Below are 119,117 nucleotides of genomic sequence, written 5' to 3' on the forward strand. Positions count from 1 at the left end.
AATCAAGTATATGGAATTATTAAATGTGAAAGAATTTGTCTTTGGAAAATATTTCTCTGCCAGAAATTCTGAATGAATTGTTAAAAACAATAGATAAAAGCAAGCACAGTTTTGGAAGATGAGCCCTTAGGAATAATAGGACCAAACGATCAATTATTTTAAGGAACATTTATGAATGTATTCTTTAAAATTTCTCTGTACTCTTCTCATATGTGGGAAAATGTATTCACTTTCCATGAGCATTTTCTTGATTACTTACAGGTGACTTAAATGAACAAGACAGCACACAAAATTTGAAAATTAAGGAAGGCTGCTCCAAGTGTGTTTCATTTCTACGAGTATTATAACAAAGAATTCTTACCTATTGTTTGTTATTTATTTTGAAGTGGACAGGTTCCGACCTCGCATGTCTGATGCTAAGGAACTCAATGTAATACAAGGATGACTTCTCAAGTGTGAGTAATGCAAGGTGCGGGGTGGAGGAGAAGGTAAGGCCCGGGGGTGGTGGTGGCTGCATCGCATCCTTACTGGGAGGCTTGTGTTTCACCAACACTTGCACAACACAGATTTACTGAGCGGTATTTTGACTGCATCTGCTGGGATGAAGAGCAGAAGGTGGGCTGCCGAATCCATCTCGGGAGCTCCTATTGCTTGATGGAACAGCTAAGTGCGGGACAGAACAATACGAAAGGAGCTCCAGATTTCACCGCTGATGGCAGCCTGCTGGTGGGCTCTGCGAGGTTATTTTTCTTACACACTTTAAATTTCCTCCAAAACATGATTGTTTTCTTCCACTGGCATCCTGCCAGATCTTAATAAATGCGGTAAGGTTTGACAAGTCTGTTTATATTTTTGTGCACTGTGAAGATCAGGGGTTCCTGGAGTAGATATGAAAAGAGTGTAAGGTGTCACTGAGTTAATTTAAAACACATTATGGGACAGTTATTCTTGATCCTAATGGCATTATAATTAAATTTATTCTAGTTCAAAAACAAAGGATCTTTGGTTTTCAATGTAGGCCAATGTATCAAATGTGATTTAAGGGTACTTTTTCATGGTTGCTTTTATTTTTCTCTTCCAAGCAACTTTCTCCTAGAGAGAGGCAGGTTTTTTTGTTTTTGTTTTTTTTTTTCCTGAATTATTATAGAAGGCAGTTTGGAAAACAGCAAAGATTTCTGCAGCTAAATGTTTACCTGTTAATGTGATATAATCAAATCGCCTGTAAATATAAAAACTGACATACTCTTCGAAGCATGAGTTACAGAAAAGATTATAAGGGAAAATAGCGCCTTAAATGACTGCGTTTGTGATGATTTATTATGTGGGAATGGTTTTACTACATCATTTTAATACTGCTATAAAATATATTTATGTACACTTTATATTTTATGGCTCCTAAATATTCACACAGTATGTAAAAGCAGTTCCACGAGTGCCTGGAGGAGCAGGGCTGGGCAGGCACAGACAGACCGCGGCCAGCGGAGTGTGGACTGCAGCCCTGTGTATCTGGATAGAAATTGGATGCTTTGTTCCCGCCGTACCCATCCAGGGGAGCTGTTACGGGATTCAGGATATGGTGCTGTCTAAGCTTCTCTCCCGATGCTGGATAGGTAACAGCCTGTCGATAGATGGCAGGTTCTGCATTAGAAGCATGGAATCTAGTTGACTTCTAGTTGGGGTTCACAAACAGGATCATCAGAGAGCCAGGTGGGAGGGTTCCATGAAGGCTGTGTCGTCCTGTTCTCTGCACCCAGTGATGGAAGAGAGAGTTTGCAGCCAAGCAAGAGATGAGAAGGAGCGGTTGAAAGGAGCAGAGTGCAGTGCATTTTTAAGAAGCAGCATCTAACTTTACATTTATTTAAATGGATATTTGTATTTTGCTTGGCCCCAAGAGGCAAAATGACAATGCAATGCGTAAGGGTTTTAAGGAAATAGAATTTGGATCAGTGTGGAGATGAATTTCCTGATAGTACAACACCTCAAGAACAGAAAGAATTTCCTAAAATGATGGTAGATTTCTCACTTTCAGAAGTGAGAGGGAAGGAAGGATTGCTGGTTGATGCTGTCGCTAGCAGTGGTGAGGAATCCAGGCTTCCAGTCAATGCTTTAGTTCAGTGTGCAGAACTAGCGAGCACTAATAAAGTTCAGAAGAAGGGAAGTGATGGAGCTGTGTCTGACCTAAGGCTGCTTAAGCAGTGATAGAGATAATTAACTGGTCCACACCATGAGCTCCCACATGGACATATTTCTCCCCATTTTCACATCTAATTCAGGTTCAAATAGGAGAAAACTTCCGCCAGCCATCTCTAGGCGGGAGTCCCTCGGCTTAGTCCTAATCTTCCAGAGGTGAATAAAGGTGTTCAGAAAGCAAACGTTTAGTCTTGTATCTTGCCTGTGTGTTTACAGTTAAACTCAGTGCCTGATCTGGTGTGTGCAGATACAAATAGCACCTATCCACATCTTTGTCATGAAGATTTAAAATGTTTTAAAAATTATTTTAAAAGCTTAAGATGTAGAATGTGTGCAGAATAGTGATCTCAATAAATACCAGTTGTAATTGATGGTCTGGAATTAGTTCATTTAAAATATTTACAGTAAAGTCAATATAGGGAGTTGAGAATTTCTTATGCACATTTCTTAAATTAATGCAAATAGAATTTTGAGTTATTTTTAAATATGTAAATGCAGTGAAAATTATATAAATGTAAGAAACTATAAAAGGGTGGCTATTACTGAATAGCCTTACTAATGCTTAAATATTAGGATAACTGATGGAGAAAAGAAGAGAAATAAACTAATTTGTACTCACCTAAAGGATAAAATTCATGAGAAATATAATATAAAAATGGAAACATAAATTAAATACAAAAATAATTGAAATAACTTTATATATATGTATGTACATAATATGTACTCTCTGGTGACTCTACCCAGTTTATTATTGCTGGTCTTACTGTTAGAAGATAATTCCTCTTCTGGACAGGGAACATGTCTCTTATTTCTCCAAATGACATCATATCTGCTAGTACACTGGCCACTCAATGATTATTAATGTCACTTCCTGGCAGGTGCAAAAATTGGAGTAGGTTTTAACATTTGATTTATAATTGTAATAAGATATGTAGATACAACAATAACCCAAAGCATGGTAAATGGGCCAATAAGGGGAGGGGGGGGCATATAAAATTACTTTCACTCAACTATTTTACACCACAGAGCCTAGGATATTTTTTTAATCAAAACACAGTTGTGTTTCACAGACTTGTCCAATTCCTGTAGCCATTTTCTGCCTCTTGAAAAGAAGTTATTTGTGTTTTTCCTCTGCCATATCAATTTTTCAGTGACATTTTGCATAGGAGCATAGGATCTGCATCCCAGAGGAGGCTCTGGGAAGCCTTCGGGTATCAGATAAACTTGGGCTGGAGCAAAGCCAGACACATAAAACCTCTCTTGCAAGGACAGCGCTAGTTGTAAAGTTCTCCTTCCTAAGGAATCTAAATAGATAAAGAAAAAGTCAGTTTTGCAACTTCCCTTTACAAGATATAGATCTTGTCTTTCAAAATAGCACTATTGTTTGCTAATCTTCCTGCAATGTCAAGTGTAATTGTGGGGCTTTCTCCTGATTACTTGAATAAACAGCACATTGCAACATATTTCTCTGAAAGAGCATTTATACATCACTGCTCAGGGCACAGCAGAAACCACTGTGAGGTTAAGATTGCCATCATAACTTAATCAGTACAAACAGTTTCTTTAAAAAGCTTCCTTATTCTATCAATCATGCAGGCAAAGTGTCTTTAATATAACTAAGTGCAAAGGATTAAAATAGATAATTTGGAAAGATGCAATCAAATATGTGACTTAACTCTTACCTTCAAAGAGTTCATAAAATAGGGAGGTAAGGCATACTCAGGTATCAGGTTTTTATTGCAGTTGTAACAAATTACTTAAAGAAGCAGAACTGTCTGTTACGGTTTTATCTAGAAGCCACCTAAGAGCAGACTATACTATACTAACAGGCAGGTCTTTCTGATGGTGATTGGGTCACTGAGGGTCTCCACTGATTTGGCTTTAGTGGGAGGGATCTGGTTAGAAGAGGTAAGTCCCTCTCAGTGCAGCCTGGAGAGTTTATGCTTCTCTCTCTGTTTCCTGTCCACCTTGAAATGAATATCTATTCCTCTGCCATGCCCTGTGCCATACTGTCTGGTCTGGGAGCCCACTGACTATGAACTGAAACACAAGCCAAAATAACCTGTTTCTCTTTTTAGTTTCAGGTGCGAGGCATTGTTCCCTAGAAATGAGTGAACTGGTGTCATTGCTGTGATACTATCTGACCTTGTGATTCGGAAGCCTCTGGAACTGGTTTGTGGGAGGAGTTTGGAACGGTTTGGAGAATCCTACTTGAGAAACAGTCCTAGAATCCTGAAAGTAGAGCTTAATGGGAGGTTCTGGTCAGATCTCAGAAGACAGTGTCCATGAAAATTCAGCTGGTAAAGACAAGGTCAGGAGTTTCCACAGGACCCCTGAGCAGTCAGAGAGCAGGCCATATGTTGTATGCTCTGACAAAAAGTCTTGTCTACATTTTATTCCTGTCCTGAGACTTTGGAGGAGACTGAGGTCAGCAGCAGTGTGCTAATTAATTTCAAGGTACCCCAACACTCAGGCCATGGCGGGAGTACTGTTGGAGACTTTTAGCCAGTTTTCCATTGAGCATTGAGAGCAAACAGCACAACTGATTTTAAGTGTTTTGAGTTTTACCAGAAATTACAGCCCTCTGTAACTTGGGGGGCTTTAAAATTGGAGAAGAGAGGAGTTTGGCTGTTGAAAAGATTAGGTATTAAAAAGAATCCACATCATTTACATCAGGACAATACAAAAGATGCCTTGAGGGCATGTGGGGAAGCAGCAAGGTGTCATTGTTTGTACACTCAAGATTGCAAAAATTAAACATTTTGCTTTGAGATGAATGTGCCAAGGCACCATGTCCAGAATGGCTGTTTAGGGAATTAGAACCCCAGGATTGGATTCATAGTGCTCAGTCATCCAGGCTCAGAGGCTTTAGAGGCCATGGTTTAAGGGGGGCTGGACCTGGCTGGAGCTGGAAGCAAACCACAGTGTCATCCATATGGTGCTGGTTTTAGGCACATGCAAAATGCAAGAATTCTGGGGTCAGGGAAGCTTCCACCCAGTCTTCTGAAAAATGTCTGGGAAGCCAGACAATTTTCTCTTGAGTGGACAGTGGATAAACTTGTGAGAATGAAGCTGAATATGCATTAGAATTCCAACCAGGAGAAACCAGGAACATGAAACATTGGAGGAAGGTCATAAGCAGTGTACAAAGCTAGTTTAAGAGAAGTCATGGGAGTTACAACCACAAGGAGTATCATAGAGGAGGGGGTCCCAGGCTTTCTGGAGTTCTCATTTTGCCATAACATGCCCTAGATGCCCTAGGTGATGGATATGGGGCTTTACGATCTAACATTTGCCTGCTTTTATTTTGGTCTTTGTATGGTCCACTAGTTTATATTCCACTGTTCAAGCCATTGGAATGAGAATGTTTACCCTGTTCTACTGTGTGCTGGAAATGTTCAACTTTCTTTTGATTTTTACAGGGCTCAAAGCTGTAAGTTTCAGAGAAAATATTGGCCATGGACTCTTCAGCAAACTGAAGCTGTTGGAACTTGGGAATGTGTAGAGGTAGACTAAATACATTTTGCATGAATGATGTGCCTGAGTCTTTTGGAATATTATGGCTCATATCTCTATGTCTTTTAATAGCCTCCTATGATCATAGGTGGGGCTTTTGATTGGATTATGGGTGGTTATAGTTGACTTGTTGTGAGGAGATGGTGTTCCATCAGAAGAGGTGAGCTGTTAGTGGGGGTCTGACATGGAAGGATATATTTCCCTTTCTCTCTCCTCCCTTCACTCTCTGTTTCCTGAGCAGTTATTTCTCTGCTTTGCCTCTTTGGCATGTCATGCTGTCTTGGAACCAGCCTACTATGGACTGAAATGTCAAATGTATGTATGTTTATGGAAATAGATATCAACCTGTATAACTTCAATATGGCTACAGATATCAAAAATTATTTCAAGTCAAAAGATACAAAGATATCAATCTATAACTTACAACATATGCCTGTAAATATTTTACTGAATGGTATTATAATTATAAAATGAATTTTAAGGCCAATGCATATTAATGGTTCGTATTTTGCAATTAAAATTGTACACTAGAATAGTATTTATTAGGGCTAAACTCGATCACAACATAGCACAAATGCCGCTGAATCTTTGAGTTTACCTTAAATCTATGCATAAACCTGAATATCAAAGAGTGCAGATCTTTAAACATTTTGGAAAAGTAGAATTTAATTTCTTTTGAAAATTAATAGATCTTCAGTATTTAAAAAGCTAGCAGTGTGTAGAGTAGGCTGGCTTTCCCTAGAATGAGTAATGATGAACAGATATTACTCCAGGCATTCATGCGTGTGTGTGTGTATGCATATGTGTGTATCTTTGTATCTATGTACATAAAACTAAAAGGTGAGTTTACTGTAATGCTGTGGAAGACAAATTCCAAACACTTTGAGTACATTAGGTAAAACTGAATAAAGCTACTCAGAATCTAAATAGTTTTTCATAATTACTAAGTTGTTTCACACACTCCTACAGGCTCTAATTTACTAGGTGGACAGAATTTAATCATGCAGTCTACAGACTTGAATACAATGCATGGATAACTTGAAATTTTTAAAATACAAAGTTCAGTTAACATGTCAGCATTGAGTCAATAAAACTTTGTGGACAAAGCATGTTGTTATTTAATCATTTTTTATTGATTAAATGACATAAAACATAATGCTATTAATTTCTCAATGCTATATTTTCCCTAATTATCTTCAAGAAAATTATTTTACTGACATTTCCCCAAGAATGATACCAAAAATTAAAGTTATTCTAATCTATATAATTTTTCACCAGCAATATTTTATAAAACGGATTTCTGTGGCTTTTTATGTTTTCCTACATTAGTTAAAACATGGGTGCATATGAAAAACTTAAGCGTATATTTTGTTTCATTTAAAATTTATTATAAAATATTAAGATACTTTATATAACTGTCAAACACTGAGAGCCTTCCTGATATCACCACAATGAACTCTGTCTTCATCCTGCATTTAAGTTAGCTATGTTTGGACTGAGGTATTGAGAGATGAATCTCTTAAATGTCTTAGTATCAATAAGAATAGTAATATCTGACATTGCACAGTGTTCCTAAATATATATCTTGTCCTTCGTATGCTTATTCTCCAATCTTATTATAATTAACAATTATATAATACATATGATTATATGTGATTGTTATTTATTACGAACATTTTGGAGGTGAGTACAGTGAATTAAATTGTGTAGGTTCTCCCAACTAGTAAGTGGAGTAATTAAGACTTGAACCAACTTGTCTTGATCTTGTATTATCTCACTTTGTATTATCTCACTACCAAAGAAATAAAGTAAATGTAAGGAAAAGGTAAAAGGTAAATGTAAGGCATTAAAGCTATATATTCTATAGAAGTCTTGAATTAAAAATTAAGCCAGATACACAGTTTTATACTAACTAGCACCAAACTACTGAGTTATAAGATATAACAGTACTTTTGAGAGTTAAAAAGTTTTGTTCGTTGAAAAAAAATGGAAAATTATGAGTTCACTTTTAAGAAGTTGTAGGATAAATACACAGTTTGGGGGTTGATCAAATTAGTTCAAAAGTGTATTGTATTTACTCTTAAAAGAAAAGGTTATAAGTTGTTGTATTTATGTAAAATATTAATTCATTAAACAGATACAGCAGACTCTATGCACATTTTTCTGTTGTCTTTTAGCCTTGTTTTGTTCTTTGTTGTGGCGGTACTGGAGGTGCAATCCTCGCTAGTAGGCTTTCTGTTGAGGCACTGAAGTGCAGCCCCAAGAAGCCTTGTGAGAGGGGCCGTGAGCTGGTGTGCTCCTCAGCGGGTGTTCTGGTTAACATCATCACCTCAACAGGACGCATAATGCTCTGTAGAGTAGCAGTGTGAGAATATTTGGCTCTCTCTAGAGTTATGTCCCCCACACACGTTTCTTTCTGGATTAGATCAAAGCATTGAACAATACACTTCATCTGTCCTCTGCCCTCAACATTGTATGTTTGCTCCATCCCCCCTACATTTATTGTGAATTAGAAAAGCACATGAATATAGCAAAAATTAAGTAGTTACAGAGTATAGGCAGTTTCTGGAAGCGTAAATTGGGCTCTTCACACCTACTGCTTCCTGGCTAAAGAAGTTATATCCTTGGTGGATTAGAGAATCTGTATTTCTCTAAGGTCTCTGGATTCCAGTGACTGCAAATATTTCTAAACTGAAAAGACAAAAACATTCTGCCAATCCTAGCCTAGAAGGAGGATGCTTGCTTGCTCCGTTTGAGAACTGAGGTATAAGCTTCTTTAAACAACTAAAAGCAGTACTGCCTTCCTCATTATAAACCAGACAGAAATTTAGCCATGTGACAAATTTGCCAAGATGAATGAGTTCTACTGGGATCACATTATCGGAGCATTAGTTGATTAGAACTTTCAGGAGCCCCGCAGCAGCTCCAGGGCCCCAGATGAGTGCTGCACCCCATAGTATGTTATAAAGAAGCCAGCACCCCACAGTGCTTCCCCAGGGGATCCTTCTCCCTCAGATTTGAAATGCAATTCCTGGCGCCAGTGCCATCTGGCAGATGGAGTTACCCTCGGATATCCCCAAGACCACCATAAACGTGCCACATGTACCTACAGTAAAAGGGGAAACCTCAGTTTTATTACGTGGCTTTTAAGATCCAAATGAGTGGGCTGGGCAGTTGCTTTGAACAATTCTTGATTGTGACTATTTCAGTTTCCTTACACAAATGACTTTTCTCATCGTCAGAGTCTAAACTCAGAAAAACGAGTTGACTCCCCGTTTTCACGTATTTTCCTAATAGGTCAGTGCCTGGCATGCCAGGTGTGAGGATGGAGGCTTTAAGAGCTCAGGGGTCTGGGGTTTAACAATGCAGCCCACACCTGGGAACACATGAAAGCAGGTCCCAGCGCAAGGGGATGAGTGCTGGTTAATGGGGTCCCTGAACCCCGAAACTGCTCCCTTGGGGCTCAGCAAAGAGAACCGAAGAGCAGCATCAGAGTTGAGTTCTAGCTCAGATTTCCTAGTTTTCTCATTGCCTGTCCTCTCTCCTTCCCCCAAATCGAAGCATGGCTTAGTCACCGCTGTCCCCAGGGCTGGAGAAGAATTCTTTTTACTGTGCAACACAATGTTTCTGCTTTATAGATGTCGGCGAATGGTCTGAAAAAGCAAATTCCCCTGGAGTCTTGCGGCCAATTTCTAGAGAAAGGGATGATCACGCTCTTTTCATGCCCTGTAATAACATGTGTGACCTCTCACTGGCGTCTTCTTGATGTGGCTTCCTCCTCATCTCACCATGGATCCTGCAACAGACTTCCTGGGAGGCCACAAGTGTCATCCGTGAGGGCCCGAGCCCGGTGTAGGCTGAAGAACAGAGCTTTTCTCGTGGGCAACTGATGGGAATTCATTGAGAAGCAAACCCTCTTTAAGTCTGCCCTGTGCTCCACACTGCTACTGGCTTGTGTAATGCTGGGGGCCACTTTTCTACTAGGAAATTAAGGAAGCCTTGCCACACCTCAGAGACCTAACCAGATGGGTTGCATCACTTTCCTTCAGAGACAGGTGCTTTGTTTAAAACAGCTTTTACAAACACGAGTCCCATGATCACTTTCGGGTGTCATCTTGCTTGTGTCTGTATCATGGACTTTCGGTGTCCTCCACTGGAGGGGCACTCTTCTTTCTGTCCCTGTTACTGAATGTGCGGTAAGACAAAGCTCTTCTGCTTTGCACCGTGTAAAACTGATGGAGAGCAGAGGGATATATCAATATGCAGGTTCCTTTTAGGGTGAGGATTCAACCCCAGGGCTCTTCCCTTGAGTAGCAGCCCCAGATACCTTTTTAAAAGTTTTTGTTTTGAGATAGCATCTCATTAAGTTCCATCCTCCTGCCTCAGTCTCCCGGAGTGCTAGATTAAAGGAATGCACAACCATACCTGGACAGTGTCTCTAATTTTTAGGTTATTAATAATCCTTGTTGCTCTGGGTGAACTCATAGCCATAAAGAGATGGTGTCTGCACCAATCTTAGTCTAGATCACAATTAACCAATAGACTTTTCCAAAATGATGGACATATGCTCTATCTGCATTGGTCACACTGTCCAGCTGTGAGTCACACCTGTGGAGCTTCTGCACACAACGTGTGAAGTTTAGTTTTAATTTAACTTAACTTTTTTTTGTACCAGAAATTGAACTCAGGACCTTGTCAGGCAGACACTTGTGCCACTGAGCTATATCCGTGGCTCTGATTTTAGTTATGTAAGCAGCCACAAACAGCTTGTAGATACCACAGTGGACCATGCAGGTCTAAGTCTTTATGAGTATAACATGAAGGAAGGATAATTACTCTCAACCTGCTTGCTATCCCATAGGGTCTGTGCGGCCCAAAGTGGAAGAAAGAATTACACGGAACAGTGGAGCTGAAGAGTAGGAAAGTTAGTGAGAGGGAGACCACACCTGAGAGAGATGGAGGGAACCTAGATAAAGGGTTGGCCTGGAGCCCACTTTTCAAAGGAAGTTTCACAGAGCAAAACCGAGAGGTGGGTGCAGTGTGGACCAGCCCTGCTCAGGCGATGAGATCACATGTATAGCCCTTAGGTGAAGGGGACTCAGTGGGGAGGCAGAGGTGGGTCAGGGGTCCTGGTTACCCAGCCAGATGGTAGCAGATTGCTCATCCTTCAGGAGGAACCAGAGCTGGTCATGCCAGCCTTCCAGGAACACTCCGTCGCAGTTGCAGTGCATTCTCATCTTATGCGCAGACGCCCTTGCGGGCCCAGCCCTGTCTGCCATACCCGCTAACATTTCTATGATCTTTCTACCTAACTCAGCTTCTATAACAAAGCCGTGGCAACCTCTCTTCTATAACTTTTGAAATAAATACACTGCATTGCATTCTGGGTTTAAAAAAAAAATCTCCTTTTTGGGTATTTAAAAATATTTTCAACAAAGAGATCCTAAATCTGAGCCCTAAATAGAGCAAAACCATGAGGTGGGTGCAGCATCAGACAAAATCACGATCAAGCAGTGACATCATTTAATTTAGTGGCTTAGCAAGGTCCCGTCTCAAAATCAAATGAAAAGGGGCTTGTGATGCCCCTCAGTTCAAGGCCCAAGTACAATAAACAGAAAACAAAATAAAACAAAAAACACTGAATCCCACGCCATAATGAATTTTGCAGTTTCCTACACGGAGGGTGTTCCGCACTGAACGAGGCCCAGATTCAGAGGCTGCCAGCCGCACCTCTAGCTTTAACCTTCCACGGTTCCACCTGCCTGAATTCTTTCACGGTTGCCTTTCACATCTAGGACACAGCCTGAAAAGTCAGTGCTACTTTCTTTCCCTGTAACCAGAGCTTCTCACTCTCCCCTCTTTGCTAGTTGTATCCTCTGGGTGGTCTTTCAGTGTGGAACAGAGTTTGGTCTTAGCAGCTAGGTGACTGCACAGTTGATGGCTAGGAATCAGGTTTCATTCACAGTTTCATTTGAACTGAGTTACTTGGCAGAAATAACTCTTGACTTCCTTACCTGTAAATTAGTGGTACTAATATATATCTCTTGTATATATGTGTGTATATATATGCCTGTCCCATGACCCCAGCAGGTGGGAAGGGTAAGCAAGGTAACACTTAGCAAGTGTTTAGCATAGCATCTACAACATCTGCCATGGTTGGGTGGTAGGAAACTGTGGTATTGGAGTAATTATCCTTCTCCATCAGCAATGAGTGTAGTAGATGACTCGTCCTAGATCTGAAATCAGACAAACGACTTGCAGAGGAGCAGCAGCAGCGGCAGCTGCCCATGGGCGGCACCCAGTGAATGAAACGACCTGGAGCCAAGAACACAGAGCTCATTACAGTCTGTTGATCACAAAACCAGAGCAGCGTATCTGGGGTGGAACAGCAGCGCGTGTAGTTAGAAACATGGAACACAGAAGAAGAAGGTGTGTGTGTGCGTGTGTGTGTGTGCACGTGCCTGTGTTTAACCGCGTGCAGACTTGAGAAAAGTACAGTGAGATACATGTTTGCTTTCAGTCCATCTAGATTGCACAGCATATCTGAGATCTCAGTCTTAGAACAGACTTGAAGATTACAGGGCAGCAAATGTCTATCTTGTAACCAAGGAACTACATGCGTTGTGACATTTAAAGCATTTCTTCAAAGAAATTTCCTTTTTTATCAAACCACTTCCAGACACATATATACGGGATTTGTGCAGTTTAACACCAACCCTAAAGAGTACAAAGGGGATTAGCTGAGGATGGGGACACATTGTTATAATTCACAAAAAACAAAAAGACTGTGTTAGTAAAACCAAGAAAAAGTGACATAATTAGCAGTCTATTTCTTTAGATAATCAACTATATGTTAGGAAGATGTTAAATTGTACCTTAGTTTATTTACTTTGTTAGTTTTGCTGTTCACTTATTTGTGAGGTTTTGTCCTGTTGCTGGATGTGCTTGAATTCATGATCTTCCTGTCTCAGGCTCCAGGTTAGTGGAGGTTACATATCATCATGCCTACTTTATCCTATGGATTATTATGACTGCATCTTACACATTCAATCTGTGGCTACGTTTGGCAATTAGAATCTTTAGCATATGATTTTTTATCTCTACTGGTGATTAAAGAAACTCACTCCATCCTAAGGGGTAGGGCAAACTGATCTGAAGCTCACACTTGGGTATTTACTCCTTTGTGACCTTGGCTGATTGATTGAAGAGTAAAAATAGTTACTTGTTTCATCAAATAGAAAACCCTAGCTTTTGATGGTGTAGCCATGGAACCCAGCGCTTCACACATGCTGGGGAGTCCCAAGTCCTTTATTTTATTGTGCTTTGACGCAGGGCCTCTTGCCAAGTCATCCAGGTTGAATTTCTAAACTCACTGCCTCAGCCTCCCACGTTGCAACGTTACAGACCTTCGCCACGCCACCATACCTGGTTTGAAATGTGAGATGCAACACTTTTTTTTTTAATCTTTCTGAAACAGGGTCTCCCTGTGCAGTTCAGGCGGGGCTTGAGCTCTCTTTGTAGCTCAGGCTGATCTAGAACTTGCAGCGATCCTCTTGCCTCAGCCTCCTGAGTGATGAGATTACAAGTGTGCCCCACCACACTGGCCTGTGACACTTTTTATAGTTCATTCCAAGCTTTAAATATGACAGTTGTTAGGAGTACTTGGTATAAATCTTACCAGACATATGCAGAGATCTCCCTTCAGATAGCTACGATTTCAATAACAAGACACCAGTGTCCGAGAAGGAGCAACCAGGAGTGTGAGCAGTGTATGACTTTCAGAAGTCTAACAGTACTCAGTCTAACAGCACTTCATCTGTTACTAAAAGTTTTGAAAGCGGTGGACCCAATAAACACAAGTGTGTTGTGTCCTCCTCCTGCTCTGGGTCCTTTATCCCAGTGTAGTTTTCCCTGAATTTGTACCAATAAGCCACACTAATCTTGCAGCCTGACTCTGAAAAGTTAAACAGAAAGTCTGTTTGCCTCCATTCTTTACCTACAGGAATTTACTCCCAACAAGTCTAGCTTCCCATAAAGCTTTCCTAGCCCCTCAGAAAATGCCACAGGTGGTGCGGGATCATTCAGGGTCACAGGCAAGAAGCACTGAAATTGTGATTTTTTTTCAAAAAGCGGGACTGATGGGGAGGGGATAGTGAGGTGGGCGCTGGCCTGAGGCTGGGAAGGGATTTCTGAGTTTGCTTGCCTTTGCTCCTGCCAGAAGACGGGAAGGACAGAGTGGGCAGGGCTGGAGGGCTGCCTAGGTCTCCTCCAGGGAGCTCGGTCCTTCTCCACCCTGGACCCGGGGGTACACGGCCAGGGCTTCTCACCACCCCCAGACACAGCCATGCTGGAGCGACGCAGCAGCCTCTGGCTTTGGAGGAAAAAGCTTCTGACTTAAAGAAGTCTGGCCGCTGATGATCTCACTCAAGTGTGATGCTCTGCGGACTCCTCCTGGCCCTCAGACTAGCTGACCCCGGCTGGTGAGTGGCGTGCAGGAGACAGAGCTGCAGAAAGAGGCAGGTCGGGGGTCCCCAGCTAGAGCGTGTCCAGACAGCCAGCTGTGCACAGGGAGGCACTCGGCCGGGGTCCCAGCAGAACGCCCACCTGGCACTGGCAACGCAGGTCCCCAGTGCTCAGGCATTTAAAGACCATGCATCGCCAGGTAAACCAGAAAGTTTCCTGCAGCTTCTGTGCCAGCTGCCTGCTCCCAGCCGATGGCCCCGGCAACTTCCCACTTGACGTCTGGGCGCCTCATTTTGCTTGTTTCTTCATCTTTAAACTACAACACCACGCCCTTTCCTTACCCAGCCCCTTTCTAACTTGGCTGCATTCGCCTGGACTGGGGACCCTCCCCTCCCTCTTGCTCCCTCTCCCACCCCCGGGAGGCGGGGGTGTCAGAGTTGGAAGCCCTGCATGGCTCCTCCTGCAGTTGAGACTACGCAGATTAGGGGCAAATTGGGCTGAAAGGCAGCGTTTTGCTTTCTTCCGCGGCGGCTTCCCCTTCCTCTTTCCCAAGGAGATATGTAAACACATGTCGTTTTCTCTTTCAATTGAGCGCAATGGTCCCCTGCCTGAGCCTTGATCTAGCCAGTGGGCTTGAGCCCTGCTCCTCCATCCCTGCTCCATAGGAGCTCTGGGGTCTGGGGCTGTTGCTTCCATATTGGAGCTGGCCTCCGGCCAGGTGACCTTTTCTTTGTAAGTCTCTCCCTTACGGGGGGCTGGGGGTAGGGGGGGACTGGCATCTGCTGGGTGTTGGGTGGGGGGAGTGAGGAAAGGAGGGGGCTGGAGGAGCAGGCAGGGCTGTTGTTAAAACAGTTTCTTACCGTAAGAGGGAGTTCAGACCTAGATCTTCCAGTTAATCACACAACAAACTTAGCTCATCGCAATAAAAGCAGCTCGAGCCCAGCGGCTCTTGGAGGCGCTGACTCCGGACTGGACTTCTCCACCCAGGCATCTGCTGCAGAGGACCCGGCCGGTGGCCTTCACCATGTGGGCCAGCAAACTCCTGCCAGCCCTGCTGTTCCAGCACATCCTCCTGCACCTCCTGCTGCTCCCCATCGCCGTCCCCTCCGCAGGTCAGTCCCGCGCCCTCTGCTCAGCAGACCCCCAGCCTCCTCCGCCAACCTCCCCTCTGTTCCCGGCTGCCTGGATCCCTGTTCCCTGCATCCTGGCCCGACTCTGTGTGTGGCATGGGTTTTTCACAACCCCTCATTATGCTCTCTTTTGACATTCTTCTTGGGTTGAAAAGCACTTATAGTGATCCTCAGCCTCCCCGCAGGCTCCTGGCCTCACCCCACCCAGCCCGGCCCTTTTAACCCCTGGTCCTGGATGGTGGGATGGAAAGGGAAGCATCCTAGCTGGCTGGAACTTTGTTGATTTGGAGGAGTTGAGAGCTGAAGAGTCTGCTTTGCAAAGGGGACAGGGATGGCCAGCAGGGACTTGCCCGGCTCCCGAGGACAGCTGTCCAGGATGACCCACTGCCCCATGCCATCCAGGGGCATTCAAAGCTAAATTATGACATTAGACAGGTTTTCATCCGGAGGGGGCAGAGGAGACTTGAGGATCATATGCATGCTACCGAAATGCAAGCGAAAGGCTCTCTGCGGAGCTCTCCCTCCCGCTTTCTGGGTCTGGATTCCTCTCCTCTGCAAAGGCAGCATATTCCTGGGGGGCAACCCCGAGGGGCTGGGATAAAAGCTGCAGGCTTGCTGTCTCCAGCCCTGCTTCTCCTTCAGGCTTGTGGGTCGCAGTGATGTCCTTGTGTTCCTGGTGGCTGGGAACTGAGAGACCTCATCTGCTGCTTCGGGAAGTTTGCTCTTGTTATCAGGACAGGAGGAAACATCTGTGTCTGACTGTGTCATCGCTGTGGTGGCGGGGACACCTAGGGCGGGCACAGGGGAGTCAGAGAGAAGCCAATGCCCAGGTGGCAGACAGAGCCTCTGTGCCACAGAAAACAGAGAGCTGGCTGTGTCTTGTGAGATAAGGCAAATATGGAACTTATCAGACCTCTGATCTAGGTTCTGATGTAATACAAGGGTTGAACACTCTGAGAATTTGCTAAATGATAAGAAAATCATTTAATCCATTTGGCTTTCTGCTATTTGGGGAAGTGACCTTTTGAGCAATGACAGTTTGAAAGCAAGTAGGTAAGATTTAAAAGCCAGTGGGTAAAATCTCTCTGCAGAGGTTAAAAAAAAAGTTAATTCAAATCTACCAGATGATTGGGGCTCAGATGCACCATAGTGAGAGACATTCTTATGGACATTGCTGCTTAGGGAATTCTGGGCACGAGTTGCAACCATGGCTAAGATTTGCATGGCTTTGCTTGTAAAGACTGAAGTGTTGCTGTGAAGAATAATCCAGTTACCTGGAGCCATCCCACTGACACAGGGAAAGCAGAGTGCACACTCCAGCAGCAGATCCACAGTCCTCAGTGTCTGTGTGTTTCTGGCAGGCATTTCCAATTTTCTTTTTTGCTTCTTCATTTCCAAGTTTTGGCAGGAGGCATACATTTGCAGTTGTATTTTACTTTGGCTAATGCTGAAGTGACTGAGTTCCCTGAGCACAGGCAGAGAGCAGCTTCAGAGTGAGCTGGCAGGCAGGCAGAGCCCACTGGGAGTCACAGATCTGTGCTATGAATAATTCCTGAAGTGGATAATACTAAAATTGTCAAGGCAAGAGGGTCCAACTTTCTTTGGGTGGCAAGATTATTTTGATAGCTTTCGATAACTATATTATCACCAAAATGGAAAACAGGAGTAGCCTTTTTAAGCACAGAAAGAGAATTTGTTCTTTTAAATGCCTTCTAATAGTGAGCCTTGAGAAGCTTTATGGTAGTGGTTATTACTGGCTTTGCTTATGTTTTTGTTGGTTCTATCATTAAAACTAGCACACTGTTAGAAAATAAGTGAATACTGTAATAAGTTGTGAGCAAGTAGGAGCAGACTGTGTTATGGAGACAACTTCATTAAAACGTTTTCTGAAGAAATATTCAATACAGTTGGCCCAAGTCACCCTCATAGGAGTAGTTTTGTTCACTCCCACTTACACTGAAAACAAGTACCAATCCTCTGTAACAAAAGAAGCCTGACGTGAGTGTCTCTTGTCTAAGAGTCTTTGAAGACTGCAAAGGTGAAGAAGAGGAAAGGAACTCACATTTGATAAGCTTCGACCAAGTTCCAAAGAGAAACTCACTCACTGCAGTAAAATGGGCGTGCTTGGGTTTATCTTACATGGGAAGATCCAAGGTTGAAGGCCTTAATGATCTTGTGTCTTTGTGAGCTGAGGGAAAGAGGTTCGGTTCCTACCAAACCTGTGAGAATGAAATCTGTGACTGTCCCCTTTATTTACGTTGCAGCCAGCAGCAGTGAAGCCAACTGAAATTCACTTTGAAGAACCATTGGCTCAAGAATAGTAAAGGGCCTCTGTGCTAGAAGGTTTGGGGTTGAGAGTTCATTTCCAGCTGAGTGAATGAAAGCAAGTTTGGGCCGAGTTTGGTACCCACGCTGGGTATGGGCAGATGAACGGAGGCGTGGTTGGCACCTGAGTCAGGAGAACACAGGTGGTCAGAGTGTAGCACAGGAAGTCTGAGGGATGCTGCAGGAAGACCCCAGCCAGCAGGTGAAGGAGTCGTCAGGGCAGGTGTGATGGCACCCGGGGGATGACCTGGGGCTGGGGCAGCAAGGGGAGGCCATATGGAGAAGCTCGATGGTCATGCTGAGCCATGAGTGCTCTCTTGGGAGGATATGATTGACGAGTGAGACACTGGGTGTTGGCTGCCCCTCCCTGGTGCCTTTGGGTGCTGTATGGATGGACAGCTGCAGACAGAAATGGACAGAGAAGGCACTTACCAGGATGAGGTTTCTGTACCTGGGAGTCCTTCGAGGAGGACGTAGAAAGCAGAAGAAGGGGAAAATCTAGGGAGACGCCCAACCTCACACTCTCCCCTCCTTGTACAAACTCCTGGAAGAGACAGTGATGTTGCTCCTCAGACACCAACAGCTGATTTAATCTGACGCAGTTTCATTCTCCCCAACATCATTTGTGAGAGGGTTATTTCCTCGAAAGAATAAGGATGATTGTCAATTAGGGAAATCTAAGGCCTAGCTGGGTAATAGTCAGAACTTCTATTTGTGTTTCTTGCCTTTGAGCAGTTTAAAATCTCCAGGCCTCGCCACCTCCTCCCATTACTTACTTGGATACTTTCATCTTAACATCTTGCTCTTCAAACTGTTAATCACGAAGCACGGGTAGCTTTCTCAGAACGCAGAACGCGGAGAGCCAGACCTCTGCTTCTTTCCACACTCTGAAAGCCCTTTCCTTGCAGGATTTTCCTTTGAAGTCAACAGGTCATCCACACAGAGGAAAATATATGAGGTACTGAGAGAGACGAGTGTGGGGCTGAATGACCGCGAGAAACGTGTCTTTCTTCAAGCACCTTGATACATTTGACCCCACTTTCTGGTTGTAGGTTTTCAGTAGGATCCTAATGACTTCAGCTCTGAAACAGGGACGTCAGGTTCTTCAGGAAATATAGTTTGCAGCATACTTTCCCATCCTGGGAGAAGACGGAGGAAGGGGTTGTAATTTAAAATACAAGCAAGCATGACAAATTTGCCATGATCTCTCACCCCTTGATTTCATTTCAATATTTTGTATGTGAGCTTCAACTCACAGTCACACAGAAAGAAACAATAACAATAAAAGGGAAAAACCTGATCCAAAGATATTTTCTTCAGTTTTTTCCCCAAAGAAAGACTGGCTTTTAAGAGTTTTTAGTAAAACAAGCATCAGCTGTTAATACATATGGACGAGAAAGTTGAAACTGTTTTCCGCAAAGGGATTTTATTTTCAGATGCTGCTTTTAAATGAATTCTGTTTTGAATTTTTCTCTTATTGGATGAGTAATTGATTTTATAGATGCTGTATTACATGATATGTAGCTAACTTGAACTTCATAATTTTAGTAATTAGTTACTGACCTAGAATGCGTGACTCACAAGGGAGAATTTACATGACCAAACGAGAGTCCTGAGGAAGGAACTTGGTGTTGGTTCCAATTTCCTTGATTAGTCTTGTATCCCCAAATAACTGTGTTACTTTTATTTGTAACACAGTGAAGGGAAATTGTAAATATATTCATTTTTCAGAATGCTTTTTGATCTTTACCAAAAGTAAAATTACCAACCAGCAAGAACAGACTGTTTTTAATGAGCTGCACCCACAGATTAACACATTTCAACAGGACAGTAGAGGACCCATACCCGGAGACATGCAAGGATGACCCAGACACCTCTTTTCTCCAGTGGGCTTCCTGCTTCCCTCACGCTGTGTGGCATGAGACAAGAAGCTGGAGCAGTGAAGGGGCCTCTATTTTAATTAATTACTGAAATGCGGTTTATCATAGTCTTTTCGAATTTATTTTTATATGCTACTTTTACCCTTAGACAAGTACAATAGATACATTATAATCAGGCAACTTTAATTCCATAATTTTAGTTATATGAACTCATTTATGAAACACATGCATATATATATACACACATACATGGACAAGTAATTGTGCATATGTGTATAATCTTCTATTTTGGCAGACAGTTTTAAAAGCAGATTCTTCTCCATCTTTTAAAAAATTTAAGTCCCACTACCATGGGTCTGTGACAGAAACAAAAGTTCAAGCAGAGGTATGCTTTCTTTGCTTGAGAACAGAGCAGTTTCTTCTCCACTGTCCGAAACAAAGGATGACATTTCAGAAAGACAACAAAATATATGCCTATCCATTACACTTTTATCAGAATGGATTTCTAAATGTTTACTTTAGATGAGCGTTGAGATGATTCATTTTCATTCATCGTTAATGTAACTTCCATGCTCTGGATCGAGTGGCTGGAGCTGGACAGTGCAGGGAGGTGAGGGCAAGGACAAGGCCAGCATCGCCATCCGTCTGCCAGAGCCACGAAGGCATTTGGTGGGCACTCATTAGGCATCATGCTAATAGGTCAGTTGGTTGATTGAAGCTTTGTGCTGAAGTGGTACTTATTGTACAATAGCCACCTCTTCTAATAAGGAAAAGAAAAGTTAAAATCAAAAGTGTTGCTACAGAAATTAATACTGGTCTTTTCAGAGTTTTCCAAAGAACCGGAAATCTCAAGACCCTCATGCTTCTTCTTATTTATTATGCATTTCCTGCTCTGCCATCCAAGTCCCCTCTTGATTGATAGCTCTGAACCAAATCTCCAGCAAAATGTTTACATGTCATATTTCCACATTCTTCTCAATTAGATAAAGTCACCATGGTTAGTGGAGTCCAGTGGCTCTGAAATCAGACAGCTGGGCTTCCGGTCTGAGGTCTGTGTGTAGTGAGTTAACTTTTCCCTGTGCCATGGTCTCATTAGCTTACAAACGAATCTACCTCATTGCTTTTGGTAAAAGGGTATTCAAAAGAACTGACCGGGAGAGGTGCATGGTTTCTTCCAAGCTTATTATCCTAGAGCCGCAATCAGCCAGACACTGTGACCCCAGTTGTGAAGAGGGTGACCCGACTGTGACATTGGACGACATTCAGCAAACTGAGAGTAAAGAAATGGTTCTTGAACTCTCAAGTAATCCGTAAGATTAAGCCGTTAGGAAGTTTTGGTTCTGTTTTCCAGGTTTGTAGTAGGAGGCTTCAGCTTATCTAGGGGCCTTGTACTTTCATGAAGAAAAATGACAGGGCTGCATTAAAGGATGAAGTTTTACGTGCACTTGATTTACAGCCTTTGGCCTGGTCTCAAGACAAACAGCTCCGTGGACACTAAGACATGGCGTTCAACAGCACAGCACACGTAATGTGTAGCAAACGGGAAGAGAAAGGCTAACATGTGAATAGCGTGAAGCAGTTCTAAAAGCAAGAGGAGAGAATTTGTCTGCCGCGTGGTTCTGAGTGAGAGGTCTCCTGCTTGCCTCTGAGTTGATGTCTCTGCTCAGCCCGAGCTCACACAGGGCCACGTGCAGAGCAGAATGAAGAAGTTATAATGCGTGACCGGGCGTGCCTGGCTCTGACACCTGAGTGCTGCTTGGAGAGTGTGTTTCTTTAGTGTGAACTCTATCCTAATTGTTTGCCTGATAGTTATTTCTTTAGGCTTCTTTTATTTATTTGGGGTTAACGCTGTCCTAAGTTTTGATGACACACCCCTTTGAAAGAGTACAGAAGCATGAGTGAAGAATACAGATGGATGAGTGTGTCAGGGCCCAGCAGTCTCTCTGGCTCCGAGTTACTCCGGGCCCTCTTCACCCCTCACCCCTGCAGGTCTCCAGGCTCTTGTCTTGCAGATGATGCACGAGCTCTTTTTCTATCCATGCCTTGACAGCATCTCTCCCATTTCTCCCAATGTTTGCCTTAATAGAAGGACAGAAGAAAAGAAGAAATACCCTTCATGAATTCAAAAAGTCAGCCAAGACTACGCTCATCAAAGAAGACCCGTTACTGAAGAGTAAGAGCAAGAAGATGAGCAGCGCAGACCAGTGCGCCAGCCGCTGCACCAGGAACAAGGGGCTCCCGTTCACCTGCAAGTGAGTGTCTCTGTCCTCGGGATGGGTTTCCATGTGTAACACACGCATGTGCACTGCGACCCTGCTCCTCACTCTGCTATTCTGTGAACAACGTATTCTGTTCCTCTGACTGAGTCTGAGCCTACTTTTAAGTCATCAAACAGAAATCCTAGCTCTCTCTCAATGCAAGTAGAGCTTGCGTAAGACAGAGTGCAAAAAACTGTCCTCTAAAGCCAACGGTGGTTTGGCTAGGAGAGTTTTGGCTTCTCTTACTAGGAACAGTTAAACTTGAGGAACTGAAATCAACTTAGATTAATGTTTATCTCTCCAAGATTTTAGAATATTCTATTTGGTCATTCAGAGTAAACAATGTCCTCTCTCCCTCCCTGCCTTTATTTTCCCCTTCTTTTCTTCTATTCCCTCTTTCTTTCCTTCGTTCCCTGCTGTCTTCCTCTCTCTCTCCTTCCCTCCCTCCCTTACTCTGTCTTTCAAGAGGAATTTTCAGAATGGAAACTGGACAATGGCCAAGATGTACTGCAACTTACTCCTTTGTCTTTAGGGATTTAAATAAAAGGTGATGAGAGAATTAGTGAAAAGTTACTGGAGGAGGTGGTGTCCGCAGCAAAGGCTGTGTGAAGGAATTCGGGGCATGGCGGCAGCCAATTTTCAGGTGAAAGGGATAGAGCAGCTCAGGCCCAGGGGACTGCAGAGAGGGTCCCTCCTCTTTGGCAGTCCTTGGATGAGCCGCTACTAATTTGCCAGGGAACCAAGAGGACACAGTGCTGGGTCAGGAAGTCAAGTGTGGTGTCTCAACAGTCCCTCAAGCTGCCAGGAAATCATGCATCGTCTCTTAACTTTTTCATAAATTTCCTCTCCTTTTTCTTATCTATTTCAATCCTTTTTAAAAAGTACGATTGCATGAAACATCCCGTGAATTCCAGATTTCCCAGCTCATTGTGCTGGACAGGCAGTGGAGACTCCGGGGTACCCAGTGTCCCTGCGTGAGCTCTGCTGCCATCTTGCTTTTCCCAGAGAACTGGGTGTGGAGGCCTGGGGAGGGGCGTGGTCAGGGAGGGCGGGGTCAGGGAGGGGCGTGACCAGGGGGTGTGGTTAGGGAGGGCGTGGCTAGGGAGGGCGGGGTCAGGGAGGCCTGCAGAGGACCAGGAGGACTCTCTTCTCATCCTTACAGCCCAATGGCTATGTTCAGGGAGATAGACGCTTTCTGGCATTGGAAACGGGAATTAAGTTTGCAAGTAGTATGAAAATGTTGCTCTTCTCCTATGCCAATTCTGTGCCGTCCCCTGACTTTTGTATAAAAACCTTAAAGTTGCTAAAAAGAAAACAAACTAGGAAAAATATTACTTTCATGCTATACCTCAGCTGTGTACATTTATAGAGATGTTCCTTAGACAGTCAAACAGGTTGAAGTTATAGTTCCCCTTTCCAGAGGTGGAAATTTGTGGGAAAGGGGTTGGGGAACCATATCTCATGGTTGATTTTAAACTTGGAATCTGCAAATAGACTCTCTTGGGTCTTATGTAGAAAATATAGCTTCCATTCAATTTGTGGTTATTGTCCTATCTTGTTTATGCAGTACGGAATAAAGTGATTCACTGCATTAGAGAAGACGCGTGGCTTTGTTACCAAGCCCAGGGGTACCCAGGCACATGGAGTTTCCTACTTCCTGACCTTGTTGTGGTTAGTTACCTGCAGTACCCACATAACATCAGCAGTGACACCACGCTGTGTGGATGGGTGAGACACAGGAAGGATAATCTCAGGAGCCCTTTCTTCTTGAGCAGGAGTCCGCAGGGCTGATTTTACTGGAGTTCTAGATCCTCTTTGCTAGGCAGGAAAGATACTTAGAGTACCTGAGCCCAGGGCTTCAGCAGACAGCTCATTCACGCACTGACCTAAGACAGGAAACCAGGAGAAAGCCTCTTCCAGCCACGACTCCATAGAATAGTTTAGAATAATTTTAAAAAGAAGATGGTAATGGAGGACAGAAAAGATGTGATCAGAAAACTGGAAACTCTGTTTACAATTTTCCAGCTCAAGTCACCTACCATTTTGTTTTAGTTCTTTTGTGTTTAACCTTTTGTTTTTGATCAAACAACCGCAGCAAAGAACAATGAAATAGTTGGCTGTAGGAATGGTAGTTGTAAAGGTGAAACTTGTCAATATTTTTCCTTACGATAATACATCAAAAGCTTATCCCCAAGTATGGATAACTTTTAAAATAAAATGCATATACAAAGGCTAGGCATAGTGGCACATATTTATAATCCCATCCCTGGAGAGGTTGAGGCAGGAGGCTGATGTGAATTACAGGCCAGCTTGGGCTAGGTAGTAACTTCAAGGCCAGCCTGAACTACATGACAAGACCCTGTCTGAAAAAACCAAAATCCAACCAACCAGCCAAACAACCAAAGTACACATACAAGCAACTATGTTTGGGAAGCACAGATTGAAAGAAAGTTATCCTTATAGCAAGATTTTCCTAGCCTTTAATAAGCTTGAGTATTTTATAACTCATTAGGGTGGGATACTGTATGCAACATTCCTGAAAATTTGAGTTTAGATCTTCCTTTCCTAGAGAATGTCTTATGGAGGTGATTTGTCTGATGTAGCTAAGCAAATGTCATTTTTATATGGTTACAAATTTGGGAAACTAATCATAACATCATGAGATCAACCCAGATAGCTGTGTTACGTGTTAGTTTTGCTTGTTGAAGCTCTTAGGTTTCTGTAAGTCATTCAGAATAACACAAGAACACCTCAACCACTTTTCAGTCTGATATTTAAATCGATACCTGCAACAAGCTAGTTCTGTTTTCCTTTCTGGCCATCAAAGGGTGGATTCTGATAGTACTTGCATTTTTACTATGTGGATGTAACAGCCCATCTGATTTTATATTGTCTTCCTTGGTAAACCAGTGTACCAGTTCTTTAAGAAGTGTGTAAATAGTAGCATTCCTTCTTTTCATTTAGATATTTTTTTCAGGGCCTTTGTTTTTGATAAAGCAAGAAAAAGATGCCTGTGGCTCCCTTTCAACAGCATGTCAAGTGGGGTGAAGAAGGAGTTCGGCCACGAGTTCGACCTGTACGAGAAAAAAGGTACCTGACTTCTCCCTGAAGGCTGCCCCATGAGATGAGGTGTGGGATGGACACTCGCCACGCCCCGCCCATGCTGGTTCTCCCTGATTCTTCTCTTACGTGCTGAGCGGTTGATGCGGTCAGTCCATTCTCAAAGGCTGATAAGACTCGCACCCTGACGACTTCTAGTGTGACACTGGCTAGTACTTCCCAAGCTTCCCCTTTGGCTTTTTTGAGCTTCTCTGAGAACTGACACTTTCCATACTCAATTTAGTAAATATCATCTTACTTTCTGTGATTAAGATACATTAGATTTTTGAGAATCATGTTTTATTTATATTTAACAACTTTCGGTAGCTAATCTGTTCCAGTGATGATTGCTCCTAATTTGGATAACTTATGCAAAAAAAACTTGAGACTATGTTATTTGTTAATTTATCTGTAATGGTGTCTGATATTGTATTCACAAGATATTTCCACTGTTGAAAAGTGCAGTTACATGAAACAAATACTTATCGAACATTAAATAAGTATAAATTTTAAAAATAACTATCTCATCATAAATAGTAATTATGGACTGCACTTCTGAAAATAACCTTCTCTTTAATACTACCATTTTAAAAACTTCATTCTGTCTCATTAAACTTGAACATTTGACAGTATATAAAGATACATATTTCTATGTTGATAAGGTAAATGTTTAAATAAAATTGAAAGAAATTTCAGGGTAGAAATTAGATAATCTCTAATAAATTTACAAATTCTAAACATTCATTATCGAGGATATGAACATCCTTCTGATTTATAGTTTGTTAACAATTGTGTGTGCTAATATTTGATAGTGATACATAGTATCTTAGAATTCAGTAGATGTCAACAAAAACAAAGAAAACAATAATTTAATGTAATTATCTCATATATACACACAATTTCACTGAAGTAAAAAAGATAAATCAATTGTATTTCCTTAAAATAATCTTTTGGCTCATATTTTAAAAATCACTCTTTTTTGGGGGTGTTTTGGTTTAAAAAGTAACAATCACCTGGCCAGTTTGTGTGCATAGACTCATTTGTGTTAGGTCTTTGAGTTATTCTTATATACTCTTGAAATTAAAACATTTCAATCATCTGCTTGTTTGTTTGTTTTGGATTATTCCAAAGTGTGTTATTTTGAAACTTCCACGAGAAGCTTTAGGCAAGAAATCTCAGTGTTATTCTGAAATGGTTCAGGAGTTAATTACTTACAGGTTTGAGTGGAATTTCACCTCCCTGTTCTCCTTGGTAAACACGGCTGTTTCCCAGGTCAGGACATCTCTCTCTGCTTCCTCCCACAGACTATATCCGCAACTGCATCATTGGAAAAGGGGGCAGCTACAAGGGCACGGTCTCGGTCACCAAGAGCGGGATCAAGTGCCAGCCCTGGAGCTCCATGATCCCCCATGAGCACAGGTAAGGAGGGCCCGAAGCAAAGTGGGGGCATGTCTCCTCGTGGGGTAACAGTCCCGCCTCAGTCCTCCCGCCAGTCCTGCAGCCCTGCAGTAACTTATCATCTATTGAATTGGATGAGACCAAAGCTTATGTGACGCATGGCTGAAGTGAACAGAAAGTGAGCAAACTCATCATGATAGAATCAAATCGCAATGCCTTAATTCGTAGATCTTGATGTTTATGGACAAAGAATGAAAACCGCTTTGGAAGTAAAAAGATTGTTCCTCTTTAGATCTCTTAGGAAGCACTAGCTGTTGACTAGTGAATCAGAGGCAGATCAGAATGTCTCCCCACCTCAGCTGGCTGCACGTTAGAATCACCTGCCGCAGGCCCTCTGGACCCACTCAGGGGAAACACAGATTAAGTCAGAAGCTTTGGGTGGAAAGTGCTGCCACCATTATTAGAAGCTTCCTGTGATTCCAAAGTGCAGCCAAAGCCGAGCTTCATGGTGAGAGGTTCCTGCCTCAGCCTCAAGGCTTTCTCATTCACCTGTCGTGTAAGGATGAGAGAACACTCAGTCCTGGGAGATGAAGTGTCTACACCACAGAGAATCGTGTTTATTGTGACAGGTGAATACTACTTAAAGACCCGTAAACAGTATTGGTAGGCTCCTGGCTTGTAAATTTTAATCATCAGGAAAGAAAAACATGAACATCTGACATCTAACAGGGAACTAAATTATCCATAGTTTTACAGATTTATTTCACAAATAATTTTACAGGGAGTTAACGTGGTTACAAAGTTCTCCCCTGGTTAGTAAATGGATTAGAAGGTTTAGTTTGCTGCATGCCCAGAACCTCATGCAGTATTTACCTGTTTATCTCATGGCATTCTCAGAAAAACAGCAAAGTGGGTACCTTCATTGAGTGGTAAAATTGCAACGTGAAGAACCTCAAGGTTCTAGACAACTAACTAGTTAATGGCAACTAACTAGTTAGTGGCAAATGGTGTGAACGGAAGATATGGCTGTCAGTGTGCCTCTGTGACCCTGTGTTTTGACCAACCCTGAGGTGTGAGGCCTGTGACCCATCCGTGGACAGAAGTCTTGACTCGACTTTTGCTAGTGGCTATGATTTTGCTTGGTGAGATTTTTTTTTTTTTTTTACTTCATTTCATTGTTTCTTTAAAAAATCATGATTTTGTGACATGATTGATTTTGCTTTGATAAACAGAGAGGAGTTCATTGGCTTATATACAGGGAAAAAAGTTATTTGTTCCAAACTGGCTTCAAGCCTGTGATTTCAGCCTAATTAACACGAGCCACTAAGCCACAAGCTGATCATTTCAATATAGAAAGCAACCATTTGCCGAATTAGTTGCTAACAGTTATACAGTACTAACTCTGAAACATAATATGATTTCTATTACAGCACAAACCCTGGGATTCTGTTTGTCTTTTCTTGAGGGTGTTTGTAGTGTAGACAACTTTTCATTTAAGTAAATCGATCATTTTCGAAAACAAAGGAATACATGTATACTACTATTTTTTTTGCAAACATAGCATTTGAAATCAATCCTACTTTCAGGGTCTTATTTCAACCCAAGTTCTCCATGATTGGGATTGTCTGCTAGATGAGCAAATGTGAAATAGATCTTCTGGGAACTGGTTCTTAGCCCAACCACTAGCTTTCCAAAGGACGTTTACTTGTGACCAAGAGGTTTATGGTTGAGAGGGTCCTACATTATTAGTCAATTACTTCTTTGGTGTTCAGAGGCATTAACAGTTTTCAATTAGCAACTTATTGGGATATCTGCATGATAACTTCACACTTTTGAGTTAAACATTGACTAAAGTTCACTTTTTTGAGCACTGAGAAAAGAAACATATTTCTCTTCAGAGGGGTGATTTACTGTTGACTCCCTCACCTGAAACATTTTACAAGTGGCTTAATGGAAAGATGATGATAGATGATGAAATTACCAGAAAATCAGGTGATGCGATATCTACATCTATATCCTTCACTAGCCCCTCAGGATTCATTAATAAAGCAGATGATGGAGTAGATCGAGTTTCCTACAACACAGTTCATATTAAAATAGAGGGAGACTAACAACTAGAAGACCTAGTTTATGTTTCAAAGGATATTTGGATGATACCCAGTTTGGGATATTTCTTCACTTATCTCTCCTAAAGCCTCGCTAACAGCAAGGACAGAGAGCTGAGAATAGTACATGTGTGCGTAAAAGGTCAGTGGAGAGCCCACCGTCCGACCCGCCTGGTGTGTGCTCGGTTCTTACACACATCTGTCCAGTGGACAACTTACGAGGAGACGGCAGGCCAAGTGACACCCTGTGGCCAGAAAGTCAGGGTGCATGTGCAGAAAGTCAGGGTGACACTTTGGGATGCGAAGAAAGCCAGTTAACTGGGCTAAGTTCAAGCACACCAGGGAATGGAGAGGAGGCTTGCTCTGCACCTTGATCTCATTCTCCTGAGAGGAGCTGGCTATGGGCTGATTCAGAACTGTGGAAGGAAGCCCATCTCTTCTCCCTGTTAGAGTTTCTCCAGTGGGAGAACTTGGTCTAGCGCCTATTATCTAGGTTCAATTCCCACTTGATCACTCTTCCTTCCCAACTGTACTTTTCTTGCTAAATCATTGACTGATATATTCACTACTTGCTTTTATTTGGCTTGCCAAACCCACAGGAAAGGTGTGAGTGTGTGTGTGTGTGTGTGTGTGTGTGTGTGTGTTTCTCTGGCTCTCTGGCTCTCTGGCTCTCAATCTCTCTCTCTCTCTCTCTCTCTCTCTCTCTCTCTCTCTCTCTCTTTCTCTCTCTCTCTCTCTCTCTCTCTCCCTGCTTAATAAAAATCCTTTCTAAAGCCATAGATAGTGAATATGCGATTACTGTGTTGAACATGTACCCCAAACACTGTTTATTTCAAGTAGACTTAATATAAGATAATAACAGGAAAAAGGATATTAATAATAATCTAGTTCATTTCATTCAGCTCTTAAGTGAAGAAATTAAAGCTCAGTAAATAAATTGTCCAAGGCCTCACCCATTAGTCAGGTGCTACCTGTCAGGCAGCAGCGTGCTTTGTGGTTAATAGCAACTAGTTTTTGCCTCTCCACTCTCTTTATAGTGTAGAGTTACACTAGAGTTTTCCTAAGTGATTTTGGATCATGCACTAATGTCCTGGGAGTAGACCGCAAAGCTCAGTTTGGGTTCTGACAGGGAAATAAACACGTTTGTATAAATTTACTATAAAAATTTAGAGAAGTGTTGAACATGGGAGAAAATCAGTGCAAGGTCGTCTCACACTAAAATATCCTGAAATGACTAAAATTTAGATTAAAATGTAGACAAAAAATAAAATTTAGTGATTCTGATTCTATACATTCAGCATTTTTTGCTTTGAAAATCAATTCCCGCTAGAAACTGCTAAATTATGACCAGTTTTAATGCACTATGGATTTTATAAGTTATTCACCTGGAGTTTTAGGCTCAGTGTCTCATCTTTAAAATGTTGGGAAGTACAGTACGTATAAACGCTTTATCAAAGACATTTGTGAGTTACAGAATGTTTATTGTATTTGATTCAGCCGTTAAAACGGTTTGGTTGTTAGCAAGTTTCTTAGAATAGAACATTTCTGTTTCAGTCCATAATTCACGTGTTCTGAGGATCTGAGTTCTCATCCGAGTGAAAGAATTTCATTGCAAAATGTTGCTTGGTACCTGAGGGGTCCCTATGTTTATTCTGTGTATCAATTTTAATAAAAACTAAATAGATACCTTTCCTTTCTTCTTTTTTGATTGACATACAAGATATGTATGTATTTATGAGATATAAGTGATGTTTTAGTTTTTGTATATATTAGTTAATGACCAGGTTAGGTTAATTAGCATATCTATTTACAATTAGAAGTTTCACTGCACAGTGAACATGTTTGAATTACATTTACTGAAAGATGAAATCTTTGGACTTTAAGTTTGAAAACTCAAGTTCAGTAAAAGTAGAAAGCATGCTTTTTATCAAAAACCCAACAAAGTATTGAAAATGCTACTGCATTTCTCAAAACCCTTTCTACTGGTGTTACCAATAGTTATATATTATTTTTCAAACTGATTTTTATGTGTAGTCTAGAAAGAAAATGTGGCATCACTTAGTCCAAGATCATAAGCAACACGAAGGGAATCCAAAGGTTGTGGCCTTTTCCCAGGATTGGAATACTTTATGCTAGTAACAAAATGACCACTGGGCCACCAGAAGTCTTACATGAAGGTAATAAATCCATGCTATTGAACTCAATGTCTTACTGTTGAGAATTAAGCCAGGAACCCCCAAACCCCAGAGACAGTCAATATTTTCAAAAGTTTTGAAAGAAATACATAACTCTACACTGAATAGGTCAGAGGAGAGAATACAGAATTGGGTGCACCTAAACACAGGTAGAACTCAAGTGCCAATTTTATCATCTTTTTAACTTCTCTGACAAACCACTCACAGTGTTGGCTGTTAGAAGTGATGGGTGTACGCTTTGCACAGGTGAGCTACCGGACAGATGGAGGGCCAGTATTTGCAGGGGTTTCCCTGCTAGAAAGAGCTGAAATGGAAGCTTAGGTTTAATTTGACTTTAGCTTCTCAGTTCATGTTATTTTATCAGTCTGTTTCTGCCCTGTGCAGGGGATAAAAAGGAGGCTATTCTTTACAAGAAAAGTAAACAAACAGGTTAAACAAACAGGTAAGGACTTGGGTAAGCAGTGTGGTGCTGAGACCTCCACGTTAGTGCCGTGATTTCTCAGGTCTCGCTTCAGGGACCTTTGAGTGCAGCAGTGAGGTTGTGTTTTACACCACACCAATGACATTCTCCAATATACGGGTCTTAGACAATCGAGAGGCTGAAATTCTTAATGCAATGCTGAATATAAAAGCTCGGTAAACCTTAAAGAAAACTCAAGTATCTTAAGAATGCATGGAAATGACAGAATCGAAGTTGAAGTATGTGATTGAATAAGAGATAGACTTAAGAAGTAGATTTTGTCTAAACTTTTAGGAAAATCTGATTCTCTGATTAATAGATTTAATAGGCCAAAAATAAATTTGCATGCTCTGCTCTTATACTGTAATGATTATCATTTTAAAACTAGCTTTTTGCCTTCGAGCTATCGGGGTAAAGACCTACAGGAAAACTACTGTCGAAACCCTCGAGGGGAAGAAGGGGGACCGTGGTGTTTCACGAGCAATCCCGAGGTACGCCACGAAGTCTGTGACATTCCTCAGTGTTCAGAAGGTAAATGAACCTGGCTACGGGGGGCACCCGGTCTCCCGCGTGTAGAGCTGTGACACAGTGCAGGTGCGCAGACACCAGTCCACCCCAATAAATGTGTTGTTCACCCAAACGCAACCATGGAGAATCCTTTGGGCTCTCGTTCATGACGCTCCCCAAGCTGTCGGATGACCACCAGGTTAATGTGAGTAGCAAGCTGGTGTTCAGTTTGAACTTCAAGGTCCGCCTGAGGTGTCTACTGTTACTACTGTCTTGAGCTCGCGAACCTTGAAAGGCTCTCTAGATCCCATATAAAGAGCTGAAGGAAGGTAGCCCTTTGCTAGCAATGCGGATTCTATACATCTAGCATCTGCTTGTTCAGAACTTTGGGCACAGCTCCTTTAATGTGGTAAGGCCAGGGTCTGTGTGTGCAGAACAGACTAGGACAAGGGATCACCAGGAGCTCAATACTCCCATGGGTGCTTTGGTGCAAATGGGGCTGGCAGCAAATCTGTCACTCAGACGGGATGCGGGTGCCAGTTAACATCATATCAGGGACCCAGCGGTGGCTGCAGGCTGTCTTGAAGGCAGGCAATGCAGTGCATGCCCTTTACCCTCCTGGCCAGCATAGTAGGTGCAGTGTCCACCCTGGAGGGAGCGGAGAGCTGGAGGAGGAAATAGTTCAGCATTATCTGTGAATGTGATTTTCACAGGTGTTTGGCTATTGAAGAGCTAGATTTTTCAATTGTCAAAAACTCTTTAAAATTTGCCAAATCCAAATGTGGATTGAATTATTTTAGAAATTTATTAAAATTTCAAAGTACTTGGGGTGTGGAAGAGGCCACTGGAATGCTGTCCTATTTTTATATTGAGACATTTTATCTGCTTATTAACTAAATATGGTTTGAGTTCTATCATCTGTGAATATCCATAAAGGCCACAGTTTGCTAACTGTCCCAGAGAAGGTAAATATGCTTTCTGTTGTTAGTTAATTTATAACCCTGGACTTCATGTGGTAGAGACGGTTTCACCTTTGTTTGTAAATTCTTACTTTCCGTTCATGTCATATTCTGTTCCCAATAGCTCTTTCATTGTTTTCTTTTCTTTTAAAATAATAAACTTAACTATGATAACATTATGAAAAGTCTGTTTTGTATGACTAAGTCTGTGCTTAATATTTGTCTTAAATTTGCACACAGAAAAAATCCCATATTTTTAGAGAAATCTCCATTTTCAGTTTTCTAAGTCACTTTTGAAAATCTCTACTAAGGAATTTTGTTTGTTGGTTTTATTTGACCTGGTCAGCTGTATCCCAAGGCAGGGAATTTGATAAAAGTCTGTACAGCTTGCAAAGTACACCACCTGCCTGGTCCTGGTGGGTGCAGCCCCCGATTAATGAGAAGAACCCTTATTAAAATCTAGTGTCAGAATGGATCCAGACCAATGGGTTATGGAAGATAAAAATGTGAATTGACATGATTCAAAAACTTTTCTATTTAGTTGCCCTTATAAAGATAGAATTCTTAATCTTCTTTAATGACTTGAGGTTCTTGGTCAAGTTTTGGAGATCTTCTCCCTGAAAGCAGCTAGAGGTCTGATGAGTCCATAAAATTCCTTGTTCAGGAGATGCAAAGAGAGGCCTGCCCTGGGGGAACTGAAGATACTTCAGGGGGTACACTGCAACTGTGACACTTTAGATTCAAACTGAAGTGGGTGACATTTTGGCAGGATTTTATTGAATAGCATCCAAAATAAGCATTGTCAGTATATTTATAGAGAGAAAGATATTTATAAACTGAATAATATAAAATATTGAAAAAATATTATGGATATGAGGTGAATGTCTACTAACTATATGTAAGTGGGAGAAATCCCACATTGCTTAAATAGTATAGCTGGGGTAGCTGGGGGTGGACTTTTGCATCTGTGGACATGAATTTATTCAATGATGTCATTCAAAAGTCCAGTTAGAATGAGTTAGTAATTATCCAAAATTTTGTATGTTTAAAATTAAACAAGAAAAACAACTATTCTTTTTTTTTTTTTTAAAAGACAAGATAGGGTATACATATATATATATTAGCATTTAGAAGTTTTTGTGATTATATTAAACTCTTGGTTGTATGGTTGTCTGAAAGTTGTCTAAAATTTTGGTTCAAAAAGAATTGTATATGAGATTAATAAATCATATTTTTTCTTCAAATTTAAAACTTGGAAATATATTAAATAGTCCAAAAGTAAGTGAATAATCCTTTTATTCCATGTAGAACCTTTCAGTTAGATATAAAGAAAAATGTCAAGAGATTTATTGAACAATATAGTGGCTATATATTACTATGTGTTAGTAACAATACATTGTATTTTTAGAAAATGCTGAGACCTGATATTGTGTTCTAGCACAAAAATTATGACTATATAAACTAAAATATACTAGTTAACTTGGTCAACAACAATGTATATATGCCTTAAAACACTATTATTTAATAAGAACTATATGTAATTATGTAAAGAAAATATTGACAATTGATAACTAATGAAAAAGCTAGCTATATACAATTCAATTTCTTTATTACTTGCTTCAGATTTAAAATAATTATTAATCATTGGAATAGATATCATTTAAATTATCAAATATTCAAGTAAATATATTTTATCTAAGTGAAAATGATCATTTTAAAACACTGACACTTAACATTTCTAATAATATTGTCATAACTTATGACTATGACAGCAGTTCTATGTAGAGAAAGCCTTATAAAAACAAAGACAAATAAAACTCTTTTATAAATGTGGATTTGGGAGACTTCATACCTTCAGATTTCCTGAAATCATTGTGTATATGGATATTTCTGAGCAATCCCCTTTACTAGAACAGAATTAATATTGATACAAAATAGATCCAATTGGGTTGTGGATTTAGCTAAATGGCATAAGTACCTGCCTGGCAAGTGCAAGGTCATGAGTTCAGTCCCTAGTACCAGAAACACACACACACACACACACACACACACACACACACACACACATACACACAATCAGTAATTGATTAATGGATTTGAAGCAAAATTAACTTTCAGTTTGTATACTTACATCACCTATGGCTTGATAGCTGAAAAAAAGTACACAAGTTTTGAGCTTCTCACCTAGAACGATGAGCAAAGAAGTTGTGTGACTCCAAGTCAGGTCTTCCTAATAGTTTTCTCCCGTCATCTTGGCCAGAGCTCTACTTGGAGCCTGCATCTGCGCAGGCTCCTTTGGTCTGGGACAGCGTTTTGCTTCTACTGTGCTCTCTGGAAGAGGCTGCCGGGAAGGTGTCCTGAAGGTTAAATAGTGCCCTGACGATTACCTGGTGCCCTGGTCAGGCAGAGCACAGGTCCCCCTGGCCCCCTCTGCCACCCAGCCTGCACTTTCCCTGCCTGTTCCTAGGTTGGCTGGGTTTCCACCTATCCTGCTTGACTCTCTGTGGGAAAATTTAGGAGATTCTTTGAGTCCCAGCAGTTTGAAAAGTAATTTCAAAATTTGATCTTCTAGAAGCAATTTCCCTGCCTACGCTGATAATTTGATCAAGGGATAAAACAAAAATTTAAGCCATTTGCTTCACAGGGGAGGCCCATAGCCTTGCCCTGTCCCCTCTTCTGACCTCTAGGGAGAGTCGCCTGTCCTTGGGAGCAAGGCTGGGTGTGACCAGTGCTTCCTAGAATTCCTGCCAGTCTGTGTTCAAGGGCAGCCAGTGAGAGTTTGTAACAAACCAGTTAAGTACATAGGACAAAAGGCAATTTGGATTAATAGAAAGGATTCTAGAGGGTGAGAAAACTTTTTTTTTGAGCTCTTTGCTTAGAATGCTGTTCCCTGAATCCGATTCACGCTTTCTCTTGTAGGTAAGTCTGCTAAAATTTGTGGAAGCCTTCTTTTCTTTAAGGACCAACCAAGCAGTATCTTATGTATGAAAGTTGTAGAATAATCAGAAAAGACACAGCTATCAAACTTTAGCTTCTGAGTTTTTTCATCGGGTATGTGTAATTCCCACTCCAAAAACAACTAAGTTTTTTCTCTTGCTGGTTTGTATTACTTTATCTCATTACACAGCATCCACAGCCGTACCTTTCTTCACTTTCCTACAAACACAGCATAGCAATTTATGTGATCACATCCATTTTTTGTTTGTTTTTCCTCATACATCTTATCCAATTTTTATTTATTCCTCAAGGTCTATGTAAATGTAGTATCTCTTAAAATAGCATTGTTTTGGAACACTTAGAACTTTAGAATGCAAACTTGCTACCCCAAAGTAAGATTGAAACACTGAAAAATCAGCTTCCCCATGAGCTTCTTCCTCATTCCCAGGCAGGACCACTGACTTGGAATTTGTTCTTTAACCAGATGTGGAGATGGTTTCTCTGAACATTGACATTTGCAGACTCCTGACCAAACACAATCATTCTGGAAAGAAGTCATCATATAGAATCCCCTATTTCATTTGCATAGCTATTTTGTCTTAAGACTAATAAAAATCTTTGTCCAAACATGTTTTATAATAATGCACACAATCCTGCTTTCTAGAAAACAGTCCTATTTACTCTCATTTGAAGTAGGTATTCCATAGCAAACTGCACTTACTCAAGTAAGCTAATAGGTGTCCTCTGATCTCCGCATACCATTCCAGCGTGGAGGTCACACATCTGCAGGCCTCTTTAGTGTAAGCCATAGTGTTGAATTCTTTTTCCTTCAATACAAAGGGACAGACAACAATGATAGATGCCACAGTCCTTTCACTGACAGTATCAAATCTTGCACGCTTTTAAAAGAGAACTGAAGAAATCCCCCTTCCTATGGAAAGTTGAAATGTGATGACACATAACCTGTGTTGGGTGTTTCAGTGTGGAAGTGACCTCCGCCCACCAGAGGACCTTTACCGCTGTGCCCCCAGGCCCCTCTCCTTACAGTCAGGTGCTCATTGTCGGATTCCGGGGCTCTCAGTATCAAATGAGGGGAAGCTGGACTGATCTTTGTCTAAGTTCATGAGTTAACTTACACCAAAGGAGGTCAAAGGAGAAAGCCTAGGTAGCTCACATGTTTCAGAAAGTTAATAGTTCATGTCCTGTTACAGAATACAATTAAAGGTTCAAAAGTAATAGTTCTACTGTGTACCAAGTGTCTACCGATACTCACTAGGCTAGATTCCAGCGGATAAGGGCTAAACATTAATGTGTTTCCCGCTTCAACTAAAGTTAGATGATCAGTAATCACAAGATACAAATGATGTGTTTGGGGAAACTTGCCGGATTCGTAGAAGCGACAAGTGATGATTTATTTCACAGGATGCTTTCTGGGCTACAAATCAACCTGCTGTTTGAGAATTCTAATGTTCAGCTGGTAGATGTGATTCAGAATTTTCAGAGTGACATAAGAGGCCAGCCAGAAAAGCACCGTTAATTAATCTTACAGAATCACCTAGGAGATCCTGCGTAATTTGGTCGGCTTATACATTTCACAAGAGTGTGTACATGGAGTTCAGTGGTAGGTCATCTTCCAGCCTAAGCCTGATTATTGCATTAACCACAGGGAGACGGCATGCACCCCGTTAAAAGTGTGCTATTACTGTCTGTGTGGTTACCGGGCTAGTGGAAGGAGAGGCATTATTGTGCTCACAACAGACACTGATTCTTCACTTTAGAGTGAGGAGAGGAAAGTGTCCTGGGGTCTGCTTTACCTCTCCAGTTCCTCTGTAGCTTCTGGACATTCTTAAATAATTAACAGTGCAGAATCTTAGCTTTATGATAAACCTGTGCGTCTCTGATTACAAACTGTGGGTATGTTCTGTAGGATATATTTTGTGCCACCACTTAGGTATATAGGGTGCTGTAAAAATATGTTTGCTAAACAGCTGATTTATTGTTCTTTTACTAGAGTTGGGTGTCCTTGATTTTTGTTGCCTGAAACCATTAACACGCCCTACTTTGATTTTGTTAGTGGAGTGCGTGACCTGCAATGGAGAAACCTATCGAGGGCCCATGGATCACACAGAATCAGGCAAGATCTGTCAGCGCTGGGACCAGCAGACGCCTCACCGGCACAAATTCCTGCCCGAAAGGTAAAACACCCCTGAATCTTAACACCCACAGTTCTCTTTACACACTGTTATCTGCTCCGTGACTACTGCCGCGAAAATTCCTTTAGTCCTTTCCTGAGAGTGTACATGCACACTTGGCCCAAGTCCTTTGAATGTTTCAGCTCCTCCTGAAGCAGGTGCTGGACCAGCCCCATGCATGCTGGAGGTGGTCTTGGGGGAAGGGCTACGTGCGGAGGAACTGGAGGATGCTGGGTGACACCTCCGGTTACTTTTGGCGGACTGGGTCTTAACCAAGACCATTTCGGGGTGCACAGTGCAAGGCCCAGAAGAAGCATTTGCAGTAGCAAAGACAAAAGTCGGAAGAGGTATAATCCAGGACTGCCTGCCTCGGAGCCTGCTGTGCGGGAGGAGGGCTCACTGCTAAGGGCCAGCGCCTCTGCCTCTAGAGCGGCGCTCAGACTCCGGGGCTCCTGCAGTAGGCCTTGACTTGGGCCATGCTCATGGAGGGGACAGAAGTGGCAGCAATGATTCTTTAGCTGCTCCATCCTGCTGTACTTTGAAATTGCCAGTCAAGAGAAGCAGACAACTAAGTCTGTGTTTTTCCCAGGAGGACACTTTGAGCTTTAAAAGTTAACCTAATAATATGTGTCCCTTCCTTCCATCAAGTCACATGAACGGTTTAAATGGCAAAAGGTGGGAAATGAAAGTCCTCTATTTTTATTATAAAGGAAAAATATGCAAATTATTTTAAAGGCAGTCTGTTGGTGCCTTCCTTTGGGAATTGCTTAAGTGTGTTTTTTCTTTCTTGTTTTTCTCTATCATTTTTTGTCCTTTTTGCTTACTGTTGTTCTTTTTGGTGAAACCGAAACACTGCTTTATTTTTAAAGTGTCTGCCTTTCCTTTTAAGTGAGAACAGAAGGGATATGGTAGCAATTAAAACCAACTCGGCCACTCTGGACTATCTTAATTTAAACTGGGAGCCGGGCTGTGGGGAGAGTGGTGTGATGGTTTGTCTCTTGCTCTGGGAGGGAGGGCACGACCTAGAAAGGCTCTATTTCCAAAATTGAGCTATCATTAGTAACAGAGCTATTGAAACCGAACTTTCAGTTTGAACTCTAAGGCTGCCCCCAAAGAGGACTGTTTTCTTAATGAGCATTCTACACGGGGTCATGTCTTTGGAATCTGCCCTTAATTGGGGGACCCTCACTGGTAGGCAGGTACCAAATAGACCTCACTTATTAGCAAGAGCATGATACACTGTGCTTCGTGGGATATGTAAATCAGAGGATTGTGCAGTTAGCAACTCACAGCCCCTATGAACTGGAAGATGGAAAACTCGCTCTTCCCAGGAGCTCTGTAGAATTATTTTGCGAGCTGAGGTCTAGGTGGTGCTCAGGCAGATTGACGTGACACTTTTCTCGGTGTGGTTTGCAGATACCCCGACAAAGGCTTTGATGATAATTACTGCCGCAACCCCGATGGCAAGCTGAGGCCGTGGTGCTTTACTCTTGACCCTGACACCCCTTGGGAGTACTGTGCAATTAAAATGTGCGGTAAGTTAGGGGCAAATTTATTGCTTCCTTTTCCTCTCGCAGCTTGGATCTAAGCAGGCGATTACTAGGCGGACAGGTTAACAAGTATTCTACCTGGTGCTTTAATGTGTGCAGACTTTAATCTTTTAAGAATGTGTTATATAATCCTATGCAATCTTTTGAAATTTCAGAGAGGCATTGTTTGAAAGGAGACACAGGTAAGCGCATACATAAAAAACAGTTATACTTTTGGTGAAAAGCCCTAAGTATCAAAGAAATGGGAAAATCATTGGAGGGAGTTGAAGATGAGGGAATATGCATAGCATCATGGTGTCCACGCAGCAGCGACAGGTGGGCACTCAGACTCTGGCCCGGCCCCCCGCAGCCTCTCCTGCAAGGAGCAGGGGCCGAACACAACAGGAAACATCATGGGCGAGTGGCAGAGGCCACAAAACAGTAAACTGAGTCACAGCAGCTGCTCTCCAGGTCCTTCCATACAGAAGAGGTCCTCCTCGGACACAGCCTGTCGCCAGGTGTCCCTGCTGACCTCCGTAGACAGGGCCCCCCAGCCAGCCTGCCTAAAGTTAAGCTACAAAGCATGTTTTCCCGCTGCTGTATCCCTTTAAATGTGTGGAGGTGGCATTCTTTCCCACAACCAAATCCCAGTTTTGCTCCTCTTCAAAATTGTCCTGGGAGCTGGGCATGGTGGCGCACGCCTGTAATCCCATCACTAGTGAGGCTGAGGCAGGAGGATCCGTGCAAGTTTGAGACCAGCCTGGGATACAAAGCAAAGTACCCAGATAAGAGGGCCTGGGTACATATCAGTATGCTTCCCACGGTGCCCAGGTGTGGGTATCCCCCGAACAAACCTAACATGGGCGGATCACTGCTGCCAGATCACCTTCTGGACCCACTAACAGGGTGAATGTTTCAGGACTGATGGCGCATGTGAACGGACTGCAGAATCCAGAAGCCTCTTAAAGGGAGACACAATGTTTCTGAAACTGGATCGGCCACTGTGTCCTTTAAAATAAAAGACGACTCCAGTGACTGTTTCCCTGTGTGATGTTAATTTTACTCATTAAATTGTTTAGACATGGTAACCTTCCAAGTATGCTTGGTCAGTGAGGTTTAAAAACATATTCTGATTCCCTTCCAGTTTTTGTGCACAGGGTACTCTTAAAAATCTTGTCTGGAACAGGCCAATATAAACACACACACACACACACACACACACACACACACACTGCGTGTTCACTCTCCAGTTGGCAAGATGTCCAAATGTTGCCCTTTAGTTTTGTAGTAAACCAATTTTTGCATATTTAAAAAGAAATTGGAAGAGAAAAAGAAAAAAAGGAATATGATATTTTCTAACAACTACATAGGATTCCTCCCCTTTCTTTTTTGTCAAGAGGAACTGGCTAATTATGTATAGCATGTGCAATAATTCGGATATCTCTGTTAAACAGAGTGGGTGTTTATGGGATGTGATTCCTCGGAAAATGATAGTAGAATTTATGAGCCAAAACTTTATCTTTTAGATTAAAATAATCTTCTGAGCTTTGAGACTATTTTAGAAATATTTTATTAAAGGACAGCTATTATTTTAAAAAATTATAGAAATATAAAGAGCTACAAAGGGATTACGCACCTAATAAAGTGCATGAAATAAAGTTGAAATTCTGGAAAGCATAAAGATAATATTTTGTAGATACGTTTCAAATTCCATGACTTACAAGTGCAGGAAAGCTTACCTTGCAAAAATGAGGAATTCAGTGGTAGTTTTGCTTGTGTATTAGTTGTTTATTGGCAAAACAAATTCCCAAAGATGAGAGCTGTTAGCAGGATCCCTGTGTCGCCTTCCGCCTTCCCTGGGTGAGGAGACCTGGGTGACTCAAGCAGGTTCTCCACTCTGTGTTCCACGAGGTCGCCTTTGAGGTGCTGGACAGCCTGTGGTCAAATCCAAGGCTGCTGGCTGCTTGCTCCTTGTGGTTGCTGTGGAGGCTGTCAGCTCTGAGAGACTCCCTGACACCCCTGACAGGGAGCATCTGAACCATTTGCCCCTGTGCTCTTCAAAGCCAGTGGGCTGCTTTCCCTGCTGGAGCTTCCTTCCGACATCAAATCCACTTTTTAAGGGCTCACCTGTTTAGATGAGGGCCCCTGAGTTAATCTCTTTCAAATTAACTTGAAGTCAATTCATAGGAACTTTATATATGCAAATTCTCTCCCTCTAACCCACAAGAGGATGTCAACCCTAGGAGCCACCTCCCCCAAATAGTCGAGCTCCATGATCTTGGGGTTCCCAGCACCTGGAATATTGCAAATCTAGGATAAGACAGAAAGTACTTAGTAGTGAGCAAAGGAAGTACCAAATGTCTTGTGATCACCCCCCATAATAAGTTCATAGTTTGAATAACAGTTTGTTCCACAAATGAATTTATTGCTTTGAGAAAAAGCATTTATTGAGACAATTGTGTTTTTCTGAAGTGAACAACGAATCTCTCGCCACTGAAAAAATCCTTGTCCATGGTGCCCTTTGGAAAGCACTATCAGTTAATTAAGTCAGTTCCCAGACTCACTGGGACTTTTATCCTGGTTAGCCCTAAAACATTTAGGATTGGAAACAGAAATTGCCTCTGTGGGGCATATGGGTTGATGTGTTATGTAACAGACTAGAAATGTGAAAAAGCAGTTCATTAAAAATGATAATAATAAACTCACTGGATATAGAAAGGTATCAAAATACACATATTTTTCAGAAATTATGGAAAACCACAATATACTGAGGCAGCTCTGATCTCCTTACCTTACCCCCGGGAAGACTTTGGACCTGGTCCCTCTGACAGCAGCAGAACATGCAGTGCTTGGGTTCCTTACAGGACAGTGCCCAGGGCAGACCCAGTGTCTGCCCCTCCGCGGTTTGGTTTGCAAACCCCTGCCTGCACCTTTGGAGTTAGAGACCTCTTCTCTAGTGGATTATCTTTTCCTGTGCCTTTCTTGACTCATCCTTCAAGGAGAGTCCATTCTGCCGTTTAAACTCCCTTTTGCATGACTAGTAACCCCATTTACACCCCGAGAGCCCAGAACAGTCCTAGATCTGGCACTCTCTCGAGCAGCCCATCTGTCCATCAGAGGCTGACCTCAGTTCCTCCTCCTCTGAGCCCCTTCGTGCTGGCTTCCTCCTCCTCAGTCATCTTGGAAAGAGCCTTCACTTTCATGGTGGATCTTCACATAGTCTGAGCTCAGTGTCCTCCATGGCCATCACTGCCCTTCCAATCCCATTTCCCCCGTGCAAACAGAGTGCTTCCAAAACATCTGACCTGACCAATCATTCCTCTTCCTTAGGACACACCACACGGACAGACAGACAGGCGGGCACACACACACACACACACACACACACACACACACACACACACACACACACAGAGCTGGTAGGGATATTTCAGTGATTCTGTCCATCTCAGGGTGAGGATGAGGTGATCCTGTGCTCGCCTCCCAGCCTCTGACCTCACAGCTAAGCCCACTCCTTAGCTCCTGCTTTCTTCCTGCGTTGTCGCTGTCTGTTCAGCCACAGGGACTGGACCCCGCAGCCCCTACGTTCAGTTTCCTGTCACCGACGCTTCACCCCTGCCATCCTTCCTGCCTTGAAAACTTTCCTTTCTTCATCGTTGTGACAGGTACTGGTTGTTTAACTAACTGAGCCACCATTTCCTTTATCTCCAGTCCTTAGGGGGCCCACCCCGTCTCAGCCCAGGGATGTACTCCGTCCTGGGTTGTGCATTCACAGCACTGGAGAGTCCTCCTTTCCCACACTGCTCGGATTTGTGACGCTGCACGCGCTGCTCCCAAATTTCCTTGGTCAGGAGGTCTCCCCAGCACACTTGGCTTCCTCAAGCTGAGCAGAAACCGTCTGCCTTTTCTCTTCTGGTGTTGACCATATTGCCATGGCCACCAAGGAACTTCAGCAAATACTTTTTGCATGAACCATGCTGCCTTCCTGGCAAATGGTAGCTTCTCCTTCTTCTTGTCCTGTCCTTGGGACTGTTTCTATGGTTATCGACATTCATCTCAGAGATGGCGGAGGTTCGCTTCCTGCTCTCTAAGCTCAGCCCACCCTCAGGCTTGCCGCTTGCCTGCTGCTTAGGCTGATTTGCTGCCTGGTGTCAGGAGCAATTTTCTTTTACCTCCAAAACAGACAAGAAGTTTCCTATTTTATTTCTGTTTTTCTAAACTTGTTCAGTTCTTTCTTTCTTTCTTTCTTTCTTTCTTTCTTTCTTTCTTTCTTTCTTCCTTCCTTTCTTTCTTCTTTTCTTCTTTTTCTTTTTTCCCTCCTCTTCTTCTTCTCTTCCCTCCTCCTTCTTCCTATTTTGCTTCTAGGTAAGTAGGTATCCAGAGCCATTTTGAAATGCGACTCAAGTAGCTCTTACATAGTGAAGGTTTCTGGTCAGGGGATCGCAAGAGACTGAACGGATTCAGATGTTAAAACCCTAACCCCTGAGATGGTTCCATCTTGATACTGAGATTTAAGGAGCAGATTCAAGTTAAAGGGGTGATAAGGATGGGCCCTAAAGTGTGAGGACTGATGAGCTTCTACCCGCAGAGACCCCACCCCTCCCCCAAGGCCCAGGCCCTCAGGCTTGCTCGTCTCACGGTCCAGAAATGGCGAAAATAAGTCAGTGTTGCTTGCACTGCCAGGTCTGTGGAGTTTTCTGGGAGCGTGTGCAGACGAACATAGGTAGGTTCCCACTGGTAACGTACACAAACAACCCTTCCTCGGTAAAAATGAAAACTGGCTTCATTTAAAGAAAATATCAGTATTTTTCAAAATTCATTGTTTGTATGCTGGGAAATCATGGTAACAAATTATTATCCTTCTTTCAGAAGCTATTGTTTCATTGAATTTTCATTAAGTAAACCAAGGCCAGAATAGAGATCCATAGAAACAAAACCTTATTGACTTTGGAGTCAGGAGAAAATAATGCTCTCAATACCCTCCTCAAGGGAAAACTCGCTTACTTGGATGCCTTTTCCAAGTCGTCTTCTAAGGAATCAGGCTATAGAATTGAAGACCTTTCATGAAAGTCTTGTCTCCTGAGCATTTTGTACCAGAAAGGCTTGGATGGAGTCCAGGGAAAAGTTTCAGATAGGAATCCTGGCTTCGCATAGAAAGCAAACGTGCAGGCAATTTGAAGCTTGTCCTGCGGAGGTCTTCACCACTTTCCCACGTCAGCTTGACGACAAGAAGCTCTTCAGTTTTACAGGGAGCCTGAGCCCGCCCTTTGTGGCCCGGAGCGTGCGTCCTGCGCTGATGGGAGGTTGGCTTTCTGGCTGCACTCAGCCCTCTGGGCGCCGGGCAGAAATCCTGGGCCTCCCTTGCTCCTCGGTAGCTGGGCTTGGCAGCAGTGAGCTGGGCTGCACAGCTCCAAGGGCTAACTAGGTATCTGCCCTGTGGTCCGGGCAAGCATCTGGTTCTTAACTACAGGGAAAACCAAAACTGAAACAAACAAACCCAGCAGTTGGTTATCTCCACTGGGAAATCTGAATTTTCTTTTGACGGGGATTGGGGGGCCAGGCAAGGACTGGAAATGTCAGGATTTACTTGTTGTGCATTTCAACATCCAGCAGCCCTGGGAATGGCTTTGTGTCACACAGGTCGCTGTAGACCCTCCTGCTGACCTCACAGAGTCCAGCAGGGTCCCGTGACCATTCTACAAAGCCCTCACAGAGAAAATGGGCCATTGCATTGTTGAGAGTGGTCTTGTTCTACTCTCCATCTGTCTGGAGTGCAAGATGCTTCTCCCAAGAATTATATAATCGTTAATGTTCTTTATCTTAAAAAAATCCATTGCAACTTCAAAATTTTCTTCAAATCAGGATGATGGCATTTAGATCACAGCTCACTGGTGCTGGCAAAGAGAAATCAATGTTCCCAGAGGCAGCCATGGGGTCTGATGCTTCGTTAATAGGACAGTGAAACTTTCAATTGCAAATGTTGTTTCCCTTGAAGTATTTCCAAACAAAAAACTTTGTGTCAATCATCAAAGGAAAACATTCTTTTATTCATATAAATATCTTGCATCTGTTTCCAAAGCATAGCCACCAACACCCCTGGCCAAATATTTTATTAGTGTGGAACTCTCAGAAGAGTTCTCAGTGTGAACCTCGTAGACATATTTGTAGAGATGTTTGTGAATATGAAGATGCCGTGTTCTAAAAGCTTGTCACTTTGTTGCAGCTTGATTGGTTTCAGCTGATATTTGGAGAAGGGTTTGTTCCTCCCCACACTTTCTGTGGTCACTGGAGACTTCAAAACTCCCTTGTTCAGTCCCATGTTCCAGGATTAAATACAAAAGAATGCCTTTCCTAAGAGCTGCCAGTGCTTTCCAAATCAATTATTGTGAAACATTTGTTTAGTTTTTGTATTAAACTTTGACATTTGTACAGTAAGATAGCAGAAGGAGTCTGTTTTACTGCACTTCAGGAATAATTCATTTTACTGGAATCTTTAGAATGAGGCAACATGGAGCAAACATCCGTGTCACAGTTAAATGACCTGTGGACAAATTGTCTTGCTCCTTATCCTATGGTATTTATTAAATAGCTTCACGAAGTCTCTCAAAAACTATTAACAACTGTTACTTATTGATGGAAATCCACTTGGTTACGTCACTGTACTGATATGTTTTTATTAAGTCGTATTTATTCTATACATTGCCGCCAAAATTATTTGGTGACTTTTAATGAGGTCATTCCTAGAAGCTGACTAGAAAATGAGACAAACACAGATGCACTAAATCCAGCAGGTGCATTGCTAGATAGATGCTGCTGGTTAGGTGCGAAAGGCATGAGAAGCATTTTAATGAATTAAAACCCAGGCAGAAATGAAGATTGTCAAATTCTTTGAGATTACATAAAATTACAGATGCTAATCAAAATGAGAGACAAAAATAATTGTATTATTTTAGGTTTTTTACATCTTAATGAGGCCTCATGAGCAGTTATTTATATTTTTATTCTTAAGCAGTAATCCTTTCTATTTCATCACTTGGGAAATCTCAAAAGATTTTATTTTCTACTTCCAAATTAGGGTATCTTAAATAATCTAAATAATTCCACCCAAATTCAATGTTTGAATTTTACTTAACCATTTTAATGTGCTTTTTCCTACTAAATAATAACACTTTAATTTTACGTCAAGGGCTTTAAAAGATCCTAGTTAAAGTTAGAAAAAATTATGAAATTCAATAGTTTAAATGAAGAAAACTTCATCATTACTATTTTTCAATGTGAAGGATTCTTTATTTAAAGGTGGCTGGAAGCTTCTGCATTTGAAAAACAAATTTACCTCTAGCAATACAGGTGCCCAAACTTGACAGTGAAATTTTAGACAAATTAGCCAGGATATATTTTTCTCAATATTTTTATTTAAGTGGTCTTCTTTGAATTTGAATTTTTGTAACAGTGTTTTCTTATCTCAGAGACTTCAAAACTCAGAAGTTTGTACTGTAATAAGAAAAATATTTATCTGACCTTTACTCTACATATGATTGCTTCAAATTAGTCTTTGCATCTGCTAAGTATTAGTTTCTTAATGAATAATAGTAATCCTTTTTATAAAGATATATATATATATATATATATATATATATATATATATAATAGCTGTTTCTAAGGCTGTAAATGTTCTTTTCAAATTTTACTTATTATGGGTAATTTCTGTAAAAGGGCAACTTCACAAAGTCATTTGTGAAAAATCTACCTTGGAATTCCTCTCACCCTGTCCAATAACACACTCCAAAGAAGACGTTTGATGTTTAAGTCTGCATTGATCAGCAGGCAGGAGGTTCTCTTCCTCTTCCACCTGTTCAGACTGAAACTCTGTTCACAAAGTATGAGAATCAGCTCTGAACCTGCTTCTGTATTTAGAAATTCTATCAGACAATGTCCAAATGCTCAACCATGTCTGACTATTTTATTATTCCCTGTGTTGGTTGCTTTCCTTGGAATTTGGAAAGTGCCTTAGTATGCTAAAGTCGGACACATATGCTCATATGTGTTTAGCCCAGCCTGAAGCTGTTTCTCAGGTTGGTGGTAGGAGCGGATTTAGCTAGTGGCATCTATGCCTGACATCTCGGTTCACCAAGAACAGGTCTGCAGCTCGCATGTGCACAGAACCAGGATGGTACTTGAGGACAATGGTTTAATCGTAAAGAAATCAGGACTCACAGAACTCGCTGAGGGAGCAAAGGAGTTGAGGTGCTCAGGGGCCCGAGGAGGTCTATGAAGAGGACAGTTTGTAGTGCCTGCCCTCACCGAGCATCCTTATGATCTGGGAAGTTGTGACGGCGTCCCAAGCTCACTGCCCATGAGCTTGTACCCCAGAGATAGGTGTGTCCTAGCTCTTCTGTTGCCATAACAGAATTCCACAGACTGTCGAAGAATAGGTGCCTGTTTTCACTCACAGTTCTCAAGGCTGGGACACCAAGATGGACAGCAGGCATCTGGTGAAGGCTTCATGCTGTCTGATAACAGAGTAGGATAGTAAAGAGGGGAGCCCATGTGGGCCAGCGATGAAGCACAGGGGCATGAGCTTCATAATGGACCATGCTCAGGAGCAGAGGCCAACTCCTGCAAGAAAGCCGTGGATTTCCCTCAGGAACTGATCACCCCTGGAAGCTTCTCCTCCCAGCACCAGCACAGTGATGCCAGATCCCAACAGGAGGTGCCCAGGAGTCCAGCTCTCCTCACACAGAGCAGGGGTGGAATCACAGCACTGAGCTCACAAATTGAAGGGGATCGGGGAGCACTGTTTCCTTCTTTGTTGTCATAGTTTTATAACTAAATGTGAAGCAGTTGTACTAACCCAAGCTTGACTTGATTTAGCATGATCTAGACTCAGACACTTCTCTCACAGTTGTCTCCTCAAATCATTGAATACTTAAATTGTCAGACCTGTAGTACCTCAAAGTGCATTCTGTTCAGGTGGAGGGTGGCTCCTCAGGACCTATGAAATCTGGCCCTGGGTTGTATTTCATGAACAGCCTTGGGGTAATGTTGGTCTCTGGAAAGACTTGGGTCACCACCACCAGCTGCTTCCATGTAGGTCTTTCTCCTGGTCCTAACGTTAGATTTGTTCTTATTGAATTTATATCTGTCTGTAGCTATATGTATGTATGTATGTATCTACCTACCTACCTGTCACCAGAGGCATTATGTGACACTGTATCATCATCATTATTATTTTTGTATTATATATACTTTAATGGTACTTGGAGAGTTTACTTGACTTTACAGCACTGTACTCAAACTGGGAAAAACCCACAGGCAATAGATGTCCCTAGGGGCAACAGCTTTCACTTTTAGTGTCAAGTTGATTCAAAAGAAAAATGTAGTATCTTAGCAGGTATTTACTGTGTAAGATAAAAGCCATTGCTAATTGCATGACTGACTTTGATTTTAGGGATATTTGGATATCATTTCAGTAATAATATAGAGCCAGTATATCTTAAAGTGACATATGAAAATAAAATGTCTCTAAAATTACTTAAGAATAAACTGATTAAGTGTTGAAGTAATGGAGATAGTAATAATATTAAGTTGAATTTCTTATTCCAGCTAATAATAAAAATTTGTAGGTGACCAAAAATCCTAAAAAAGACAAGTGCAAATGAATTCTAAGGAGGTGGATGGCTCGTTGGAAGAATTAAAGTTTCAATTTTTTTTTCTCCCAATAGCTCACAGTCTGATGAATGACACTGATGTCCCCGTGGAAACAACTGAATGTCTTCAAGGTCAGGGAGAAGGATACAGGGGGACCGTCAACACCATTTGGAATGGAGTTCTGTGCCAGCGCTGGGATTCCCAGTATCCCCACCAGCACGACATAACTCCTGAGAATTTTAAGTGCAAGTGAGTCACAAGCCAAAATTGTGCATCTCAGTAGGAACCACAGGGCGTGAGGCAGAGTGGTAGCTTTTTACTGGCTTTTGTGTTACACTCCTTAAAACTTTGGTGTGCCCAGATGCCGAAAGAATAAAGCAAGTGTATTTCCTTACTGGGAGATTTTTATTACTTTAATCTGGAATTTGGTCCCAAATAGGTATGTCAAGGATTCTAAGTTACTAGGGTCCAGAAGGTTCAGTGCTAGGCTTTGGAAACACAGCTCTAGGGCATTTCTGATCACAGCTTTACTCCTGAAGGACGATATTAAGTCGCGCAATGGCCACGATCACCTTCATGCTAGAAACCAGTGCCTTCTCGCGGTTTCATATTGGCTTGGCCAGCGGTTATATTGCTTTTTAGAGAGAAACACACCTAGACTTATTCAATGCTTCACACTGATAAGTTTGCAGCTTCAGGCGCTGATGAACAGAATTCTGTTGGCCATCTCTTTCCAGTGGTGGTGGGAACCAGGGTAAGGGGGTGGTGGGGTGCTAAGATGAATGGGGGGACAGGGAGCCCGGCCTCCAGAGGATCACAGCCTTGTGGAGAGCGCGCCCCGTGGCTGCTCTTCCTCACCACTTGGCTTTGTCAGCCGGACCCATGTGTTTTTAAATGGTCCACCTTGTTAAGAGGAACATAAAGTGATTGCTTTTGAGATTTATAGCACACGTGTCATCCAGAGTGGCTGGGCTGAAACAGCACGTGTGACTAAAGAACACTGGTTTTATGTAATTGGTTTTTAATGGAGAGCTTTAAGCATGAGAGGCCCATCCCTGGGACTTAGGAGGAGTGCCTGTGTGTGTGTGTGTGTGTTTACCAAATCTAGTAACTTGTTTCGATGGTAAATATTCATATGTTAGCTTTTAAATTATTTTATAACAACATTTCTACTTGTTAACCTGGTTTTATATCCTTGTTTCTTCCATAGCAATTTATTCTGCACTGCTAATCCATGAGTCTTATACCTCAGAAATCTTAAAGCAAAGAAAGCAGAGAAAATGTGAGAAGATTACCCAGAAAGGGTAGAGGAGGCGGAGTGATGCTGTTCACACTCATGCTAAATGTAATAAATGGCAGTATACAAATAAAAATTCCGTATGTGACAGGCCCAATGAATTGTATAAGTAAGATAAAAGAGGATGGTTGTAGAAATTGAATCCATTGATCTTACAATATCTCATTCGAGGACAAAACATGCAATCATAAAAATCAAATACAAATATTTTTAAAATTTTAAAAATTTAAATACTATTTAAAAATAAACATAAAATATTAAAAAATCAAACATAATAAAAATACACAATTATAAACTACATGATATCTTTGTAACTAACTATTTTGCTCAGAATATTAATTTAGCATTTACTATTTTTGATCTAGCAGAACAGGGAGCATTCATCAGGTGTGTTGAGTTCTAGTAAATATTTTTTGCCCCAATCCTGAGACTCTTTACAAATGACAATTTTAAAAACACTATAGTGGAGCATAAATGTCTGTGATGAGTATACATGAATCATGTAATTAAAAATTCATTTTAGTAATTATAAATAATTCCTCAAGTGGAGCAAAAGAGCATGAGGAAGATATTTTGGTAAACCCTTATTTAGGGCTCAATCTAGACTAATGAGGTGTTTCTAGATATAGAGCCATAAGTGGGCACACTGAGAGTTTTGAGAGCCTTAGGGATTCACTTAATTTGAAAATACAAGATAATTTTGCAAAACAGTTCCTTATCTATAACTGCAAATTTATATAGGTTCTATGTGAAACTTAACAACACTTTAAAGAAAGGTTTGCTTCATCTATTCCAGTTAATAACTTTATCAGAAGATGAAAAGTTTGAATATAAGTTATTAGATGAACACTTTCAGTGTACTGGCTTTACTCACAGAAAATCACGGCCCCAGATTGTTTAATCACACAGTTTCTGACAAAACTGACACTGAGGAGATGGACTATTAGGTGCTGACTTCTTACTTGGGTACAGATTTCTTTCTGAGACCCCTTCAGCTTCTGGTAGCCCACGTGGGCATTGATAGACTGCCCTACTGCTGCATGGACCCAGGTTCCCAGTGCTGCGGTCTCATTCCCTGAATATTAATCTAGTAAAGTTATTACCCAGGGATCGAAAAGAAAATAAATGCTTACATTTAAAATTGAAGAGCATATTTCAGGAAAACAAACCATAAATTTCACAGTTTATGTGATGTAAACCTTATGTGAAGATAGAAAACCACCAAATTCTGTTTACTATAGCAAATATGAACATAATTTTTCCTTATAGATGCCTCTACATTTCTAATTAAAATGTGGATAAAATAAAATTAAAATGTGGATAAAATAAAAGATATACATGCGTTACACTGAAATCTTGTTCTATAATTAGGCTTCAGTGCTATAAATAGGGCTTACATTTCCAGAAACATAAAGAGCTCAGATAAAGCTTCTCAGTCCAGAAACAGCTAATGTGTTGTTGAAAGAAATCTAGGCAGCAAATAAAATGCATCCAAGCAATACAGAATTCAAGGAAGAAATAGCTGGCATGTTTATGGTGGTGCACGTGGGAGTGAGCTGACTGTGAATTTGCAGCAAGTGACTGGTGACTGTTGGGAGCCTTTTCTTCCGCAGAGAGATGCGTGTCCTTTCCGTATTCGCTGTGCCCATGGAGGTCACAGCAGGGAGTGTCCCAGAGCTGCCTCTCTCTCCCAGGCAGCTGTACCCGCTGTGTGCAGCTCCAGGACTGAAAGAAAAGGGAGGCTGTGTGTGATAGCATGCAGTTTGGTCACATGGTCAGCGTCAGTTACATGGTCTGAGTGCACCCTGTTGTCCTTACCCTGAGGGCTCTGAGGGCTCTGCTCATAAACCTGCAGCATCCTGCCATCCAGAATCGGACCCGCACTAATTTCAGCAGCTAAGCACACCCTTGTTCTTCACAGGGACCTGCGGGAGAATTACTGCCGAAACCCAGACGGCGCTGAGTCGCCCTGGTGCTTCACCACCGACCCGAACATCCGAGTTGGCTACTGCTCCCAGATCCCCAAGTGCGACGTGTCAGGTGGACAAGGTAATTGCTGGCACTGGCAGCGCAGCAGGGTGAGGGGCAGGGTTGATGGCCTGGGTCTCGTCTTGTTCTGTGGTTCTTGCCTGCTGGCAGGAGGCTCCCAGGCTGGATGCTGCTGTCAGCATGGATTCCTGGAGTGCCAGGCACAGACAGTTCCAGGCTCTGGAGATAGACCTGGGTACAAAATGAGAGTCTCTGCCCCAGAGCTCTGCTTTCCAGGAGTCGGAGCCCGTGCAGAATGGAAGAGGAGGTGGGAGCTTGTGTGCGAATGTGTGCTAAATGTGAGGGGAGAATTGCACAGAATTCCATGTGCTAGGGCCACAGGCGAGCGAGAGCAGAGGGAGGGAGACATGAGATGTGATGGGTGCCCGTGGAGCAGTGTGTCTGACCCGTGGCCTGCAGGCTGCCTGCGGGCCCAGAGCACGGGGAATGTGGCCTGGCTGACTGCAAACTGAGGTGAGTTTGGACGTACTTTTCACGATTCAGTCATATGGTGCTCCGTATGCCTGTAGAGGCCCGAAGAGTGTGCAGAGGAAGGCGCAGGGCGGTGCCCACTCAGCCTCCTGCAGCCGCCACACACGGGGGGGCTCTTGGGGGGTCTCGTGGAAAGGCGTGAATCAGATTTTACAAGCACTTATGTGCTAGCGAGTAGAGTAGCAACTCTGGATAATAGTATTTCAACTTCCCTACGTGTGAAAGTGTGTGTGTGTGTGTGTGCCTGTGAGAGGAGGAATTTTATTGCTTTTTAGCAGACATGTAAGCTTTCCTATGTGATTACTAAACATTGGCTTGTCGCATTGTTTAGTAAATAATTGAATAAGTTAAAATAGTTTTCAGCAGCTGAGGTACAGGATGTACAGATGTGTCAAGCGGCATTTTGCCCAGCTGTTTCTGTCTCCTCACATACAGGGCACCACTGATCCTAGAAGTGTTACAATCGAGCCTTTGAAAGGAAGCTTAGTTAATGGTGTTTTATATGTGGTTCAAGACGGTCCTCATACTCCACCCAGGTCCAGGCAGCCACACAGGCTGGACACCAGGGAGATACAGGGAAGCTCGGAGGCCAGTCTGAGAACTCAGACAATAAGTGCACAGGACACTGTGGCAGGCACGGAGGGACAGAGGTTAGAGGGCTCTGAGATGCCTTTGTCGGGCATGGCAGGCATAGTTAGGATTCACACTGGAGCTCTGAATGCTGGCTTAGTTCTGGGACAAGTTACTTGGTGGTCTTAGTTTTCGCGAGTCTCTCTGGCTGCCTCATGAAAAATAGTCAGGGTTCTCTACAAGGGTTGAAACAGGAGGATCAGCGCCGATTGCTGAGTGGAGAGGACCCGTCCCAGGTGTTAGCTGGCTGATGCGCAGTGCTCTGGTTTGGGGAAAATTAATCACCACTGCAAACCGCGAGATGCTTCATGCTATTCAGAAAACAGTAGGAGTATGATATTGAAATTAATTTAAAATAATTTGTAAATGATTCATAATAGTGTTGACTCTGGACATTTTTTGGTGGATGACCAGTTGAGAATTCTATTTTTTAAATGATCATATATTTATTTCACATAAACTTAAAAACAATGTCCTGGTCACAGTTGGTCTTAAAGTCTCCCCAAAGTGCAACCCTATCTGACGGCTTGTCCCCTCTCCGCCCCCTGCCACCTCCTATCCAGGCCCCCAGTCTGTGCAGGTCCTCAGGCCCCACTGGACAGGGGTGGGGTGTGGGTCCCCTCTCAGCCTTTTCTGTCCTGGGAAGATCTGAGTCAGTGGGACGTGCAGCTGGAACAGTAATGAGGGGTGTCTGGTACGAGTGGAGGACTCTACACCCCCGTCACACTCACAATTACTCGATGAGCTTCTGGTGTGCACTAAGCTGTGTGTACACCTGTGTGTCACGTGGAAGAGGCTCAGGTGACAGGAGTGGATAATATGGTACCTTGGAGTTTAATAATTCCTATTACTTACCTAATAGATCTATTCAATAACAGATTGAAATAATTTCATATGATTTAAATCCTTTCCTCTAAATTCTCAAATCAGTATAAACGGGCTTCAGCCTGATTTCTGCATAATGACCTTTTTGCTTATCTCCCATGTTTTCCCCTTTAATTCACTCTCCAACTGTACGTCATACTGTCATTTTTTGTGATGTCTTGCACTTGGCACACGCTGTTGGGCTTGCTCTAGAAGAAGGCGTAGACCCACCGTTCACACCACGTCTGCCAGCCAGCTCAGAGCCCAGCTGGGGAGCTCTAACCACCGCGACGCTGCTGTGCTCAGGAGGCATCGCAACCCACCTGTAGGTCTAACAGACACAGAAATCGGGACACACATGCGTGTATGTTGCTCTTCCCACTCTCCATACGACAGGAAATGTAAATTCCACATGGAGTTTAATAATCGGAAACCTCTTTTAAAATTTCATAATATCTGAATGCACACTAATGTTGTTCCAACAAGACATTAAGTGACACTATTTTAGAAAGTAAAACTGAAGCTGTAGAGTTGCTTGAAAGTGTTGACAAGACAGTACTTAAGAGATTACACGATACACTTAAGGAAAGACACAGAGGACAGTCCTTAATTTCAAATATTTGTATCGGTGTCCAAATGGGGAGAATAAGTGAATGAAATCTCTAGCTAACTGGGTAGATGTAGAAGTAAGCCAAACAAACATGAGAAAGAAATAGGCAAAACGAAAGGGAATTATTAATAAGGTTGAGAAAATAAAAGAACTAAACAAATAAATGATTAGTTATAAACTAGTTCTAAACTTTAGAACTAAACACATAAATAGATCAACAGCATGTTTTTTTGTTTTTTTGTTTTTTTGTTTTTTTTGTCTTTTTCATTTTGATCGGTACCAGGGATTGAACTCACGACTGCCTGCTTGCAAGGCAGGCGCTTATGCCGCTGAGCTAAATCCCCAGCCCCAAACAGCATGTTTTTAAAAAATGACAAAATAGTCTACAAACTGATTCATGAGGAAGAAAAATATATAGAGGAATAATTATTAAAGAGGAAATAACCATGAAAACAAGAAAATTAGAAAACATGGGTTTTCAGTTTATTTAACTTAATGTAAAAACATTGAAAATGTGGATGATATAGAAATCTTAGGTGGATTTATTCTAATAAAAGGAATACATATTTCTTTAAAGAATTACTTTATCAAATACACCATGCCCAGATGCATACTCATACATTAAACATTCTCAGAACTGTACTCTACACCCATACTTACCAAACACAATAAAACTTGCAACTTTTTATGTTATAATAAGGCACCTAAACATGATACAGATAGCACAGAATAAAAGCCACTATAAAACTGTCTCATTTTTGCATATTTCTATCAACATTAAGTAATTTGAAGAATCCAACAAAAAATTAGAAAAAGTACATAATGGTTAAAAAGAATTTAAGAATGAAAAGCATTTAAGTAATAGAAACTATTAGCAAAATTAGATGGAAAACATTATGATAAATCTCAAGAGGTTCTGAAATTTCTGTGACAAAGTTTACTCATTCTTTAAAAAGTATTCAGCTAGGCAAGAATTCATGTTCTTTATACACATATACATAAACATCCATGCGTACTTATTTATACATAGACTTCCTTAACACATAATCATATTTCAGCATAAAGTATAGACATCACACAGTACATATACACACTTTTACAGCATGTTGTCACATATATGTTTATGTACATATATACAAAATACATATATATGTTACTATAAAATCATCATTTAAAGAATACAAATTAGAGATATTCTAATGTCAAAATTATACCTACTGTCTCTGTGAGCATTTAGTATTATAAATGAAATTTGACATTGCTTTACGTTTTACATTTTACTGAAGATATGACTCTAAACAACTAGACAAGAAGATATATCAGTTGGAAATAAAATGTGAAAGATCTCTGTGTAAATGTTATAATAATAACATCTAGAAAATAGAAGTTGTGCAATAAAATGTACTTTAAGACAGAAAATACAATCTGTATGGAAATATCATTTTATATAGATATATCTTTGATGATTAAAAGAGAAAACATCATCTATGCTACAAACAAAGTTTAAGGAATTATAGGAATAAATTTAGAAAAAAGGTATAAAATCTTCGTAAGAAAAATTTTAACTAATTTAAAACCCATAAAACATGTAGATAAATATCATTTGTTCTTGATATTATAATTCAATGTCATGAGTATATAATTTCTCCCTAAGCTAATCTTTAAATTCAATGCAAAGTTAAAAACATTTTGTGATACTAAGTACATTTATTTTAAAGTTCTCAACTAATAAACTTTTTAAAGTATGTCTTGGTTATTGGCTTGCTGCTGGCCCAAAATTCCTGATACTCAAAAGTTAAAAGAGGAAAGAGTTATTTAGCTCACGGTTTGTAGAGGTTTCAGTCCATGGTTGGCGGGCTGCAAAGCAGAGCGGCATGGCAGCGGGGCGTCACGGAGGAGCAACAGTCCATGGCGTGGCAGGCGGAAAGGCAGCTACCAGCAAGCCTTCTGGACCCTTATCACATCCAGTCTACAAGGCTATTGGATGTGTCTTCCCATTATGAACATCCAGAACTACGGTAAACTAATTAGTGAACTGAGTTATCACACACTCAGCCCAGCCACTTCTGGAAAGCCCCATCTGTAGGTATGTGCAGCTTTGGGGTAAAATTAGGAGACCTGCCATGACAGAATACGATAGAGAAAGCCTTGAAAACGAGAGGATGTAGAAGAATTAACTCTGTGAGCAGTAAAATAATTTTACAAGGAGTTTATAGTTAAAAGGTTGTACCTCTAGATTCTGAAGATATTGACAAATAGAATGTTGCACAGTCTAAAACTAAACCCAAGTGCTACAGATATTTATAATATTAGTACAGGATGACCTGCCACTGGATGAAACATGAAGCTTTAAAATCTAATAATGCCTATGTGGAAAAAAAAAAGATAAGATTGGCATCTCTTATGTCATTCCTAAAAAGAAACCTGAAATGGATAAAAGATCTGAGTGTGAAAGCGGAAACTGCACAGATTTGGTCCAACAGTGCATGATGGGTGCACAGTCCTGACGCTATGCAAAGAACAGGCACGGGGGTTTCAGCTCAGTGTTAGCAGTGATGGAGAAATAACCTGTGTGGAGCGTGGCGGGTGTGCGAAAAGTACAACTCTCCACTGGCTGACCTGTGTGGTGTCCACATGCACGAGCAGATTAAAAACAAGGCACAGGGCCTGGGGAATTAGCTCAGCAGCATAAGCAACAGCCTGGCACACAGGAGGCCCTGAGTTCCATCCCTGGTACCAAAAAGAAAGTTAGAAAAAGAAAAAGACAAAGAAATATTGAGGGAGTGTTTATATAAACCCATATATTTGTACATTCATATTATATTTTTTGTATACGTTGTATAAATTTCTGCTTAGTTTTGTCAGAAAACCCTGCGACCTTGTTTCTATGGGCAAAGGGTGATCTAAAGATTCCTCCCCAACAGCCCTAGGGTCACACTTCCTGATATGAAAAGGTGGTGTTGTCAGAGGGAAGTGTTTTCCTTGGAGTGCTCTTCAGATGTGTAAATACCGAGTCTCACCAGATTCTGCTGTCCAGTGACAGGGTAATAAGGTCCTGTAATGACCAATATTTTATCTATAACAAGTTCTAGACACTGAGTCTTTATGTTTAAGTGCAAAGCCTTAGATCAGAAATACAGATTTGATTCAAAGATATGAACTCTGATCATTGAATGTATGCATTCTATTTTCTGACTATTTTAACTATTTCCCAGAAACGATCGAATTCATTTAATCAGTTTTAATAGGATTGGTTACCTATTATTTATTGTAATCACTTAGGACATTTTAAAGCCAAAGGCAAGGTGCCACATCTTACTAAACGGAAAAAGAGAATAACCATAATGTTAGTGTGTATTTGTAGATAACATTTTACAGCCATATCTCTATTTTATTTACGTAAAATTAGGAATGTTTAATGAAGTCACTTTTTAATTGGCAGCTGTTATGGGATGCTGTTTCTTTCCTTGTGTACTTTTATTTTTCTCTGCACCAGGGATGGAACGCGGGCTTCTATTGAGCTGCATCCCTACGTCATTTCATTCTTTATTTTGAGGCACGATTTCACCTCTTGTCTCCTCCCTGTCCAGTCTGGCCAGGCCCCTGGATTAACTGGATTCCAGACCTATGCCATCACCGTGGGCTGTTACTGTTTAAGTATAGATTAATAATGTACAGTGTTAATTTATGTTCGTTAAGGACTTGGGCACTTCTATCAATGCTAATGGGACACAGATTGCTCAATTAAATGACAGGAAATAAAACCTCCTGGGTATGGTAAGAGGGGAGTCCAGCTAAAGTGGCTGTAATTGGCCCAGTGATCACTGAGCATAAAAAATGAATGACAGGCACAGATCGCGCAGCACCCTGAGTGAGAAGAGAATGCAGCGCCCACACTTCGTTTCCAGGTCTGCTAGCCGCAGCATTTCTGTTACTGTAGCTGCATCTCTTGAGTCCCAAGAAGGATTAAGGAGGGAAGCTCCTGTTTACCAAAGAATATCCAGTAATAAATAGGAAGCAGTTAGAAAAACAACCCATGGATAAGTGATGCTTGGAAACTCAGCGAAGTACACTTAAGCCGTTTTGTGCAAATTTGTTTGGCAGTTGAATGTTTACTCGGTTTTGAAAGCCCTGAACTGGTTTTGCTAAGTGCAGAGGGAAGCTTTTCCCTGACGCCACTTAGCACCTGGATCAACTGCATCAGCGCTGACGACCAAACCCATGTCCCTCGTCACATAGGCTGCTGTGGCCTGCACAGGCCGGGGAGCGGCACCCTGCAAGAGTACAGCCCAGCGTCTTTCACTTGGTCCCAGCCCTGAGGAAGTGGTGAGCAGAGTGCAGAGCAGCTGTGCGGTGACTCAGGGAGCCCCGCAGGACCAGGACCGCAGGGTCTCTGTCCCTCCTCCCATTGCTCTTGCAGCCCTTCTGCAGAAAGAAATCGGTCAGAAGGAAACATTAGGAAATACCTACATCCATCTACAAGTCGTCTTCTCTTTGGTACCCTCATGAGTGGCTCATCGAACTTTTTGGGTTTATTATTGTTTGTAATATTTGAATTCGTAGAGGTACTTATTTTTATGGAATAAAAATTGAGCTGGAGATAGATTTCCATCTGAGCTCTGTAGGTGTCCAGTTTTACGGACTTCAGGTATTCTGTTTAATCATGTTACTTTTCATGGCTTTGTATACATACAAGACATTTTCACTGTACCCCTCATTGTATTCATGACTTGTCTTTTTTGTGTTTTATGTCTAGATTGTTATCGTGGGAATGGAAAAAATTATATGGGTAGTTTATCCAAAACAAGATCTGGGCTAACGTGTTCCATGTGGGACAAGAACATGGAAGACTTGCACCGGTGTGTATACTGCTTTCGGTAAATGGGCAGGGGAAGGCAGTGGTACACGGGCCGGGGTACACGGGCCGGGGGATATTAGGGGCTCACTGGCTGGCGGATAGGAGTACACGGGCGGGGGTTGGCAATGGTTACCTGCATGTGGACCCACATGCTCTTACTGTTTTCCATCCTTTTGTCTTAGTAAACCAATAAAACATTAAATCTATTTTCCTATATAGCTAATAGCATTGCCTCTGCATGGGGAAAACTTTTTACACACAATTCCCCCCAGCCTGCGTTTATTGGGTACTTACTGTGTGGCCTGCTGGTGACTGGCCTTATGAGGATTAGCGATAACAAACTGGTACGCATTTTAGTTTCCCATTTCAAGGAGGATTTGGTCACACTGAACACCCATTACGTGGCATATGTGGGGTTTCAAATAGGGCATGTTAAAGGATTGTTGTTGTAAAATTAACCTTAAGAGCAGTTTGTAAAAATCCATAAATCACTTTCAGATACATATTAATTAATATCTATTAAAATGATGGAAACAGATTTTTTGTACAACTTCATTACATAAGATTTTGCCATTATTTCAGGAATGTATATACCACTTTAAAAAATCTATGTAGTTCAGAAAATTGAAGATTTCATATTGAACATATTTACAAAGAAATTCCCCCTGGGCTCTCAGAATAGTCTTGCTGTTTATAAAATTACGAAACAAGTGTGACACGTCATTGTGACTTAAACCAGATTTCAAGTAAACATCCCAGAATATACACAACAGAGGGAAAAGAAGGTCAAGTGTCGGTGAAGGGCCTGTCACAGCACTGCTCCAGAGGAGTGCTGGTGCCGTCTGACGGACCGCATTCTGGGGAAGAATTCCACATGAGGATAAGGACTTCAGGCTCTGAGAAGTCCAGTCACCTTCCTTCTCTTACTTAAATTTCCGAGTCCTTTTTCCCCTCCACAGTGCGTTCAGCAGTGCCTGCTCCTGCTCTCAGGGTGGATTGTCTCCATTCCGTTATTCCACAATATTGTTAGCTCTGAAGCAGTACTTTCTAATATACATATAACACATCGCAGGAGTATAAGCTACCTGTAAACTTCTGTGTTAACAGCCACTGGAAAGAAGTAAAGATGGATAAACAAATCGTATTTTCAGTATGTTATTTAACCCAATACTGTATATTTAAAGATTTTTTATTGTAGTACATATTCAATACAAACATTTTCAGTGACATCTCATGTCCTGCTTCATAATGTACAACACACTGAAAATCTGGCTCCAGTTTACCTGGTTACCAGTTCTGGTTACCATTACCAGTTCACCTTTGGACCAGCATTGATCACCTGTCACTTTGTCAGGGACCATACATGCTCACGGGTTCCAGCACTGGAAGTCAAAATCTTATGACTTAAAAGACAGAGTTTGACCTTCACGGATCTCAAGGTCCAGTAGAGGAGGACAGGGATGTCCCTCACCATGGTGTAAATACGTAAACGCAGATTCACGAGGTGGGTAGGCAAGGCGGAACTGTCCCTGACGCTGATGACTATGAAGCCCTCCTGAGGGGCAGACATTAGCAGGAGAGGCAGCATTTGGCCAAAGGAAATGCAGAAGAGAGGAAAGATTAAAGTGTGACAATTAGAAATGATTCTGGCCAGGCTGAGAGACTATAATTCGCTCTGGGTCCACAGAGAAGACGTTCTGCGGAGGCTCTACCATCTTACAAAAGCCCTGTCAGCTGGGGGAAGAGTTTTGATTTTATCCTAAGCATTCAGATGACTCAGTAGAGAAAATTGAAACAAGAATTTGCATAATTTAAACTAAAAGCTGATTTCGACACTGCTGTTTTCAAAACTGTTTTTAGGAATAGGCAGTGGTGAGCGGGGGTAGATTGGATCTTCAAAACATTGAGAGATAATTGTTCCCATCTCCTGCCAAGGCTGCTTAGGGATTTCCCATTGGAAGCTTGAAGTTTTCATGTGGAAGTGTTTACACCACAGACATCAGCAGGGCCTCCAAAGAGGACTCCCCTACCGCACCTGTGAGGATGATTCCTCCGCATGGCCAGCTGGTCACTGCAGACAGCGCTGGTTACGCAGGGAACCCCGGGGCAGTAACCCTCACTACAGGGAGTTGAAGCTTAATTTCTGGAAATACTTAAAAGTGACTTGGAAAAAAAGGCTCAGGAAATTAATGAACTCTCAAGCTGCAGGGTACCATTTTGAAGAGCAAACTGTGCAAGGAAGAAGTTGGGCTTGAGGATTCTGTTAACTTAGAAAGGCTGAAATGTTATTTGCTTATCTGTTGGGAAGATAGATTTTGTAGCTATATGGCCAATAAGATTTTAGAATTTAATTACTTCGCTGGCACTTTGTTATTACTCTTTAGAATATTTTCTGGTTGTTTGTGCCAGTGATAGTGCTAGTGTTGATTCTTACGCATCTGAAACGTGAACATACTTTCTTATTCTTGCACGGCATTTCTCCACTTCTATGCACAGGTTCTGTCATTTGCCATTGTAGTTACTAAGTAGAAGCCAAATCACCAAATCTCTCATCATATTGTGTATGAAAATCCTGTCTGGAAGCCAGTCTGTGAAAATCTGTCCAGTGATATTCTGAGGATAGAAACCAATGGTCCCAAGTGAAACTGTACCGATCCTGGCAAAGTAACAGAGAGCCACACCGAGCAGCAGCTTGTGCAGTGCCTGCCTGCCCTGCCGGGAAGGGATGTGTGGGGCTGCATCTTCTCACAGCTCCTTCTGAGGTCTGGCTTGTTGTTCACACAGTCACATCTTCTGGGAGCCGGATGCCAGTAAGCTGAACAAGAATTACTGCCGGAATCCAGACGACGATGCCCACGGACCCTGGTGTTACACGGGGAACCCTCTCATCCCCTGGGATTACTGCCCCATTTCCCACTGTAAGTACAGTCCCTGGGACTTTTCAGCTGAAGTATTTTCAGTGTACTGAGTCTCTGCTAACATTATTTCTTAATCAGTGCTGTAAATATTACGTACTCAGGAGCTGATTTCAAACTAAGGACATTCTTCAGACAGCAATTCATGAAGACAGACACACCCTGCTCAGACACAGGAGTCTCAACTGCTGCCTTTCTCTATGGGTGTGATCACCACACACACACGCATGCAGACACACCATCACCAGCTTGCTTGGAGATCAGAAGGGACTCTTGATTGAATTTAGGGTTTTTCCCCCCCTGAAAGCTTCCCAATTGGAATCCAGAAGCAATAAATGGTGGTTCCAATACACGAGGGCGGGAAAGATGCACCCAACCACATCCACGTCCGTGTATCCATGCATGCAGCCACTGAGCACAGCAGAACTGCGTGGGGTGGCAGAGTTTCTCACCCATGAGTGACCCAGGCAGGCCCGAGACAGCCTCTCCACTTCTGCAGAAAGCAAGGGAGCTTTGAAAAGACTGAAAGATCTCTCTTCTCTCTCCCCTTCCCTTCCTTTCTCTCCCCTCCTCTCCTCTCCTCTCCTCTCCTCTCCTCTCCTCTCCTCTCCTCTCCTCTTCTCTCCTCTCCTCTCCCCTTCTTTCCTCCTCCTTCCTCTCTCCCCATCTCTCACTGAAGACTGAACCCAGGGTCTTAAAAATGCTAGGCAAGCACTCTATCTCTGACCTACAACCTAACCTCATTTTTTCTAAATAGTGGTTTTACCTCACAGTATCTTTGTCTGAAGTCTCCGTGATTAATAATGCTAGAGGCACATAAAAAATATGCAGTGATCCAGGGGGGAGTTGAAAACAAAGTGATCTTGTACCTAGAATGTGTGTATTGCTTTCCCACTGAAGTTCTGTTTTGTGCAACTTGCAGCAGTGCGGTGCGGCCCATGAACCTTCTATGTTTAATTAGATGTAAAGTGATCTCAGAGTCTCAGGGCTGTGTGACTGTGTTTATAAAATCAAACAAGGGAGATGTTCTCTAATAATTTTAAAGTTTTCCAAAAAATTTTTCAACTAGTCTTTTTAAACTAAAAGTGACCAATGTGCAGTTGAAAGATTTGAGGAGGTGCTATTATTTGATTAAAAGCTATTGGAGATAACTCATTTTTATTACCATGTATCCTGAGACTTAATTTCAATAAATATTTTTACACTATCATCTTTAGAACTGATATTTATAGTCAAAACTTATTTGCACTTTCTTCTTGTTGAAAAGCTAATAACATTTATCTTTAAAATATTTGAGTTCTAATTATTTATTTAACCTGAGACTATATTAATCATTTTCACACTGTACACTTCTCACACAAAATATTTAAATGTTTTTATTCATTTTTTACAAAACACGATTTGCAATGTAACATTTGACATACATGTTTAAGCTTATCAAACATGAAATTTAAATGTACAATCCTATAAATCTGCATATATATATGTCTAATATATGTTAGAAAAAACTTATTATTAACTGTTAAGAATATAGTAGCTAAATTTCAACTCAGAGATCCTAAGGAGCAATCTTAGTCCATCCAGTTTGTAAGTACTTTGGGCAAGTTACTTATTTATGACTACTGTTTAATTCAAACAACAGTGCAGTAAGATGTCTATTATATTAGGCTGTACCTGTTATGTAGTAAGTACTCAAAAATTTCATTTTTCTGATTTTATTTATTCATGCATTCATATGTTTTGTTGAGCTTGTGTTGTGTATGAAATCCTAAATAGGTGTACAAAAACTATAGATTTTTTTTAACCTCAAATACCTTACAGCATAGAGAGGAAACATTTACAGAAATGATTATGAAACAATATAATTACATAGTAAAACATTAGTATATACAATAAAATGCAAACACAGATATTTACCTGGAAAAATACGTGATGTTTTTAAGTCTGGTACCGAAGTGGAAACTTTAAGAATATGGTAAAAGCACACTGTCTCAGCGTTTTGAGTCAAATCCTATACTTAAATTGTGCAGCGACAGAAGAAAGGGTCCTGCCCAAGAGTGAGCAGTGGACAGGCGGGAGAACAGCGTCTGCACACTAGCTGCCTTGTGTTTTTTAAGATCTCAGAAACCCACAGTCGCCAGAAGTCTGATTCCTGGTGGTATTCCAGCTTACCACAGAGAGCGAGGATTATTTGAAGAAGCATGGCCCATGTCATTTATTTTAATATATTATTATTAAAACCTAAAATTTATAACACCTGCAAATGTGTCAAACTTTACATATTTGAGTAGCATCTAATAATGAGCGGATTTCTGTGCTGATCAATTATGCTGATGTTTGGAAAGAGAAGAAGTAATGTGAAACTCAGGATAGGAACACGAAGAGGAGATGTACTTGTAACAACACAAAGAGTAGATGTCTAAATGTTTGAAGCTTATGAGTAACTGACTTGAGTAGAAAAAACAGCCCTTGATGATCATATTCTACCCTGGTTCCACTTTGCATTACAAACTAAAATGCAGACTTTGGTGGACTCTTTAACAGAACTTTTCTCCAGGATAAACAAAAGTGAAAAGAAAATGGTAAAATTTATAGGTTCTTCTTTATCTTTATCCATGTACAGTACCTAGATCTGGAAAATGAAAATAAATAAAAACCTTTTAGTGTGTAGGGATTCTCTCATAGTCTCATAAATAATGATAAAATTTGCAATTATTCCAAAGGAACCCATGCGCCATGATAGCTTTGTCCTCTATGTCCGAGCTCAGGGCATTTCCAGGATTAAAGCCCAGCTGGGTCTGCATGGAGTCTGACCAACTCTCCCATCAATTCTGAGCTGCTAGATATTAATCTTTGGGGAATGTCTCATGTCTTGTTTATTACTGCACAAGCATTTCCAAACTCCTAGTGTCTTCCAAGCCTTTCTTCTTAAAGCAATTAAATCCCAGTAGAGAGGTCATGAAAACGAAGTAAGTTATGAGGACGTAAGGTAGAATCAGTGTGTCATTTCCAGCGTTTTATTTTTCCATATTTGTTTTTACTAACATCTGGGGGAAAAAACCCAATCTTTGAAGTATTCGAAGAACACATGTTATCATCCTTCTTTTTCCAAAAGAGACATGCATTCCTATCTTTCCAAAAGTTCCAAGGCATGAAGAGATTTAATTATACCAAACCATATCAAAGTAAAACAATTTTTGTTTAAAAATTACGCAGTTCAAGCTACAGTGACAGCAAAGTGACCTATTCATAGGTGAGGCCCAGCCAGTCCGCAGGGAGCGTCCTCTGCCCCACGAAGGGGACCTGTCCTAGGGAGAGCCCGACCACGCCTTACTGCTGTGTGTAACTCAGGGTCCCGCACACCTGACCACCTCCCATTCAGGACATCAGACTTTCCTCATGCGTGTGAGCTTGCCCCGTGGAAGTGATACAAAATTATTCAAAATGAGACATTTTGTTTTATATTTAATAAAATATCAAGATTTTAGCAAATTGTAGAGTTCCTAAATACTTCGTTTTAATGTATAACGATGATTTTGTATTAAGACATACAGAATTATTAATGTACCTAAACACTTATTTTTACAGGTGAAGGGGATACCACGCCTACAATCAATTTAGACCGTGAGTAATCTTTCTGACTATGAAGTCTACCTGCATCTCTTTCATAAAAATATGGTGTCATGTTTTGCAGAGTAAATATCACTTTAATGATGTCCATCATAAAAAGTAAAGCAATTACTTTACTTTTTATTAAGTATGAATTTTCCTAAGTGCAGATATAAGAGACTCAAAGATAGTTACATTCTGAGACTTAAAACTCAATTCTATAAGAAAATTTACAAGCTATTTAGCATGAGTTCGAAAACAGCAGTGATGTTTACCTTTATTTGGGGGCATGGTACATAAAGGGCCTCTTTTATGTGCCCCCCCCTCCAACTGAGCTCAGTCTCCGAGCCCAGCAGAACGAGCTCAGGGACCGGAGGAGGGCATTCAGCACCTGGTTCGGTCTTTAAAGCTGTGTGTAAGCCAACCGCCTTCAGGCAGAAGGCGATGCAGGCAGAGAAGTCCAGTTAGTCCTCAGTGGGAGGATCGCCTGCCAGCTGCTTGGTTTTAATTTTCTCATATTTCTGGGACTGAAACAAGCTACTCTTTGAAAAGATCACCTGCCATGTGCAGGCTGAGAAATCAGAGGAAAAGATATTCCAGATGTGGACAGAGTGTAAAGGGTAAGGTGGGGGCACAGAGGAGGGCCCGAGAGTTGTTCTCTCTGAGATTCTGAGTTAGACCCTGGGACATGGTGACTTAGATGTGATACTGTCATTTGGATACAGTCTCAGGCAGTCCAACGCTGACAACATGTTCTAAAAAGCTCTGCATTCTTACTGTTACAAACACCGAATAACTAAATTGCGCTGCTTTGTTTTGATCATGCTGTGGGTGGCTGCAGATATAACCAGTCTAAATGGCTTCATTTTATTTGGAGGCCAGTAAAGGCAACACATTAATAGTGTTCTTGAAGAATTAAGTTTCAATGCGGGCTGAGCAAAGGCCCTGTCACCATCATGATGAATCTTAGCTGGTTTGAGCCCATTTGGTTTTCTGTCAATGACAGACTTGAGGTTGACAATTCTAGGGCTGGATGTGGCACTAAGATCATATGTCACCCCTTTTACAAGTGTTCTGATGCAATTGCAGACCAAAGCTTACGTGTGCACAGCTATCAGTGAACCCAAAGTTTGAAGAAGCCCTGGTTATTTCCCACTGTTATGCTAATGCTGTTTGATCCTGTTTTCAGATCCTGTAATATCTTGTGCCAAAACAAAGCAACTACGAGTAGTTAATGGGATTCCAACACGAACAAACGTAGGATGGATGGTTAGTCTGAAGTACAGGTAATTATTCATAGACCCGAATATACGTGTTTGAACTCTTTGCAAAGTCCTGTTCCCAGCAGCGTGGTCGCTTGAGGGTGAAGTGTATGCCCTCCACCAGGTGCTGGTCTGAGGAGTTCAAAGAGGGTTTGGTCCTCACCTGAGGGGTCTAAAGGAGGTTTGATCAGCCTCTGGCTAAACCATGGGTTTTGGCGTCTGCAGCTGGTGCCTCAGGCAGTTGTTTAAATGTCCACACCGGGCTCACATGTGTTGCCATTGTCTTTGAGTGCCAGAGCCACTATGCCTCTGACTAAACAAAGTCGACTGTGTAAAAGAGCCACTTCTGCATGGCACCATGGTATTTAGGACACAAATGCTACTCACTTTCCAATTTTAAGCATGCTGGGTTTTTTTATAACATGTCTATACGTAATCACAACAGACATGTTATGTTTATTTTTAATTTCTTGCATTAAATGAAAAAATGACATTCTAAGACTTCACTGTATTTCATCACAAAAAGGATTAACACATTTTTAATAGTTGTACAGTCTTGACTTTATAATCAGTGTGGACAAGTGGGCTTTCTTGATGGTCTTAAGAATCAGTAACGTGCTCCACATAAAATCACTTTGCAGATTATATCATACTACAGAATTAGGCTTAGTAATTGTGCCGTAGGAACTAGGTGTTGAAAATCTGAGTGCACTTCAAAGTTGTTGCCGCCTATTACCTACTTCGCGATGAGTCTCTGTGGTCGCTGGAATATCGTGTCTCCTCCTGTGCTGTCAGGTCACCCTGCAGCACACTCCATGGCAGCTGACTTCCACCATGCTTTCCCTTGTTTTGTAGACACTTCTGTTCCTCGGTCTGAACCTTTGTCCCCAAATACTGTGGCTTCCTCCCGCAGTGCCTCATGCCCGAATGTGCCTCCAGCTTCCAACCTCAACGTGTCTGGCTTCTCTGTAAAGCAAACAAACAAACAAGCAGCCATTCCTGCTCCTTCACCGTGAGCCTCTGAGTGCAAGGACATACATCTCTGGTTGCCATTCCAGTGTGTCTGCTCTTATCAGTGACATTAACGTAGAGCAGAGCCAACTGGAAACTGAAGCCTTTGCGAATCCGCCAATTCCTGGCAGGCGCAGAGTTTACCTCTTTGAGTTAGAGCTGTCAGTGACCGTAATGTTGCAGGAGACGGTTTAAAGTTGTCTCCATTGTATCTTCCCCTCAAGGAGTATTTTAGGTGATGTAATATTTATGCCAGTGATTCTAGTGTAGCTGTCCTAGGTTTGCAGTACTGAAATGGAATTATGAAGCCAATAATAATGTGAGTGATTGTGTGATGTGAAGATTTAATAAAGACCAAAGCTTTTGAGTGTTTAATTTTATTTTAGAAAATGGTCTTTATAAAAGAAATTTAATTACGTCAATACAATTGTAAGTCTTTTATCATCAGAAATATTACGAGAATTCACATCTCTTAAGTTACTGCTAACTCATAACCCTGGAGAGGAAAACCAACTTAGACTTTTGAGTTATATTCATCGAATATAGAAAGAAATGTTTGTTAGTCTTCGTTCCTGAAGATCCAAGTAAACGTTTTCATCAAGTCAGGGTACTACCAACTTTTAGAATTGTTTGCTTTAAGCCCATGTTCTTAGTAACAACAGCTGTTGGGTTGTTCTTCCAAGAATGTATCTACTCTCATCCTCCTGTGTGGTAGAGACAATAAATAACCGTGTTCTCAGCCTAAGAATGTTCTAGTATCATCCTCCAGAGCTGAACATCTGTATTCCTTGGAAATGTAAATCAGGAAATGTTGTACTTTTTCCGTGGTTCTGCCAAAAATGAATGGACTTACAGCTTTCGGGTATCAGCAAATAAATGTACGAGTACTTACTGTTTCCTATAAATATTTTACAGATCCCTAAATGACTTGTCTGGCAAGATTGCTTTACTTTTATAAATGAAATATTATATCGTGGGTCTTACACTGAGCAGATACTTTTCGAAACCAGTAACACTTCAACATATCCCTCTTTTCCTTAGAAATAAACATATCTGCGGAGGATCGTTGATTAAGGAAAGTTGGATCCTTACTGCAAGACAATGTTTTCCTGCTAGGTAAAGTGTTTTTTAAATCAATATTTGTTTTCAGCATTGTAAACAAGTGCCTACTTCTCTTGAGTCTTTAAAAAATTATTTTATGGGTGCATTTGAGCTATATGTAATGATTACATTTATCGTAGGGAGTTTGGGCCTGAACACGGTATAAATTAATTTTTCTTTTATCCCCATTCCCCTCACCCTCTAAAACTATTCTTCCCATCCTTATTTTAAGCTTAGAATATGTCATTGTTTTACAGAGATTCACTAGTATAAAGTGAACAAGTTAAGGCTTTAGAATTTCACTTACAAACTTTAATCTCATTGATAATTTCATGTTTAGTATTACTTCAATTTACTGCTTTGCATGCTAGCATACTCACTTGGGAAAATGTTTCTTTGCATTGTGTAAATAAATTACGTTCCAGCCTCCCACCTGCATTCTTATTTCCATAGAAAAATTCTTTTTGCTAAACTATCAACAAATTCTCTCCATCCTTGCTTCTCCTTTCTAACATAGTGTCTCCCCAGAGTCACCCTGGGAACCAATTTCAATGAAAATTAGCCTTGAGGAAAGAGAGAGGACACTGCAGTAGACTGACTTCCCAATTCCTAGCACGGTCACTTAGACTCTGTTTGTTTAAATGTCAATCCTCATTAGTAAACCAAATATATGCACAGCTAAGATAAAGCAAAGTTTGCAGAGACATTATATAATTCATGTAAAAAATTTTACCTGAATGTTTATACGTGACATAATTTCTCACATGTATAATCAAAAGAGTTTTAAAATGCTCACTCAGATTTCTGCAATTTAAAAGCTCTTTCTGCCTACATACGCTTGTAGCATTTAGAATCCCATAATGAATGTGTTGTGCATTTTTGCTTTACTTTGTTTTGAGAAAGGACCTTGCTATAGCGCAGGCTGGCTGTGAACAGGAGGCAATCCTCTTGCCTCCGCCTCTCGAGTGCTGGGGGTCTTCACTTTGAGTCAAATTTTAGATTGTTTGTTCATCTTATAAGAGAAAATAAGGATATGTACTAATGATATTGCTCAATTGGAAATATGATTTACATGCCTTTTTTTTTAAACTTAGAAACAAAGACCTGAAAGATTATGAAGCTTGGCTTGGAATCCACGATGTCCACGGTCGAGGCGAGGAGAAGCGCAGACAGGTTCGCAATGTGTCCCAGCTGGTGTACGGGCCCGAAGGCTCGGATCTGGTGTTACTGAAGCTCGCCAGGTGAGTCCTGTCAAAGATCGGGGCTGCTCACCAAGTCCAGAAGGACCGAAGTGTCTTTTTCAGCCATGTGGCCATTCTTTCCATCTATGGGTCTTTATTATCTTGTGGGTGCAGTGTTAGTGCAGAAATGAATGCTTGGAAAGCTGTCAAATCTGATAAATGGGCTGGGCCAACAGTCTAATCAGCCTGCTTCCAGCTGAAGCTTAGTGAGCATCTACCTGACAGCTTTTAAAAATGCAGAGGGACACAGTTTACCAAGTGGCAGGAATACTTACCCTTTTCTCTACCACCTACTGTAAATTTGGTCATCATCATTAGCCTTCATTTTTCTCCAGTTTCAAGTAAGGGAGATCTCATTCTCTTTAAATACTGCCCATGAGCTTTGCATGCCTGATGCCAATGCTATGTGGACCAGCACCAGCGACCCCTTCCTCCTCCTTTTTTTAGACCTGCTGTCCTGGATGACTTTGTCAGCACCATCGATCTGCCTAATTACGGGTGCACAATTCCTGAGAAGACCACCTGCAGTGTTTACGGCTGGGGCTACACCGGATGTAAGTGACTTTTCAAAAGGGGAGGCTGCATTGTTCTGACCTTGGCGGGCTCCCGGCCTTGGCAGTGCCCGCTGACAGTGCGTGCTTTGCCCCGTAGTGATCAACGCGGATGGCCTGCTGCGCGTGGCGCACCTCTACATCATGGGCAACGAGAGGTGCGCCCAGCATCACCAAGGCAAGGTGACACTGAGCGAGTCTGAGATATGCGCCGGGGCCGAGAAGATCCGCTCGGGGCCATGCGAGGTAAGAGTGGGATCTTCAGGGCAGATGCTCTGTGCGGTCACAGCTTCCTGTGGCCAGAGATAACCCTGACCTGGCTCTTGCCTTTATTTGAATTGATGGTGAAACAACTCAGGCCATGTTGACAGCACACTCCGATGACAATTGTCCTGCAAAAGAACAGTAAGTGACGGCATCCACAGCTCTACCAGAGGCTGTTCCGGTGAGGAGGATCCAAATCTGTGATACCATAGCTTGGCGTTTTCCTAATCTTATCTGATCTTCCCAAAGTCTCCCTTAAATGAACTTCATGAAAATGTTATGAGATTCATGCCTGGCTTTAAACTTTCAAATGTGTTTTTGGTTAGTGTGTGTGTGTGTGTGTGTGTGTGTGTGTGTGTGCACATGTGTAAACAAATTCTATTTTTGAAAACTTTAGGGTCAAAGTGTGCGGCTCCGAGAGCTTGGGCATTTTCATTTGTAAGGCAAATGTTCTTTCAGCTTGCAGGGCTCTGGTCCCTGAACCACAGAGACAAGCTGTTCAGCTGTAATTTCAGATGTGATGGGGATGTGAGATGTGTGCTCTCAGGCTCGAGCTGTGTGCCGCTGGGGCAGTGTGTCCACAAAGCATGGGTGCGAGCAGTGATAATGGGATGCCTACTGGTGCGTCAGGAAATGTGCGCCCCAAGTCCCATCATAAATATGCATTGAAATGTGTGTGTTAGCGCTTTGTGCTGAGATTTTTATTCCTGAAGAGAAAACATTTACTAAGTTAACGACGTTTTAGAACTGCTTTTGAAAGATATGATTAGAAACAGATTATGTGTTTATAAACACTTTCAAATTTGGTTTCTTTCCAGGAAATGAGCATTGTTGTGGTACAAGGGAAACATCTAACTCGGGGAAGAAAAATGGTTCTCTCTTTAGTCCCCAAGAGTTCTGCGAGCTCACAATTTGCAAGCTAGACCAGCTCAGGGCCTTGTTTTTCCTTACTAATGTTAGCCTGTGAGCTGCTTTTCAGGCACAGTCTTTGGTCCACTGTAGCCTTGAAGTATTCGTTCCTTTGGCTCATTTTTGTTATTGTTATTCTTATTGGTGACTTGAATGTAATTGAATTCTGTCACTTGTCAAAAATACATTTACCCTCCAGAATGTACATACCTCTGTGAGTGTGTGTGTGTGTGTGCGTGCTTATGCACATTGAAAATAGACAATTTAACCACTGAAGGAAATTTGAAAGAGAAATCTCTCTGGTGTGTATATGGTTGCAACAGCATCACATCTAACTAAAGTCTCCAGAGCTGGTTGCTTTGAAGAGCTCCTGTCAGGAATCATTCAGGCATTTAAAAAAATAGTTTTGTCATCTCCTGAAATAGACTTCATACAAAGTCTTCTGCAGCAAAGGTTTTCCTTACTGTTGGAAGGTTTTTCTTCAGCTCATCTTAATATTCCCTGTCCTAGAAGATCGATGTCTCTCTTTTTCCACAGGCATCACAGAACTAGTTTCTGCACTAATTTAGATGTCACTTTAAGAGGAAATTATAATTGTCTCTTATATTCTTATTTACATAAGGATGCCTGAAGCCAGCTGTCACATGTATGGGAGACACATGGCACATGAAAATGATGTGACATAGTTATAGGAATTCTGCAGAACAGAATGTATGTTTCTGGATGTGTAATTACGCATCACCCTGTATGAATATGAAGGCACAGAAAAACACACACATCCAGCCATTGGTCTACACTCTCCCTCACTGTCTTTAGTAATACAGTGTGGACATCCAAGAGATTCCACTAACTCTGATGCTACGCTTCTGAAAGAGGGTATGGAGTAATGATATACTGATAGAGACTATTGATGCCAACGATAAATGAAGGGACATTTCTTGCCTGGAAATAAAACTTTTAAATAACATAGAATTATTTTATTTACTAGAAGCTTTCTATTTCACTTGATAAGAGCATCTGAGGACAGATTGGAAGAAAGGAAAAGACAGTTTTAGAAATAAATGAAAATGTAATGGTTTAATCATGAAAGCCATGTCATAAATTTTCTTTACTCATATTTTCTCTGCATTTTTCAGATTTTCTATTTTGAACCTAACGGAACTACCTGACGATCAAAATACACATGAACAGATTTTATGTAGTGAATGTCGGTGGTTGTTTCTTTTCATAGTTGATAAAGGGAAAATACACTTTAAAGGATAAATCAGTGTTTAGGAAAAAGTGAGCCGTTCTCCAGGGAAGGCTTCATGCAGCGACCCTTGGTGCTTTGTGTTCATCTTGGAGGCTTCTGTGGCTGATCCCCCGGAGGACGGCCAGGGCCCTGGAGATGCCTATTTTGGTCTCTTCCTGGTCCAGCTGTGGTCCTCCCGTCTGTGTCTGTGTCCCCTTGAGTTGCAAGTCAGTGGAGGATGACATCAGCAAGTTTCAGTTTCCGTTCTGAATTAACATGTCGCTGCTTCTTCTGCCTAGGGGGACTATGGTGGCCCACTCGTCTGTGAGCAGCACAAAATGCAGATGGTCCTCGGTGTCATCGTGCCAGGTCGCGGGTGCGCCATCCCCAACCGCCCTGGCATCTTTGTCCGAGTAGCCTATTACGCAAAGTGGATACACAAGATAATTCTAACGTATAAGGTACCACAGTCATAAGTGAAGCGCATGCGTCCAAAGCATCCATCGGTCCACGACAGTTTCACAAGAAGATTTCAGAGACCGTGGAGTGGAACTGTCACCTAAAACAACTACTTGAGTGTCGTGTTTGTTAAGATACTCATTAATATATATGGGTGTTTTCTGTCGTTTTGTTTGTCAGTGTTATTTTGTAAATGTTGAAGTGAATTAAGGTACATGCAATTGCAGTAACATAACTCCTGAAGATACTTGAATGGATTTAAAAAGGCGAAAGGTATAATTGCTGGGTTATAAAGGATTTAATGGAACAGATCAGTTACTCTCTCCACGCTGCTTTCCAAGGTTAGTTCCTTAATGATGAATAAACCATACGTTAAGCATTATTTTAATCTCACTCAATTTATACCTTGTGATCTTAAATTGTAACTCTATATTAAATTCTAATACCTATGCCATTTGTGATAGCTCATTCAATTCTCCTCACTGTGTACCCCGAAACAGTGGTATGCAAACTTACTGTTGCAAAATCCCATACCTGTTACATGTACCTGGGTACACTTGTGCTATGCACTACAGTTCAAATCACGGTGTGTCTAGTGTAATCTCTAAATATTTTAAAGGTGTGGATCTGTTATTTTTCTTCAAAAACAAATGAGAAATTTCTAAAGATCAGTAGAGACGTGAAGGGAAGATACAAAAGAGAAGTGACTAACTTCTATACATAATCTATAGATGACCTCTACTGGAGGGTTTGTAAACTGAGGTTAGGACCTGCAGAGTTACATGTTGCCTAATCTGGGTGTTTACATATTTATTATCCTGTTATTTCTCAGACTTCCTAATTCTTAAAGGGAAGAAAATAATACATATATTTATATTATTTCTTTCCTCCAACTTAGGGTCATATATTTATGCAAGGTATCCGTAGATCTAATGTTCCAAAATATTTAACTTGTCCAATTGTACCTAACTTGAAGAAATGTACAAGTGTCTTGGTCATTAAAAAGGGATTAAACTAGCTTAATTCCAAGACTTTCTCCTGTGACTGGATTCTGGATTCACACACCTTAGATTCAAAATATATAATATATAATTAAGAGAAAATTTAACGTTTGCCCCAAAATTTTGTTAATAGTCTTTCACCAAATTATGCATTAAACTAAATATCAGAGCAAAGAATAAAAAGGGTTTTCTCAACCTTGAAATATTTTAGTATAACACTTAGAGTACTTTAGAATAATACTTTATTCAAGTAAAGGACAAATTGTAAGTGGGAGGAACTATTTTGTCTGTCTGTGTTCCATTTTTTAATGTGGAGTTCAATCTGCTGAATTGGATATTTTGCCAAGATACATTCATTTTATCTTATTTAATACAGGTTTTTCCTAATGCCATGGGAAATATCCACATAAGTTTTGTGTTCTGCATGATAATAGCCAGATTGGTACATTTATTATTCTGCTTGGCATGACTAGCTAATAATCATGTAATTGTCAAGAACTGCAGTTAAAAAGCATCAATAGAATAGGCTCTGAATTTTCACAAAATCTTCCTGTATAGACCAGGAATAATTTGGCTTGAATCTACTTTCCCATTTCTCTGTCTTGGTACCCCTAACTCATCTGTCTTAGGGCCATGATTCCAAATGATACCCTAAGATTTCTCCAGTGAACTGCTCAACCTGGAGTACGTGAATTCTAAATTTATGGGAGAGGTTAGTCCACAGAGGACAGGACAGTGAATACAGAAATGCTTTATGGAAACTGTGCCAATATTTTAGAATTTTTTTTTAATAAAATGGATCCTGGCATCGGGAAACAAAGAGAGTTCTAAGGTGTTACCAGTCCACATAAACCTCTTTTAATGACACCTCTCTTTCCCTTCTATAACGCACCATCCTAATGAAAGCACAGACATGTCAAAGGTACATTGCCAAAATATTAAAGTGCTTTGCATAGTTTCTTCCTGCTGAAATTGCCAAATTTTATTAAGCAACATAATTATCCTATCAGTATTGTGACCATGGCCATAGTTTAAAATACATTTGGGGGCTGGGGATTTAGCTCAGCAGCTCAAGCGCTTGCTTGGTAAACATGAGGTTGTGAGTTCAATCCTTGGTACCCCAAAACAAACATGAAATACTCACATTTTAAATTTTTCTTTCATGTCATTGTCTGTAGATTTCCATGAAAATAGATAAAGGTTAATCTAAATGTAAGATGTAGCTAATCTTTAGATATTTTGAACTTCGCGTTCGCTGTTTTATAAAAGGATAAAAATAGCATGAATGAATCACCAAACAGGGAACTCACGTGTGCGGTCTCCCTGGTAGATTTAGGTTTTCGTACAGTGCCCTGAGTATAACTGGCCATCTACCATATCCTTGTTAGGTCAGCTGGCAGGACAGGGCATGATCCCATTATTCCCGGTGAAAGATTCTATTTATCGGGTCTTTTTCTCCGGATCAACTTCAAAATAATGAACAAATCCAGTGTATCCAGAAATCTGTTTTATTAATATCCTGGAGGAAGGGCCTTTTAAGTTAAAAGTTTCTAATGGTCTGTTTGTTTTGGCTGTTCGAATAACGCTTTTATGCTGTTCTAATTGTAGACATTTTCCTACGTCTACCAGAAATAGAAATGTAACATTAAAATATTTGTCATAACGCCTCTGCTGTGCGGAAGCAATGATCATCCTTTTGTATGCTTCTTTAATTTTATTGTAAAATATATGATGACTTTTACCTGTTTGCTGTGGGCAGGTCCTCAGTGAAATGGTTTCTATGGAGTCGATCTCTGATATTAACAGGCTCTTGCTTGCAGTCCAAGTGTTTCCAACAACCAACGGGGAATGTGGGACACTGGGCGCGAGCAGCTAAAGATCATGGCATGTGAGAGTAAAGCTGTATCTCACTTATTCCTGTGAATATTTCTTGTTGGTACCAATGGTACTGCCCAAAGTGAATGTTCTAGCCACAACATTCTCTGGGAAAAGACACTGTCTGTCACAAAGTGAGAGATGGCTGCCAGGCCTTGTCATGTGGTTTTTAAACTTTAAAAAAAAAATGCTAGTTTCACAATATAAAGATCATGAGGTAAAGAGTTAATCAATTCTATACTAAAAAACCTTATTATATTGACTTACTGAAGTTCAAAGAAATAACTAATTTCCATTACTATGTATCATGTTAATAGAAAAAACTCACTGGAAGAATTAAATTGAATAAGATGACACATTTGTCTTTTCAAAAATTAATACTTCCAGTAAATTACTTTTCATGATTAAGTCCAAAAAAAAGTTTTGTCACAATATTCAACTAATACATAAAAGGCTAAAAATGTCTAGAACTTATAACTCTTTGCAGTGTAATTTTTAAGTAGGCTCATTTCCATTTGCACAGAAAGTTTCTGTCTTTAGGAAACTGAAAATAGAATACTGTGGATACTATGACTGTCATATGTGTAAATAGGAAATCAATAAGCTGCCTATGAGTGGTGTCGCTGGATGCTTACCCGAAAAGGCGGGCACCGTGGTTATGACTTGTACTATAAAGTTTCTGTAGTTAATAAAGTTGTTATTTTTATAACCATGATGATATTATTCTTAATAATAATAAAATATTTTATCAAAATGCTTTCTTTCTCTTTTGTAATTTTATGCATGCGTGTGTGTCTGTCTATTCTAAAACTTGAATTCAGAAGACAGAATCACCATCGATTTCATGGACAGGAATGACATGCACTTGGCATAGGAAACAGCATATGATTATTTATAGAATTAAGAAAGCTTTTGTTTTATTCCAACTTTTATGCATTGTAATATCAGTAATTTTCATTAATCCAGTAATTTGGCTTCTCTAATTGTGAGACATATTTATTCACCTATCTTATTTGCTAGCCTGAAGCAACATCCTAATTTGCCACTACATACAAGAACATTGCTGTGAATGGTCACTTGGTTTCTTTCCCACGTTACTGTATATTACAGAATCAATTTTAAATTATTACGTTAATCAATTTCAGGTATCTTTTCAAAACACGCAGCACAGTCAGAATGAATAGGAATAAATGGATTCATTTACTTCATATTGGAAAAACTATTGATGATGTAATAACATGCATTTCTCAGACAGTGTCACAGTACAACATCCCTAACAAAGTGGTTTACTGATTATTCTGGCATAGACCTTGAACTCAAGGGACTTAAGATCCTACCCAGAACACTGAAAATACATTTTTGATGTTTTCTCCATTTTTCTAGACCTTCGTTCTGTTTTGATTTTAAGTAGACTCATCAGGAAACCTGTATTTGAACAGGTTCACAGTGAAACGAGATCACACATGCAAAAATCTAGCTTAAAAATAACTTGGACAGGACTGTTGTTGGTTTCCTAATCCTGTCCGTTTGCTTTGCTCCTTTAGATGACAGTGCCCTGGTCAGCTCTTTTCTGCCGTCTGGGAAGAATCACTGTGGCCCGCATCTGCCCTATGCTTCAGCCCAGTTCTAATACGGCTCCATCTGTCCGCTCCCCCACACGGCTGTAACCATGAGGGCTTCCCCCTCCACCTCACCAGATTTCAAGCCTTGCTCATAAAAGTCACCTGAAAGGTTTTATTATAAATAGCTTGCATTTTGTTTTGCTCTTTATATTTGCAAATATCTCAGGGGCATGTTGTCCTCGTGAAAGCTTGAGATGTGAAGGCAATTTCAAGGTAAGGAGTACGTTTGCCGTGATAGAGTGCAGGTGACCTCGTCATGTGGACTGTTACTGGCTAAAGCATCTAATGAGACGGGTGACCTGGTGGATGAGACATTCAACCTCACGTCATATAACTGAAAAGAAGTATCCTATTATGGGTTATTTATCTGTGTACTTATGCTTTAAAAATTGATAAGCATGACATCAAACAACAACAACAAATGTGAATGGGACATACAGTCCACTCCAAGGTGGACGTAATCACAGCCCAGCACGCCTGAGCGCCCATCACTGCACTCCCACCACATGTGAACATGTCTTCCACGCCAACCTCACACCTGTGTCCATTCCACATGGCACCTGGGACCTGCTGAGTTCTGAGTTTCCTTGGAGACTCTGACCTTCACGCCCTATCCAGAAGTCATCACTGCCTCAGTGAGTGGAAGTGCTTCACGTGTTACAGATGACTTGCATGTGACTACACTGGCTGACTATTTATTTTACTCACTTACTTGCTAATTAATTAATTTATCTGCTTGGCGGGCTGGATATCGAATGCAGGGCCTCCGCTATGCGAGGCAATTGCTCTCCGCTAAGCTGCATCCCAGTCTTGTTTGCACTTTTCTGTTTTTTAAATTTTGAGACGGGGTCTTGCTAAATTCCCCAAGCTGGTCTCCAGCTTGCCATCTTTTGGCCTCATTGTCATATGCCACTGAGATTGCAGCTGCGTGGGACCACGGCCAGCATTTGAGTTCTTTTTTCTCCCGTAGTCAACTCCGCTGTGCACACTTCGGAGAAAGCAGAGTCCCCTTTCGTGATGCTTCCTACACACATGATGGTCACAAATACAGGTTATAATCAACGCCGAATTTATTCCCTTTATAATGCTAGCAAGAGATTTTCAAGTTAAAATGCTATTGTGCAACTCACTGAAGATTAGAAATTTTAAGCATTTATGTTGAATTGCAATTTTAGATTTGAATTAGGAAGTAGGGCTGTTTTTAAATGATTTATTTTATTTCATGGAAGTGGACAGAGTGAAGGGGTATAGGGAAAGGGATAGAAAACAAAGAAAAATTTATGGTGCATCATGATTTCCTGGTGTATGTACACACTATATGATGTTCGCAAAAGGTAAATATAGCTGTATCTTCAAATATGTATACTTTCTTTATGGAAAAAGCTGCTATTTTTGAGATACACAGAGCACATGTATACTGTAGAGGCCCCCTGTACAATCCCCACCCAGACCTGCTCTCCTGTCACTGTAACCTAGTGTCTCTCCAGTGACTGCTCCCATCCCTTGCCCGGGTCTCTCTAAACTCTGAACACCACCGTGCTGCCCCGTGACATCATTTTTTTTTTTTTCAATCACACCTATTCCAAGATCACTCAGTGTTTCTCTCTCTGTGCCAGGTTTATTTCGCTTGACATAATGAGCTACGGTTCTATCCGTGTGGTAGAAATGGTGGGAATTCACTGCTCTGTCCTCCAGCATTCATTCCTAGGCAAACTTCGTGTTCTTTATCCATTTCTTAACTGACATTCACTTAAATCGCTTCTGTCTCTTTGATTTGTCTGAAGTTTTCCTAACATACTGATTTCATCGCCTCGGCACAGTCCTGGAGGTGGCCTTCCTGGATCCTGGTAGCTCTGCTTCTAAATTCTAGGGGCAGGCGTGTGCAGCTTTCCTAATGGCTGAACTACGTTCCCATGACCGCGGACACTGTGCAGCAGTCAACAGTTCTCTTGTTTTGTTTTTTTTCTTCTTTTTTCCTTCCTTCCATCTGTCCTTTCTCCTCCCCTCTTTCTTTCTTTCTTTTTCTTTCTTTCTTTCTTTCCATCTTTCTTTCTCTCTTCCTTCCTTCCTTCCTTCCTTTGTTCTTTCTCTCTGTGTCTTTCATATCCTCTCATCTTTTCTTTTTCCTTTTATCTTTTATTCTTTTTTGACAATAGACAGTCTTATTGGAGCAAACTGTATCTCATGTGGTTTTGATTTACATGTTTCTGATGATTAAAAATGTAGACTATATTTTTTGTATGTCTGTTGGCCATTTATACTTTTTTCCCTAGAGAAATGTGTTTTTAGTCAATGTACTTTAATCAGATTTTATTTACTTATTTATTCAATTATGTACATCAATTATTATTTTTTGCTATAGTTGCTTGAATTCTTTATATATTCTAGGTATTAACTTCTTGTCACATGTTTAGTTGGCAGATATTTTAGTCAATTCTATAAGTTTTCATCCTTGTGTTTGCTTCCTTGATGGCACAGAAGCTTTTTAGTCTGTGAAATTCCATTTTCCAATTTTTCTTTCATTTTTTGTGCTTTTCCTGGCTTACCTTAACATACACTTGCCTGTCTCAACAGACAGAGGCTTCCTCTTGAAATTTTTTCTATACTTTCATAGTTCATGTCTCATATGTAAGTGGCTGATGCACCTTGTGCTGATTTTTATAACTGGTGAGATGAAGTCTAGTTTCCTTTTCCTGCATGTGGGTATCTAGCATTTTTTAGGTTGTTCAGGAGTCTCTCCCTCCACACTGCACTTTCTTGGTAGTTCTGTAGATCAGTCATATGTAGATTTGGGGGTTTACTTTTGGGATCTTAATTCTGTTCCAATTTTTTCTTCATTTTTATATCAATGTATTGCTCTTTTGATTATAGCTTTGTAGTGTGTTTTAAAGTGAGGTAGTATAATATTTCCTGCTTTTATAACACTCACAGTGGCTTTGGCTACTGGGGGTATTTTTTTTAAAGATATCAAGAATAAAACTCAGATCTTGTGCTTGCCAGGCAGGGGCTGTGACACTAAACTATATCTACTGGGGTATTTTTGTAGTTCCATACAAACTTTAGGATCGCTTTTTGTAGTTTTACAAATTGTGTCATGTGTATTTTGGTCAGGACTGTACTGATCCTGTTGATGACTTTGGGTGGTGTGGACATTTTAACAGTGTTAATACTTTCAATCCATGAACATTGGGTGCTTTTCCACTGTGTGTGACTGCTTCAATTTCTTTGATCAATAATCTCATTATAGAGTTATTTCATTTTTTGGTTAAATTTCTTCCTGAATATTCTTTGTAATAGTAAAAAAGATGACTTTTGCAATTTATTTTTCAAATAATTTGCTACTGATATATATAGAAACACTGTGGATTTTTATATGTTGGCGTAATGCTCTAAAACATTGCTGAATTTGCTTATTAGTTCTAATAGTAGTATTTTGGAGAGTCTTTGAGATTTTCTAAGTACAAGATCATACTGACTTCAAACAGTGACAATTTGACTTCCTCATTGCTTTCTTTTGCCAAGTAACTCCAGCTACAACTTTCAGCACAGTGTTAAATAAAAGGGATAAAAGAAGCCTTTCAACATCTTGTTCTACATCTTACAAAGTGTTTAACCTTTAGCCATTCAGTGTGATGTTAACTATTGGCTTTTTATATGTGATTTTTATTGTGTTGAAATACATTCCTTCCATATTGAATTTTTTTATAGTTTTTAATCAAAGCGATGTTGAATTTTGTCAAATACATTTTACGTGTGTAACTGTGCTCCCATTCAATGCTGGGGAGTGAACTTAGGGCCTCAGGCAAGCGAGGCGAGTGCTTTCCCACTGAGCTACTTTCCAATCTCATGGGCTTTGTCCATCGTTCTGTTGATGTGATACATCACACTTAATGATCTTTATGTGCTGAATTATCTTTGCATTCCTACAGTGAATCACAGTTAATCATAGTGAATAATCTTTTGATATGCTGTTAAGTTTAGTTTGTTAATTTTGGGGGATTTTTAAAATCTCTGTTCATCAAGAATATTGTTTTATAGCTTTCATTTTTGTATCCTTGCCTGTTTTTGGCCTTCAGGTATTTCTGGTCTTAGAAAAAGAGTCTAGAAGAATTCCCTCTAAAAAATAAAATATTTATTAACTTTAGAAAAGTTTATTTATATTCATAAAAGTGGTTAGAAATAAAATGGAAAATTAGATTTTAGTTTGCTAGTGGATAAAGGTGTTTACTTTATCCAATTAAATCAGCTTAGATTACCTTCATGGGCATTTTCCCTATTTCTGGTTTTCCATGAAGGGTTGATGTCATAACACAGAGGAGAAAAGAATCACATCAACTGTTTAAAAAATGTCCTCTGTTGACAATAGTTTCAGCCTTCCTGCACAAACTCCTCATCTGCCGAGCATTACAAAGTTTCACAACCTCATCTTTGTTGCGTAATCAATAAAAAGTTTTCATTTTGCAGAGTTTTTTAAACAGAAAGGAATCAAGATAAATAGCAATGAAATGGGGCATGACTTACAATTTAATTTTTTGGTATGATTTAAGAACTTTTCAAAGAGACTGTCATGTTTTCAGACCTCTAACTTTTTAGACGATTTAATGCCTAAATGGAGTCATGGTTTAGAATGCATTGTCATCTCTAAAATGAATAACTTACATTCTGCAGAAGAAGATGATTTCAAATCACTCATCACATATTTGACTTTATAAAATAAGAAAAACGATGAAGATCTGCAGATCAGAGAAGAGAAAATTGAAGACCTTGATTCATAGTGTTCTTTGATTGTCCAAAGAATCCCTCTGAGAAGAAGTGTTCAATTCCTTTTTGTTAAAGTCGAGAGAAGGAGAAACAGATCAATACTCAGGTCAGGTAGTTTAGGTACCAGGTAGTACATCTCAACCGTGGAGGCCATCCAATAGGTAATGGAACAAGAAAACTCATGAACTCTCCACTTGCAGATATTTTCTAAAGAAGAAAATATTCATCCAGTGACTTAGGTAAGATTTTCCCAAACTGGTCTCTCACAGAGCACCATTCTAAGGATGCTTAAAAACTGCAAATAAAGAACCAAAGGCTCAGATTTGAATCCATCTGAGGCCACGCAGATGTCTCACCAGCTCTGTGCAGTGGTGGAGCCGAGCACCTCTGGGTGTTCCTGTGTATCTAGAAGATTCCAAAGGAGCCCGGACCAGGGTCTCCCTCATTTACTGTGCCACAGAACTTCCTTAGGGATCAGAAAGACCATGCTTCACTTCACCTTTAGCCATACTAAATACAATCCAGAAAAACTGGTTTACGTTTTGACTGTGAAATAGCGGTCACCACACGGCTTGATATTCCCACTGTCTTGATAATCTACAGTGATTTTTTCTCTGTGCAAATGCCTGATAAAAGTTGATAAAATTTCCCAGATCAATCTTTTTTTCACATGATTTGCTCTTTTTTCCTCAATTAAAGTAACATTCTGACATCTAGGAGGATCTGACACACGTATCATCTCTTGGCTCCTTCCTGTGACTAGCTTGTCAGTCTTCACAGCGTTCCTTCGTGTGTTGAGATGCCCCCTTTGGAGGCAGAGAACTAGGGTGATACAATAAAAAGGAAGGAAAGATTTGAAACAGAAGGATTTTTCCTAAGGGAAAGTTTTCCGGCGGCTTTTACAAATCTCCAAAGCTAAGGTCAACAAAAGATCCAAGGCACTTTCCTCCTTTATTAGCCTCTTTGCTTCTTAATCGCCGTTGTTTGTGTTTCCCAAATCCAGTCATAAACCAGACACGTGGAGGCCAGTGCAGCTGACAAGTGGCCCTTCCACCTTACAATGCACCATGTTTACCCTTCTCCCCATTTTTGCCTGTTACCTTGATATCAGCGATGTCTTCTTCCCAGCTTAATGAAGATGTGACTGACAAAACCTGTGCTTATTTAGAGAATGAAATGGATGTCTGATTTCTGTGGGCAGAGTTAATGACGTCCATCATCGCCCTCTTCCCCAAGGCCATCAGGGTCCACCACGGCCAGGCGGGACAGTTTGGAAGACTGCGTTCAGGACACCTGACTTCTTCTCTCTGCAGCCTTGAGTCCATGCGGTGTGGCTCTCTGGGTGCTCATGTGCTGTCCTCCGGCTCCTCTCCTCATTCACCTCAGAAATTCAACTTTGCGCACTTTGGCCAGCAGCAGGGAGAGCAAATCTCCCTGCTGAGCTGGGTCCCACGGAATTGACACCACAAACTTGCCTGCAAAGGCTTCGGTACCAGTGAGCTGGCTGGGTCCTCAGCAGGGCAGCTCCCTGCTAGGGACCAGAGTGCAGGCGGGGACCCCGGTGACTGCTGGGATGTGCTCAGTGGACCCCAAGACCATCTAGGTCTTCCTGTACTACAAACCTCATTAAAGATGCATCCATCTGGTTTACCAGAAACCAGAATCTTGAGAAACACCTTTCACTTATTTCGTTCTCCTTTCAACATGGAAACCATCACCATGACACCAGTTTGAGCTCCCAGCATGCCTCTCATTGGCTGCATCTCTCCTCCCCCAGTGGAGTCACACTGTGATATTTCCTTTCACCTTCTTACTAAAATAGTCTCAAAATCTGTTACCCCATCCACGCTCCACTTTTATTCAACTTCTAGAGGACATGTTGGAAATGTAGCTCTATGTCCCTCTCTACTTAAAATCCCTCAGGACTTTCCTGCTGGCTGACCAGTGCTGCCGTGGACTGTCCTGACTGCTGGTCAGCCACCCCTTTCCTTTTGAGCACTGTGTTTCGGTTTCACAGGACATGCAGTTCTGGGAACTGGCGAGGTTATTTCTCTCCCTGGAAACTTCACATCTGCTGTTCTTTCTGCACAGAATTATCCTCCCACACACAGGTTTTGCCTGACTAATACCTAATTCATTCTTCTGCTTAAAAGTCTCAATTTAACCCCCACCCACTGTCCTGATCCTGTTGTACATTATAGAGATGATGCACTGCTACTTTAGAATATTTATCTCACTTTATTAACTTGTTATTAGCATACATACATATTTATTTAATATTGTTTTTTCTACTAGATTATAAGATCTATGAGAACATGGCCTAGGTTTATATTTGCACACATCTGTGTTTCAGTGCTGGCTAAAGCCTATATCATACACAAATATTTTTAAACAAATACATGTTTATATTTTTATTCAGCTGTGAAATATGATTATAATACAATGTCTGCATTTTGTCTGTTGCTTAGATAGTGCAGTGTGCATGTCCCTTTGGAGTTGATGTTGGTGAAGTGACTCTGCCTGCTTTGAAAATCAGTGCATAGTTCTTGGGTACCAACTAAGAGCACTGGGTGCTCCAAACGCAATGGTGAGCGAATGGAACCGGGCTGTGACACTCGCACTGCAGTCAAGCCTAGGAGCACACAGTGAGATTTTAGTAAGTGTTTGGCATACTCACCATTAATCGATGAAGATTATTAAAATCATTAAGCCCGACAATTTGAATGATTCCTCTGAATTTATGAATACTATCAATCATCACACCCTTAGTTGTTTACGTATATATTTCCTTTTCTTTAATCTCCCCATTTTTTCAGTGATTCCAGATGCCTGTGCTTTTAAATCTTGTCTACAGTTCCCAGTATTCCCCTAAATCTTACGACTCTTTTAATGAATTCAAAGATTTGTTATTTTATCAAGGAATCGAACTCACAACCTGTGCTTGCCGGACAGGTGCTGTGCCCCTGAGCCACATCCCGGCCCTCACCAGCAGCTCTTGGCCGTAACGTTGTGTAAAATTTTCTTTTGCTTGTGTGCGGGCCACAGGCGCTCTGTCATGGTAAGGTTTTAGTCACATCTGAAGGTGCCCCAGTGACAGTGGCTAACACTTCTTCCATGCTTGCTGATTGCCAGGTCCTCTCTTCTCATTGTCCTAATCAGTCGCTGCTGTAACTTCTCTGGTTCCGGCTCCAGAACTGCACCCATGGGAAGGGACAGGAGGGGTTCTGCTCCAGTAAGTTGTGATTGCATCACTGTTAGGGGTGGAATTTCAATATTAATTCGGCCTGATCTCTTTGCTTTCTTGTCAATTGACATTTAATTTAATGATTTCCCAGAAATGTAGGAAAAAGGAGGGATTTATTTAGGCAAGAAAACTCTGTCTTCCTCCAGGCAGATGTAAGCAAGAAGCTATGGAGGGTCACTCTGATGTGCAGTAGGCCTTGCTGGGTGCCCCTGGGACAGCAGCTGCCAGATCCCGGCCTGCCACCCTCTAGGTGATGAGTGGAAAATCTTGCTGCTTGCAGCACTGTCCCGGGGAGAGCGGGGTTTGCAGGCAGGCAAGGAGGAGTCCTCTGCCTGTGACGGAGGAGCGGAAGGGAAGTAAGAAATGAGACGCTCTGTGGAGAAACACCAGGGCTCAGGATTCTTAGGGGCACGGAAGGTGCAGCAGCTCACCACTTACTGTGAACTGAGGGAAAGCAATACCGCTCTTCACCTTTACTGCGGATCACCCGCGGGTGTTTTATGCACAGGAGACGCCCCCCAAAGGACACTGCCCTGCTACACAAGGTCCTCTTCCAGCGCACTGCACAGAGCCACAGTAAAAGTCACCTCTGCAGCTTCAAAGAAAGTAAGAGAACCGGAAGCTATAACGACTTCTCCAGGATCACCTCGCTAGAGACACAGTCCGTGCTGGAAGCAAAGATCTAAAACTCTTCAGATCCGTAACCTCTGTTTTATTATTTTTATATTTTAAAAACTGAGGTCATATACCTAAAATACATAATACTGAAATGCAGTCAAACACTTAAAAAAATGGCACTGCTTCTAAAACATAAAAAGAAAAGAATAAGAGAATTTAAAACACTGCCAGGAAAAGGAGAGGCCCGTCTGCCTCGCAAAGCTCCCCCAAGAGTCTGCAGCTCAGAAACTTGGTCCTTAATGTTCAGTGAGAGCCTTCAGAGATGACTGCAGCAATAAACATACAGAATTTGTTCTGTCTCTCTCCGTCTCCATCTCTGTCTCCGTCTCCCTCTGTCTCTGAGGATGCTTTCTGTCACGTGACAACACAGTAAGGTGGAGTTCTCACTAGATGTTGTACCTCAGTCTTAGTTCCCAAGCATTTAGAAATGCAAATCAATATATTCCTGTTCTTTAGAAATCGCCACATTTCAGCTGCCCTATTGTAGCAGCACAAATGGATCCAGAAGGGGTCCCAAGGGATGGGCATTCACTCCCTCCTGGTCAGCTCAGCACCTCCCAGAAGGGTAGCCTGTCCAGGGGCTTTCCCCAGCCCCCTGCCTTCCTCCAGGACCTTGCAGCCAGAACCTGGGGCCTGATTTGCTGGTGGAAGCGGAGGAGCTGAGTTGTGTGTAGGCCAGTGTGAGAGTGACAGCATCAGCATAAACCTGAGTGAGGATCAGGGTGTCCTCCCTCCCTAACCCTGGCGGGAGGGCCCTGCAGGGCCGACCAGTTCCAAAACCTGCAGGCACTCCTGATCCAGAAAGGTGATTTTAACCTTCGAAGTAGGAGACTGGCTTTGTGTGCAGATCCAGAGCTGCTTTCACAAACTCCTGTGAGCCAGCGTGTTCTGTGGCCTGGAAGAAGAGGAGCTTGAGAGAGCTCTGAAGCCCAGCTCCGGTTCCCCAGTGCAAGGCTGTGCCTTTGGATTAAGTGCTGATGACTCAGAGCTCTCACCACGGTGCACAGGGTTTGTGGAGCCCTCGTGGCCACCTGAAGGCTTCAGTTCCAATTTCCAGACTCCTGGCGGAGGCGCCTGAAGCTGTTCTCACATCTGAAAACACAGCAGGTGCTCTGCTGCGCCTGAGGGTCCCTGAGGGAGCCGGGTGGTCTCTTTCCTTCCTTCCTTCCTGATGGAGGTGCCTGTTCTTCCCAGGCCTGGTCCCTGAGGACATCGCTGAGGATGAGCGAGGCATCCGCTAACCTGTAGTTTGCTCAAGCTGCAAACGCTGTCCTAACATCACCGTGCTGGGGCCTGCGTTTCACCCTGTTGAAGCTTTCGTATCACTCTTCCTTTAAGGGCCAGAGTCAGTGGAGCTGGAATCACTTGCTGCAACAGCTTCCACATTCGGATGGAGCCATCTTCTCCCCATGCCCAAGGTTTCTGTAACGGTCTCCTTCCTATTCCAGCTGTGTATGCAGCATCTGGTGCCCTCCAATCTGCAGCCCTGGGTCCCTGCACAAGTGCTCAGGCCCCTGCACTCCCCTCTCCCACTGGGTGGCCCAGGCTTCCAATTTCCTTCCTCCTCCTGCAGGCCTCCTGTGCCCACTGAAGCTCTGTGATTCTTCTCCACTGCTCATCCTCCTGAAGGGCGAGGTGGAGGCTGACGCTCCTGCTGCCAGCTGCTGGTGCGGCCGGAAGATGGGTGTGGAGAGCAGGGCGAGGGAGGCCTGGGTGCAGCCCCGTGGCTCTGATTTGCCAGGTCACAGACTCACGTGCTGAGTTTCGCAGCAGGGATGAATTGGGAGTTCCTAGAGACAACCCAAGCCCCTTGATGACCCGAGCCTCTTGCTGGACATTCATTTCATCTGTTCCTTTGCTTTGTGCCTCTTGACTTGCAACGTGTTCTGACTTCCTGAAATAGTCCTGTGCTTCATCTCTCCAGTCAAAACTACAATCAGCTTGGGGTCCTCTCTTCTACCCTCCCTTCCTCTCCCCTCCCTCTCCCTCCCCTCCTTTCCCGTCCCCTTCTCTCCTCTTCTCTCCCCGGCTTTAACCTTCCATTCCCAATCCTCCTCTCTCTTTCCTTCCTTCCTTCCTTCCTTCCTTCCTTCCTTCCTTCCTTCCTTCCTTCTTTCCTTCCTTCCTTCCTTCCCTCCCTCGTTCTCCTTGCCTCTTTTCATTTTTCCTTCTGGTACTGGGCATCAAACCTAAGGATAACTCTACCAGTGAGCTGCAAAGTATAATAAAAAAAATACAGTGAATGTTTAATTTTGTAAGTTAAACACTGCTAATCATCCTCAAAACACTTGCCCTGGCACCAAACACACTTTTCCCACCATTCTGGCCACTTTCTGAAGCAGTCCTGGAGTCCTCCTGTGTGGGTTCTAGCTGGGGCAGCTGTCCTGGCTGCCTTGGCATCTTGAATTGCTGCAAAACCTTTCCATTTCATTGGCATTTTGACTTTGGCAGGGCCAGAAGTTGCAGCTTTTTAGATCTGGTGAGTAAGCTGAATGAGGGGTAATACTTTGCATGTATTTTCTAGAAACTGCTTCAATTTAAATAAGCATTTTTATATACATTGAAGAGACTGTTTTGAAAATATTCACTATTTGGTAATTTACTTCTAAATAGCAATTTCTAATGTGCTTGAAGGGAAGACCTGTTTAACCAAGGTAACACATGACAGCCAGAGTTTGAATGGCTCTCATGTAACAGACCTAACATGAAGAAGTTGGAATAAACAGCAAATTGAATCTTCACAGCAATCCGCACACTTTGATTTCACCAATAAAGCAACAAAAGGGACCCGCCCGGGGCAGCCCCCGATGTGTGTCCACTGTCTTCCTCAGAGCATGGTGCCTGTCTGGCCCCACCACAACTTGTATTTTGTTTTCATATTCTTGTGGGTTGAAACTGCTGAAATGTCTATGTTGATAACATGGGCTAAGGATGCTGAATCCAAGCCTTCTACTTTCCTAGTTTTCAAGAAGTTAATGCATTCTCTGCTTGTGGAGATTTATAAAAATCCTTTGCAGCACAACCAGAAACCATCTATCCATGAATGAGAAAGTCCCAGAGCCTGGCTCCCAGCTCTCCAAGTTCCACCTGCTCCGGAGTGTCAGGCATGGCCCTCGGCACAGCTCGGTGAGGGTCTGCTCGGCCAAGACCCAAAAGAAAGCAGGGACTTGAAACAGGCAGGGCCTGAGGGTCAGCTCCCCGTCCAGGCAGAAGGACCATGGTGGAGCCCGGCCGGGAGCCAGCAGAGGAGAGAGCTGTGTCTCGCAGGGAGCATGCGGCAGTGGAAACCACACGAGCCTGTGATTCAGAGGGGCTGGAAGGTCACTCTGCTGCCAGGGACAGTGCGGAGAAGGATAGGACCCAGATGCTGGAATGGAGAGCTCCACAGGCCACGGCTAGGAGAGGAGTTAGGTGAGCAGCTCTGTCCTCTGGGGTTTGATGAACCACAGCCAGCTGGCCTTGCCGGGGCACAGAGCAGGACACGTCACTGTGCAGTGCATTGATGGCTGAGCGTGTGGGACAGCGCAGCCCTGCGAGGACATCTGTGAGTCTCAGCCTCAGACAGTGAGCCTCTGCTGCTCTGAGGGCCCAGCGGCTCCCCACGTGGATTTCACCGGCCCTGATACTGAAATTTCAATCTTGCTGGGGGCTGTATCTATATCTTTCTATCCATTAGCTATTTGTTTTGAAATGGAGCAACCAGTGATTGGCCAAAAAAATTGAAGCCCTCTTTTGTTATTTAAAATAGAATCAAGAAAGAATCACTGGATGAAAACAAAGCAGGTGATTGTTTCTGAGCTTCTTTACACATGGAATTGAACTCCCTGCCAAATAGGCTTCCATAAATTTAACCTCCATCCGCAGAGTACAAGGATTTAAGTCTCTTTGGAGTGTTGCTCATCATTTTTCTGGCTTCTCGAGTTTTGGCTTTTCTATGCAGACAATAAGTCCACTTTCTTGTGCTTTGACTTCCAGGGGCAACCAGAACTTGAACGCATCTGTCCAGCTCCACACGTGGTCATTCTCATCTTCTCTATTGAAATGGATCTGTGGGAGATGTGTTATGAAGAGAAATAAGGTTTCATTTGAAAAACATGGTCATGCTGCTTATCCCTGCAGCGCAGCCCATCCTGATGCAGAGACCCCAGAGGGTGGGTCTATAAATATAAGGTACCCGAGGCCCCTGCAGTCAGCGACAGGGCACAGTAAGCCTGGAAGCTCTGTGGGGCAAGGAAATAAAAGTGGATTTCACAAATTAGCCAGGGAGGCAGACTTCCAAGGAGGAGGCGTTTGTGAGGTGTCTACTGCTCTCCGGCAAGTGGTTGGAGCCAGAGTGAGCTGCGTAAGGGACAGATTTATTATTAGAAGTATAATTACTGATGCTTGCCAGCAAGGCTGATAGCACAAGGAAACAAGTACAGCCTCAGATCAGGATGCTTCTGCTCACGAACAATTCCATTCGCGAGATCCACTTCGGACAGCAAATACAACCGCTGTCATCTGCAAAACTGTGCAAATAAGATTGTGAACTGAGGCACCCCTGTATTTACATATTATATATAGGAAAAGCTATGTGAGTGCGATAATCATAGGACCTCTGTAAAATGGAAACACTGAAATAACCTAAATAGTCTACTTCAAATGGTTTGATAAATACTCTGAATTCATAGATATTGCTGCTATTAAAATGTTATAGTGTTGAAATTATATGTGAAAATGTTTGTGATTACATATACATTTATGTATGTGCATATCACATGAATGTGTAGTAATATAATCAACTTAGTAAACATCATAAAACATGATTAAAGCGCAGTAAAATAATAGTGAACAAGAAACTTGAAATTCTGGGATGGTAACATCCATAACCATACAATGATAGATAAACGAGCAATTCTAAATGGTTCTTTTTGTTTCTTACTGAATCTTATCACTTTCTGGTATAGAAACGCAGATATTTAATAGGAAAAAAGGCCTATAGGATTTGGCAGGGAGGACTTCTTTAGTACTAGACTCAGTTTAGGGGGAACAGATGTGAAATATTATGCATTTAATTAGCAGAAAATTTTACTTTGTGTCTCTCCAAATGTTCCTTCTCAGCCTTGAGAGTTCTAAACAGAAAACATAACATATACAAATATAAAATATTCACGAAGTGTTTAAAAGAGAAAATATGCATTCTTATATACATGGAAAACAGCATTTTCCTTTAAGACTGCCAGCATTTCTTGGTCCAGTGTAGGAGACGCTTTGTGACTGCATGTTAGTTTATCCTTTAACAATGACGCAATCTGTGTTCGTAGCTTCGGCTGGAGGCTGAACTCACATCACACCCTGTGCGGGGTCTAACCTGATGCTCTTTGTTGCTGTAGATCCTTGGGCCCTCTGCTTCCAATTCTGCATGCAGCGAAGGAAGCTTAGCTGAAGCCTCACAGATGACCTGGGCTGTCCCTGCAGAGACAGGGCCAGCAGGGACACGGGAGTGAGGGAGACAGGGCTCACCCTGTCTTTGATGACCCTGGCAGGCAGTCTCAGGGCAGACTGGCTTCAAGAAAGAAAACCATGGTGTCCCCTGCATGCTGTGTGCCTGGGACTGGGGGGAAGAAGGAACAGGCAGTGTTCCTAAGATGGCCTTGGTGTATTATCTTAGCTTGAGGGAGACGGACTCCTCAGTAAGAGAGGTGTGCCTGTGTGTGTGTGACCACTATGTGTTCACAGTAAAAATGTAACACATGCCATCGTTACAGTTACAGTTTTGAATATGGCTATTGGTGCATAAAGAACATTTTAGCTGCATTTCGGTCTTTGTGTGTTTCTCAGCATCTTGTAGCATTTCATCTGTTACAGTCTCCAAGAGTGAAAGGCAGTGCTGCCGTTCAGTCCAATGCCTTTCACTCTTGTCAAGACCTCATTATATTTTCAGACCTCGATCTAACATTGGGTTGCTCCATTTGGTAGCGTGGCCTTCTGACAACATTTTGACTAGTTAAACATGTGCTCTGATTGCTGTTGTCTCCATTATGCGAAGCTAGGAGGTCTGCATTCCATTGGTCTGTATCAGTTGGTTCTTGTTTCATTTCACTGTCACAGGAATTTGGCTCCCACGGTCAGCGTCAAAGCCACCATCATCACCCTACACCCACGCTGCTCTTCTATTAGGAAAGCGTGTATTTTGCTGGAATGGATTATCTTCAGCATCCATGCATGAATCATCTGATGACTCACTTTCCACTTCCTCCAAAGCTTGCAAATCTGTTTTTCCTGTGCCACTGTACTGAACTGGGCTACTTTCATCAGAAAAATCATAACTTTTATTTTTTTAACAAATCCTGGAGTATGGGTCTCCTGGACCCTCAGGGATGCTTGGGTAAGCATATGCAAAAACAGTGAGCTGGAGTACACGTATGTGAAACTTTTGCACACATGCACACACCTTGCTGTTAGTCACATCAAGTGGGTAAACACATAGATTGCTTTCCGCAGCCTTCAGGGAAAGGTACTGAGAGACACAGTTGGCTACTATGATACTGAAGCACAAATTTAGAGATGGCACCGCAAACCCCGTCTTATATCTGAAGTTGACTAGTACATTAATTGGATATATAGAGTTAAACATTCTACTTGAAAAACTTTTATTTTTTTATCAGTTATATTCTTCAGGGTTATGTCTTGCTCAATCCCTAAGATTTCCTAATAGCACTTTTTTTTTTGTCTTTTTATCGGTACTGGGGATCGAACTCACACCTACCTGCTTCCAAGGCAGGTGCTTATGCCGCTGAGCTAAATGCCCAGCCCCGCCTAATAGCACTTTTAGAATGAGTAGTTTTCATCTTATAAAACATGAGCATTCACTTACTGAAGTTAAAAGTAAAAATAAAATGAAATAAAACCTTGTGTTTAGAATACACAGACTTGACACCAGGAACTTTAAATGTATAAATTGTGTATTATCTTCAAAATAATACTGTGAATAAAACTCAACAATGCTGAAATGCTTATTGAACACCTACTATGTACCCAATCTTTGTAAACTTTAGCCAATGATCATTCATGTTATAAATTTATGACCCTTTTAGGGACAAGGGGAGCCTGGTCTCCAAATGTTAGAACCAAAAGATGCTAGGTGATTGTGTCGGCATTTGAGTGTGTTTGCATATATAGTTTATATTTTTCCCACTAAACCATTTAATGGTCCTTGTTCTTAATGAATAATGTCTGCTTCATATTGGTCTATAACTACTTCCTAAATATCACATTTCTATGCATTTATGCATTTATTTTTGGTACTAGGAATCAAACTCAGGACCTTGTGCTTGCCAGGCAGGCATGGTGTTACTGAGCTATATCCCTGCTCCCTAAATATAAAATTTAGTTGTCCTCTGTATGAAACTCTACTCACTTATAATTTTCTAAAACATCTAGATGTAAATTCAGAATTAAAAATTTAAAAGACACACACTCTTCTGTCCCCAGTCCCTTAGTACCATCATCATACAGGACTAGTTTTCATTTACAAACACGTTTCACAACTTTGCTAGTGCTTTCTCAAACCTTTCCAGACCTGATTCTGCACATAATGAAATCATCTTCATGCTGTCCATCTAATTAAGTTGTCGGCACTCTTCTGAAGCCCTCCTAGGTGTCATCAGAGATGAGCCACTTTCTTTTGTGAGGTGCCAAAGCATAGGCAGGCCAACACTGATGTAGCTATCATAGTGTCGTAAAATACTACACTTAGGCTTCCCTTACCACTAGAACAGAAACTTTCGGAAAGCAAGACTTGTAACTGGGGCTTCTGTTTATCTGTCCCACAGTCTAATCCATTGGCCTGAAAGTGATTCTCAAGCAATGGGAGCTAAATATCTTGAGAGATTTCTATTCTTGCCACAGAATACAAAGTAACTAAACCTAGAAAGATTATATTGATCAGAGCTTTAATTTAAATAAGTCTACATGGTGGAGGGAAGGGCATTTTGATAACAATGGATATTTATGTTCCAAGCCTTATCCAGTACCATGGCCTATTTTTACTCCAGAATTGATATGAAAAACTTGAGAACTGAGGATGAGTGTCTCTTTCTGCTGCAGAACAATTTAGAGAACTCAGCAGAGTTTGCCATGATCTTAGGTTCAAATTATATGCCTTGTTTTGTGGGGTACAGGTGGACCCAGGCACGAGTTCCCTGGCTTCTTTCTAAGGAATCAGAGTCGGGTACAAGTGCACTGCATCGGTGCTTTCTCGATTTATATTCTTGCTTGGGCAAAGCCAACACTGGAAGCCAGTCTAGTGACTTTCTACTGACTTTACTGAGTTTTGAGCTGGTCTAGGTTCATTTATGAGCATCCTCTGAATTTACAAACAGAATCTTTCTTGTAGGAGGAATAAGAAATTCATTTCAATAGCATCTTACATTCGCAAATGATTCTCCTCTTTTGTGCAACTCTATTGGTTGTATGTAAATTTATATTTTCATAAAATCCTTTTCAAACTGGGTGTTGATTTCTCTAAACCAAAACTCAGTGCTTTGTTAAAAACATGGATAGGCTTCCGTGACATATCTCTAACGACTTGATCACTAGTTGATTAGCATGGTGTCTAAAGTGTAGCAGGCAGCTGTGTCTGAGAGCAAATGAAACCTTTATTTCCAGAAAGGAAAGGTGGGAATCCACACAGCAAGGCCACATGCGGGATCCAGGTTCGAAAGGCAGCTCTTTGGAACATGATGTGGCCCGCACCGGAGCCCCCTGGAGAAAGACCCTCTGTCCTGTAACCCAGGGCTGCTGCGGGACAGGACCCTTTTCTCTTCTCCCGTGCTGTGCTCCTTGCTGTAAATTCTGCCCAGCTTCCTTGGAGGAGGGTCGAGCTGCTCACCTGCCGGATCCCAGCTCCAGCATCACAATCCACAGGAGGTGGCTGCTTCTCACTGGCTGCTGCTTTCCATTCTGCAGTATCTCAAAATTGGTCAAACTCAGAACCTTCACACTGAACCACATGTTCAGTCCCTGGTGTGTGTCTGAGCATGTGTGTGTGCTCGAGTGCATGCATGACAGGATCTTGCCAAGTGACTAAACTGCCCAGTCTGGGCTCAAACTTGCAACCCTCTTGTCTCAGCTTCAGGGAGCAGCGGCATTGAAGACCGGACCACACAGCTCCAGCTCCCACGTCCTCTTGCTGCACAGGCTTGCAGCTCTCACTCAGTGCTGCCTCCAGCCACGCACAGCTTTCCCTCTTCTTCACAAACCTTTGGTCTCTTCTGTTGCTGGTCCCTCTGCAACAGTTATATCCGTTATCTCACAACCTGGTTAGTTCAGGTTACCGTAGCAACACCCAGAGCTCCCACGAGACCTTTTCTTGTCCTCTTTATTACAAGCTGCATTCCCAGCTGCCTCTCCGCTCCGTTTGTTTCCCTAAACACTTGTGACCATCCAGTGTCCTACATGTCTGGCAGACTGGCGAGTTTCTCCCTGTTAAGAGTGGGGAGGTGTCTGTGACTCCAGACCCCGGGCCTGTGTGCAGTGTTGGTACTCAGGGCACCAGCAGCGCCAGGGAGCCCAGACGGATGAGCGCCAGGCACAGAGCCTCTGCCATTCCCCTACTCGGGATCCCCAGGGCTCTCCTTTGGGGTATGAAGCACTGCCCCAGCATCTAACAGGCCCTGATGCCTCATTTCCTTGACATTCTTTAAGAGTGATTCCGAAGGAATATTTGTGTGATAGTGGAAATTGATAGTTTTGATGAAGAGGAAAATGTGGTTATTTCTCTGTCCCTGGACCTTATAGTAACACGTGTCATCAAAAGTCCAGGGCCCAGTTAGTGCTGTCTTACTCATGCTGGTTTTAAATCTCTGTTTATTTTAGCCAGCTGAATCTACAGGAGAACTGCGGAGAGGAGAGAGCTGAACCATCCTGCTGGATCCCATACTACACTTCTCATCTATAAAATGTAGACATTTCATGAAATTGAGAGAATTCATTCTTTTCTCATTGAACAAATTGCTTAAATAATGGGGATACAAACTTAACTGACTTTGTCTCTGTCACTAATCAGTTATGAGGCATTAGTGGATATCATCTCCTGTGTTTTGGCTTTTTCCTTACTGTTGATGACCAAGGGCATGGTTTCCCAAGTTGTTTACCTGGCACAAGGTATGCGTGAGATCATTTTAGATGTCATGTAAGAACACACTGTAAAAATAGTTATCTGTCCTAAGATAGTTACAGTAGTTTTGTTGTGGATATGGTGGCTTGAGTTTGAGAGCAAGTTGATATGGAGCAAAGCAATAAGCAAAGACATCTGTAGACTTTACACAGATATAAAATAAACACCGTGGTGACTTTTCACAGGAATGACTGACATTTGGAAAACAAGTTATGCGGATCATCTTGTCATCCCAGCCTCATTCTGCACATCTTCTCCAGTCTACACTGTCCCCTGGGCTGTGTTGCCAAACAAAAATCATCCTGCAGTGTCCTAGCCAAAGTACCTTTCACGTTACACTTCCCTACTGGAGAGATCCCAGTGTGGAGAAACCAGAAACCTGCTGGTGATTCCAGCCTGGGGGCTGGAACATCGCAAACGCAGTGCTCTATTAGTTCAAGTTGTCAAAATTTCTTTGATCATACTCCACACAATTTAACAACTCTGTGAAGTCTAGCAAATTGTGGCTTTTGCCTAGATGGTCATATATTTGCCAGCTAGACAGAGGATTGTACATTATTTCTGAGGAACCCTTCTGAACACAGAGTTGATTATTTCCCTATCTCTGATAATGTGGGAATTATGCATTCTTCCATGTTTTCCGCTGCATTTTATTTGTGATGTATTTCATGTCTGTGTCCACGTTATCTCCTTCCCTGGAGTATAATCAGACACTCCACTCGCATCCAGAGTAATAAACATGGCAAAACACGAGTAGGAGAATAAAGCTTGAAGGAAGGAGTGAGAGAAAGCATATGGCAGCCTGCTTTTCACTGTGTGTGTGTGTGTTTGTGTGTGTGTGTGTGTGCACGCATGTACGTGTGTTTTTAAAAAGATATTTAGTATAAATAACAATTTGTTTCAGCAAATTTCATTTTCATAGTGCCAAGTTTTAAAAAAAATTCTGTTGTTAACATTCAACCATAGTCTGCTGATGGCTACACCCAGAGCCTTCAGTGAAGTTGTTGGCACAGCCTTCTTTTCCTGAAGCATTTAAACATTAAATACTAAGTCCTTTGAAAGTCTGCTCTCTCCTTGATTTCTGTCAAGTGTCTCTTAGGACTTCAGAGATCTAAACTAAGCTTTCCGTTTTCTCAGCCCCTCCTTGGCTTCTTTCTGCTCCATTTTAGTTACCATTTCCCGATTTTTCCCAAGTGAAATCTTAACATCATTTTAATCCCGCCCCTTTCTCCCTAATTAACTTAACTGTATTGTGCACTTACTGCATTGTTACGCAGAACTTTTAGTCTCTATTTTTTCAGAGCAGTCTTAGGTTTTATGCTAAAATCTTGTGCATTCTCAGAGACTCTTGAGTTGATTTCTTCACTGGTTACATCAGGATCCTCTTAGATGTGTCAAAATGTCAAATCTAACCAATTTACTCAACAAAAGGCCAAATATATCATCTTATTGTAGCTAATATATATTATTATAGTAATGTTGCATCAGAAATAGCCATAAATTCTCAGCAGTCTACTAGGTCACTTTGAGAGTTCATGGGTTGGGATCAGCCCTGCTGGTCCACCTGGGTTTGGGTCATCTGGGCTGCGATGGACAGAAATGCAAAGCGGGGTGATCAGTCAGCCTCTGGAGGCTCTCCAGCAGCCCAGCAGGGGCTTGTTATGGGATGCAGGGTTTCAAAGGCTCCAGCTGCCTCTAGTATCTGAGACCTATGGTCCCTTGGGCCTCCTGTGGACACAGCCTGAGGTGTGGTGAGGCTGGGTACAGACACCTTCCTTCCGTCAAGGTCAGGGAGAGGAGTAAAGAGCTGTCACCACTTCTGTGGTGGCACTTGAACAACTACAGTCACACAAATAAAACTCAGAAGTAGGATGGAGCTGGCTTTAGAGAAGATTGCCTGTGAGGAAAAAATTCTGTCAGAAACCTGTTTCTCTCTCCCCCTCTTCAATTCCCTTCTGTAGTTGTTGGGCCATCTAGTCTCACTGGACAGCTTTGAAAGATGCAATTGGCTCTGCCCCTACAGTCAAAGTAAGCTCTTCCCAGACACACCCGGAAAAAGCACCCAGGGAGAAGTGGTGATTTCCTCTGAGGTCTAGCAGTCCTGTACCTGCTCAGCAGTGCACGACCCTCAGCTCTTCATTTCGCTGTAGTAAAGGATGGATGCGATTTTCACTAGCACAAGAAGTTACTGGCTTAGTCCATTTTATGTTGCTCTAAGAGACAGAAGACTGGATAAGTTAAAAAGAAAGGAGGTTTACTCAGCACAGAGTTTTGGAGGCTGAAAGTTTAAGACTGGACTCTTGCAGCTGTCACTTTCAAAGATGGGATCGTGCTTCTTTCTCTTGGGGAAGCAGAGAGGCAAGTGTGTGTGTGTGTGTGTGTGTGTGTGTGTGTATGTGTGTGTAAGAGGATGGAGCAGACGAGCTTAGATACTCAGCAACAGCCCACTCTTTCAAGCACAGATCCATTCTTCTGAGAAGCAACCCAGACCCTGAGAAAGACACACCATCTCCCTGTAGGCTCCATGCACCTTCCTTACTAATTCCAATATGAATTTTAACGGGGCTAAACCACACTGAAAACATACCGGTAACTGAGCAGGGTATAATGTCCTTTGCTCCCAGAAACAGAAAACAAAGAAAATGTATTTTACCTGAATGGAGAAGAAAAGCAACAACCACACAAAAGCAATGCAACTCTCGATCTTCTGTCATTTGTTTCCTGCACCTTGTCAAGTGACACAATTTCCCAGAACATAGAACTCGCTTCATGTCTCAGTGCGAATGTCTTTCATGACCCCACATGGGTGCTTGTTTTAGGACAACACCCAAAGCTCTTCTGCGTTTGATACATATTTGTTTCCTCTGCAGTATTTTTGTCTTTTTCCTCCAGTGGTTACCCAGAGATCAGGCAAATTGTAGTGATGGTGACCTATTTTTCTTAACCATAACGGAGTATACGATTTTGCTCAAGCTTCCATTAAATTTCCTTTATTAATCTGGCCCAAAACTCTGTCTCCTGTATTGTTTCCTTACAAGACCTTTCCAACAGGCGAGGGTATGCAACTGAGTCTCACCAGACTCCTTGTACCCTTTTATAATTCGGAGTCTTATTTATGCCCCTTTGGTAGAATGAATGTGCCTCCCATTTCATTCTCCATGGGGAATAATCCTGACCATTCTTCAAGCCACAGGTCCAGTGTCTCTGCTTGGTATGCTGTGCTGTGTGCACAAATTTTTCATTCTTTCCCCCATAATCATTGTTGTAATGCATTTTGATTACTTCTATCTTTGTATATTTACCCACATAGAATTATTTTTTGTTGTTTTAAACTTCTATGCATAGAATGCCTACATTATCTGCATGATATTTTTCAATAGTTATTTTTTTCAGTATTTGGGAAAATACATATAAATGCTAGTGACTACATAGGAAATGTTGCAATGGAAGTAGAAAAATACTGTGTTCATGGATTTAAAAGATCAATATTGTCAAAATGTTTCAACTCTGGAAAAGCAGTGCACAGATTCAACAAAACTTCTATCCAAATACTGTTGATATTCTTCACAGAACTAGAAAAATCACCCTGAAATTCCTATAGAACCACAAAAACCTAAATAGTCATAACCATTTTGATAAAAGAAATCACTAGGCATAACATTATCTGACATCAAAATATGTTCCAAAGCTTTAGTAATTAAAGCATCATTGCATTGGCACAAAAGCAGACACATGGACCGCGGGAACAGAAAAAGATGCTAGAGGCAAATCCACACGTCTAAGACGAATGATTTTTGACACAAAGGTTAAGAACACACATTGGAGAAAGGGCGGTCTGTTCTGTAAATGATTCTGGGAAAACTGGATATGTATATACTGGAAAACCAACTTAAGACCTGTGTCCCTCATCAGTTACAAAAATCAATTCCAAATGAATTAAAGATCTAAATATAGGGTCAGAAACCATGAAAGTACTCAAAGAAAACATAGGGGAAATGCTTCAGAACATTGGACTGGTCAAGAATGTGTTAGATAAAGACTAAAAACATAGGAAACAAAACAGAAAATAGGCCAATGGGGCCAGATGTGGTGGTGTGTGTCTGCAATCACAGCAAGGTTCAAGGCATCAAGGTTCAAGCCCTGCTGCACTGCTTTCTAAGACGCTTCTGAGCATAGAAATGTAAAAAGGGCCAGGGTATAACTCAGAGATAGAACCCTCCGGGTCTAACCCTCTGTACTGCAAAATAACAGTGGGAAAAGAAGAGAAAAGAAAAGACAGCAGAACTAAAACGCTCTGCACAGCAAAAGAAACAATAATCAGAAAAGACCACCTACAGAAAATTTTTGCCAAGTATACTTCTGGTTAATATCCAGGATATACAAGGGACTCAGTTCAACAGCAAAAACACAAATATCAGGTACAACCTGGCAATGGATCTAAGCTGAAATTTCTCAAAGGAAAACATCTAAATGGCCAAAAGGTGTATGAAGAATGCAGTGTCACCAGCCCATCAGGGATATGCTAATCACCCATAATGAGATATGGAGTTTCATTAATTAGAAAATACAATCATAAAAAGCAAAGGGGACTCCTTACATGTCGGTGAGAATGTAAATCAGGGGGTAATCATGGAAGACAGTCTGGAAAGCCCTCAGATATTAAAAACAGAACTATCACACGAGCTAGCAGTCACACTCCCGGGGAGATGCTCGCACAGCGCTGTTTCAGACACTGCCATGTCCCTACATTCAGGGTGGCCTGCTCACACCAGGCAAGCCATGGAAACCACCGAGTATCTATCACCTCATGAGGGGTGATACAGTGATACAGCGACCGAGGAGTCCTAGCTGGGCCTGAACAAGAACTCCTATCCTCTGTGGGTCTTCTGGTGGAGCTAGAGATCACCATCCTACTGAAATAGGCCAGAGACAGAGAGACAAGCTTCACGTGATCTTACTCGTATGTGGAATCCAAAAAATGTGAGAAAGAAAGAACAGACAATTGATGTTGTAGCAAATTAAGTGCTCTTTACAGTAAAGACAGCAGTTACCTGGAAAGCCAGAGAGGCTGACCCTTCAGGTGCTGACAGGGGAGAGCGGTCGCCCATGGCTGGGGAGTGCGTGTGGGGTGCTGGAGAAAGACGCACATGGGACACTAACTTGCAGATGGACTTGGAGAGCGCACTGCTGGTGTCCTGGGGGCACACTAGAGAGCTATTACACGCTGTAATGTTTTAAAGCAAGCAAAAAGGATTTTAAGTGTTTTCACTAAAAAGAAATAATAAATTTTCATGAAAGAGGAATTTTTAGTTTCATTTGGACATTATACAACGTACACGCTGTTTGTGTCAAAGCGTCCTGATGACCCAGATGTATATAAATTTGTTATGTATCAAACTTTTTAAAAAAATTAAAAAGCATTTTTATAAATTTTGGACAGCAACAGTCATTTTCACCCCTGAGCACTGGAATAAAGATGAGCACCTGTTTAAGATCATACAGCCTGCTCCAAAAACTATTAAAACACTGAGCCTGGGAAATGCAAAAGTCATTCATAAACGCTGTCTTTAAAGCTTCATTGTTATATTGCTCATGAATTAGTTTCTCGTTTGTTTTTACAAAGCCCGTGCCACTACCTTGTGAAATTAAATGTCTGATGCTTCCTCTTCCGTCCAATCTGAGTGTATCCCCTTTCTAGGGAGAGATAGATGAGCTCTTCCTTTCTTCTGTAAAACCATCCGTGTAATGACGGATGAGCTGAGTCTGGGGCCACATTTGTTCTCATCTCTTTTGAAGCACAAAATCTGGCGGCCTCTTATCTCAGCTTTAACAAGGGAAGATAAACCTTGATGGAAAAATGTCTCTGGACTGCCCTGACTGTTAGCAAGAGTAAACTATTTAAACTAAAAGCAGCTGTTTGAATTTTTTCCTAAAAAAACAAATCTGAAAGTAAAATTCCCCCTAAAGAATGACATACGATCCAATAGCTTTCAATCAAGTGTAAATGCCAATTCCAGGGCACCCCTCACTGTTACAAATGGGAGCGTTTAAATTTAAGTTGATTTTGCTTTAGAACTAAGGTGTTCTACCGTGTTGCAATAACATCCAATCAAATCAGTAGGATCAAGGGCTTGGTGCTAATGTGGGAGTGGAAGTTATTTTGCGCATAGACATCTGTATGTTATTTTGTATCAATTGGTAAATCCATTTGCTAGTTTTTTTTTTTTTTTTTAACTTGTAGTTTAGCAACTAAGAGTTCCCCAGATAGTTCTTAGGGTAGTTTCTCGGCTCCTAATGGAATAAGGCAATTGCAGTGGGTACTGGTTCCCTTAGAGAAGGGGAACACGGGCTTGGAGAAAGTCAGCTAACAAATGTTTCTGTATTATGAGGAATGAAACTGCATATGTTGAGTCAGAAGATTGTCATCACAATGCAACCTGGCTTGTGTCACTTAACTTACTTTTCTGCCTTCCCTAGTTGAAATATACACAAAAGTGGGCTCATTGTCTTCCTTTAAGGCTCATCTGCTGGGAACTCTACAAGCAATCTTTCCTTGAAGAACTTGGAGGTTGATATAGATTAAAAAAAATACTTTGTGTTTTCAAGTTATCTCTTTGGTTGATACACACATTTCTCCAGTCCAATTCTTCTTCCTTTTCTTCTTTATCAGGGCAGAAGACAACATTGTTTCACTTGAAAACAAAACACTTGCCTTTGCAAATAGATCATTTAAACAACAGACAGGTGTATACATATGTGGGTAGGCAGCTACCTAACATAAACCCGAGTTACACGTGATCACATGTGGCTCTGCTCTAAGCTGCCTTCACCTAGGACACAAGTGTGCGGATGAAGGAAACTTTCCAGCCCTTTCGGAGAAAGGACGTCATGAAGTCTGATTCCCAAGTTCCTCTACTATATTTTAACTGTCCAATTGGATTTAATGCATTTATTTCATCTTTCACTAACTTCAAAGTATGCTTTAGAACCCAATTTACGTTTTGTTAAGCATTTGAAATGTGAGAATTCTGCACCTTTTTACATTGGTTTTCTTGGGTAAAGCCAATGATTCTTATTTATTCACCTTCATAATGTCAACATTAATAGTATCAGTTTGCTTTATTGTCCTTTGATGGACTATAATCTTGAAAAAAGTTCGGATTTCATTTTAATTTTCATTGTGGACCTAGTTTGCATGGGATAGATATACACAATCCATGAGTTTAAGGAATACCACTAACTTGAAATTATAAAATATCTTCCTGGATACAACTATGTATATTATAGTTAAGATTTTTCAAAGTAAAATTGTTATTGATAATGGCAGTGACAAATTGGCTTCTTCGGATTTGTAGGGTTGGGGAAGCAACTGAAAGTTAATCACAAGGAGATTAAACCTATGTGGGATTAAGAACGCTGGAGTCATTCCGTGAAGAAAAAATACTGAGGATTTACCATCAGCACAACTCAATCTGTGTGAGGAATTTTCCTTTTTCTACAGTACCACTGACAGAAAAAAAGGACTCTTTCTAAAGTTCTATCTCCATTGTTTGAATTATCATACTCGTGGGAGATATTACTTACAAAAATTACTTCATTCCAAAGCAAGTAGGTAAAATTGCAAACACAAGTACAGTCTCAAGAGCTCTACCCCACTAACTGGACTGCGGTGCTTTCTCTTAATCCTTGAAACCTTTTAAGGGGAGGCGTTCACAGAGCAAGGTGCTTTTGATAGCTGCTCTAAAGCCTTAGGTTTAACTGAAATTGTTTCTGGAAACATCACCAGCTAATTCCTATTTTCTGCTCTCTTAGGATGCCCTGAATCCCTTGAAGCTGTCTCCTAGCTTAGCCAACAGTATGGAATTTGTGCACACAGTTCTTTTCGCCGTAGACTGTACCATGGATTTTCCATCTTTTTCCTCTCTGTCTGCTCCAACCTTAATTGCATTTTAATCTCCGGTAGTTAGCTTTGATTCAGCACATTCTGCTGTCAGTTATGCTCTGACAGAAGCCCAACTTTAAACCTCGTCACATGGCTGGTTGCATACGTGCACTTCCTGTTCAGTTAGCAGCAGCACCAGCCAGAGACCTGGGAAGAAACACCGCCTCACAGCCACTGCAGTTTGGGAGTGGCCTTCTGTTGAGATTGGGCTTGGCCTCTGGTCAGTGGCTGGAAAGACGATTGAGGGCTGGTTCTGGTTAATCCAAGTGTTTTCTGTGTGCTCTTCATGTGCAAACCAGAAGACCTAAGTTAGAGAGTCTAACCTTTCTGCCTGGGGCTCATGCACCGTGGCCAGAACACTTTCAATTCAGGGACCTGCGAGTGATACAGAGGCGACCTTCCCCCAGCTGTCAGTGCTCACTCTTTCCCAGGGCTGTCGCTTAAAGTTCATGCATTGGCATTTTCTCAACACATGTAAGCGTACACAAAACTCTTCTCCGTTACAAACCTGGAATGGGCTGCTCACACCTATCTACCCGATCTGAATTGTCTGCGACAGCACACACACAACTGTTAGGGGTTGCAGTGTGCTGAAGCCTCTCTCAGTCTTGTTTGGGTTATGTGTAGTATATAAATTTCACTGTGACGATGTATCAGAAGGAAAAAGATTTAGAGGATTCGATCACATCTTGATTGTCATCCAACCCCTGCCAGACGCTTCTTAAGACACAGCCCTTTCAGGAATGCCTAAGGTTCATTTTTACTACCCACTTGAATACATTTTCAAAATGCTATTCCAGGATTAAGTAATAAAATTTAAAAAGCAAAGTTTCTGGACCTTATGTGTCATTCTTCTACACTGATTTACTAGCACACCGGTTTTGCAGGGATTCTTTAAGAATTAACCACTTAAATGGTGACTCTGTATCTTCTAAAAATGTCTTGGTTGAAATGATACTGCAGGAATTAAAGAAATTAATTTTTAGATAACTTTGCTCTATTTAATGTTATTACCTACTTTTCTTAAATGCCCTGAAGAATAAATTCACCATGAAATTCCAGGGGAATGTGTCTTTGCATGCTCCTTCCTATATTTTGTCTTCAAGAGACACAGTATTCAAGAGATACAATATTTGCTTACTTCTTTGTTCTTAAGTGTCAAAAACTTATGATCATGTTTATCACTCAGTATTTGTAATTAGTTTATGTAAGGCTTGGAAGTGTCTAAATTGATGGTTCTCAATCTGTTTGCTAAATATATAGTAGTTGTTCTGTTATCTCACACCTAATTTTCTCCTACTCCAAGTATTATGGGCAGACAGTATAGTGTACATCATAAATAAACTAAGATGAGAAGTGAATTAATTGTGAAAAATGAGTGAAATGCTGTAACATAGTATCACAACTGTTAATATAAAAATGATAAATAGATGGTGTAACTTTAGCCCTTTCTTTGACAAATGAGTCTTTGTGTGGAAAGCTTGAAGTTGTAGCTTGTGACTATACTGATTTTTATGCTCATAATTAACATTTGGCAAAATGGAGCCTGGCTGCTTTTAACAATATGCTGGTGATATAAAAATCTTCGAGAGGAAAATTCAGTGCCTCTTGGTGAGTTTACTTTTGGGGTGTGAATGTGACACAAGTATTTAACAAAAGGAGGCCCCAGGTCTGTCCCAAACACCCCTCTGCTACCGAAAAGCCAGCACTCACACAGCACGGGTCTTTATCTTGACATCTGGTGTGTCCGGACATAATGTCTAAAACAAGAAAAGAAAAAAAGATGTGAGCTCCTGACCACCACATTAAAATAGTGTGTACATAATAGTGCAAGCATGTCCTGCGAGAGGGTTCTGGAAACGGATCTGGAACACATGTGAGCTAAGATAACTGCTAGAAGGTGAAGCAGATTTATAACGTCTCCCTCGTCCTCCTCACATGCTAATATCAGGGCCGCCTTCTCAGAGTGATTAATATTAATGACATTGTAAAGAAAACAAGTGTGTCTTTATTTGGAAAAGCCAGATTCTGCACAGAATTTTTGAATTGACTCAAAGTATCAGGGTATGTAAGTAAAAAATGTTATTTTAGGCAAGACCGAAGAATGCTTGAAATCAATCCAAACAAGAACTGGAAAGTATTCAAAGGTTGCTGCTACTTCCACAGGCATGCAAAACCCAGCTAATTGTTCCTTTTCATAAATCAGATCTTTAACGTCCTCCCCTAATCCTATAATGAACACTAAAGATACGAAAGTGAACTTAAAAACTTGAAGGAAGTGCAAGTGATGGTTACAAATGCAATTTTGGAAGCAATTTTGCCTTAGAAATGTCTTTGTAACCGGTACGAGGTCGGGCATTTGCTAAGTCTTCCTTGTCTCTCCCCATCTCTGTCTCCGGTTTGATTCGGCCTCTTTCTCCCTCTGTCCCTCTGTCCTCCTTTCCCTTCTCTCCCTGTCTGTCCTGACTCCTTGCAGTGTTCCCAAAGGGTTTAAGAGATTTCATGCAAAAATGAGATGACATTTAGTGAGCTAACTGTCCCGTCTGACCAGGAAACCCAGAACAGCACGAATCATATTTAATAAAATGACTTTATTAGCAGAAAAGTTTCAACAGGGATGGGTTAGGGAGCAGAGTGAGCAGGGCACACAGGGGCCTTGCAGGTCAGTAGCACACAGCTACCACCTTGGGGATGAGTGCGGAGGTCTTGGGGGCCACTGCAGCCCCACGTGGTGGGCCAGGGCCTTGGGGACAGGCTGTGGTCACTGGCTCAGGATAGTCACACACAGGGAGCAGACTGGCTTAGCCATCCTTGGGCCTCCAGCCTCCTCCAGGCTCGCACCACGACCAGGTGAGAGAGCTGGCGGGGAAGCTGGAGCTCCGTCCCCAGAAGACCAGAGCAGGGCAGATGTTACCAGTGGGAGTGGGAGCCCCAGAGGAGGCAGCCCCAGAAAGAGGAAGGGAAACCAGGGGGCTTCCAGAGGAACACAATGGCCAAAGACGGAGTGAACAAATTGTGATTAAAAACAGGTTAGGGCAAGATGCAAGTAGGGATTTAATAAAAAGTACAGGAAATGCTTACATTTTACGAAACAGAACTGTAGAAGATGCTTTGCCTTTCATCCTTCTTCAAAATCCTCCCTGGCTTTGGACACACTTAGCATCCTGGCCACCTCCGCCGCATTCCTGCAGGGCTCTTTCGTGAGGGTCTTTAGTTGCACCATCCTGGCGTGCTAGATGGAACCAGCTGTGGTCCTAAGATTCTTAAGCAATTGAAGAAGGAAGGATAGGCAGCCACATGGCTCACAGGGTCAGGATTATTCAGAAAGGGCTCAGCCTCTTGTTGCTGCAACCGGAAGTGAGATTCTTCTGTGTTCCTGTGAAGGAGATATTTTAAAATAATGAACCGCATCCTTCTCGAGATCCTCGTAGTGACGTTTCATGGTTCTGTTCTTCATGATATTTTAAAATTTAAACTCACATTGTTCATAAGTGACATTTCAGGGAAGATTTTCCAAAGGGCAAATGCATCTGATGAGGTCTGGGTGGCTGGTTTATCTATATTTTCTCAGGAAAAGCCTTAGAAAATGCAATTAGATGCAGATTCATGAGCTGCTGTTCAATACTGATGACACTTGATCAGCCCTGTGGGAGAAATGAAGACTAAAATCATCCAGGTGTCCACGGGCAGCTGTGCAGTTTCGTCTGAATGAAGCCCAGTGAAGTCTGAAGACAGCACTGCGACACAAGACTGACATAGATTGAGAGCCAACCTCACACGACGGTGACCCAGGAGCTGGCTTGCCCCACGGTGTGGAGAGAGGTGCCCCATACATTGTGTGTCTGTGTTATCCTCTAAGGCCACAGAGGTCTATGGAGGTAACAGCGACTCACCCTTAGGCACAGTGACAAAATCCTCTGGAGTCGCTGTGGTGTGCGACCTTCTCAGTGCTCGTCAGCATGGGCCCGTTTCTTTGGTCAGCAGCTGAAATCTGCCTTCTTTCGTTCCCACTGCATTTCCCCCTTTCCTGAGATCTTGATGAGTTAAGTGTATGAACCCCATTTATAAAACTCTCCGAGGCCCAGTATGAACAGTTGTTCTGACAATGATTTAGCTGATAGTTCTACATCATAGTCCAAGCCTACTAGGAAACCGAAGAGCTGCAAATTAAAATAAGTAAATAAATGAAAGTCAGTCTCAGAGCACACACAACCTTCTTTTAGGAAGTTGTCTGTACACTAGGTGAGTGTTAACTGCCGTGTTCCACAAGATGCAGTCTTAGTCTCGTTGTCCATAAAATAAGAGCCAGTTATTAGAAAGGCACTCTTTCTGGAAGAGATTAACACTGGTTAACACATGGTGCGACTGTTATCTTCAAAGTAGTTTTTCAGAGTAGGTGTTCAGATCACAAGATACAGGAATGAAAAAGATGAGCACACAATGAAAAATGAAAGCACGATCTTTTGTGGGGTGGGGTGGGGCCTAGAATTTAACTCAGCGGTGTAAGCGCCTGCCTGGCCAATGCAAGGACAAGAGTTTGGTCCCCTCGTACCAAAAATAAAAGGGACACAAAGCACAATCTCTCTCTCTTACAAAGCATTAAGTTAATTAATATCTGTAAATTAGTTAAACTAAGTGACATCAATCTGCTGCTAAGTTAATAAAAGTTTCAGCACATTTGTTTTTGAAGATGTACAGTAAAATCAGTTGCTTATTTGTTATGTATGAGGTTGTAGTACTTTGTATAATTCTGACCAAGATGAAGTGCCTCGAGTAATGGGTTATAATTCAGTGTTTTTCTTTTTGTAATAAGTCAACTGCTGACCTACAGGTAGTTCCTCATGAGCAATGCCATTTATCACATCCAATCACAGCAAAATTTATTGTGTTTTCTTTACTACACTTTAACTATGTACACCCTTACTACTGAATTCCATTTTAGCCAAAAAAGAGTCAAAGCAGATATTTGAAGCTCTCTGTATTCAAGAAGTTAGAGAAAATATGTGTCTTAAGACAAAAACACAGCTGAAGTTTGGTTACGGTTAAATGCCTTGAATATAAACGCTCTGTTAAGTACCTTAAAAAGTCCAACATCTGGCCGGCCACTTATTATTCATTCTGCTTCCTAGGGGGAACATTGCAAATGACAAAGCATATGTTGATTTGGGATCATTTCAATAAAAAACTTTGAGCAGACAACAGCATATTGTTAGTACTGGGGACATGGAACGTGCAAGGGGCCCAGAGCTCTGAGGATAAACTAAAACTCCTATTGTGTAAGATTGCTTAAGTTGTTTAAAACTTTTGTGTGCCTGTTTTGTAAGCAGTAAAGAAAAAAAGCCATCTATTCAGAGAGTGATTTAAACAAAATACAACTACATGTTTTTACTGTAGTCAAAAGAGAGCAGCAATTCTTAGTTTATTAAATACTTTTGCATATTATATTGTATTGTATTAACACACGTTTGGTGGGCATTCATCTTGCGGAGCGGGTGCAGGGGCGTAACACAGCTTGCTCCATGTTAAAACCGTCTTTCCCTGCCACCCCCTGCCCCCTGCAGCTCTGCATCTGCCTCCCATTTCCCTCACTCTTGTTGCTGTTGGTCTTGTCTCTCCTCTGTGCCAGGCAGCGTTTACAGGCTTTGTGGTGACCGGGTTCCAGGACACGGCACAGGCTGCTTCTCCTTCCTACTGAATTCAGCGGCAGCCGTGAGGGAGGCAGTTTTTTGTTTTTTTAAGTCTTAGCAAAGAAAACTGAGGTTGGATGGATCACGAGCCTAAGGTGATGTCCCTAAGCGTGACAGGTGTTACGGTCCCACCTCTGTCCTGCAGGGATTCGGGCTCCAGAAGAGCAGACTGTGAGCATCTCCTCCACAGCCTCAGTGGGTGTCCACAAAACTTGTGCAATTATTTCTTGAATCAGTGAACATCAAAGGAATGAATTTGCTAATATCCCTCCATTAACAATTTGCTAGGCCAACTACAAGTTCCGATTATAATTGGTAAAATTATAAAATTATACCTTATAAAAGGTAAAGTGGATAGAATCTTGTCACAAGTGTCAGGCAGGTTCTGAAGGTGGAAGAGTCATTTACCAAGTCCTGTGCAGGGCAGGGATGCTGCCCCAGGGCCGGTGATCACCGCGGGGCACAGGGCTTGGCTTTGGGAGGGACACAGATGCAGAGGCTGCCCTCCTCTCGGGCCGGACACCAAGGCCTGAGGATTTGAACAGCACTCAATACGGTGACATTACTAATGTCCTCAAAGTCTTGTTGGCATTATTTTGATTACGTTAATTTTTCAGTTTGCTTGTTTTTCTTTTCCAAGCTTCTGCTGGGAAACACTAGCAAAACCAATATGTCCAGTCACGAATCTTTTAGAAGAGAATAAATGTGTTCTATCCTGTTCCTGTATCAAAAATAGGTAGGTTAGATAAGCAAACATAAAATAATTAACATTTAAACTTTTTTTCAGCAAAAAATAAAATTTCAATTCTCCCAAAATAGCATATATCTATGCAGTTCTGTTAAATTACCAGAAAACAAATTAAAAAAAGTCCTAATTTTTATCAGTACTGTTTCTCACCTGGAGGCGAATGCTAGCAGCATGCTGTCATGTAATCACCGGAGGCTCATCAATCATGAATACGTGTTCGAACACACATACATATGAATGTATGTTCTCAGGGATATTACATGTGCAATTACAGAAATCTCCAAGTGCACGCAGACGTGGTCTCCCGTTGTCAGCTGCCACTGTCAGCTGACTCCTACTGCTGATCGCTGCTGCTCAGCAAACTTTCCCTACCTCAAAGCCTGAAGATTTTTCTTGGCCCACTTTTCTGGACTCCTACATGACTGCCCTTGGCCAAATTTTCAGTTACTAGTTCGGAGAGTAGGAATTCAACTTAAGAAATGAAAAAGAAAGGAAGAGAAAAAGAGAGAAGTCAAGTTCTCAGATCCTGTGAGGCACAGCTCAAGGAAAGCCGAAGCTCGTTCCTGTGATCCTGGACCCCACGCAGCCCGGCCAGGCTTGCCCATGGGAACCCCACAGGACCGAGTCCCCTGAGCCTCTGCTGTGGGGGCCTGGTTCTTACAGGGGCAGAGGCGCTGGGATCAGCAAGGACATCACAGCACTGAGCCCTGCACCAGCCCAGTGAAAGAAGAGAGGCCGGCTCTCAGGAGCATGTGCGCCAGAGGGAGGGGTGGAGAACACGGGTGGGTGTCTGCCTCCACGGAGGCTGCTTGGGTGACGGGGAAGACCGCATCTTAATTATTTCAAAGCTTTAAGTGGCTGTGTCCTTGCAGGTACAGTGTGTCTCCTAGCTAGGGTGGAGCTGTTGGGTTCTGACTGTAATCTGAGAGTCTAAACTTACGGATTTTTGGCTGCATTTATTTGTAATATAATTAGTAAAACGTTTAGTTTCAAGCTGCCATCTTATTATCTCCTTACTTTATTTATTTTTCATTTCTCCCCTTTTTGTTCTCCATCTCCTATTCAGAAATGGTTTTCTTTGGATTATTCCATTTTGCTGTTCAATACACTCTCAAATTTTGCTTTGATGGGGATAGCATGATACTTCTTTACTTACCCCATATGGAATGACATTTATTGGTATTTTTATCATTCCCAAAGCAATTTAACATCCTAACATCACCTAGATCTCTTTTTAATTCATATAGATATAGATATAGATATAGATATAGATATAGATATAGATATAGATATATAGTTGTTGATTGGTCAGATTATTGGTTCAGAAAATTGACATTAATTAATTCAGATTTTGGATTATTTCCTTTTTCTTGCATTTCTTGTCCTTTCCTTAACTTTTGTATTTCTTTTACGAGTAATCTTAATTTTTCTTAAAGTGTTCCTTTAGGTCAACTTAAAGCAAACATTTTCAGTTTTTAAATTTTTATTTTATAACATCTTTACTTTTCCTTCATTTTCTATCACCTGACTAATATTTTAATAATAAGTTGTATGGAATGGGTAATTCTTTTCAAACATATGAAAACATCTGCAATAAATCTTACATGCTCTTTTAAAAACAGCTCCAGGTAGCCTGCTGTATGGTCAGTCCCTCCCTTTTAAGACACTGGCCTTCCCTTGAAATCCCAAATACTTAGTGGCTTAAAGAGAAGATAAATCCTTTTGCTAAAATAATACTCTCCCCTTGAAAGAACACTACTATGGCGCTTTTCTACTGAAGTCAAAGATAATATTTATGTTCAGGCATAGAAAGCAAAATTGTTCCTTATGTTGCATTGCAGCAGAAAATGCTACCCCACCCCAGCCAGTAGACTTCACTGTGTTAGTTGCCCAGGTAACAGTTCTGGTTACAGTTCCTGTTACTTGTGTTTCTTGGAAAGAGCTGGTCACAGTAATGTATCACTGGTCTCTATGATGCACAGTTTAAGAGCAAATCAAAAACAGCCAACTATTCTGTCTTTGTATCTCCCCTTGCAGATCCCATAAAGACTTCCCTCGCTGAGCCTTCAGGACTTGATATTTTGGGTGTAATACCCCAATCTGTGCTCATCAATGTAAAATAAATCTGCCAAATGCTGGGTGTCATTTCAGTGTTTCTGCTTGCCATTGCAGTATATGGATATTTTCATGAAATTCCTTAGAAGCAGCATTATGTAACATTACTGTGAATAAATTTAATTTTTATAACTTCCTATGATACTTGTTCAGAACGGTCCAAGAATAAACTACAGACTGCTTCATGTGTGACATGTTTCATCTGAAATAAGGTAGCTTTCAAACTCCCTTTACCCTGTTCCACAAACAAAAGTAGACTAAGCTCTGAACTTCAACTTTTCTGTTTCAGTTTACTCAAGTGACTTCCTGATTTAAATTTTTCTTAATGGACCCTGTTAGGAAGTGACTAAGACTGATGATATTTGCCAAGAAAACCTGAATCATAGGGCATTTTGCACTTATTCATTCTTATCCCACCCCCCAAAAAAACTAAGATAGAGAAGTAACTGTCTTTATTCTTTTTTCTTGGATCTTATATAGAATCTTAAATGATTATTTGTCACACTAGTGTTCTATCAAAATGTATGCATCAGGAAAAGAAGAACTTGAATAACTATCTTAATACTAAATTTATTTTTATTTAAAAAAATTTTTATTTAAGGAGAAAAAGAAAGAAAAACAGAAAAAGGGTACAAGTTATACAGAATTTCAGAAAAAATAAACAATAGGAAATCACTAGTTAATAGATTACATATTGTCATCTTAGAAATAGCTGTTCAAGTTACAAAATTAAAGCATATAAAGTGGACATTCAAACAGTGAGAATGCAAACAGTTCTGTTCAGTGATCCAGCAAAACTCAGCAATATGGTTATCTATCTTACACACTTAAATATATATGCAGTTAATTCTTTAGAACACTTTCTTTTCCTCTCTTTTGTACAATGACAATTACACATTTTGGGTTTTATTACTCCCACAGTTCTTATTACTTTTTTTTGAAGAGAGTAAAAGCAAATGTGACATAACAGAACAGAGTCAGTCAAATCAAAAGAATAGACATAATACATAATGTAAAAACAAAATACAAGGTGATCAACAATGGTTACCATAATACCTCTTGCTATCTTAAAAAGAATTGCCTATATCATCAGTTATAATAAAATTGAACAAAACAGTAAAGAACAAAACCAATAAAACCAAAATTTTGGAGACATTATAGGACTTCAAAAGAAGGTAATAGTCAACCAGAACGGGTGTCATAATGAATCTTATTGTCTTCACAGTTGTTGCTTATACTCTAGAACTTGGTACTATCAAGCAAAACAGAATAGAGGAAAATCAGTCAAAACAAGATGGTGAGAGCAATACAGGTTTTCAAATCAAGTTAATAGAAAAATCAAAGTGGATTACTATAATATATCCTGCTATTTATTTATTTTTCCCTTAATTAAAAAGATAAAAATAAAAAAGGAGATTGAGATAAAAGAGCATAACAACAAAACAGTTCAGGTCAAAGCATAACCATTTAAGCAAAATAGTGTTTCCCCACAAGATAGCATGACATAAAAGTAGTCACCATAGTGTCTCTTTCCTTGAAATCTTTGAGTATAACTTCATATACTCTAGCATCAAACATATCAAGACAACGTAAAACCATTCAAGAGAATGACAGTATTACAGAATATTTAGAATCAACTAACAGAAAATGAACAATGGTTTCTGTATAATCTCCTTGTCTATAAAAGTTTTTGTTTATATTATCACATATAATAAAATCCAATAAGATGCAATATGTTAAGACTGATGGAGACAGAAGAACAAAAGCTTGATGAGACTGTAAAACAAGATGATATTAAATCAGCACTAGCTATTATGATGTCCTGTTTTCTCCAAAATAGCGGTTCCTACTATCCAGCCTTCTCTGCCTCATTTCTGTTGAGCTCTTTTTCTGTCATTAGTTGTCAGTGTGTCTTCTTCATTTCACTTTCTGCTCCATTCATTGTTGCCTCTCTGCCACTGTTTCTGGAATCTTGGTATTTTTCTTTTTTAGAATATCCTGCAGTATTCTCTGTAAAGTTGAATTGGTGGTTGCAAATTCCCCTAGTTCCTCTTTATCCTGGAAGCACCTTGTTTTTCCATCAATTTCTAGGGACAGTTGTGCAGGATATATCAATCTTGGCTGGAGGTTATTGTCTTTCAAAGCTTGAATTATTTCCCCCCATGCTCTTCGTGATTTGATGGTTTGTGCAGAGAAGTCTGCTGTAATTCTAATGGGTATTCCCTTGTAAGCGATCTATTTCTTGTCTTTGACAGCTTTTAATATTCTGTTCTTATATTGGATTTTTGGAATTTTGTTTATTATATGCCTGGGTGTAGCTCTGTTTGGGTTGTAGGTGGCTGGGGTCGTGTATGCCTCATACACTTGAGTATCTTTACCTTGTGCTAAATTAGGGAAATTCTTCTGGATTATTTCTGTAAATAGCTTTTGCAGTTCATTTTTTGTGTCCCTACTTCTTCTTTTATGTTCTTAATTCTTAAGTTATAGATCCTCTTATCTTCTAACCTTTGTATTATTGCTGTTTGTTTCCTTGTTATTTTAAAGAAGTTCTTCATTTCATGCTCCCACATTACAAATCTGTTCTCCAGTTCAGATAATCTATCCTTAGTTTCTTTCAAGCTGTTATGCCAGCTTTCAATAGAGTTTTTAGTTTCTTGGTAATCTCTTTGAACCTACTTCATGTATTCTATGTTTTTTCTATTTTCCCCATCAAATAATTCTCCCCTTATTTTCTGTTCTTCCATTCCACCATCTGTTTTTCTTGGGTGGTGCTTAACATTTCTCTAACTATTCTACTTATATCTTGCTTTGCTTCATTAAATACTTCACTTTTGAACTCGTCTATGAGGCTCCGGAGATATCGCTTTATGTCTGTTGGTGCTGTGTCTGATATTGCATGTTTTCTGTCTCAATCTCCTTTGCATTTACCTTTCCTGAATCAGTGTTCTCAAGATTGGGGACTGAGGACCCTTTCTTGTTGCTCCCTCTTCCCATACTTTTTGTTCCTTCCATACAAGCATATATAGGAAGCCCCATTTTTTTCTTTGTTGGTTACAGTTTGTTTGAATCCACCAGCTAGGTGTTCCCACCCACTGCAGTGTACTAGGGAGACACAGACGTGGGCAGCCTCTGCTGGGCCCGCCCCTCCAGGTCAACCTACTGAAGGCTTCACTGCTAGGGTGCACCACCAGGCACTGGGACCTGGTTTGGGCTAGCCTACTGGGTCTTAGTCTGCAGTGTCACCCAGGCCAAGCCCTCCCCACTAATCCTGCTTGAGAGGGGAATATGCAACTAAAGTCACTGCAGCATCCTGTTCCAGGTAGTCTGCCTGGTCCCAGAATGTCCTCTGTTGGAGCCTCCTAGTCTATGGAAGGGTCCCCATTCCTCTCACTCACTGCAGGCAATGCAGGGCTCCCCGCCTGTCTCACTCTCAATTCCGTTCTCTGATTCCCGCTCTCAGAGCTTTTGCATTTCTGTCCCTGCTGTGCTGATTCAGACGCAGCAGCGGTGGCAGTAAATTCAAATCGCAGCTTCCAGAGGTGCGGGTTCCAGCTTCCACACTGAGATTTTATCTGTTCCGGTTATAGCACCGGGATTGCATTTCCAGTTGGTTTCTCTCAACTTAGTTCATTCCTGGGTCAGCAGGGTATATCTCCTCTTGCTTAGGACTCCTCACACTATACCATTCCTGGATTTTAAGCTGGCTATCTCAGAGAGCCTCCGTAGCTGCTGTTATCTATCTGCCATGTTCTCCCGGAAGTCCACTAAATTTATTGACACATTATGAAATTAATATAAGTTATTGTTGGCCTCCTCAACTATAGGAGGTGCACAAATCAGTGGTCCCATGCTTCTAGACATGTATTAATGCCATGAACTGATGAAGTGTGTATACATTTTTAGTTCACTCTCTCTCTCTCTCTCTCTCTATATATATATATATATATATATATATATATAAATAATTTAATATAAAAGTTGAATATTCTCTTTTGTAATTGGGTGAAACTGGTGTAAGGTTATTTTTTTTCCTTCCAGAATCAAATCTGTATAGTCACATATTCAAACCACAGCAGATGGTTACGACTTTCCATCTGGAGAACAAAGGCATCATTAGCTTCATTTTGCAGACCCAAACCTGACCATTATCCCAGAAATCCTCTGCCACTCCTGTTGCCTGAAGGGTTCTAAGACAGTGCTCTGGTGATGGCAGCAACTCAAGGTCCTACAAAGGTCGCGGAAAGTGTTGAAGGAGTGCTGGCTTCCTGGTGGCGACTGGCACGGATTGAGCACAGGTCTGTAAGAGTACAGTGATTCTGAAATCCCTAGGTGTTCTTATCATCTCTCTTCTCATGTGTTTTGTGTGTTTTTTAGGCTCTTTGACCAGACTTTTTCATGGATTGCTAGCTGATCTTTAAACCAAGAATAACTCATCAGCATAATCATGATCATCCCACGGGGACCCCAAGACAGCCTCCAAATCTTAAGAAGATGCTTGGACACTACTGTGTCTGCATCGCTTCCTCTCTGTGATGTGTGAAAGGTGTCCATATAAGAATTATAAAACTGGATCAAAGTTTATCAAAGAGAATAATGGATTTTTACAGTTTTCAAACAGGATGTGACAATCTGTTCATTCAAATCAGCCAGTTTGCTGCAAAACACCACAGTTTCCACATCCAGTAGTATTTCGTAAACTACCCCAGCATTGTCCAGATTACCCTAGACACAATTGGTTAATAAAGATAATCTCTCTCTCTCTCTCTCTCTCTGTCTCTCTCTCTTTCTCTCTCTCTTCTGTCTTTCTAACATAACATTCCACTATGAAGCTCAGATTGATCTTGAACTCACTTTGTAGCCCAGGCTGGCTGCCTCAGCCTTCTGAATGCTGTGATCCCAGGCATGCACCACCATACCAGGCCACTATCCTTGAAACACCTAAGTTTTGCCCAAATATCGAGTTCTGAAGATTTCACATCACACAACTGGTTCTCAATAGCATGGAGCAAACAGGAGCATTTTCATCTATTAAAATAGGAAACATGTGACTGCCATTTCCTACACCCAAGCCAACCAGGTCAAAGCTGCTGGGTGCCTCAGTAAACCATCCCAGGGGTATCCCCTCACCACTGTGCTGGCGATTTCTGACATAAGCCTTCAGT

General features: G+C 41.5%; 1 protein-coding gene across 3 annotated transcripts; it reads left to right on the forward strand.

Moving 5' to 3' along the window:
* Positions 1-14,533: 14,533 nt before the first annotated feature.
* On the forward strand, positions 14,534-77,756 carry Hgf (hepatocyte growth factor). 3 transcript variants are annotated; one of them, XM_005003642.4, is made up of 19 exons: positions 14,534-14,901; positions 15,157-15,281; positions 21,591-21,756; positions 24,740-24,852; positions 26,166-26,280; positions 31,423-31,550; positions 37,497-37,617; positions 39,031-39,149; positions 48,866-49,040; positions 52,010-52,137; positions 59,469-59,571; positions 62,355-62,488; positions 66,074-66,109; positions 67,284-67,380; positions 69,409-69,483; positions 70,563-70,709; positions 71,157-71,263; positions 71,361-71,506; positions 73,964-77,756. In XM_005003642.4, exons 2-19 carry the CDS (start codon positions 15,194-15,196, stop codon positions 74,138-74,140), a joined length of 2,175 nt encoding a protein of 724 aa, XP_005003699.1. In that variant the 5' UTR covers positions 14,534-14,901; positions 15,157-15,193; the 3' UTR covers positions 74,141-77,756. The 3 variants fall into 3 exon arrangements, with proteins under 3 accessions (XP_005003699.1, XP_013007915.1, XP_013007916.1); XM_013152461.2 differs by having other exon boundaries at positions 14,535-14,901; positions 31,408-31,550; XM_013152462.3 differs by lacking the exons at positions 48,866-49,040; positions 52,010-52,137; positions 59,469-59,571; ... (6 more) ...; positions 71,361-71,506; positions 73,964-77,756 and adding an exon at positions 40,063-40,214 and having other exon boundaries at positions 14,535-14,901; positions 31,408-31,550.
* Positions 77,757-119,117: the final 41,361 nt, after the last annotated feature.

The sequence above is a fragment of the Cavia porcellus genome, unplaced genomic scaffold (assembly GCF_034190915.1).
Source record: "Cavia porcellus strain 051 isolate PalLab524CR breed Dunkin Hartley unplaced genomic scaffold, mCavPor4.1 scaffold_2, whole genome shotgun sequence".
NCBI classification, from domain to species: Eukaryota; Metazoa; Chordata; class Mammalia; order Rodentia; family Caviidae; genus Cavia; species Cavia porcellus.

Bases quoted from the DNA above. Each gene is read 5' to 3' on its own strand.
- Hgf (XM_013152461.2), top strand. From the start codon at position 15,194: ATGTGGGCCAGCAAACTCCTGCCAGCCCTGCTGTTCCAGCACATCCTC. The intron at 39,150-48,865 runs GTAAGTTAGGGG...TTCTCCCAATAG, and splicing joins CTGTGCAATTAAAATGTGCG to CTCACAGTCTGATGAATGAC. The intron at 71,264-71,360 runs GTAAGTGACTTT...TTTGCCCCGTAG, and splicing joins CGGCTGGGGCTACACCGGAT to TGATCAACGCGGATGGCCTG.